The 117441-nt window shown below is 46.5% G+C and overlaps 2 protein-coding genes across 4 annotated transcripts in view; both read right to left on the reverse strand.

Moving 5' to 3' along the window:
- LOC139543181 (constitutive coactivator of PPAR-gamma-like protein 2) overlaps window positions 1-36621 on the reverse strand; it is a 128436-nt gene extending 91815 nt beyond the window's left edge. The window contains exons 1-7 of one of the 2 annotated variants that reach the window (XM_071349445.1): window positions 34926-36620; window positions 29121-29367; window positions 18902-18984; window positions 18706-18834; window positions 15267-15369; window positions 14876-14943; window positions 3733-3974 (exon numbers count right to left, since the gene is read on the reverse strand). In XM_071349445.1, the coding sequence (XP_071205546.1) occupies window positions 3733-3974; window positions 14876-14943; window positions 15267-15369; window positions 18706-18834; window positions 18902-18984; window positions 29121-29367; window positions 34926-35414 (1361 nt within the window). In that variant the 5' untranslated portion in view covers window positions 35415-36620. Of the gene's footprint in view, window positions 1-3732; window positions 3975-14875; window positions 14944-15266; window positions 15370-18705; window positions 18835-18901; window positions 18985-29120; window positions 29368-34925 lie in introns of both variants that reach the window. The other variant, XM_071349446.1, reaches the window with a different exon arrangement.
- An 11933-nt stretch (window positions 36622-48554) lies between these two features.
- LOC139543183 (monocarboxylate transporter 1-like) lies at window positions 48555-104860 on the reverse strand. Of its 2 annotated transcripts, none has more exons than XM_071349450.1 (5): window positions 104728-104860; window positions 61896-62264; window positions 51580-51723; window positions 50595-51392; window positions 48555-50109 (listed from the first exon to the last, which is right to left on the reverse strand). In XM_071349450.1, the coding sequence occupies exons 2-5, from the start codon at window positions 62110-62112 to the stop codon at window positions 49841-49843; spliced, it is 1428 nt and encodes a 475-aa protein (XP_071205551.1). In that variant the 5' UTR covers window positions 62113-62264; window positions 104728-104860; the 3' UTR covers window positions 48555-49840. The 2 variants fall into 2 exon arrangements, with proteins under 2 accessions (XP_071205551.1, XP_071205552.1); XM_071349451.1 differs by lacking the exon at window positions 104728-104860 and adding an exon at window positions 103917-104041.
- Window positions 104861-117441: the final 12581 nt, after the last annotated feature.

Genomic DNA, 117441 nt, shown 5'->3' on the forward strand with positions numbered 1-117441 from the left:
ACCCAACACCAACTGGTAGAGTATAGAGGCCATGGTCACCCAACACCAACTGTACGAGTATAGAGGCCATGGTCACCCAGCACCAACTGTAAGAGTATAGAGGCCATGGTGACCCAGCACCAACTGGTAGAGTATAGAGGCCATGGTCCCCCAACACCAACTGTACGAGTATAGAGGCCATGGTCCCCCAGCACCAACTGTACGAGTATAGAGGCCATGGTCACCCAGCACCAACTGTAAGAGTATAGAGGCCATGGTCCCCCAGCACCAACTGTACGAGTATAGAGGCCATGGTCACCCAGCACCAACTGTAAGAGTATAGAGGCCATGGTCACCCAGCACCAACTGTACGAGTATAGAGGCCATGGTCACCCAGCACCAACTGTAAGAGTATAGAGGCCATGGTCTCCCAGCACCAATTGTAAGAGTATGGAGGCCATGGTCACCCAGCACCAACTGTAAGAGTATAGAGGCCATGGTCACCCAGCACCAACTGTAAGAGTATAGAGGCCATGGTCACCCAACACCAACTGTACGAGTATAGAGGCCATGGTCACCCAGCACCAACTGTTAGAGTATAGAGGCCATGGTCCCACAGCACCAACTGTAAGAGTATAGAGGCCATGGTCACCCAGCACCAACTGGTAGAGTATAGAGGCCATGGTCACCCAGCACCAACTGGTAGAGTATAGAGGCCATGGTCACCCAGCACCAACTGGTAGAGTATAGAGGCCATGGTCACCCAGCACCAACTGTTAGAGTATAGAGGCCATGGTCACCCAGCACCAACTGTACGAGTATAGAGGCCATGGTCACCCAGCACCAACTGTAAGAGTATAGAGGCCATGGTCACCCAACACCAACTGTAAGAGTATAGAGGCCATGGTCACCCAGCACCAACTGTAAGAGTATAGAGGCCATGGTCACCCAACACCAACTGTAAGAGTATAGAGGCCATGGTCACCCAACACCAACTGTAAGAGTATAGAGGCCATGGTCACCCAGCACCAACTGTACGAGTATAGAGGCCATGGTCACCCAACACCAACTGGTAGAGTATAGAGGCCATGGTCACCCAACACCAACTGTACGAGTATAGAGGCCATGGTCACCCAGCACCAACTGTAAGAGTATAGAGGCCATGGTGACCCAGCACCAACTGGTAGAGTATAGAGGCCATGGTCCCCCAACACCAACTGTTAGAGTATAGAGGCCATGGTCACCCAACACCAACTGGTAGAGTATAGAGGCCATGGTCCCCCAGCACCAACTGTACGAGTATAGAGGCCATGGTCACCCAGCACCAACTGTAAGAGTATGGAGGCCATGGTCACCCAGCACCAACTGTAAGAGTATAGAGGGCATGGTCCCCCAACACCAACTGTAAGAGTATAGAGGCCATGGTCACCCAGCACCAACTGTAAGAGTATAGAGGCCATGGTCACCCAGCACCAACTGTAAGAGTATGGAGGCCATGGTCACCCAGCACCAACTGTAAGAGTATAGAGGCCATGGTCACCCAGCACCAACTGTAAGAGTATGGAGGCCATGGTCACCCAGCACCAACTGTAAGAGTATAGAGGCCATGGTCACCCAGCACCAACTGTAAGAGTATGGAGGCCATGGTCACCCAGCACCAACTGGTAGAGTATAGAGGCCATGGTCACCCAGCACCAACTGGTAGAGTATAGAGGCCATGGTCCCCCAACACCAACTGTAAGAGTATGGAGACCATGGTCACCCAACACCAACTGTTAGAGTATAGAGGCCATGGTCACCCAACACCAACTGTAAGAGTACGGAGGCCATGGTCACCCAGCACCAACTGTAAGAGTACGGAGGCCATGGTCACCCAGCACCAACTGGTAGAGTATAGAGGCCATGGTCACCCAGCACCAACTGTAAGAGTACGGAGGCCATGGTCACCCAGCACCAACTGGTAGAGTATAGAGGCCATGGTCACCCAGCACCAACTGGTAGAGTATAGAGACCATGGTCACCCAGCACCAACTGTAAGAGTATAGAGGCCATGGTCCCCCAACACCAACTGTAAGAGTATGGAGACCATGGTCACCCAACACCAACTGGTAGAGTATAGAGGCCATGGTCACCCAGCACCAACTCGTAGAGTATAGAGGCCATGGTCCCCCAGCACCAACTGTAAGAGTATAGAGGCCATGGTCCCCCAACACCAACTGGTAGAGTATAGAGGCCATGGTCACCCAACACCAACTGGTAGAGTATAGAGGCCATGGTCACCCAGCACCAACTGTAAGAGTATAGAGGCCATGGTCACCCAGCACCAACTGGTAGAGTATAGAGGCCATGGTCACCCAGCACCAACTGTAAGAGTATAGAGGCCATGGTCACCCAGCACCAACTGGTAGAGTATAGAGGCCATGGTCACCCTGCACCAACTGGTAGAGTATAGAGGCCATGGTCACCCAGCACCAACTGTAAGAGTATAGAGACCATGGTCACCCAACACCAACTGTAAGAGTATAGAGGCCATGGTCACCCTGCACCAACTGGTAGAGTATAGAGGCCATGGTCCCCCAACACCAACTGTAAGAGTATGGAGACCATGGTCACCCAACACCAACTGGTAGAGTATAGAGGCCATGGTCACCCAGCACCAACTGGTAGAGTATAGAGGCCATGGTCCCCCAGCACCAACTGTAAGAGTATAGAGGCCATGGTCCCCCAACACCAACTGGTAGAGTATAGAGGCCATGGTCACCCAACACCAACTGGTAGAGTATAGAGGCCATGGTCACCCAGCACCAACTGTAAGAGTATAGAGGCCATGGTCACCCAGCACCAACTGGTAGAGTATAGAGGCCATGGTCACCCAGCACCAACTGTAAGAGTATAGAGGCCATGGTCACCCAGCACCAACTGGTAGAGTATAGAGGCCATGGTCACCCTGCACCAACTGGTAGAGTATAGAGGCCATGGTCACCCAGCACCAACTGTAAGAGTATAGAGACCATGGTCACCCAACACCAACTGTAAGAGTATAGAGGCCATGGTCACCCTGCACCAACTGGTTGAGTATAGAGGCCATGGTCACCCAACACCAACTGTAAGAGTATAGAGGCCATGGTCACCCAGCACCAACTGGTAGAGTATAGAGGCCATGGTCACCCAGCACCAACTGGTAGAGTATAGAGGCCATGGTCACCCAGCACCAACTGGTATAGTATAGAGGCCATGGTCACCCAGCACCAACTGTAAGAGTACGGAGGCCATGGTCACCCAACATGTCATTAGCATGTCTCAGGAGCGCTTGCCGCGGAAGATCCTGTTTGGCCAGCTACATCTTGGCCGACGGTCTGCAGGGGGGAGATGAAGCTCTACAAGGACCAGCTAAAAACGTTGCTGCAGAAGTGCAACATCAAACCCACAGACCTGGAGGATGCTGCTGCCTACCGTTCCACCTGACGGCAGCTCTTCCAGAGCGGTGTACAGAGGTGGGAGGAGCACAGAGACAGCTAAAACAGCTCAGGAGACATACGACCATGCCTGCCCCCACCAACACAGACTGCACATACCCCACCTGAAATAAAGTTTGTGGATCTTGGATTGGACTATACAGTCACCAAAGAATTCACTGTTAACTCAGAAATAGAAGTCATCATCGGATACGATGGACTTCCATAAGCAACAGGTGTGTGTGTAACAGGTGTATGTGAGTACGTGTAACAGGTGTGTGTGTAACAGGTGTCTTACTGGCTGTTGTCGTTTGGTTCGTCTCCATCGGAGGAAGATGATGGCGAGTGGGAGGGGCCAGAGGGAGCGGACGTGTGGTGATTCGTTAATCTACTTCCTCCATGATCATATGGAGCCGACCAATCCGTGTAGCCCATTGTCCCAGACAGCGAATCGTTGCAGTCCGGCAGGGGGGGAAGGTTCTGGAACAGAGAGGCGTGGCCTGGTCCACACGGAGCATTCCGATAGGGTGGTTTTACCCCCTGGGGAGGAAACACACGGTGTTTCTTAATATGCATACTATCGTGCTCCATGCTCCAAGTGCATTCTCCCACCACGTTCTCTTCAGTACGTTCTTGTGATGACGAGAGTGTGGAGAACATGTAAAACATGACATTAGAGCAGCACTCCCTCTACTGTATTACCTCACGCTGAGCAGCACTCCCTCTACTGTTTTACCTCACGCTGAGCAGCACTCTCCCTACTGTATTACCTCACGCTGAGCAGCACTCCCCCTACTGTATTACCTCACTCTGAGCAGCACTCCCCCTACTGTATTACCTCACTCTGAGCAGCACTCCCTCTACTGTATTACCTCACGCTGAGCAGCACTCCCCCTACTGTATTACCTCACGCTGAGCAGCACTCCCTCTACTGTATTACCTCACGCTGAGCAGCACTCCCCCTACTGTATTACCTCACGCTGCACCTCCCCATTCACTGACCCTTCTCGCAGCCAGGACAATGGCAACAATAGACAAAACAAGATAAACAAAAATCAAACATTTTAATCGTAAGCCAGCTAGCTAGTTACACAGGAAAAAATGATCTAAAACTAATGTAACGCAAGGTACAGTAGATTCTTCATGGCCATCGGGCTCGCTAACAGTAGTAGCTAGCCAGTTAGCTATAATGATTTACCTTGGGCTTGAGACCTACGCACACTACAGTGGGTATTGTAGGCAGGTAAACCATGCCAAAATTAACACAGAATGTATTTATTAACGTATCAAGATCAAATAGTGTAGTGAGGCGACATATGAGATGTGAACAGGCAACATTTCATTCCCAGGTTGGAGTGTATTTTCTCTCACTTCAGCTCAAATAAGGGCCACCATTGATTTCAAGAAAATTATCATAACTTTTTATGTGGTTACGTCATATTTCTTTGCGTTCTTTCTGTTGAAGTTTGCATCGATGCTTAAAAATATGTACACACAGAGCAGGCATTCGAAAAGTGCCCTCCGTGCTCCGTCTCGCATACTTTGATGTGGACTTATACACCGACCCTACCGTGTTCCGATTTGCCAAGTATGCATTTTGAAAAACACCCACAGAGAGAGCGCACGACCGCGAGCCAGAGAGAGAGACTAAATGTGACCCGTTTCAGGAAACTAGTCGTATTTTGCACATCACTACTTCACAGGACAGGCAAAACATTTTTTGATCAAAAAGCTTTTTTGGCAGAAATGCCTTCTGGAACATGTGAACTTTCATGTTCCTTAATAGCAAAGTTGTATTCCAACTGTAAATAAGAAATACAATTGTTAAATTACGAGCCTAGTTGGTTTAGCCACGGAAAAAGACAGGAACTTTGGCTGAGCTAATGCATGGGCAGGACATGCTGGGAGAAGAGTTCTGATTGGTCGGCCATGTCACATGCTTCGGTCTATAACGTGAGCTGCTCAGTATGTGTTGATAGTCCTTTCTACCACAGAACGATATAACGTTAGCCATTGAGAACTGAAAAAGTTGCTACTTTTTTCAACAACATTGATGCCCTGAAATTAGCAGGTGCTGTTGACAAATCAGTCCTAGCTTCAAGCTCCTTGGTGTCCACATCAACAAACGATCATGGTCCAAATACACCAAGACGGTCGTGAAGCGGGCATGACCACACCTAGTCTCCCTCAGGAGACTGAAAATATTTGGCATGGGTCCCCAGATCCTAAAAAAAAAATGTTTTTGTTTGTTTTCAGTTTATTTTTTGTAAACACTTTTTACAATGCCTGTTGTATTTGCCGCATGTGACAAATAAAATTTGATTTGGAAAAAGTTGTGATGGGCTACTTTCTGCACACGCCATGGTCAGCGTGAAACAGAGTGACTTGACAACGCCGGCCTAACAAGATGCAGCTACAAACAGAACGGAGTTAAATGGTTCCAGTCTGTTGTGAAGATCCAATTCAGTCAGAAAGTCATTTTCACTGCAAGTTAAAGCTGTTAGCCAGCTGGAGAACATTAGCTTGCTGACACGCTAGCTAATGTTACATGTATGATCTGTGTAGAAACATTATTCTAATCAGATATCCATTTTCATTGATATTTATAGCCTAAATATTTGCCAGCTAACATTGAACCTAGTTGGTTAGCTTTAGCTACCTTTAGCTATACCTGGTTCATTGTTTAGCTAGCTAGCTACCTAGCTAGCTACATGTTTAAACAAAAGACTTCACCAGATGATTACATGACCCATCAAGTTAGCCAGGTGTGTCTGAGTGTGATTACAGCCATCTATTGTATTACATGAACATGTCTAGACAATAGAGACCCATCCACTTAGCTCAGGGATTCTGAAACTTTTTCAGCCTGGGACCCAAATACAAATGTGTGTTTTTATAGGACCCAAGCTTATGAAAACATGCAACTGTACATAAATATGGTACATTACACTGTTATTTGTTTTAGGCTGACAAAAGGGCAATGTAATACCCATATACTGTATATAGCCATTCATGTTTATTTTCCCCCATTAAAAACACTGACATATCTGTCTAGGTTCGAATTGTTGCTGTTAAAATACCACAAATGATTTACATTCTGAACTAGAAAAAAACGGATTGATCACATCACACAGATGTATAACAGAACACACACAGTCCTAATGAGGTGTGTGGCTGGTTGAACTTTTCAACAAGCAGGTCTATTCTGGGCTCAGTTTGAGACAGTGCAACCCTCAGGTCATGTACAGTATTGAGTCTGTTTCTGTACTTGTTGTTTAAGTATGCCAGAATTGAAAACCCTGACTCACATAGGTTATGTGGTGCCAAACTGGATCAGAACATCTACTGCTTTCTCAGTCAGGCAGGAGGCCGCTTCCTGCTGTAGATGAGCTTCCCAGAACTGTGTGAGAGTGTTTGCCTCAAAAAGCATCTTACTTCAATTAGTTTATTCCAGTTCAGAAAAAAAACTACTTGTATTTTAACAGTTCCAACAGACTTGTTTTCAACAAACATTTATACAGTAAAATGTACAGTAGGGCTGTTTGTACATCTTCATATGTACTGTTACTTAGCTAGCTAGCTATGGCTAACATTCGCCAGCTAGCTACTAGCTGTGTACAAGGGGATTGTTTGAAAGAGAAACACTACTAGGAGAGAGAGTACTCCCTTATTTCTGCTGATCATCACCTGTTATTAAGTGACAACAATGTCTTGCTAGCTGACTTACTTGTCCACTGTCAAAGCACTGCTTCCTGAAGCGTTCTGCCCTGTTCTGAAAGAACTCCCTGGGTTTACCAGGAATGGGAGAAGGTCATGTGGTCTGATGAGACATAAATAGAGCTTTTTGGTCTAAACTCCACTCGCCGTGTTTGGAGGAAGAAGAAGGATGAGTACAACCCCAAGAACACCATCCCAACCGTGAAGCATGGAGGTGGAAACATCATTCTTTGGGGATGCTTTTCTGCAAAGGGGACAATACGACTGCACCGTATTGAGGGGAGGATGGATGGGGCCATGTATCGCGAGATCTTGGCCTTCCCTCAGTAAGAGCATTGAAGATGGGTCGTGGCTGGGTCTTCCAGCATGACAACGACCCGAAACACACAGCCAGGGCAACTAAAGAGTGGCTCCGTAAGAAGCATCTCAAGGTCCTGGAGTGGCCTAGCCAGTCTCCAGACCTGAACCCAATAGAAAATCTTTGGAGGGAGCTGAAAGTCCGTATTGCCCAGCGACAGCCCCGAAACCTGAAGGATCTGGAGAAGGTCTGTATGGAGGAGTGGGCCAAAATCCCTGCTGCAGTGTGTGCAAACCTGGTCAAGAACTACAGGAAACGTATGATCTCTGTAATTGCAAACAAAGGTATCTGTACCAAATAATAAGTTCTGCTTTTCTGATGTATCAAATACTTATGTCATGCAATAAAATGCTAATTAATTACTTAAAAATCATACAATGTGATTTTCTGGATTTTTGTTTTAGATTCCGTCTCTCACAGTTGAAGTGTACCTATAATAAAAATTACAGACCTCTACATGCTTTGTAAGTAGGAAAACCTGCAAAATCGGCAGTGTATCAAATACTTCTCCCCACTGTAGGTCTGTAGCAGTTTGGTTCTAGAGTGTCTCCCCTTTGAAGAGGGGGATGACCGCAGCAGGTTGCCAGTCTTTGGGGATCTCAGACGATACGAAAGAGAGGTTGAACAGGCCAGTAATATGGGTTGCAACAATTTCGGCGGATAATTTTAGGAAGAGAGGGTCCAGATTGTCTAGCCCGGTTGATTTGTAGGGGTCCAGATTTTTGCAGAACTTTCAGAACATCAGCTATCTGGATTTGGGTGAAGGAAAAATGGGGAGGCTTGGGCAAGTTGCAGTGAGGGGTGCAGTGCTGTTGACCGGGGTAGGGGTAGCCAGGTGGAAAGCATGGCCAGCCGTAGAAAAATGCTTCTTGAAATTCTCAATTATAGTGGATTTATCAGTGATAAGTGTTTCCTAGCCTCAATGCAGTAGGCAGCTGGGAGGAGGTGCTCTTATTCAACATGGACTTTACAGTGCCCCATGTAATATAGCCTACACCTTCACAATAAGTCCATGATTTATTTTAGACAGGTCTAAAGAAACATATGAAGAAAATGTAGTCTATTTCAGAAGAACAGAAAAGCATACTCTGAGTTGTCCGTATTGTTAGGCCCTGGGGTGTGGCTATGCCAAATGGCTGTGGGCTACACTAGTTAATTTAGCAGTGTTAAGTTCTACAGGGTAAAAACTGACAGACGACCCAGAGCTCAAACCAAGTTTATTCACCCAGGTCAGACACCTGAACAAAGACATGTTCCCACAAGCACAAGTATACAGTTGAAGTCGGAAGTTTACATACACTTAGGTTGGAGTCATTAAAACTCATTTTTCAACCACTCCACAAATTTCTTGTTAACAAACTATAGTTTTGGTAAGTCGGTTAGGGTTAATCTGTGTGCATGACAAGTAATTTTTCCAACAATTGTTTACAGTTTTACACTAATTCACTGTATCACAATTCCAGTGGGTCAGAAGTTTACATACACTAAATTGACCGTGCCTTTAAACAGCTTGGAACATTCCAGAAAATGCTATGGCTTCAGAAGCTTCTGATAGGCTAACTGACATCATTTGAGTCAATTGGAGGTGTACCTGTGAATGTATTTCAAGGCCTACCTTCAAACTCAGTGCCTCTTTGCTTAACATCATGGGAAAATCAAAATAAAATCAGCCAAGACCTCAGAGAAAATTGTAGACCTCCACAAGTCTGGTACATCCTTGGGAGCAATTTCCAAACGCAGGAAGGTACCACGTTAATCTGTACAAACAATAGTACACAAGTATAAACACCATGGGACCACGCAGCCGTCATACCGCTCAGGAAGGAGACGCGTTCTGTCCCCTAGAGATGAACGTACTTTGGTGCGAAAAGTGCAAATCAATCCCAGAACAGCAGCAAAGGACCTTGTGAAGATGCTGGAGGAAACAGGTACAAAAGTATCTATATCCACAGTAAAACGAGTCCTATGTCGACATAACCTGAAAGGCCGCTCAGCAAGGAAGAAGCAACTGCTCCAAATCCGGCATAAAAAAAAAACAGACTACGGTTTGCAACTGCACATGGGGACAAAGATCGTACTTTTTTGAGAAATGTCCTCTGGTCGGATGAAACAAAAATAGAACTGTTTGGTCATAATGTCCATCGTTATGTTTGGAGGGAAAAGGGGGAGGCTTGCAAGCCGAAGAACACCATCCCAACCGTGAAGCACAGGGGTGGCAACATCATGTTGTGGGGGTGCTTTCCTGCAGGAGGGACTGGTGCACTTCACAAAATAGATGGCATCATGAGGGAGGAAAATTATGTGGATATTTTGAAGCAGCATCTCAAGACATCAGTCAGGAAGTTAAAGCTTGGTCGCAAATGGGTCTTCCAAATGAACAATGACCCCAAGCATACTTCCAAAGTTGTGGCAAAATGGCTTAGGACAACAAAGTCGAGGTATTGGAGTGGCCATAACAAAGCCCTGACCTCAATCCTATAGAAAATGTGGGCAGAACTGAAAAAGCGTGTGCGAGCAAGGAGGCCTACAAACCTGACTCAGTTACACCAGCTCTGTCAGGAGGAATGGGCCAAAAATCACCCAACTTATTGTGGGAAGTTTGTGGAAGGCTACCCGAAACATTTGACCCAAGTTAAACAATTTAAAGGCAATGCTACCAAACACTAATTGAATGTATGTAAACTTCTGACCCACTGGGAATGTGATGAAAGAAATAAAAGCTGAAATAAATCATTCTCTCTACTATTATTGTGACATTTCACATTCTTAAAATAAAGTGGTGATCCTAACTAACCTAAGACAGGGAATGTTTACTAGGATTAAATGTCAGGAATTGTGAAAAACTGAGTTTAAATGTATTTGGCTTTTATCAAGTTTATCAAGACATTTTGCAGGAGAATGTAAGGCTTTCTGTCCTCCAATTGAAGCTCAACAGAAGTTGGGTGATGCAACAGGACAACGACCCAAAACACAGAAGTAAATCAACAGAATGGCTTCAACAGAAGAAAATACCCCCTCTGGAGTGGCCCAGTCAGAGTCGTGACCTCAACCCGATTGAGATGCTGTAGCATGACCTCAAGAGAGCAGTTCAGACATCCCAAGAATATTGTTGAACTGAAACAGTTTTGTAAAGAGGAATGGTCCAATATTCCTCCTGACCGTTGTGCAGGTCTGATCCACAACTACAGAAAACGTTTGGTTGAGGTATTGCTGCCAAAGGAGGGTCAACCAGTTAAATCCAAGGTTTCACATACTTTTTCCACCCTGCACTGTGAATGTTTACACAGTGTTCAATAAAGACATGAAAACGTATAATTGTTTGTTATTAGTTTAAGCAGACTGTGTCCATTGTTGTGACCTAGATGAAGATCAGATCAAATTTTATGACCAATTTATGCAGAAATCGAGGTATTTCCAAAGGGTTCACATACTTTTTCTTGTCTGTCTGTCTCTCTGTGAAAATGACTAAATCAGATTATGATTTTTTACCTGAAATCTTTCCTTATTGTAGGCTACTACTTTAAGTCTTGAAATCTTTGGTTGTTTACTACACTACTCATTCTGTTTAGCACATGGCCTCACATGTTAATCCTTAAAGAGATGAGTGGGGCTAATGCTTAAGAGGGTGTGAACGATGCTGAATGGGTGTAGACAAAGAAGAGCTCTCCAGTACATGTACCCAAATGTTCAAGTGACATCCTCCAAAGTGGGGTTACAAGTTTAACAACTTTCAAAGCTGAATTACTTTCCCATTTTCTTCAACTGCAGTGTATGATACTATTTTAGAGCTCTGTAAAATTGTAAATTTACAAAGTATTTTTCAAATTAGAACCCATGAACAGAAGTCTAATTTACATAAGTATTCACACCCCTTTGATATGACACCGCAAATTGAGCTCAGGTGCATCCAATTTATTTTGATCATCCTTGAGATGTCACTACAACTTGGAGTCCACCTGTGGCCAATTCCAATGTTTGGACATTATTTAGAAACAAAAACACAGGTTTATTTAACTTCACTAGGGTAGGGGGCAGCATTCGGGATTTTGGATAAAAAGCGTGCCCAAATTAAACTGCCTGCTACACTCAGGCATATAATTAGTAGATTTGGATAGAACACTCTAAAGTTTCCAAAACTGTTAAAATAATGTCTGAGTATAACAGAACTGATATGGCAGGCAAAAAACTGAGGAAAATCCAACCAGGAAGCACTATTATTTTGAAAGGCTGTTTTTCCAGTTCACGAGCTCTATGGCTTCCTCTACATGTGGCCAGTCTTTAGGCATTGTTTCAGGCTTTTACTCTGAAAAATGAGGGATACACAGCACTTTCAATGAGAGGCCAGTGGAAATTTCCAGACATCAGCTATGTGCCTGATCGGGAACGCGCCTTTCTTGTTTGTCCTTTCCTATTGACAAAGCTTTTGTCCGGTTGAAATATTATTGATTATTTATGACAAAAACAACCAGAGAATTGATTTTAAACATCGTTTGGCATGTTTCTACTAACGTTTATTGTACTTTAAAAAAACTTTTCGTCTGGACTTAGGAAAGGATGTTTTTGGTCATAAAGAGGGACATTATTGAACAAAACAAACATGTATTGTCTAACATGGAGACCTGGGAGTGCCACCAGATGAAGATCTAAGGTAAGTGATTCATTTTAATGCTATTTCTGACTTTTGTGAGCCCTCTTCTTGGCTGGAAAATGGCTGTATGGGTTTCTGTAGCTAGGCGTTGACCTAACATAATCGCAAAGTGTGCTTTGAAATCTGACACAGCGGTTCCATTAAGGAGAAGTTTATCTTCATTCGTATGTTTAACACTTGTATCTTTTATCAATGTTTATGATGAGTATTTCTGTTATTTGATGTGGCTCTCTGCACTTTCACCAGATGTTTGTTTGAGACAATGCATTTCTGAACATAACGCCAATGCAAACTGAGATTTTTGTATATAAACTTTATCGAACAAAACATACATGCATTCTGTCCTATGAGTGCCATCTGATGAAGATCAAAGTTTAGTGATTCATTTAAATCGCTATTTCTGACTTTTGTGAGCCCTCTCCTTGGCTGGAAAATGGCTGTATGGTTTTCTGTGACTAGGTGCTGACCTAACATAATCGCAAGGTGTGCTTTCGCCGTAAAGCCTTTTTGAAATCAGACACTGTGGCTGGATTAACAAGAAGTTTTAAAATGGTGTATAATACTTGTATGTTTGAGGAATTTTAATTCTGAGATTTGTTGTTTTGAATTTGGTGCCCTGCAATTTCACTGGCTAGCGTCCCACTTGTACCAGAGAGGTTAAGGTCCCACAGTTGACAGTGCATGTCAGAGCAGAAACCATACCATGAAGTACAAGGAAATGGCCAGAGAGCTCCTAGAAAGAATTGTGATGAGGCGTATACACTACATGACCAAAAGTGTGGGGACACCTGCTCGTCGAACATCTCATTCCAAAATCACAGGCATTAACATGGAGTTGGTTCCCCTTTGCTGTTATAAACAGCCTCCACTCTTCTGGGAAGGTTTTTCACTAGATGTTGGAACTTGCTTCCCTTCAGCCACGAGCATTAGTGAGATCGGCACGGATGTTGGGAAATTAGGCCTGGCTCGCAGGTCGCGTTCCAATTCATCCCAAAGGTGTTCGATTGGGGTTAAGTTCAGGGCTCTGCGCAGGCCAGTCAAGTTCTTCCACAACGATCGACAAACTATTTCTGTATGGACCTCGCTTTGTGCACGGGGGCATTGTCATGCTGAAACAGGAAAAGGCCTTCCCCAAACTGTTGCCACAAAGTTGGAAGCACAGAATTGTCTAGAATGTTTTTGTATGCTGTAGTGTTAAGATTTCAAATCAAAATCAAATCAAATTCCCTTCATTGGAACTATGGGGCCTAGCCCAAACCATGGAAAACAGCCCCAGACCATTATTCCTCCTCCAAACTTTAGTTGGCATTATGCATTGGGGCAGGTAGCGTTCTCCTGGCATCCGCCAAACCCAGACTGGTCCGTCCGACTGCCAGATAGTGATGCGTGATTCATCACGCCAGAGAACGCCTTTTCACTGCTCGGGAGTCCAATGGTGATTCATCACTCCAGAGAGTCCAATGGCGGTGCGCTTTACACCACTCCAGCCAACACTTGGAATTGCGCATGGTGATCTTAGGCTTGTGTGCAGCTGCTCTGCCATGGAAAACCATTTCATGAAGCTCCCGACAAACAGTTAATGTGCTGACGTTGCTTCCAGAACTGACAAGCTGACGTTGCTTTGCAGTTTGGAACTCGGCAGTGAGTGTTGTAACCGAGGACAGACAATTTTTACGTGCTACACGGTCCCGTTCTGTGAGCTAGTGTGGCCTACCATTTCACAGCTGAGTCGTTGTTGCTCCTACCCAGACTGCCTAGAACTGGCTATCGGACCAAACGGGCAAGGACCTTGGTCAGGGAGATGACCAAGAACCCAATTACCACTCTGACAGAGTTCATTGGCTGAGATAGGTTTTTTTTTTCTGTCAGAAGGATTTAAGTGGAGAGTGGCCAGACAGAAGCCACTCCTGAGAAAAAGGCACATGACAGCCTGCCTGTCATGTGAAGGCATGTGAAGGACTTAAAGCATAAGGCGAAAGATTGTGGTCTGATAAGACAAACATTTTATAAAAAAATTACTTTTCGGCCTCAATGCAAAGCGCTATTTCTGTCACCCGTCTAACACCATCCCTACCGTGTACGGTGGTGGCAGCATCATGCTATGGGGATGCTTTTCAGCGTCAGGGACTTATAGACTGGTAAAGATAGAGGGGGAAATGAATGGAGCCAAATACAGGCAAATCCTTGATGACAACTTGCTTCAGAGTGCAAACGACCTTAGACTGGGGCGAAGATGTATGTTCCAACATGACAATGACCCCAAGCATACAGCCAAAGCAATGCTGGACCAGCTTCAGAACAATAATGATAATGCCCTTGAATGGCCCAGCCAAAGCCCAGACTTGAATCCAATTGAAAATCTGCGGAAAGACTTGAAGATTGCTGTTCACCGCCACTCCCAATCTAACTTAACATAGCTTGAGAAAATCCACAAATCCAGATGTACAAAGCTGATATACCCAAGATGACTGAAAGCTGTTTCTACAAAGTATTGCCTAGGGGGTGTGAATATGTATGTAAATTCATTATCTGTATTTTGTTTTCAATAAATGAACAAACATTTCTATAAACTTATTTTGACTTTGTCATTATGGGGTATTGTGTGTAGATCGGTGAGACATTTTTTAAATACATTTTTAACTTCGGTTGTAACAACTAAATGAGGAATAAATAAAAGTGTATGAATACTTTCTGAAGGATCAGAGATGTGACTCCTACCTGGTTCGTTCCAGGCTGCATTGCCCCCATGTGGCCAGGAAGACTGCCAAAAGGAGCCGGACCAAACCCTGGCACCACACACAGAAAGACAAAATGACACATCCAGTTAAGCAAGCCTAACGATTTCAGAGGAAAAGCACTTGTTTTCACACTACAGTAGATATGACTGGCAGGTGCCTTAGCCCAGTGCTTCTCAGTACTCTACTCAAGAACCCACAGACACCTCAATGTTGTTGGGACCAGCTGATTCAACTAGTCAGGGGCTGGAACATTAGTTGACAAGTTCAATCAGGTGTGCCATCTCTGGAATAGACCAAATACATGGAACTGCTGGAGGTCCCCGAGGAGAGGTTTGAGTAAGATGGCTTTAGCCAATGGCAGAGTTACTCACAAAGGTAGGGGGAGGGTCCCATGGAGAGTGGGCGGGGTTTAGAGGCAGATGAGAAATACTCCACAGCCTTCTTAAAGCGCTCCACCTTATCCTCCATACGAGACTAGAGAGAATGTGAAAGAAAGAAAGGAGGGGTGACAGAAAGATAGTGGTACTGATATTTGGCAGTCTCTACTTAAGGTACATGGCCTACAGATTGCAAGCATGCATAGGACAAAGGCTAAGCAGCTAGCAGGGTACTGCTCTGTTTCAGCTGGTATGGTCAGTCTAGCTGTATGGAGGAGAAGGTACTGCTCTGTTTCAGCTGGTATGGTCAGTCTAGCTGTATGGAGAAGGTACTGCTCTGTTTCAGCTGTTATGGTCAGTCTAGCTGTATGGAGAAGGTACTGCTCTGTTTCAGCTGGTATGGTCAGTCTAGCTGTAGGGAGAAGGTACTGCTCTGTTTCAGCTGGTATGGTCAGTCTAGCTGTATGGAGGAGAAGGTACTGCTCTGTTTCAGCTGTTATGGTCAGTCTAGCTGTATGGAGAAGGTACTGCTCTGTTTCAGCTGTTATGGTCAGTCTAGCTGTATGTAGGAGAAGGTACTGCTCTGTTTCAGCTGTTATGGTCAGTCTAGCTGTATGGAGAAGGTACTGCTCTGTTTCAGCTGGTATGGTCAGTCTAGCTGTAGGGAGAAGGTACTGCTCTGTTTCAGCTGGTATGGTCAGTCTAGCTGTATGGAGAAGGTACTGCTGTTTCAGCTGTTATGGTCAGTCTAGCTGTATGGAGGAGAAGGTACTGCTCTGTTTCAGCTGGTATGGTCAGTCTAGCTGTATGGAGAAGGTACTGCTCTGTTTCAGCTGTTATGGTCAGTCTAGCTGTATGGAGAAGGTACTGCTCTGTTTCAGCTGGTATGGTCAGTCTAGCTGTATGGAGAAGGTACTGCTCTGTTTCAGCTGTTATGGTCAGTCTAGCTGTATGGAGGAGAAGGTACTGCTCTGTTTCAGCTGGTATGGTCAGTCTAGCTGTATGGAGAAGGTACTGCTCTGTTTCAGCTGGTATGGTCAGTCTAGCTGTATGGAGAAGGTACTGCTCTGTTTCAGCTGGTATGGTCAGTCTAGCTGTATGGAGGAGAAGGTACTGCTCTGTTTCAGCTGGTATGGTCAGTCTAGCTGTATGGAGAAGGTACTGCTCTGTTTCAGCTGTTATGGTCAGTATAGCTGTATTGAGGAGAAGGTACTGCTCTGTTTCAGCTGGTATGGTCAGTCTAGCTGTATTGAGGAGAAGGTACTGCTCTGTTTCAGCTGGTATGGTCAGTCTAGCTGTATTGAGGAGAAGGTACTGCTCTGTTTCAGCTGGTATGGTCAGTCTAGCTGTATGGAGGAGAAGGTACTGCTCTGTTTCAGCTGGTATGGTCAGTCTAGCTGTATGGAGAAGGTACTGCTCTGTTTCAGCTGGTATGGTCAGTCTAGCTGTATGGAGGAGAAGGTACTGCTCTGTTTCAGCTGTTATGGTCAGTCTAGCTGTATGGAGAAGAAGGTACTGCTCTGTTTCAGCTGTTATGGTCAGTCTAGCTGTATGGAGGAGAAGGTACTGCTCTGTGTCAGCTGGTATGGTCAGTCTAGCTGTATGGAGAAGGTACTGCTCTGTTTCAGCTGGTATGGTCAGTCTAGCTGTATGGAGAAGGTACTGCTCTGTTTCAGCTGGTATGGTCAGTCTAGCTGTATGGAGAAGGTACTGCTCTGTTTCAGCTGTTATGGTCAGTATAGCTGTATGGAGGAGAAGGTACTGCTCTGTTTCAGCTGGTATGGTCAGTCTAGCTGTATGGAGAAGGTACTGCTCTGTTTCAGCTGTTATGGTCAGTATAGCTGTATGGAGGAGAAGGTACTGCTCTGTTTCAGCTGTTATGGTCAGTATAGCTGTATGGAGGAGAAGGTACTGCTCTGTTTCAGCTGTTATGGTCAGTCTAGCTGTATGGAGGAGAAGGTACTGCTGTTTCAGCTGGTATGGTCAGTCTAGCTGTTTGGAGAAGGTACTGCTCTGTTTCAGCTGGTATGGTCAGTCTAGCTGTATGGAGGAGGTACTGCTCTGTTTCAGCTGTTATGGTCAGTCTAGCTGTATGGAGGAGAAGGTACTGCTCTGTTTCAGCTGGTATGGTCAGTCTAGCTGTATGGAGAAGGTACTGCTCTGTTTCAGCTGGTATGGTCAGTCTAGCTGTATGGAGGAGAAGGTACTGCTCTGTTTCAGCTGTTATGGTCAGTCTAGCTGTAGGGAGAAGGTACTGCTCTGTTTCAGCTGGTATGGTCAGTCTAGCTGTATGGAGAAGAAGGTACTGCTCTGTTTCAGCTGGTATGGTCAGTCTAGCTGTATGGAGAAGGTACTGCTCTGTTTCAGCTGTTATGGTCAGTCTAGCTGTATGGAGAAGGTACTGCTGTTTCAGCTGGTATGGTCAGTCTAGCTGTATGGAGGAGAAGGTACTGCTCTGTTTCAGCTGGTATGGTCAGTCTAGCTGTATGGAGAAGGTACTGCTCTGTTTCAGCTGGTATGGTCAGTCTAGCTGTATGGAGGAGAAGGTACTGCTCTGTTTCAGCTGTTATGGTCAGTCTAGCTGTAGGGAGAAGGTACTGCTCTGTTTCAGCTGGTATGGTCAGTCTAGCTGTATGGAGAAGGTTCTGCTCTGTTTCAGCTGGTATGGTCAGTCTAGCTGTATGGAGAAGGTACTGCTCTGTTTCAGCTGGTATGGTCAGTCTAGCTGTATGGAGAAGGTACTGCTCTGTTTCAGCTGGTATGGTCAGTCTAGCTGTATGGAGGAGAAGGTACTGCTCTGTTTCAGCTGGTATGGTCAGTCTAGCTGTATGGAGAAGGTACTGCTCTGTTTCAGCTGGTATGGTCAGTCTAGCTGTATGGAGAAGGTACTGCTCTGTTTCAGCTGGTATGGTCAGTCTAGCTGTAGGGAGAAGGTACTGCTCTGTTTCAGCTGTTATGGTCAGTCTAGCTGTATGGAGAAGGTACTGCTCTGTTTCAGCTGGTATGGTCAGTCTAGCTGTATGGAGAAGGTACTGCTCTGTGTCAGCTGTTATGGTCAGTCTAGCTGTATGGAGAAGGTACTGCTCTGTTTCAGCTGGTATGGTCAGTCTAGTTGTATGGAGAAGGTACTGCTCTGTTTCAGCTGTTATGGTCAGTCTAGCTGTATGGAGAAGGTACTGCTCTGTTTCAGCTGGTATGGTCAGTCTAGCTGTATGGAGAAGGTGCTTTCTGTATCCATGCATCTTATTTAAACAGTTATGAAATCAGAGGGGTAGACAGGGTGGAGTGGGGATTGAACCCCGGTCTCCGGTGGGGAGAAGAGTACATGTGTCTAGAGCAAGGACATTAGCACTAGACCACAGGCTCTACACATTTTAATCCTTCTGGACAGTAATGTTATTTCTTGATCCAAACAAAGTATTTAAGTGTGTACCTGTGATTGTTTGAAGACGTCCCTGGCGACAGCGTCGAGGTTCCCCAGGTCTTTAATGGAGGAGACATACTCTGACACCGCCTTGATAACCACCTCACAGGGAGGCAGCACCAACTGGTGGGCACGCACCTAGAGGGTTAAAGGTCAGGGGTCAGTGGTCAGACTCCAGTGGAGGGGTTAGAGGTCAGGGTTATACCTTGAGTGAGGCCAGGGGGTGTTGTGGTCCTAAAAGGCTCCAGTGGAAGGCAGCCAGGTCCTCATCAGGGAGAATATGGTTCCCTATTGGGGGAGGGGGGAGAAAGAGACCGGTAGTAAACAACAAAATGTAAAAGGTGTGTTTGGTTGCGTCTCAGGGATGGCAGTTAATCGATTAAAGATGAACAGACATTTTAGGAAAGTTAAGGTGATCTGCATCAATGAAGGATGGAGCTTTTCTGCCTAGAATTTAAGTTACTCAAGAGCTTTTTACTATCATTCTTTAAATTGATACTTGTTCCATAGTATAGTAATTTTTGTTAAGTCATTTGTCAATGTATTGTATCTTTGCCAATCTGCTGTGTTGCCAGACATATTTGTCATTCCCTTAGCCTCATCCCTCTCAGCCATACAGTTTATCAATTCATCATCTATCCATGGGGATTTGACAGTTAGACATTCTCCAATAAAGAAACTGACTTATCGGTACCCAGAATATAAACAGCAATACCTCCATTGGCATTCCTGTATCTTCTGTAGATGTTACAACCATATATAGCTACATCTTTTTGAAAGGAATTGTCTAAGTGAGTGTCAAAGAACCAGTATATGACTGCTTTCTGTTGCTAGCAAGTTAACAATTTCATGAACCTTGCTTCTTTGGCTAAATATGTTAATATGGGCATTTTTTTAATTTTTTATTCTGGAATTCTTGATTGTTTTTATTGCTTTACTGGGCTTATCAGAGGTAGACATGACAGCAATATTTACATTTGATCTGGTAGTGCAGGGTGAGCTGTTAATCATACGTCTGTAGCTAACTCTTTCAGAACAGACAACTAGCTAGCTCTTGACTGAATACTTGTTTTTCTAGCTCAGCTAGATAGCCTCTCGTAGGCTTGACACATTGGAAGTCCCTCACTGCAAACCGTTGAATACTGTTTTATGCATATTGTACACCAGTGGTTCCCAAACTTTTTATAGTCCCGTACCACTTCAAACAGTCAACCTCCAGCTGCCTACCCCCTCAAGCACCAGGGTCAGCGAACTCTCAAATATAGTTTTTTGCCATCATTGTAAGCCTGCCACACACACACTATACCAGTGCTCGCCAACCGGTCGATCGTGATTTTCCGTACTTCTGCTCGGGCTGCAGCTGCAATGAATGAGCAGCCAAGCATCGATAGCCCTGTGTTTTATTATTAATAGCAGCTCGTCATATCAAGGAACATTTCAAACTTTCCTTGGTCATAGGAACAACATGAATGTGTGCATGAGGCAGATGCGGTGCGACTCGAGTTTCGCCATCAGGTGGAAGACGGTGTCCCTTCTCTCTGTGCAGTCTCACCGGAGGAAAGGAGAGAGCAGGGACCGTGAGAGGCGGCTGGGAAAAATCGTGTTGAACAGTCATCCAACCCGGAAATCCAAGTTGGGAACTCCAGCATCTTTCTAGAACTCAGACTTTGACCTGAAGATCGACATGATTTGACCATCAGATGCAGATCCCATCAGTCCAGTGAAATAAAAAAGCTAAATATTTAAATGTATGCTCCACAGTGCCTCAAGTGCTAAACCAACTGATCTATTTTGTTATCAAAGCTCGAGTTTAAAAATTATAATATGGTCTGATTAACAAAATTGGCAGGCCAATCATATGCTGTGATAATGTATTAGGCCTACTGCCCAAACCTCATTCCTACAAAACTGTTTGTGTGAGGTTAATGTAAAATATATATATATATACAGTGGGGAGAACAAGTATTTGATACACTGCCGATTTTGCAGGTTTTCCTACTTACAAAGCATGTAGAGGTCTGTAATTTCTATCATGGGTACACTTCAACTATGAGAGACGGAATCTAAAACAAAAATCCAGAAAATCACATTGTATGATTTTTAAGTAATTAATTTGCATTTTATTGCATGACATAAGTATTTGATACATCAGAAAAGCAGTACTTAATATTTGGTACAGAAACCTTTGTTTGCAATTACAGAGATCATACGTTTCCTGTAGTTCTTGACCAGGTTTGCACACACTGCAGCAGGGATTTTGGCCCACTCCTCCATACAGATCTTCTCCAGATCCTTCAGGTTTCGGGGCTGTCGCTGGGCAATACGGACTTTCAGCTCCCTCCAAAGATTTTCTATTGGGTTCAGGTCTGGAGACTGGCTAGGCCACTCCAGGACCTTGAGATGCTTCTTACGGCGCCACTCCTTAGTTGCCCTGGCTGTGTGTTTCGGGTCGTTGTCATGCTGGAAGACCCAGCCACGACCCATCTTCAATGCTCTTACTGAGGGAAGGAGGTTGTTGGCCAAGATCTCGCGATACATGGCCCCATCCATCCTCCCCTCAATACGGTGCAGTCATCCTGTACCCTTTGCAGAAAAGCATCCCCAAAGAATGATGTTTCCACCTCCATGCTTCACGGTTGGGATGGTGTTCTTGGGGTTGTACTCATCCTTCTTCTTCCTCCAAACACGGCGAGTGGAGTTTAGACCAAAAAGCTCTATTTTTGTCTCATCAGACCACATGACCTTCTCCCATTCCTCCTCTGGATCATCCAGATGGTCATTGGCAAACTTCAGACGGGCTTGGACATGCGCTGGCTTGAGCAGGTGGACCTTGCGTGCGCTGCAGGATTTTAATCCATGACGGTGTAGTGTGTTACTAATGGTTTTCTTTGAGACTGTGGTCCCAGCTCTCTTCAGGTCATTGACCAGGTCCTGCCGTGTAGTTCTGGGCTGATAACTCACCTTCCTCATGATCATTGATGCCCCACGAGGTGAGATCTTGCATGGAGCCCCAGACCGAGGGTGATTGACCGTCATCTTGAACTTCTTCCATTTTCTAATAATTGCGCCAACAGTTGTTGCCTTCTCACCAAGCTGCTTGCCTATTGTCCTGTAGCCCATCCCAGCCTGTTGCATGTCTACAATTTTATCCCTGATGTCCTTATACAGCTCTCTGGTCTTGGCCATTGTGGAGAGGTTGGAGTCTGTTTGATTGAGTGTGTGGACAGGTGTCTTTTATACAGGTAAGGAGTTCAAACAGGTGCAGTTAATACAGGTAATGAGTGGAGAACAGGAGGGCTTCTTAAAGAAAAACTAACAGGTCTGTGAGAGCCGGAATTCTTACTGGTTGGTAGGTGATCAAATACTTATGTCATGCAATAAAATGCAAATTAATTACTTAAAAATCATACAATGTGATTTTCTGGATTTTTGTTTTAGATTCCGTCTCTCACAGTTGAAGTGTACCTATGATAAAAATTACAGACCTCTACATGCTTTGTAAGTAGGAAAACCTGCAAAATCGGCAGTGTATCAAATACTTGTTCTCCCCACTGTAAATCTGAGCAGTAGATCTCAGCTTGGTTTTTGACTGCAGAGGTGATCTTGACTCAGAAACGGTTGGTGTTTTTATACAAGATGGCGCCGAAGAACACGGTTGATGTTTTACATTCTCCCAACCAATTGTGCTGTTTTGTTAGTTTTCGCGTAACTTATTTTCTCACTTATTTTGTACATAATGTTGCTGCTACCACCGTCTCTTATGACCGAAAATAACTTCTGGACATCAGAACAGCGATTACTCAACACGGACTGGAAGAAACCTTTAACGAGTCCGACGAGAAGGATATACTGCTTCACTGGAACAGGCCCAGATACACGCCTTTTGCGTTAAGAAAAGACGCAGGAAAAGGGGCCGCAGATCGGGCATCCTTCTGAGAATCCGTAGGCGAGCGAGTAAACTCCCACTTCCATCCGTTCTTCTTGCTAACGTGCAATCATTGGATAATAAAATTGATGACCTACGATTAAGATTATCCTACCAACGGGACATTAAAAACTAACATCTGTTTCACCAAGACGTGGCTGAACGAAGAAAAAGAGCGCTAGCGGGATTTACATGCACCAGCAGAACAAAGAAGCTACGTCTGGTAAGACGAGGGGTGGGGGTGTGAATTTATCAATAACAGCTGGTGCGCGATGTCTAATATGAAAGAAGTCTCAAGGTATTGCTCGCTTGAGATAAGGTACAGCTTATCATAAGGTACTCTATGATAAGCTGTTGACCACACTATCTACCAAGAGAGTTCTCATCTATATTATTCCTAGCTGTCTATTTACCACCACAAAACGAAGCTGGAACTAAGACCGCTCTCAACCAACTCTATAAGGCCATAAGCAAAGAAGAAAATGCTCACCCAGAAGCGGCGCTCTGAGTGGCTGGGGACTTTAATGCAGGCAAACTTAAATCAGTTTTACAACATTTTTACCAGCATGTCACGTGTGCAACCAGAGAAAACAGAATCCTAGACCACCTGTACTCCACACACAGAGATGCATGCAAAGCTCTCCCCCCCACCCCACATTTGGCAAATCTGACCATAATTCTATCCTCCTGATTCCTGCTTACAAGCTAAAATTAAATCAGGAAGTACCAGTGACTCACTCAATACGGAAGTGGTCAGATGACGTGGATGCTATGCTACAGGACTGTTTTACTAGCACAGACTGGAATATGTTCCGGGATTCATCCAATGGCATTGAGGAGTATACCACCTCAGTCATTGGTTTCATCAATAAGTGCATCGACGACGTCGTCCCCACAGTGACTGTACGTACATATCCCAACCAGAAGCCATGGATTACAGGCAACATCCGCATCAAACTAAAGCTGCTGCTTTCAAGGAGCGGGAGACTAATCCAGACGCTTATAAGACAACCTGCTATGCCCTCAGACGAACCACCAAACAAGCAAAGCGTCAATACAGGATTAAAGACTGAATCCTACTACACCGGCTCTGATGCTCGTCGTACGTGGCATGGCTTGAAAACTATTACGGACGACAAAGGGAAACCCAGACGCGAGCTGTCCAGTGATGTGAGCCTACCAGACTAACTAAATGCCTTTTATGCTCGCTTCGAGGCAAGCAACACTGAAGCACATGCATGAGAGCACCAGCTGTTCTGGATGACTGTGTGATAACGCTATCGGTACCGATGTGAACAAAACCTTTATATAGGTCTACGTTCAAAGCCGCTGGGCCGGACGGATTACCAGGACGTGTACTCAAAGCATGCGCGGACCAACTGGCAAGTGTCTTCAATGACATTTTTAACCTCTCCCTGACCAAAACTGTAAAACCTACATGTTTCAAGCAGACCACCATAGTCTCTGTACCCAAGGAAGTGAAGGAAACCTGCCTAAATTATTACCGCCCCATGGCACTCACGTCTGTAGCCATGAAGTGCTTTGAAAGGCTGGTCATGGCTCACATCAACAGCATCCTCCCGGACACCCTAGACCCACACCAATTTGCATACCACCCCAACAGATCCACAGATGCACTCCACCCTTTCCCACTTGGACAAAAGGAACCCCTATGTGAGAATGCTATTCATTGACTACAGCTCAGCGTTCAACACCATAGTGTTGAACCCCACAAAGCTCATAACTAAGGTAAGGACTCTGGAACAAAACACCTCCCTCTGCAACTGGATCCTGGATTTCCTGACGGGCCACACCCAGGTGGTAAGAAAAGGCAACAACACATCCTCCACGCTGACCGTTAACACTGGGGCCCCTCAGGGGTATGTACTTAGTCCCCTCCTGTATTCCCTGTTCACCCACGACTGCGTGACCAAGCACGACTCCAACATTAAGTTAGCTGACGACACAACTTTGGTAGACCTGATCACCGACAACGATGAGACAGCCTATACGAACGTGGTCAGAGAACTAGCAGTGTGGTGCCAGGACAACAACCTCTCCCTCAATGTGAGCAAGACTAAGGAGCTGAAAAGGTGGCCCAAACAGGCCCCCATTAACATTGACGGGGCTGTAGTGGAGAGGTTAAAGTTCCTTGGTTGCCATATCACCAACAAACTAACATGGTCCAAGCACACCAAGACAGTCGTGAAGAGGGCACAACAAAACCTTTTCCCCCTCAGGAGACTGAAAAGACTTGGCATGGGTCCCCAGATCCTCAAAAAGTTCTACAGCTGCACCATCGAGATCATCCTGACCGGTTGCATCACCGCCTGGTAGGCTAACTGCTCGGCATCTGACCGTAAGGCACTACAGAGGGTAGTGCGAGCAGCCCAGTACATCACTGGGGCCAAGCTTCCTGCCATTCAGGACCTATATAATAGGCGGTGTCAGAGAAAGGCCCATAAAATTGTCAGAGACTCCAGTCACCAAAGTCATAGACTGTTTTCCCTGCTACTGCACGGCAAGCGGTACCGGAGCACCAAGTCTAGGACCAAAAGGCTCCTCAACAGCTTCTACCCCCAAGCCATAAGACTGCTGAACAATTAATAAAATCGCTACCGGACAATTTACATTGACCGCCCCCCTCCCTTTTGTACACTGCTGCTACTCGCTGTTTATTATCTATGCATAGTCACTTCACCCCCACCTACATGTACAAATTACCTCAACTAACCTGTATATAGCCTCCACACTGACTCGGTACCCCCAGTATATAGCCTCCACATTGACTCTGTACCGGTACCCCCAGTATATAGCCTCCACATTGACTCTGTACCGGTACCCCCAGTATATAGCCTCCACATTAACTCGGTACCCCCTGTATATAACCTCATTAGGTGCCCCCTGTATATAACCTCATTAGGTGCCCCCTGTATATAACCTCATTAGGTGCCCCCTGTATATAACCTCATTATTGTTATTGTGTTACTTTTTTATTATTACTTTTTATTTTAGTGTACTCAAGAAAATATTTTCTTAACTCTTCTTGAACTGCATTGTTGGTTAAGTGCTTGTAAGTCAGCATTTCACGGTAAAGTCTACTCTTGTTGTATTCGGCGCATGTGACAAATAAAGTTCGATTTGACCACTGCACTATACATTTATTAAACATAAGAGTTGTCCCGGCTCGTGGGAAGTTACAAAGTGCTCTTATAGGACCAGGGCACAATTAATAATAAATAATTTTGCTCTTTATTTAACTATCTTACATATAAAGCTTTATTTCTTCATAAAAAATGGTGAATAACTCGCCACAGGTTAATGAGAAGGGTGTGCTTGAAAGGATGCACATAACTCTGCAATGTTGGGTTGTATTGGACAGAATCTCAGTCATATCATTTCCCACACAGTCTGTGCCTGTATTTAGTTCATGCTAGTGAGGGCCGAGAATGCACCCTCACATAGGTACGTTGCTGCAAAGGGCATCGGTGTCTTAAAAGCGCGATTTGCCAAGGAAGGATACTGAGCACAGCCCAATCCAGAAATCTGGCAATTGAATTTTCACAGAACCACTTGTTGCAATTTCGATGAGCCTCTTGTTCAGATATCAGTAAGTGGACTGGAGGCAGAGCATGAAAGGGATAATGAATCCAGTTGTTTGTGTCATCCGTTTCGGGAAAGTACCTGCGTAACTGCGCACCCAACTCAGGTGCTTCGCTATATCAGATTTGACATTGTCCGTAAGCTTGAGTTCATTTGCACACAAAAAAATATCATACAATGATGGAAAGACGTGTGTTGTCCTTAATGCAGACAGTGAAGAGCTCCAACTTCTGAACCATAGCCTCCGTTTCGAGGTCCCTGAAATCCTAGATTCAGATCATTCAGGCAAGAAAAAAACCATAAGAGTCATGTGAGAAACTCATCATCGTGCAAGCGGTCAAACAAGTGAAAATTATGGTTAGTAAAGAAAACTAAGCTTGTCTCTCAATTCAAAACAACGTGTCAATACTTTGCCCCTTGATAACCAGCATACTTCTGTATATTGTAAAAGCATTTCATGGTCACTGCCCATATCATTGCATAGTGCGGAAAATACACGAGAGTTCAGGGGCCTTGCTTTAACAAAGTAAACCATTTTCACTGTAGTGTCCAAAACGTCTTTCAAGCTGTCAGGCATTCCCTTGGCAGCAAGAGCCTCTCGGTGGATGCTGCAGTGTACCCAAGTGGTGTCGGGAGCAACTGCTTGCACACGTGTTACAACTCCACTATGTCTCCCTGTCGCGCTATCAGTACAGATACCAACACATCGTGACCACCAAAGTCCATTTGATGTCACAAAGCAGTCCAGTAATTTAAAAAAATATCCTCTCCTGGTTTCCAGAAGAGGATGTCTTCCTTAATTGACCCCCCATAAACCTAACGGACATATACCAGGAGCTGTGCCAGGCCCGCCACGTCTGTTGACTCATCCAGCTGTAACGCATATAAATCACTGGGTTGTATGCGAAGCAGTAATTGTTTCAAAACATCTCCTGCCATGTCACTGATGCGTCGTGAAACAGTGTTGTTTGATGAGGTTATTGTCTGTATAGTTTTTTGGGGCCTTTTCCCCCAGCATTGTTCCAGCCATATCCGTGACAACAGGAAGAATTAAGTCCTCCACAATAGTATGGGGCTTGCCTGTCCTAGCCACTCGGTAGCTCACCATATAAGACACTTCTAGCCCCTTCTTATTAATGATATCTGTTGCTTTTATACATGTCTTACTACTCGAAAGTCATCTTTATTCCCACTCCAAAAACTCCTGTGGCTTGTTTTTCAAATTGTCATGTTTCGTTTCTAAATGTCTGCGCAAGAATGAAGGTTTCCCGCAAGAGAGTAACGCTTAATGTGATTGGATGTTAATTATTTTACTAGGCTAGCCTGTATTTGACATTGTGTTATATCGCTGTCAATTAGATGGTTTAATTTTATATTTGGCAGTGAAACGAGGCTACTCAGGCAAGAAAAAAAAAACTGCCCAATATATAGTTGGAAAATATAAATGTAGTGTTTGAAACTGTGAAGGAATTTAAAAAAATCTTTTTTACATTTTTAAATGTGAATCACATTTTTATTTGGTGTACTGCCGACGGCGTTGCACGTACCCCAGTTTGGGAATACCTGTTGTACACAATCTGCTTGCGAAAGTGTATTGTGGGCATTACCATGCAGTTGACTTCCTAACCTTTTTTGCTGTTAGCTAGTTTAATTGCTAATGTCAGCTAACACTATGGATGTGACAAATTGACAATTTTGCTTAATGTTTAAACTGCCATTGTTTATCGGTTTTGTGTTAAAACTAAGAAAAAAAATAACATTTCACATCAATTTACAATGCAGAATGTTGTTTAATGGCTACAACCGGGTAATTAAGTTATTCTACCACAACCCTTTACAAAACGCAGCTACAGAAACATGTCGATAGCAACAATTGTTAACTTTTCAGACATTTTTTTTTTTTTTAAGTGCTGCATCAGATCTGTACCTTTTCAGACAGAATTCTGATCTGGCGTAAAATGTTCTGTATTGTTTCCCTGACAACAAACATCGCTGATTGATGTGCTGCTGTGCTGTTTTATGGTAGAGTAGCTAGATGTGTTTTATTTCTACTAAGTCACAGTATTTAACAAACTTCAAAGTTCTATTTTAGGAGAGATTATTTGATTGACAGTTCTGGTTGCCTAGTGCCAGACTTCAGTCCTGCTTCAGAAGCGGCATTCCTTTACAGACAAATCAAATGTCTGTTCATAGAGGTTTCATGTTGGCATTTAAAAGGAGTGTAGCCTACCCTAACAACCAGACAAACAAACCTTCTGTAGCCGAGGTGCTTTCAAGGGGCCACATTCCATTTTCTGAAAAGCGTTAACCATACAGGCTACCGGTAGCAACTGACTAGGTATCCCCTTTCCCTTTTGGTAGAGAAATTAACATTCAAATCTCTGGCAACAGCTCTGGTGGACATTCCTGCAGTCAGCATGCCAATTGCATGCTCCTTAAAACTTGATACATCTGTGGCATTGTGTTTTGTGTGACAAAACTGCACATTTTAGAGTGGCCTTTTATTGTACCCAGGACAAGGTGCACCTGTGTAATGATCATGCTATTTAATCAGCTTCTTGATATGCCACACATGTCAGCTGGATGGATGTGTTAAGAACATTTTAGAGAAATAAGCTTTTTGTGCGTAATGGAACATTTCTGGGATCTTTTATTTGCCAAAGGTGCTTCTACAAAGTGTTGACTCTGGGGTGTGGATATGTAAATACAATATTTCTGTATTTAATTTTGAATAAATTTGCTAACATTTCTAAAAACATGTTTCACTTTGTTATTGTGGGGTATTGTGTGTAGATCGGTGAGAGAGAGAAAAAATATTTTATCCACTTGGAATTCAGGCTTTAACACAAAATGTAGAATAAGTCAAGGGGTATGAATACTTTGTGAAGGTACGTACCCAGCAGTGCAGCGAAGCAGGGCAGGTGTTGTGTCTTCAGACCCAGCTGTCTGGCAGCTTCAGAGAGCAGGTACTGCTGGGTGGTCAGGTTCTTGCCGTTCCAGGACAGTTTGAGGGCATGAGAGGAGAAGTAGGCAGGCACGTTGCAGAGGGCAAACTCTGAGTCCTGGGCGATCAGGCCGCAGAAACCAAAGTCCCTGTAGAGGGACAGCACCTCCTGGTGGTGGTCCTCCAACGTCTGGACAACCTGGATAATACAATATTAGCCATGCACCGATATGACATTTTTGGACGATACCGATATCCAATATTTTCCTTGTAAAAAAAAAAACGATACCGATATTTACAATTTTAGCGGCCTTTTAAGCATTCTAGTAGAGTTAATTAGTTAACACACACACGGACGCAGCGGTCTAAGGCACTGCAAGAGGCGTCCCTGGTTCGAATCCAGGCTGTATCACATCAGGCCGTGATTGGGAGTCCCATAGTGCAGCGCACAATTGGCCCAGCGTCGTCCGGGCCGTCATTATAAATAAGAATTTGTTCTTAACCGACTTGCCCAGTTAAATACACACACAGATCAAAAAGTTATTTTGTTGGCATTTACATATGTCCCCATCACCAGTAAAACCCATTTATTTCACTTACTTGCTGTGCTGTTTCTTTGTTCAGTTCTCATTCTCAACCAAGGTTTCTATGGAACGCCGTTTGGATCTTTGCATGTCAAAAAAGATAACACTATTTGACCTGTCAAATAACACGGCGTCCGTTTCAGTAGCTATATAGTTAGGTAGTAGCTATAGCCAACTATATAGCTAGGTGTCATCTAAAATAACCCTAATTTATAAGACAGTTTTTATTTGATTAATGGTTGTCGGACCCATCTATGTGAAGCTAGCCACAATAAGGTTAAGCCACAATAGTTGACTTTGCAGTTAACCTTCAAAATAAAAGTATGGCATAATTCTACTATTTGTATTAATTTGCATTACTGTCAATGACACTTATTTTGAAGGCAAACTGCAAATTCCACTATTGTGCCTAATCCTTATTGTGGCTAGCTTCACAAAACATAACCAAGTCAGGTCGAGCCTCACTAGCCAGATGAAGCTAGCTGGCTGCTTATAACGTTAGCTTTGGGCAACAGGGTTAAGTAGCTGGCTAGCTATTTATTTTCATAAACTGAAGTTCAATTTCAATAGGCGAACAACAATACTTACAAGGATTCCTAAATCATTGCTAAGAATAATGAAAATGGCTGCAGTTTCTACTGGTCATTGTTTACAGGCTGGTTGTATTGGTGCTAGCTAGGTACCAAGCTAAAGCTAGCTAGCTACCCCAGAAGTTGTGGTTGAACAAATTATGCTTTATTACCAACGTGGTATTGTAAACACATAATTCGTGGCCGGTGTTTGCAGACTTTTTAGTACAGCTTTGACAGTGCTACTATCTTTTTTGACACGCAAAAACCCAAACGGCGTTCCATAGTATGTATGTGGTGAAACTAATAGCAGTGACGCCATTACTGTGTAACTCCGGTAGGGCAACATCTGAAAAATAGCGCATTTGGTAGTGTGTACCGATGCTCGACCACTCGGCGATAGCCAACATCACCCACGACAGAACGGTTGATTGTCAAGGACAATGAATTCCATTATCTTGGCTTTAATGGATTTCACCTTTGAGTTTCCTCGCTGAAATTTTGTTACTCTTTCAAATGACTGCTCGATCCACACAGCAGACATTTTAGGTTAGTTTAGGAATGCTGTGTTGCACGTATAGCGAAAAATTGTATGTGGCGTCATCACATCCTGTACTTATGTTATGTAGGTATGCACGTCAGCGTTGACATCGGTTTTGCACCTTGGGGCATAAAACTAGACATCGGCCGATACCGACGTTGGCATTCTTAGCTAATATGGGCCGATTCAGATATGTTCACCGATATATCGTACACCCGTATACAATATTACACATCTTAAACCCTCCTCTAACCCTGTAGAAAGGCCAGCAGGCTGAAACGTTGACCAAAGTGCCATGGTATAGAAGATAAAATAAGTACACCAGTAGTTTGCCCCCAGCCTATCACACACAGCACTCATTACCATAACAGGTCCCACCAGCACTCATTAACATAACAGGTCCCTAACAGGTCCCAGCCAAACCTCATCTGACCATATGGTGATGCTTAACAACCAGGTAGTTACCCTTAGCAACAGGTGGAATATGGGATATCATGCATGTATTGGGGCGACAGGTAGCCTAGTGGTTAGAGCGTTGGACTAGTAACCGAAAGGTTGTTAGATCGAATCCCTGAGCTGACAAGTAAAAATCTGTCGTTCTGCCCCAGAACAAGGCAGTTAACCCACTGTTCCTAGGCTGTCATTGAAAATAAGAATTTGTTCTTAACTGACTTGCCTAGATAAATAAAGGTACAAATAAATGTATATCTGGTCAAATAGGGCTGTTAAAATATAAAAGATTAGTTCCAGGTGTGTGACCAAAGATCAGCCTCTTGTCCCTGTGTTGAAGTGAGGGTAGCAGACCAAAGACCAGCCTCTTGTCCCTGTGTTGAAGTGAGGGTAGAAGACTGGCAGACCACTCCAGCAAGAACAGTATTATGCATGAACACGACCAGGCCTAAATACGCTGATTTACTGGGCTACTCTCCACTAACTATTAGTGTTGTCCCCATACCAGAACTGACTGGCACTTGATCCAGATAAACTCAGCTACTGTTCAATCGTTGGGCATCTTTTGAGTTCAATATCATTACATTTGAACATTATGAATATTTTCCAGAGACAGTCATTAATGAATCAATTATACAAATCAATTTGGCTTTGTTTTTACAAATCTAATACAAAGGAAATAATTTGAATGGTAAATGTCTATTGATAAACTGGCTAAATGAAGATGTAGCCTAGGTCTATTCCCAATGCAGGTGAATACATATTCAATAGGAGTGTGAACGCATTGAGGTGTTCAGCTTGTTTTGGCTGATATCGTCGGGCTAGAGACAAACAATCCCTTCCACATAGGACTTATTTTATTGGCAACTGCTAGTAGAACATTTTACTGATCAACAACATTTGCATAGAAGAAGCAATATTACATAAGGGTGTGGGCTGTTTCTTTAAGAAATGATGTCATTCACAAGGCAGAATGTGGTTGTTGAATCTGACTGGCTACGGAATCTAGTGGAAACCAGACAGAGGTGAGGAAGATAAACAAGTGAATGAGTTTTTGGTGGCGAGGGAGACCAAGTGAAGTAACGTTTTTGGTCACAATCAGCATATTGTGTGTTATGGTTTGCATATTTGAAAGAAAGTACTAGGGTAGTAAATTCAGCTGCAAGCTAGCAAGGAAATTTAGCCTACAATTGAAGCTGGACGCTACCGGTATCATCTTGCATTGTAAAGTGTTCTAGCCTGTATGGACATTGTTTTGCGAACAGTAATTAATAGTTTCTACATGCCGTGTAGCTTCTAGGAGAGCTCCATGGTTTTACACAGCACCCATGAGGAGAGCCATGGTCCCTTTTGATGAGCTAACAATGCAGCCCAGACAGCTATAGCAATGAATGAGTAGGTCTAAGCAGAGCAGGTAATTTGCTCTTCGCGCTATAAAAGGAGCTACGCTGATACAGTCTTAATCTCCTAAACTCATGCGAGACATTTGACAGAAGTACGGAACGTAACAAATTCTAGTTCCGAACAGGGGTTTTTGGTATCTAAAAAGGACTGAAGTTTCAGTATACCGTGCAACACTACAAGTATACAGTGCACAGCTGTGTAAATTTCATTCCAATCTGTAACCCCTGGTTGCATCCAAATGGCACCCTATTCCCTGTATAGGCTAGTGCACTACTTTGACCAGGGCAGATTCCATATATAGTGCACTACTTTTGACCAGGGCAGATTCCATATATAGTGCACTACTTTTGACCAGGGCAGATTCCATATATAGTGCACTACTTTTGACCAGGGCAGATTCCATATATAGTGCACTACTTTTGACCAGGGCAGATTCCATATATAGTGCACTACTTTTGACCAGGGCAGATTCCATATATAGTGCACTACTTTTGACCAGGGCAGATTCCATATATAGTGCACTACTTTTGACCAGGGCAGATTCCATATATAGTGCACTACTTTTGACCAGGGCAGATTCCATATATAGTGCACTACTTTTGACCAGGGCAGATTCCATATATAGTGCACTACTTTTGCCCAGGGCAGATTCCATATATAGTGCACTACTTTTGACCAGGGCAGATTCCATATATAGTGCACTACTTTTGACCAGGGCAGATTCCATATATAGTGCACTACTTTTGACCAGGGCAGATTCCATATATAGTGCACTACTTTTGACCAGGGCAGATTCCATATATAGTGCACTACTTTTGACCAGGGCAGATTCCATATATAGTGCACTACTTTTGACCAGGGCAGATTCCATATATAGTGCACTACTTTTGACCAGGGCAGATTCCATATATAGTGCACTACTTTTAACCAGGGCAGATTCCATATATAGTGCACTACTTTTGACCAGGGCAGATTCCATATATAGTGCACTACTTTTGACCAGGGCAGATTCCATATATAGTGCACTACTTTTGACCAGGGCAGATTCCATATATAGTGCACTACTTTTGACCAGGGCAGATTCCATATATAGTGCACTACTTTTGACCAGGGCAGATTCCATATATAGTGCACTACTTTTGACCAGGGCAGATTCCATATATAGTGCACTACTTTTGACCAGGGCAGATTCCATATATAGTGCACTACTTTTGACCAGGGCAGATTCCATATATAGTGCACTACTTTTGACCAGGGCAGATTCCATATATAGTGCACTACTTTTGACCAGGGCAGATTCCATATATAGTGCACTACTCATCCAGGTGTCAGTCAGTCCACTGTCAACATTCAACCAATATCACATTGAGTTTAGCATTAGCCTCTGCACTCACCCCGTCAGGGCTCTACAGTGTTACCATTTTGGGGGCATACACTCTTAAATATGTTGCTACCTGGAATTTGGGAGCACCAGTGCCCCTAGAAAAAAAGAATCACCCAGGTAATAATTGTAATAATTTCTTCGCTGTCCCGCAGCTTCAGTAGTATGCAAACGTGGTGGCACAGAAAGGACAATGGAGTAGCTCGGATTCACATAGGCGCAATGTTGGGTAAATCTCAATCATAAAAATATATTGTTTGTATTCTTAAAACCTGTATTTTGTTATTACTGGTAATTCTTTGAAAACATTTTTTTATTTAACCTTTAACTAGACAACTCAGTTAAGAACAAAATCTTATTTACAATGAGGGCCTATTTAAGAGGGAACAGTCAAGAGGCAGTGCTTGAACCAGGGACTGTAGTAGTTAGAGAGGCAGGCCTCTCCAGGTGAATTTTTTTTTATTACAAAACGTCAAAATGACATTAATACCTCAAATATTTTTCATTGTGGTCCTTGTAAAATTTCACCTGTAGAGACCTGCCTCTAACTACCAGTCACTGGTTCAAGCACTGCCTCTTGACCGTTCCCTCTTAAATCACTACAATTGATAGATAACGAATAAAGCCATAGAGATGCAGATACTAGCCCCCCCCCCAATCACCTCTGTGTCATAACTCTGTGGCACCAACTGACTTGACTGGGATGGTGGGGTTTAGCCCTATTCAAACACTGTCCTCCTCATCTATCAGACTAGAAACCAGAGTGTGGCTTAGTGTTTATCTGCTATATCATCATTCTTAACTAGCCAGCTACTGCTCGTTACTCACCCGCACTCTGAAGCGGAACATGGCGAGGCGGACACAGTGACTGAGGCAGGCTGGGGGCAGGAACCAGGCGCGGGGAGGCGGGGTGGCCTTACTGCCGACGTGGTTAACGATGAGCTGGGCCGTCTGGCGTTGCCCCTGGGCCCGGCGCGCCCACTCCGGCCACCGCTCCTTCCCCAGGGTTCCGTTGAACACCACGACCAGCTCCAGCCCACCCTGATACATACAAGCCTGGGACAGAGCGGCCAGGTATCCCAGCATGGCGTTCCACTCCCCGCCGCACACCCAGTCAGTCTGGTAGCCGCCGTACAGACGCTGCAGGCCGGAGTCAGCATCGATGAGTATCCGGGCCGGTGGTGGAGGGGGCAGAGGGCCGGGGTGATGGTGCGGGTGCTGGCGCCCCGCAGTACGGCCTAGTTTGAGGAGGTCCACGGGGATGGAAGCCCCGGGACACCGTTTCTCCAGATACTCCTGGAAGCCCTGCACGCCCATCCCGGTGTTGTTGAGCCGGTGGGTCTGGCCGGGGGAGTGCTCGGGGTACGTTCGGAACGCCGTGGTGATAGCAGATGTGAGTGTCGAGACCGTAGCTAGCTAGAACCAGGTGGCTATCTAACTTGTCTCTCTGACAGTGTAACTGACTGACTACACGACTGTTGTTGCCGCTAGCTAGTTGCCACCCCCCCCAACTCTGACACGACGAGTGACCAACCTTGCAAAGGCTAGGTAGCCTAGGAAGCCAGTTGGCCAGGTCAGGATGTTCACTTTCCAACAGCTAGTTCGCTAGCAAGGTAGCAAATTTTTCAGCAGCCAAGTTGGTTAGCAACTTGACTTACGTAGCTAGCTAGCTGTAACGTTAATGTGCCAAGCCAGTCTTCTACATTTGGTCGTGTGTGTACATCCCTAGCAGTATAGTGGTAACGTTAAACTACCAGCAAAGCAACTAAAGTTTAGCTCGTTAACTACTCCTAACTAGCTAACGAACACCTTAAATGTTATTGGGAGCTGACTGGCCATCTATAGTTATGTTATGATTTGGGCGATGCTTCCAACTCCAAAGTTATAATCCTGATTCCCACGAAGAAACCCTGCGAATTATCTAGGTAGCGAACATGACTACCGCGAAATTCTTAACCTGACAGCTCAACTATTTATGTTAGACTAGTTCAAATTGCAAGTGCTAGGTAATGTGATAGCTAATTCATATTTTGCTAACGTTAGCCATCTAACTTACAGTAGCTTTTAGCTAACGTTAACTGCTGTAGCTAATTTAGCTAGATGGGACCCCGGCGTGGCTGACGGCGGGTCAACTCGCAAAAACAACTCTGGGATAGACACGACGCGGAATGAAATGGCCTGTTTGGATAAATAAAATAACTTAAATAAAAACAAACGCCTGATAGTGCCTCCCTCGCTTACTTCCAAACTCACGACTTCATGTTGAGGAAGAGAGCATACTTCCAACCGATGTCAGCCATCTTGCGACTTCCTCGCGGACCAACAAAAGTGGGAGGGGAGCGGAGGGTTTTTGACTAGATGGACACAGCTTTTGTCAGATGAAGACTTTTCGTAGCAGGTTAGGAGAATTGGGTTTAGTTTTGGAAAAGAGTCTGTGTTAGCCAAAATGTCTACTTTTGACGTTAATTTGACAAAAGCTGTATCCCTTCTAGCCATGACCAGGGCTGTGATGAAGCCAGGGGAAGTGGCCAACCTATTACCAGTGCCTATAGGTTATATGTCGCCCCCTTGTGGATACATTTGTGACGGCAGGTACATCATGTATTTGGGGATTTTAACATGAGAAAATTAGTCTTTCTGTATTCCAAAATCAAACCCTACACCTCCCCATAGCCATTTTACCCCCGAGGCCTAGACACATTCCCTGACCCTAGCACCGCAAATACAACCCTGCTATAGTACACCCACTGCACAGGAGGTTGGTGGTACCTTAATTGGGGAGAACAGGCTCTTTGTAAGACTAGAGCAGAATAGGTGGAATGGTATCAAACACGTGGTTTCCAGGTGTTTGATGCCATTCCATTTACGCCGTTACGGCTATTATGAGCCGTTGTCCCCTCAGCAGCCTCATGTGACTCACTGATATGGAATACCATCATCACACACATTTTGTGGCCTTACATCTTTACAGTATAATTTGACCACAATCTAAGTGAGTTTGTGAAATATGTTGCTCTCTCCCCCAACTCCACTCTCTGCTCCCTCCTCCCCTCTCTCCCCTACTCCACTCTCTGCTCCCTCCTCCACTCTATCCTCCCTCTCCCCACTCCACTTGTCCTCTCTCTCCCCACTCCACTTGTCCTCTCTCTCCCTCCCCTCCACTCAATTCAAGGGGCTTTATTGGCATGGGAAACACATGTTAACATTGCTAAAGCAAGTGAAGTAGATAATATACAAAAGTGAAATAAACAATAAAAATGAACAGTAAACATTACACTCACAGAAGTTACAAAAGAATGAAGACATTACAAATGTCATATTATCTATTTATTTAACTTCTAACTAGACAAGTCAGTTAAGAACAAATTCTTATTTACAATGACAGCCTAGGAACAGTGGGTTAACTGTCTTGTTCAGGGCCCGGGGAACAGTGGGTTAACTGCCTTGTTCAGGGGCCGGGGAACAGTGGGTTAACTGCCTTGCTCAGGGCCCGGGGAACAGTGGGTTAACTGCCTTGTTCAGGGGCCGGGGAACAGTGGGTTAACTGCCTTGCTCAGGGCCCGGGGAACAGTGGGTTAACTGCCTTGCTCAGGGCCCGGGGAACAGTGGGTTAACTGCCTTGTTCAGGGGCTGATTTTTACCTTGTCAGCCCAGGGCTTCGATCTAGCAACCTTTTGGTTACTGGCCCAACGCTCTAACCCATATTATGTATATATACACAGTGTTGTAACGATGTGCAAATGGTTAAAGTACAAAAGTGAAAATAAATTAACATGGGTTGTATTTACAATGATGTTTGTTCTTCACTGGTTGCCCTTTTCTTGTGGCAACAGGTCACAAATCTTGCTGCTGTGACGGCACACTGTGGTATTTCACCCAGTAGATATTGGAGTTTATCAAAATCGGGTTTCTTTTCTAATTCTTTGTGGATCTGTGTAATCTGAGGGAAATATGTCTCTCTAATATGGTCATACATTTGGTAGGAGGTTAGGAAGTGCAGCTCAGTTTCCACCTCATTTCGTGGGCAGTGGGAACATAGCCTGTCTTCTCTTGAGAGCCAGGTCTGCCTATGGCGGCCTTTCTCAATAGCAAGGCTATGCTCACTGACTCTGTACATAGTCAAAGCTTTCCTTAAGTTAGGGTCAGTCACAGTGGTCAGGTATTCTGCCACTATATACTCTCTGTTTAGGGGGCAAATAACATTCTAGTTTATGTTTTTGATAATTCTTCCAATGTGTCAAGTAATTCTCTTTTTGTTTTCTCATGATTTGCTTGGGTCTAATTGTGTTGCTGTCCTGGGTCTCTGTGAGGTCTGTGTGTTTGTGAACAGAGCCCCAGGACCAGCTTGTTTAGGGGACTCTTCTCCAGGTTCATCTCTCTGTCGGTGATGGCTTTGTTATGGAAGGTTTGGGACTCACTCTCTCCCTCTGCTCTCCCCCCACTTATCCTCCCTCTCCTCCACTCTCTCCCTCCCTTTATGTACTCATATCCTTGCTTGTCCTCGTTGACTTGTCGTGAATCTCTAACTATATGTTACACCTTTATCCGGATGCAGCGGTTAGAATAAATGCATCACTGTTGGTAAAATGTCAGTAATACAAAAAGAGAGTTTAGCTTTGTAACGTGCTTCTTTATTGGTTAAGGACCACAATGGAAATAAACTGTGTGTTATCCTTGATGATTTTCTTACATTTTATGTGGATGCATCACCAGCTGGAGCATCCTTATGTACAGTAGAAGTGGGAAGTTTACATACACTTAGGTTGGAGTCATTAAAACTCGTTTTTCAACCACTCCACAAATTTCTTATTAAACTATAGTTTTGGCAAGTTGGTTAGGACATCTACTTTGTGCATGACAAGTAATTTTTCCAAAAATTGTTTACAGATTATTTCACTTATAATTCAATGTATGACAATTCCAGTGGGTCAGAAGTTTACATACACTAAGTTGACTGTGCCTTTAAACAGCTTGGAAAATTCCAGAAAATGATGTCATGGCTTTAGAAGCTTCTTATAGACGATTTGACATGATTTGAGTCAATTGGAGGTGAACCTGTGGATGTATTTCAAGGCCTACCTTCAAACTCAGTGCCTCTTTGCTTGACATCATGGGAAAATCAAAAGAAATCAGCCAAGACCTCCAATTTGTAGACCTCCACAAGTATGGTTCATCCTTGGGAGCAATTTCCAAACGCCTGAAGGTACCACGTTCATCTGTACAAACAATAGTACACAAGTATAAACACCATGGGACCACGCAGCCGTCATACCGCTCAGGAAGGAGACGCGTTCTGTCTCCTAGAGATGAACGTACTTTGGTGCGAAAAGTGCAAATCAAACCCATAACAGCAAAGGACCTTGTGAAGATGCTGGAGGAAACAGGTACAAAAGTATCTATATCCACAGTAAAATGAGACCTATATTGACATAACCTGAAAGGCCGCTCAGCAAGGAAGAAGCCACTGCTCCAAAACCACCATTAAAAAGCCAGATTACGGTTTGCAACTGCACATGGGGACAAAGATCGTACTTTTTGGAGAAATGTCCTCTGGTCTGATGAAACAAAAATAGAACTGTTTGGCCATAATGATCATTGATATGTTTGGAGGGAAAAGAGGGAGGCTTGCAACCCCAGGGTTGGCAGCATCATGTTGTGGGGGTGCTTTGCTGCAGGAGAGACTGGTGCACTTCACAAAAGATGGCATCATGAGGTAGGAAAATGATATGGATATATTGAAGCAACATCTCAAGACATCAGTCAGGAAGTTAAAGCTTGGTTGCAAATGGGTCCTCCAAATGGACAATGACCCCAAGCATACTTCCAAAGTTGTGGCAAAATGGCTTAAGAACAACAAAGTCAAGGTATTGGAGTGGCCATCACAAAGCCCTGACCTCAATCCTATAGAAAATTTGTGGGCAGAACTGAAAAAGCTTGTGCGAGCAAGGAGGCCTACAAACCTGACTCAGTTACACCAGCTCTGTCAGGAGGAATGGGCCAAAATTCACCCAACTTGTGGGAAGCTTGTGGAAGGCTACCTGAAACGTTTGACCTAAGTTAAACAATTTAAAAGCAATGCTTCCAAATAATAATTGAGTGTGTAAACTTCTGACACATTGGGAATGTGATGAAAGAAATAAAAGCTGAAATAAATCACTCTATTATTCTGACATTTCACATTCTTAAAATTCAACTGTATTTAAAAAATGGTCTAATACATTCAATCAATCTAGAGGAACATTTAGGGGCTTTAACCCAGAACTGTGGTTCTAACCCAGAACTGTGGTTCTAACCCTAACCCAGAACTGTGGTTCTAACCCTAACCCAGAACTGTGGTTCTAACCCTAACCCAGAACTGTGGTTCTAACCCTAACCCAGAACTGTGGTTCTAACCTTAACCCAAAACTGTGGTTCTAACCTTAACCCAGAACTGTGGTTCTAACCCTAACCCAGAACTGTGGTTCTAACCTTAACCCAGAACTGTGGTTCTAACTCAGAACTGTGGTTCTAACCCAGAACTGTGGTTCTAACCTTAACCCAGAACTGTGGTTCTAACTCAGAACTGTGGTTCTAACCCAGAACTGTGGTTCTAACCCTAACCCAGAACTGTGGTTCTAACCCTAACCCAGAACTGTGGTTCTAACCCTAACCCAGAACTGTGGTTCTAACCCTAACCCAGAACTGTGGTTCTAACCCTAACCCAGAACTGTAGTTAAAGCCGCTAAATGTTCCTCTAGAACCAATAAAAAAAGCACGTTACAAAGCTAAACTCTCTTTTTGTATTACTGACATTTTACCAACAGTGATGCATTTATTCTAACCGCTGCATCCGGATAAAGGTGTAACATCAGAAACCTGCATTCATCAGCATTTCAGCATTGTGCTCCCCTCACACAGGGAAGAGCAGGAAGCCATTGCAACTGTTGTAGTATTCAGTATTGTCATAGAGCCCCCAGGGTAGACCGCACCCCCCTCCGGCTCTAGCGACAACGAATTAGATAGATATACCCCATCTCTACCAGCATTCAATTCAGAATTACTCACAGCCAACTGTTCATTGTGGTACAGACATCTACCCACGTTTTGGAATTTGCTGTAATCATAGTCAGTGAATCTGAAGTAGACTCTAAAAAAGTTGGACCTGTTCCAAAATGGATCAATGGTTTTCCACCCGGTCAGATATGCATAAATTCTTACATTTAAAAAAAAAAAACTAAAAAACAGTAACCAGTTCTGAATGGACCCGAGGACGATCCGACCCTTTCCGAAAAGACCCGTGGAAAAACAGACCCGTGCAAGGTTGGGATCCGAGAGACCCATTCAGATCCGAAAGTAGAAAGAGCTAAGAAACCTCTGACCAGGCGGCCACCATCAACAAACAAGCGATATTGGTCAAATGACCCAAAGTTACATGTCCTTTTAAAAACTGCCTATAACAAAATGACCCAAAAATACATTTAGGTTACTAATGTCAGGTCATCTGATGTTGTAACATTAGCTGTCTGACTTCATTAGCAACTAATTTTCACACCATAAACTCAATTATTTGATCATTTGAAGTTGGCTAATTTTGCTCAACATTTCTCTGCCTAGCTAGGGGAGAATTCGATCCAGCTAACAAGATACTTAAAATACTTTTCCCACCACTTTCTCCCCCACCTCAAACTTTCCAAATGTCCGTTGTTTTTCGGTTACAGCTCATGAAGTCCGCTTCATCACCTTCTCACCCCCGTCTCCGTGGTCAGACTTCTCACCTACCTCTTCGTTATCGTTCAGGGGACCCGCTGCTGTAACCTTCTCACCCCCGTCTCCGTGGTCAGGCTTCTCACCTAACGTTACCTCCTCGTTATCGTTCAGGGGACCCGCTGCTTTAACCTTCTCACCCCCGTCTCCGTGGTCAGGCTTCTCACCTAACGTTACCTCCTCGTTATCGTTCAGGGGACCCGCTGCTTTAACCTTCTCACCCCCGTCTCCGTGGTCAGGCTTCTCACCTAACGTTACCTCCTCGTTATCGTTCAGGGGACCCGCTGCTTTAACCTTCTCACCCCCGTCTCCGTGGTCAGGCTTCTCAACTAACGTTACCTCCTCGTTATCGTTCAGGGGACCCGCTGCTTTAACCTTCTCACCCCCGTCTCCGTGGTCAGGCTTCTCACCTAACGTTACCTCCTCGTTATCGTTCAGGGGACCCGCTGCTTTAACCTTCTCACCCCCGTCTCCGTGGTCAGGCTTCTCACCTAACGTTACCTCCTCGTTATCGTTCAGGGGACCCGCTGCTTTAACCTTCTCACCCCCGTCTCCGTGGTCAGGCTTCTCAACTAACGTTACCTCCTCGTTATCGTTCAGGGGACCCGCTGCTTTAACCTTCTCACCCCCGTCTCCGTGGTCAGGCTTCTCACCTAACGTTACCTCCTCGTTATCGTTCAGGGGACCCGCTGCTTTAACCTTCTCACCCCCGTCTCCGTGGTCAGGCTTCTCACCTAACGTTACCTCCTCGTTATCGTTCAGGGGACCCGCTGCTTTAACCTTCTCACCCCCGTCTCCGTGGTCAGGCTTCTCACCTAACGTTACCTCCTCGTTATCGTTCAGGGGACCCGCTGCTTTAACCTTCTCACCCCCGTCTCCGTGGTCAGGCTTCTCAACTAACGTTACCTCCTCGTTATCGTTCAGGGGACCCGCTGCTTTAACCTTCTCACCCCCGTCTCCGTGGTCAGGCTTCTCACCTAACGTTACCTCCTCGTTATCGTTCAGGGGACCCGCTGCTTTAACCTTCTCACCCCCGTCTCCGTGGTCAGGCTTCTCACCTAACGTTACCTCCTCGTTATCGTTCAGGGGACCCGCTGCTTTAACCTTCTCACCCCCGTCTCCGTGGTCAGGCTTCTCACCTAACGTTACCTCCTCGTTATCGTTCAGGGGACCCGCTGCTTTAACCTTCTCACCCCCGTCTCCGTGGTCAGGCTTCTCACCTAACGTTACCTCCTCGTTATCGTTCAGGGGACCCGCTGCTTTAACCTTCTCACCCCCGTCTCCGTGGTCAGGCTTCTCACCTAACGTTACCTCCTCGTTATCGTTCAGGGGACGTGCTGCTCTGCCTTTCCAGAGCGCCCTGATGTTGTAACTAGTCAGTTGGTGTCTCTTCTCTCTTCAGTCGGGTGCTGCATTCTGGCTGAGCCTTGGATACAGCAGCCAGTATGTTGGCTGAGCCTTGGATACAGCAGACAGTATATTGGCTGAGCCTTGGATACAGCAGCCAGTATATTGGCTGAGCCTTGGATACAGCAGCCAGTATATTGGCTGAGCCTTGGATACAGCAGCCAGTATATTGGCTGAGCCTTGGATACAGCAGCCAGTATATTGGCTGAGCCTTGGATACAGCAGCCAGTATATTGGCTGAGCCTTGGATACAGCAGCCAGTATTACTCCAAACACGGATCACTCGTTCGCTTACAGCCAGTAGTGATCCAACCCTCCCAAACTTTACTCATCGGATCTATACAAATCACATAGGTCACACATTTTGTATTAACAGCGAATTTCGCCGAAAGGTGACTAGTTTGCATCCCTGTAAATGAATGTTACGGTGTGAATTAAATGGTCATGTTTGGATTGTTTCCAGAGTTCATAAATAACTATGAATGTTGATATGTTTCATTGTACTGTAAATGCTATGGATTTATTGTTACAGAGACACTGTTATTCTGTTCAGCAGACTGGATAGTTCAAAGAGGAGCGACAGGAAGTTGTTATTATTCTGTATCTTTTTGTTGGAAGTGGTCCAATTTTTACAACTGAGAAAGTTAGATGCACAAATATAACTCCCTAAAAATGCTATTATTGTAATGGTGAAAGGTTAGCATGTCTTGGGGGTATGATATAAAATGCTAACATCCCCTGTTATTGTAATGGTGAGAGGTTAGCATGTCTTGGGGGTATGATATAAAATGCTAACCTCCCCTGTTATTGTAATGGTGAGAGGTTAGCATGTCTTGGGGGTATGATATAAAATGCTAACCTCCCCTGTTATTGTAATGGTGAGAGGTTAGCATGTCTTGGGGGTATGATATAAAATGCTAACCTCCCCTGTTATTGTAATGGTGAGAGGTTAGCATGTCTTGGGGGTATGATATAAAATGCTAACCTCCCCTGTTATTGTAATGGTGAGAGGTTAGCATGTCTTGGGGGTATGATATAAAATGCTAACCTCCCCTGTTATTGTAATGGTGAGAGGTTAGCATGTCTTGGGGGTATGATATAAAATGCTACCCTCCCCTGTTATTGTAATGGTGAAAGGTTAGCATGTCTTGGGGGTATGATATAAAATGCTAACCTCCCCTGTTATTGTAATGGTGAGAGGTTAGCATGTCTTGGGGGTATGATCTTTGTGCGTCTAACTTTCTCACTCATTATTCACGATTTATCAGGATTATCCGTAATCATGGTAGCATGTAGAAGTGTTTTGAAACATTCTATTCTTATTTATTTACAATAAAAATTACAATACATTGTTTACCATTAATTTCTATTGAGAATAAAATGATCTGAAACACAGCCAAAACAAAAAGCAAATACATCAAACAAATGTGTATAGTCACAAGCTTGATGTACTCATTGCATGTTATGAATATGTGACAAGATACTTAACTTTTTACTACTTTAACACACATACAAGTACATTCATCCCAATACTTTCCCCTAAAATGGGGGGACTATGTGCTGTAATTTCTAAACGGTTCACCAGATATGGAGGAAAATACCCTCAAATTAAAGCTGACGATCTGTACATTAACCTCATAGTAATGGTTTGATTTCAAATCCAAATATTTGTAATATAGAACCAAAAGAAAAACGGTTCACTGTCCCAATTATTACGGAGGGCACTGTACAGTATACAGTTCAAAACCTTGACTTTATCACATTACAGTCTTATTCTAAAATGGATTCAATTTATTTATTTCCTCATCACTCTACACACAATACCCCATAATAACGAAGTGAAAACAGGTTTAGACATTTTTGCAAATTTATAAAAAAAAAAAAACAGATACCTTATTTACATAAGTATTCAGACCCTTTGCTATGAGACTCGAAATGGAGCTCAGGTGCATCCTGCTTCCATTGATCATCCTTGAGATGTTTCTACAACTTGAGTGGAGTCCACCTGTGGTAAATTCAATTCATTGGACATGATTTGGAAAAAAGGCACACACCTGTCTACACTACCGTTCAAAAGTTTGGTGTCACATAGAAATGTCCTTGTTTTTGAAAGAAAAGCAATTTTTTTGTCCATTAAGATAACATCAAATTGATCAGAAATACAGTGTAGACATTGTTAATGTTGTAAATGACTATTGTAGCTGGAAACGGCTGATTTTTTATGGAATATCTACATAGGCGTACAGAGGCCCATTATCAGCAACCATCAACTCCTGTGTTCCAATGGCACGTTGTGTCAGCTAATCCAAGTTCATCATTTTAAAAGGGCTAATTGATCATTAGAAAACCCTTTTGCAATTATGTTAGCACAGCTGTAAACTGTCGTCCTGACTAAAGAAGCAATAAAACTGTCCTTCTTTAGACTAGTTGAGTTTCTAGAGCATCAGCATTTGTGGGTTCGAATACAGGCTCAAAATGGCCAGAAACAAAGAACTTCCTTCTGAAACTCTTCAGTCTATTCTTGTTCTGAGAAATGAAGGCTATTCCATGCGCAAACTTTCCAATAAACTGAGGATCTTGTACAACGCCCTGTACTACTCCCTTCACAGAACAGCGCAAACTGGCTGAATTTAACACAGGTGGAGTCCAATCAAGTTGTAAAACATCAAGGATGATCAATGGAAGCAGGATGCACCTGAGCTCAATTTCAAATCTCATAGCAAAGGGTCTGAATAGTTTTGTAAATAAGGTATTTCCGTTCTTTATTATTAATACATTTGCAAAAATTTCTAAAGACCTATTTTCGCTTCATCATTAATGGGGTATTGGGTGTAGATTGCTGAGGATTTAAAAAAAATGTAATCCATTTTAGATTAAGGCTGTAACATAACAAAATGTGGAAAAAGTCAAGGGGTCTGAATACTTTCCGAAGGCACTCTGTGTGTGTGAGAGATCAGTTCTATGTTCTGAGTGGTAAGGTTTCACTATGTCCAGTAGTTTAAACAGAAGAACATGAAGCTAGTTTTACTATCGGTGATGAACATGAAGCTCGTTTTACTATCGGTGATGAACATGAAGCTAGTTTTACTATCGGTGATACCACTTAATATTGTAATAAAATCTGAGTTCTATATCATGTCTGCTGTATTTTTTATATCGATAAACTTTATTAAATCAGAAACACACATGGTTTTGTATTGACACACCATGAGACAGCGTTGTGTTTAAAATGGTTTATTAATTTCCTCGCCATAAAAAGTAGCACTGCATTGTTTGTTATTTTTACACAGTCATGTTTTCTACTGTTCTCCAAACTCTAGAGGTCAATCTGCTGGCTTGTGCTGCGGAGATGTTCAACTATAAATCACAAGCAATGTTCCGTCTAAGATGAAGCACGAGATTGAACTTCACTCAACTTTCTAATGTTTTCTCCCTGTAATTAACACACTCAACGTTTCCCTTTACTGTGGGAATTGTGATAGAATCAATGAAATATTAACCGCTTTCTATGTAACATACCGAAACAAAACTAACTACGCAAGAGATTTTGTTGTAGGCAGAACCCGCCGGAATAGGAACTATTACACTGACACACCACTCAGCCCGTACTCTACACAAACCACATGTTGGGCTGTGGGCTGAATGATACAACAGCTATTTTCAAATGTTATGGGATGCATTCATTTTCTCCATGGTTTTGATGGTAGGCCACTCTGGTAGACCTACATTATGATCAAATAGCCACAGTAGCCTACTTGACCACTGTCTGAAACTGTAACTTAAAGCCGGTACAGCCTCAGTTTACACAGTAAACGCGCCGGAAGTTGCACAGAATTTTCACAACATTCAACAAGTTTGTGCTAAGCAGACCTTAAATTTGCCCAGCGCCTAAATTATTTTAAGGGAACATTGATCACAAGAACCAAAACGCCTCTACACTGCTGGCAAGAGTATGACTTGTTAAATCCTGTCAACCATCCAGGTGTCTTTATACAACCAGGGCTCACCTCAAGACATCACAAGCCACAGTAGCTTTATATTCCTTCAGTTCAAATATGTACCTCATCCTTCCTCACATAATGACAGAAAGGAAGGGAGGGGAGGCGGCAAAGCAGTGTTTGAGTGGATCTGAACAGGGCCCAAATCCCTCATTAAGCACCAGATAATAGCTAGTTATTACATACTACAACTGAAGCAGCAACACTGTTCCTTCATTACCACCAATCAAATAGGAAAAACATGAAACACTTCCTTTAAACATGACATCACACACACAGTAAAGAAAGGCTGCATCACAATATCATGGAAGACCGAGAACAAGAAATGCTAAAGTAATCATTTGTCACATGGCACAAGTGTTAAACATGATTTAATTCTGTTTTTAAAAACATTTCAATGTGGAGTGCTGATCGATGGAGTGAAATGACAAAAATCTGAAAGGTTGAAACATTATTGAGGATAAATCTTTGTCCCCTGGGCAACCTAACCCAGAGAGAAGGTTCTAATGTCCTAAAGGCTCTACTGCTCTCTCCTGGTGACAGCCGGTACTACCCCAGCCTTCTGAATGTTCTAAATATTATACTGCCCTCTCCTGGTGACAGCCGGTACTACCCCAGCCTTCTGAATGTTCTAAATATTATACTGCCCTCCCCTGGTGACAGCCGGTACTACCCCAGCCTTCTGAATGTTCTAAATATTATACTGCCCTCCCCTGGTGACAGCCGGTACTACCCCAGCCTTCTGAATGTTCTAAATATTATACTGCCCTCTCCTGGTGACAGCCGGTACTACCCCAGACTTCTGAATGTTCTAAATAGTATACTGCCCTCTCCTGGTGACAGCCGGTACTACCCCAGACTTCTGAATGCTCTAAATATTATACTGCCCTCTCCTGGTGACAGCCGGTACTACCCAGACTTCTGAATGTTCTAAAGCACCGGTCACTGACTGATCGATCTTCAAGGTATTCCTAGTCAAATCATCAAGCATGTCTGTAGAAAAGACAAAGGCTCGCTCTCCTTTTTTATTTGTGTTACACGGTTGTTGGTAGGTGCATTGATTCAGAAGCCCTGCGCACCGGCTAGGCAAAGTGTTCCCATTTTATTTGTCTGAAAAGATCAACTCCGCCTACCCTGCAGACTGGGAGATCTGTAGCTAAATTGAGTGTGCCTACTGCGCTGGCCAATCGGATAACTCAAATAACCGTTCCTACAGATCTTCCAGGACCCTGGCCCCAGCAGTTTGATAGGCTACTAGCCTACATAAAATGTAAAACATTTTAAAATCATGACCACAGAGAGACCGTCATAGAATATAGCAAAGAGCTGCTGAGTTTGTTTATTCAGCACTGTCAAAACTGTTTTTATTCAACACTATTACAAAACATAAAAAACACGCTTCTCCATACTTCCGCTCGCGCTGTAGCTGCAATGAATGAATAACAATGAATAACAAAGTGTATCGATAGCCCTGCGTTTTATTATTATTATTAGCAGCTCGTGGTCTCTATTTTAATATCAATGAATACTTCACTTTCTCTGGTCATAAATGTGGATCAGTCCCATAGGACTGAGAGTCACAGAGTCACACACACACAGAGCTAACTTTGTGGGGACACACAATTCAGTCCCATTCAAAATCCTATTTTCCCTAACCTGTACTCTTACCCTAACCCTAGAACTAACCCTTAACATCATTCTAACATTAAGTCTAACCTTAACCCTAAACCACCTAGAAATAGCATTTGCCCTTGTGAAGACAAACAAAACGTCCCAGTTGGTCACATTTCTGTTCCTTTACTACTCTTGTGGGGACAAAAATAGTTAAAAACACACCCACGCCCACGAGAAAGGTTGTGTCTGTCTTCAAGATGTTCAAAGTGCTTAAAAAAAGCTTCTCAGCTAAACTGAAAAGCTTAGAGCTTCAAATCACATCGTTGTGCTCCTCAACTAGGAATATACATCATGACAGAATTACAGTCTCTACATTCTACTAATCATTACAAAAACAACACCTGGTATTACTTAACACTGTCAATCAATCTGATCACCTATAATACTGTGAATTGATCGTACCGCACACTGGATCTGGGAAGCACAAAGACTGATGACATGACCGTCCAGGTCTGAGGACAGTGTGTAGAGCTGGGATAGATACTGGATGTTGTATATGTGAGCTCAGAGAGAGTAGTCCTCTGTGTTATAGCTTGTCTACTGTAGAGGACTCGGCTCAGTTTACCAAAGGTACCTAAACCAGAGGGTGTGTGTCCAGATCAGGTCAGTCTCTATACAGCAGGGTTGGTAACAAGCGGCCCAGAGGCCAAAACCAGCCGAAAGTGACTTTTTGGGCCCACCGAAATAGTAATAATAATAATAATAATAAGGGATAAAAAAAAATATTTAAATTTAGGAAATGTGCTCCCAACTATTCCCATGAATAAAAATAAAGATTTGTGATTGTGTCTCAATGTAATCAAGGTATGAAATGATCATGTTATCTATTTTTGGGCTTAGTTGTGGTGAATTTACAGTGTTCAAATGATTCTAATTATGTTTCAGCCCCCCGACCGCGGCTAAATTTAGTTGCCTACCCTGCTAAACAGTATCTTCATCCATCTTAGAAACATCCGTCATGGGTGTGGCTTCACTACTCTCCTCCCCCCTTTCCTTCTCTCCCTCCAGCATGGCTTTGCACTCCTCCTTGGGCCGCTCCGTCTCTCTCCTCTCCTCCTCCTCCTTCTCTCTCTCCAACAGCTTGTAGTTGATGCCCATCCCTACGAAGAGGAAGACTGAGGAGATGATGAGGATGATACCACAACACAGGTAGGTCCACTGGTAGTCACCATAGAAGTCATAGAAACGACCTGGAGGGGGGAAAGTCAGAGGAGAGATAATTCAGTTTTGTATATTATCTACCTCACTTGCTTTGGCAATGTTAATATATGTTTCCCATGCCAATAAAGCCCCTTGAATTGAATATATGAGAGAGAGAGAGAGAGAGAGAGAGAGAGAGACCGAGAGAGAGAGAGAGAGACCGAGAGAGAGAGAGAGAGGAGAGAGAGAAAGAGGGAGGAGAGAGAGAAAGAGGGAGGAGAGAGAGAAAGAGGGAGGAGAGAGAGAAAGAGGGAGGAGAGAGAGAAAGAGGGAGGAGAGAGAGAAAGAGGGAGGAGAGAGAGAAAGAGGGAGGAGAGAGAGAAAGAGGGAGGAGAGAGAGAAAGAGGGAGGAGAGAGAAAGAGGGGAGAGAGAGGGTGGAGAGAGAGAGACTTGTTGATGATGACAATAAGGGAAATTTGTCCATTGTGATATAGGTAGAGTATGGCTCTCTCTCACACACACACACACACTTACTGAGTAGTGGCGGTCCCAGCAGTACCGGTCCACACTCCACGATGGTGACCAGTCCGACAGCAGAGGAGAACCTCTGGGCCCCGACCAGGTCCATCAGAGTCTCAAACAGAACTGCTGACAGCCAGCCGAACGCAAACCCAAAGAACACAGCATACACCACGAAGCCTACATAGTCCACGGACAGCGGCGCCAAGACGTGACACACCCCGTTATAGAGCACAGAGGCAGCGAAGAAGTACTGTATCCTGGGTCGGACCCAGCGGGTGTTGGCTAACAGCCCCATAGAAGGACGGGCGAACATGTCAACAAAGGCGAGGATGGAGAGGAGCAGAGCAGCCTTCTCTTTACTGATGTCCTTACTCTTAGCGTAGTTGGAGAGGAAGACTAGGGGAGTGAACAGGCCAAAGAACATGATGACGTTGCCAAGGAGATACAGCAGGAAGCCGCGGTGTTTAAACAGCGTCAGGTCGATCACGGCATTGACACGCTGCATCACCGTCAGATTAGACTCTACCTTCTTCACCGCCCCGTTCTCCGACAGTTGGGGTCCGGCAGGTTTGGGTCCGATGGGTCTCATCAAGGCCCCGGCTACACAGCAGTTGAGCAGTAGACCACCTAGGATGAGGAAGGAGCCCCTCCAGCCAAACTGGTCAAAGAACCAGGAGTTAAGAGGAGCCAGCGTGGACAGGAAGACTGGGCTGCCCGCCATGGCAATGCCATTAGCTATAGGACGACGCTTATAGAAGTATTTACCAATCATAGTCAACGCCGGGTTCAGGTTGAACGCTAGACCCAGACCTAGAGAGGGGAGGGAGAGAGAGGGAGGGGAGGAAAGGGAGGGAGGGGAGGAAAGGGAGAGAGGGAGGGAGAGAGGGAGGGAGAGAGAGAGGGAGGGAGAGAGGGGAGAGAGAGAGAGGGGAGGCAATGATGAGTAAACTACTGTATTAGAAAAATGTCCACAGACACAAAACAGGGTTGGTGGTACCTCCAATGACTCCGACACACAAGTAGAGTTGTTGCACAGTGTTGCAGAAGGAAGCTGCTATCAAACCAGTTCCTGACAGACAGCCCCCTAGCATCATGATTGGTCGACTGCCATAGCGGTTCACCAGGATACTGCTAATTGGTCCTGGAGAGACAGGGGGGGTGAAAAAAATGAGAGGACAGGGAAGGGGGAGAGACGGGGAGGGAGACGGAGAAGGGGGAGGAGAGGGACAGAAGAGAGAATAATATTAGGAACAAGTTAGTCCAGGAGTGAATGAAAGTACACTGCTCAAAAAAATAAAGGGAACACTTAAACTCAATGTAACTCCAAGTCAATCACACTTCTGTGAAATCAAACTGTCCACTTAGGAAGCAGCACTGATTGACAATAAATTTCACATGCTGTTGTGCAAATGGAATAGACAAAAGGTGGAAATTATAGGCAATTAGCAAGACACCCCCAATAAAGGAGTGGTTCTGCAGGTGGTGACCACAGACCACTTCTCAGTTCCTATGCTTCCTGGCTGATGTTTTGGTCACTATCACTCTAGTGGTAGCATGAAACGGAGTCTACAACCCACACAAGTGGCTCAAGTAGTGCAGCTCATCCAGGATGGCACATCAATGCGAGCTGTGGCAAGAAGGTTTGCTGTGTCTGTCAGCGTAGTGTCCAGAGCATGGAGGCGCTACCAGGAGACAGGCCAGTACATCAGGAGACGTGGAGGTGGCCGTAGGAGGGCAACAACCCAGCAGCAGGACCGCTACCTCCGCCTTTGTGCAAGGAGGAGCAGGTGGAGCACGTGGAGCACTGCCAGAGCCCTGCAAAATGACCTCCAGCAGGCCACAAATGTGCATGTGTCTGCTCAAACAGACTCCATGAGGGTGGTATGAGGGCCCGACGTCCACAGGTGGGGGTTGTGCTTACAGCCCAACACCGTGCAGGACGTTTGGCATTTGCCAGAGAACACCAAGATTGGCAAATTCGCCACTGGCGCCCTGTGCTCTTCACAGATGAAAGCAGGTTCACACTGAGCACGTGACAGACGTGACAGAGTCTGGAGACGCCGTGGAGAACGTTCTGCTGCCTGCAACATCCTCCAGCATGACCGATTTGGCGGTGGGTGGCATTTCTTTGGGGGACCGCACAGCCCTCCATGTGCTCGCCAGAGGTAGCCTGACTGCCATTAGGTACCGAGATGAGATCCTCAGACCCCTTGTGAGACCATATGCTGGTGCGGTTGGCCCTGGGTTCCTCCTAATGCAAGACAATGCTAGACCTCATGTGGCTGGAGTGTGTCAGCAGTTCCTGCAAGAGGAAGGCATTGATGCTATGGACTGGCCCGCCCGTTCCCCAGACCTGAATCCAATTGAGCACATCTGGGACATCATGTCTCGCTCCATCCACCAACGCCACGTTGCACCACAGACTGTCCAGGAGTTGGCGGATGCTTTAGTCCAGGTCTGGGAGGAGATCCCTCAGGAGACCATCCGCCACCTCATCAGGAGCATGCCCAGGCGTTGTAGGGAGGTCATACAGGCACGTGGAGGCCACACACACTACTGAGCCTCATTTTGACTTGTTTTAAGGACATTACATCAAAGTTGGATCAGCCTGTAGTGTGGTTTTCCACTTTAATTTTGAGTGTGACTCCAAATCCAGACCTCCATGGGTTGATAAATTTGATTTCCATTGATAATTTGTGTGATTTTGTTGTCAGCACATTCAACTATGTAAAGAAAAAAGTATTTAATAAGAATATTTCATTCATTCAGATCTAGGATGTGTTATTTTAGTGTTCCCTTTATTTTTTTGAGCAGTGTATATTACTCTTACACAATTTCCACGTGAGCGAGGATATTGGAAATTTAATCAAAGCCTATTGGATGATAACTTGTTTTTAACTAGAACAGAAGAATGTATTACTGACTTTTCCGACATAACATAGGTACAGCAGATCCCCTTATTGTATGGGACAGTTTTAAATGCGCATTTAGAGGCCATGCAAGTACTCATCTATAAAACAAAAGCAATTTAGGTCAAATAAGTCCATATTAAAAGGAAATGGAAGGACTAACAGTACAGTTAGATAGCAATAAAAACTACTATAGAGGCTCAGAATAAGTGAGAGGAAAAACAAGACATGGAGAAGATCCAGTATATTACAATAATAAAGCCAACTGAGTGGAATATGGGGAAATGTACCTAATTATTTTTCAATCTTCAACATAGAAATGCTACCAATTTTTTTTATTGAAACTTGTTACAAATGATGGAGTCGCTCATGATTCACCGAACGATATTTTGATATTGGCATACCAGTGGAGGTATACCAAACCTTTCTGATATACTCAGAGGACCGTTATCGGCATGTTTTAACCACTCCTATATAAATAGTAGATTATCAGACACTCAACAAGAAGGTCTGATTTACTGAAACAGGATCCAAGAGGTAAATATAAAGACCCAGTCCATGAAAACGTTGTGAGCCCTCTTACGCTTCAGTGTTGTGATGCAAAATGCATAGAATTAAAAAGTTATTTTTGGATATTATTTATCCTAATCAGACAGTTTTTTTTACATGGACGATACACTGGAAATAATATAAGACAAGTACTGGAAACAATAGAACACTGAATTATCAGGGAAACCAGGCCTGGTTTTCATAGCTGATTTTGAAAAGGCCTTTGATAAAGTACAACTGGAGTTTATATATAAATGCCTGGAATAATTCAATTTTGGAAAATCTCTTATAATAGTAACCCCTAGCTGTAAAATAGTAAATAATGGCTACTTCTCAGAACGTTTTAAACTGTCAAGAGGAGTAAAACAAGGTTGTCCACTATCGGCATATCTATTTATTATTGCCATCAAAATGTTAGCTGTTAAAATCAGATCCAACAATAATATTAAGGGATTAGAAATCCAGGGCTTAAAAACTAAGGTGTCATTGTACGCTGATGATTCATGTTTTCTTTTCACAATTATAATCCCTCCACGGCCTCATAGAGGATCTAGATACTTTTAACCTTTCTGGATTAAAACCAAATTATGATAAGTGTACTTACTATATTACATCACAAAAAAAATGCAATTTGTACATCACCGTGTAGTTTACCAATAAAATGGTCTGACGGGGATGTGGACATACTCGGGAATACATATTCCGAAAGAAATGATCTCACTCCAATACATTTTAATAGAAAGTCAGCAAAAATAGATAAGATCTCCATGGAAAGGAAAATACCTGTCTATTAGTGGACAAATCACCCTGATTTAGTCAGATTACAGTTTAGCTATTTGCTTATGGTTTTGCCTACACCTAGTGACCTGTTTTTTTAAATGACCAAAAAATATTCCATTTTATTTGGAATGGCAAGCCAGACAAAATTAAAAGGGCATATTTATATAACGAATATGAATTCGTTATATGCTGGAGGTCATTTTGCAGGGCTCTGGCAGTGCTCCTCCTTGCCCAAAGGCGGAGGTAGCGGTCCTGCTGCTGGGTTGTTGCCCTCCTACGGCCTCCTCCACGTCTCCTGATGTACTGGCCTGTCTCCTGGTAGCACCTCCATGCTCTGGACACTACGCTGACAGACACAGCAAACCTTCTTGCCACAGCTCGCATTGATGTGCCATCCTGGATGAGCTGCACTACTTGAGCCACTTGTGTGGGTTGTAGACTCCGTCTCATGCTACCACTAGAGTGAAAGCACCGCCAGCATTCAAAAGTGACCAAAACATCAGCCAGGAAGCATAGGAACTGAGAAGTGGTCTGTGGTCACCACCTGCAGAACCACTCCTTTATTGGGGGTGTCTTGCTAATTGCCTATAATTTCCACCTGTTGTCGATTCCATTTGCACAACAGCATGTGAAATTTATTGTCAATCAGTGTTGCTTCCTAAGTGGACAGTTTGATTTCACAGAAGTGTGATTGACTTGGAGTTACATTGTGTTGTTTAAGTGTTCCCTTTATTTTTTTGAGCAGTGTATTTCACTTCCTCTGTTCACAACACAAATGACATGATAATGCCTGTCCATCCACCAGTAACACATGATCACTAGCTGTTGAGTGAGTCTACAATGTGATATGTACACATCTTTTTGTAAAGAGAACAGAAAGGGGTCAGAACAGAATGTGTATAGGGTAAAGCACATTGAGGAGCCCCCTGAACCAATCACACACTTTAGCATGAAGAGGACTTTCACTCCATCCTTACTCGCCCTCTCTCTCCCACCCATCTCGCCCTCTCTCTCCCACCCATCTCGCCCTCTCTCTCCCCCACCCATCTCTCCCTCTCTCTCCCCCACCCATCTCCCCCTCTCTCTCCCCCACCCATCTCGCCCTCTCTCCCCCCCACCCATCTCGCCCTCTCTCCCCCCCACCCATCTCGCCCTCTCTCTCCCCCACCCATCTCGCCCTCTCTCTCCCCCACCCATCTCGCCCTCTCTCTCCCCCACCCATCTCGCCCTCTCTCTCCCCCACCCATCTCCCCCTCTCTCTCCCCCACCCATCTCGCCCTCTCTCTCCCCCACCCATCTCCCCCTCTCTCTCCCCCACCCATCTCGCCCTCTCTCTCCCCCACCCATCTCGCCCTCTCTCTCCCCCACCCATCTCCCCCTCTCTCCCCCACCCATCTCGCCCTCTCTCTCCCCCACCCATCTCGCCCTCTCTCTCCCCCACCCATCTCGCCCTCTCTCTCCCCCACCCATCTCGCCCTCTCTCTCCCACCCATCTCGCCCTCTCTCTCCCCCACCCATCTCCCCCTCTCTCTCCCCCACCCATCTCGCCCTCTCTCTCCCCCACCCATCTCGCCCTCTCTCTCCCCCACCCATCTCTCCCTCTCTCTCCCCCACCCATCTCGCCCTCTCTCTCCCCCACCCATCTCTCCCTCTCTCTCCCCCACCCATCTCGCCCTCTCTCCCCCCCACCCATCTCGCCCTCTCTCTCCCCCACCCATCTCGCCCTCTCTCTCCCCCACCCATCTCGCCCTCTCTCTCCCCCACCCATCTCGCCCTCTCTCTCCCCCACCCATCTCGCCCTCTCTCTCCCCCACCCATCTCTCCCTCTCTCTCCCCCACCCATCTCCCCCTCTCTCCCCCACCCATCTCGCCCTCTCTCTCCCCCACCCATCTCCCCCTCTCTCTCCCCCACCCATCTCGCCCTCTCTCCCCCACCCATCTCGCCCTCTCTCTCCCCCACCCATCTCGCCCTCTCTCTCCCCCACCCATCTCGCCCTCTCTCTCCCCCACCCATCTCCCCCTCTCTCCCCCACCCATCTCGCCCTCTCTCTCCCCCACCCATCTCGCCCTCTCTCTCCCCCACCCATCTCGCCCTCTCTCTCCCCCACCCATCTCGCCCTCTCTCTCCCCCACCCATCTCGCCCTCTCTCTCCCCCACCCATCTCCCCCTCTCTCCCCCACCCATCTCGCCCTCTCTCTCCCCCACCCATCTCGCCCTCTCTCTCCCCCACCCATCTCGCCCTCTCTCCCCCACCCATCTCGCCCTCTCTCTCCCCCACCCATCTCGCCCTCTCTCTCCCCCACCCATCTCGCCCTCTCTCTCCCCCACCCATCTCTCCCTCTCTCTCCCCCACCCATCTCGCCCTCTCTCCCCCACCCATCTCGCCCTCTCTCCCCCCCACCCATCTCGCCCTCTCTCCCCCCCACCCATCTCGCCCTCTCTCTCCCCCACCCATCTCGCCCCCTCTCTCCCCCACCCATCTCGCCCCCTCTCTCCCCCACCCATCTCTCCCTCTCTCTCCCCCACCCATCTCGCCCTCTCTCTCCCCCACCCATCTCTCCCTCTCTCTCCCCCACCCATCTCGCCCTCTCTCCCCCCCACCCATCTCGCCCTCTCTCTCCCCCACCCATCTCTCCCTCTCTCTCCCCCACCCATCTCGCCCTCTCTCTCCCCCACCCATCTCCCTCTCTCTCCCCCCCACCCATCTCGCCCTCTCTCTCCCCCACCCATCTCGCCCCCTCTCTCCCCCACCCATCTCGCCCCCTCTCTCCCCCACCCATCTCTCCCTCTCTCTCCCCCACCCATCTCTCCCTCTCTCCCCCACCCATCTCTCCCTCTCTCTCCCCCACCCATCTCGCCCTCTCTCTCCCCCACCCATCTCTCCCTCTCTCTCCCCCACCCATCTCGCCCTCTCTCCCCCCCACCCATCTCGCCCTCTCTCTCCCCCACCCATCTCTCCCTCTCTCTCCCCCACCCATCTCGCCCTCTCTCTCCCCCACCCATCTCCCTCTCTCTCCCCCACCCATCTCTCCCTCTCTCTCCCCCACCCATCTCTCCCTCTCTCTCCCCCACCCATCTCGCCCTCTCTCCCCCCCACCCATCTCGCCCTCTCTCTCCCCCACCCATCTCGCCCTCTCTCTCCCCCACCCATCTCGCCCTCTCTCCCCCCCACCCATCTCGCCCTCTCTCCCCCCCACCCATCTCGCCCTCTCTCTCCCCCACCCATCTCGCCCTCTCTCTCCCCCACCCATCTCGCCCTCTCTCTCCCCCACCCATCTCGCCCTCTCTCTCCCCCACCCATCTCCCCCTCTCTCTCCCCCACCCATCTCACCCCCTCTCTCCCCCACCCATCTCACCCCCTCTCTCCCCCACCCATCTCACCCCCTCTCTCCCCCACCCATCTCACCCCCTCTCTCTCTCCCACCCATTTTCCCCCCTCTCTCTCCCCCACCCATCTCACTCCCTCTCTCTCCCCCACCCATCTCACCCCCTCTCTCTCCCCCACCCATCTCGCCCTCTCTCCCCCACCCATCTCCCCCTCTCTCTCCCCCACCCATCTCACCCCCTCTCTCTCCCCCACCCATCTCACCCCCTCTCTCCCCCACCCATCTCACCCCCTCTCTCTCCCCCACCCATCTCGCCCTCTCTCCCCCACCCATCTCGCCCTCTCTCTCCCCCACCCATCTCGCCCTCTCTCTCCCCCACCCATCTCGCCCTCTCTCTCCCCCACCCATCTCGCCCTCTCTCTCCCCCACCCATCTCGCCCTCTCTCTCCCCCACCCATCTCGCCCTCTCTCTCCCCCACCCATCTCGCCCCCTCTCTCCCCCACCCATCTCACCCCCTCTCTCCCCCACCCATCTCACCCCCTCTCTCTCTCCCACCCATTTTCCCCCCTCTCTCTCCCCCACCCATCTCACTCCCTCTCTCTCCCCCACCCATCTCACCCCCTCTCTCTCCCCCACCCATCTCGCCCTCTCTCCCCCACCCATCTCCCCCTCTCTCTCCCCCACCCATCTCACCCCCTCTCTCTCCCCCACCCATCTCACCCCCTCTCTCCCCCACCCATCTCACCCCCTCTCTCTCCCCCACCCATCTCGCCCTCTCTCCCCCACCCATCTCGCCCTCTCTCCCCCACCCATCTCGCCCTCTCTCTCCCCCACCCATCTCGCCCTCTCTCCCCCACCCATCTCGCCCTCTCTCCCCCACCCATCTCGCCCTCTCTCTCCCCCACCCATCTCCCCCTCTCTCTCCCCCACCCATCTCTCCCTCTCTCTCCCCCACCCATCTCCCTCTCTCTCCCCCACCCATCTCCCTCTCTCTCCCCCACCCATCTCGCCCTCTCTCCCCCCCACCCATCTCGCCCTCTCTCTCCCCCACCCATCTCGCCCTCTCTCTCCCCCACCCATCTCGCCCTCTCTCTCCCCCACCCATCTCGCCCTCTCTCTCCCCCACCCATCTCGCCCTCTCTCTCCCCCACCCATCTCTCCCTCTCTCTCCCCCACCCATCTCCCCCTCTCTCCCCCACCCATCTCGCCCTCTCTCTCCCCCACCCATCTCGCCCTCTCTCTCCCCCACCCATCTCCCCCTCTCTCTCCCCCACCCATCTCCCCCTCTCTCTCCCCCACCCATCTCGCCCTCTCTCCCCCACCCATCTCCCCCTCTCTCTCCCCCACCCATCTCGCCCTCTCTCTCCCCCACCCATCTCGCCCTCTCTCCCCCACCCATCTCCCCCTCTCTCTCCCCCACCCATCTCCCCCTCTCTCTCCCCCACCCATCTCGCCCTCTCTCTCCCCCACCCATCTCGCCCTCTCTCTCCCCCACCCATCTCGCCCTCTCTCTCCCCCACCCATCTCGCCCTCTCTCCCCCACCCATCTCCCCCTCTCTCTCCCCCACCCATCTCCCCCTCTCTCTCCCCCACCCATCTCTCCCTCTCTCTCCCCCACCCATCTCGCCCTCTCTCTCCCCCACCCATCTCGCCCTCTCTCCCCCCCACCCATCTCGCCCTCTCTCCCCCCCACCCATCTCGCCCTCTCTCTCCCCCACCCATCTCGCCCTCTCTCTCCCCCACCCATCTCGCCCCCTCTCTCCCCCACCCATCTCGCCCCCTCTCTCCCCCACCCATCTCGCCCTCTCTCTCCCCCACCCATCTCTCCCTCTCTCTCCCCCACCCATCTCGCCCTCTCTCTCCCCCACCCATCTCTCCCTCTCTCTCCCCCACCCATCTCGCCCTCTCTCTCCCCCACCCATCTCGCCCCCTCTCTCCCCCACCCATCTCGCCCTCTCTCTCCCCCACCCATCTCGCCCCCTCTCTCCCCCACCCATCTCGCCCCCTCTCTCCCCCACCCATCTCGCCCTCTCTCTCCCCCACCCATCTCTCCCTCTCTCTCCCCCACCCATCTCGCCCTCTCTCTCCCCCACCCATCTCGCCCTCTCTCTCCCCCACCCATCTCTCCCTCTCTCTCCCCCACCCATCTCGCCCTCTCTCCCCCCCACCCATCTCGCCCTCTCTCCCCCCCACCCATCTCTCCCTCTCTCTCCCCCACCCATCTCGCCCTCTCTCTCCCCCACCCATCTCGCCCTCTCTCTCCCCCACCCATCTCCCTCTCTCTCCCCCACCCATCTCTCCCTCTCTCTCCCCCACCCATCTCGCCCTCTCTCTCCCCCACCCATCTCGCCCTCTCTCTCCCCCACCCATCTCGCCCTCTCTCTCCCCCACCCATCTCGCCCTCTCTCTCCCCCACCCATCTCGCCCTCTCTCTCCCCCACCCATCTCGCCCTCTCTCTCCCCCACCCATCTCACCCCCTCTCTCCCCCACCCATCTCACCCCCTCTCTCCCCCACCCATCTCACCCCCTCTCTCCCCCACCCATCTCACCCCCTCTCTCTCTCCCACCCATTTTCCCCCCTCTCTCTCCCCCACCCATCTCACTCCCTCTCTCTCCCCCACCCATCTCACCCCCTCTCTCTCCCCCACCCATCTCGCCCTCTCTCCCCCACCCATCTCGCCCTCTCTCCCCCACCCATCTCACCCCCTCTCTCTCCCCCACCCATCTCACCCCCTCTCTCCCCCACCCATCTCACCCCCTCTCTCTCCCCCACCCATCTCGCCCTCTCTCCCCCCCACCCATCTCTCCCTCTCTCTCCCCCACCCATCTCACCCCCTCTCTCTCCCCCACCCATCTCACCCCCTCTCTCCCCCACCCATCTCACCCCCTCTCTCTCCCCCACCCATCTCACCCCCTCTCTCCCCCACCCATCTCACCCCCTCTCTCTCCCCCACCCATCTCGCCCTCTCTCCCCCCCACCCATCTCGCCCTCTCTCCCCCCCACCCATCTCTCCCTCTCTCTCCCCCACCCATCTCGCCCTCTCTCTCCCCCACCCATCTCCCTCTCTCTCCCCCACCCATCTCACCCCCTCTCTCTCCCCCACCCATCTCGCCCCCTCTCTCTCCCCCACCCATCTCGCCCTCTCTCCCCCCCACCCATCTCGCCCTCTCTCCCCCCCACCCATCTCTCCCTCTCTCTCCCCCACCCATCTCGCCCCTCTCTCCCCCACCCATCTCACCCCCTCTCTCTCCCCCACCCATCTCACCCTCTCTCCCCCCCACCCATCTCGCCCTCTCTCCCCCCCACCCATCTCTCCCTCTCTCTCCCCCACCCATCTCGCCCTCTCTCTCCCCCACCCATCTCCCTCTCTCTCCCCCACCCATCTCACCCCCTCTCTCTCCCCCACCCATCTCACCCCCTCTCTCTCCCCCACCCATCTCGCCCTCTCTCCCCCCCACCCATCTCGCCCTCTCTCCCCCCCACCCATCTCTCCCTCTCTCTCCCCCACCCATCTCCCCCTCTCTCTCCCCCACCCATCTCACCCCCTCTCTCCCCCACCCATCTCCCCCACCCATCTCCCCCTCTCTCTCCCCCACCCATCTCCCCCTCTCTCATCTCTCTCCCTATTTTGATGTATTTTTGATGTTTTTAATAAAGACAGTGTCTGTCTCTGTGTTTCAGTGAAGAATAACAGAAACCCCTTCGGGGATATCAGATTCCTCCCCTACCAGCCCCCTCTACTCACCTCCGCCGTACATGCAGGCCAGCATGATAGAGGAGATCCATGAGACCTGTGAGGGCGTAGCGTCAAAGGTGGCCTCCAGCTCCTTGAAGAAGACAGTGATGGACTTGGGGAAGGCATAGGAGAAGCCGATAGAGATGAAGGCTCCCACCACCACCGCCCAGCCCCAGCCCCCCTCTGGAGGAGTATAGCCCACCGGACCGCCCACCGCTGGGGCCATGCTGTCAGGGCAGTAGGGATAGTCCTAACACCCCCACACTGAAGGGTAGGTCACACACACCCGTTTGAGGTGGCTGGTTAAGACACTGGTAGAGGTTGTAGGTATAGTCAGGCCTTCTCAGTCTGTAGCTACCATCAGGAATCACTCTGGACCTGCAGACAGAGAGACATTTGAATGTTAGTAATTTAGCAGATGGAAGATTATTTAAGATACTGTTTGAAGGGGTTTCAGATGTTTTCGGAAGAAGGGCAGGGACTCTGCTGTCTTAGCTTCAGAGGGAAGCAGTTTCCACCATTTGGGTGCCAGGACAGAGGAGAGCTTGGGGTCGGAGGGCCAAGAGACCCGAGGTGGCAGAACGGCGTACTCAGATTGGAGTGTAGGATTTAAGCATAGCCTGAAGGTAGGGAGGGACAGTTCCTCTTTCTGCTCTGTAGGTAAGCACCATGGTCTTGTAGTGGATGTGAGCTTCGACTGGAAGCCAGTGGAGTGTGGAGAGGAGTGAGATGACAAACTTGGGAAAGTTGAGAACCAGGCGGGCTGCTGCGTTCTGGATAAGTTGCAGGGGTTGTGGGTTGTGGTGGAAAAATTACATTTAGACATACTATGCTGTTTTACTTAGACAATTGTCCATTGTTATATGCTAGTGTTTTTTTTTGCTGATGCAGGCTTGTCTTGTGTGACTCAGTCATAAGTCTGGGTGTACAGTTAAGAGCCGGGTGCGACCACAGTATGTGACATCCCGTTTGTACTATCTGCAGGAACTCATCTGTGTGGAAACTTGCAGGAAGGGACAGACAATTGTGGCAACGTCAGCTATCTTAATCTGCACAGACAAACTAAACGCCTTTTATACATTATGTTCCCCCACCCGTTTGCACGCATCTGCTAACTGCAACATATACAAAGAGGTCGGACTTTCCTATAAAAGCTGAGCCAACTCTGTTCGTTTGGCTTTTAACTCTGCACCATTGAGTGGATTGTTAACCGCTCGATTTTTGCAAATCTTATAATAAAGTTGTTGTTTGAAGAATCTACAGTCTCTCTTCTGGTTAGAATTTCCACAAAAGGGTTTAATGGCACAAGCCGGGAGGCCAGCCAACAGTGAGTTGCAGAGGATGGAGAACAAGTATCTGGATTAGGACCAGCGCCCCTTCCTGTGTGAGGTAGGGTGGTACTCTACAGATGTTATAGAGCATGAACCTGCAGGAGTGGGTCACTACTTCCTGTGTGAGGTAGGGTCGTACTCTACGGATGTTATAGAGCATGAACCTGCAGGAGCGGGTCACTACTTCCTGTGTGAGGTAGGGTGGTACTCTACAGATGTTATAGAGCATGAACCTGCAGGAGCGGGTCACTACTTCCTGTGTGAGGTAGGGTGGTACTCTACAGATGTTATAGAGCATGAACCTGCAGGAGCGGGTCACTACTTCCTGTGTGAGGTAGGGTGGTACTCTACAGATGTTATAGAGCATGAACCTGCAGGAGCGGGTCACTACTTCCTGTGTGAGGTAGGGTCGTACTCTACGGATGTTATAGAGCATGAACCTGCAGGAGCGGGTCACTACTTCCTGTGTGAGGTAGGGTGGTACTCTACAGATGTTATAGAGCATGAACCTGCAGGAGCGGGTCACTACTTCCTGTGTGAGGTAGGGTCGTACTCTACGGATGTTATAGAGCATGAACCTGCAGGAGCGGGTCACTACTTCCTGTGTGAGGTAGGGTGGTACTCTACAGATGTTATAGAGCATGAACCTGCAGGAGCGGGTCACTACTTCCTGTGTGAGGTAGGGTCGTACTCTACGGATGTTATAGAGCATGAACCTGCAGGAGCGGGTCACTACTTCCTGTGTGTGGTAGGGTCGTACTCTACAGATGTTATAGAGCATGAACCTGCAGGAGCGGGTCACTACTTCCTGTGTGAGGTAGGGTTGTACTCTACGGATGTTATAGAGCATGAACCTGCAGGAGTGGGTCACTACTTCCTGTGTGAGGTAGGGTCGTACTCTACGGATGTTATAGAGCATGAACCTGCAGGAGCGGGTCACTACTTCCTGTGTGAGGTAGGGTGGTACTCTACAGATGTTATAGAGCATGAACCTGCAGGAGCGGGTCACTACTTCCTGTGTGAGGTAGGGTCGTACTCTACGGATGTTATAGAGCATGAACCTGCAGGAGTGGGTCACTACTTCCTGTGTGAGGTAGGGTGGTACTCTACAGATGTTATAGAGCATGAACCTGCAGGAGTGGGTCACTACTTCCTGTGTGAGGTAGGGTCGTACTCTACGGATGTTATAGAGCATGAACCTGCAGGAGCGGGTCACTACTTCCTGTGTGAGGTAGGGTGGTACTCTACAGATGTTATAGAGCATGAACCTGCAGGAGTGGGTCACTACTTCCTGTGTGAGGTAGGGTCGTACTCTACGGATGTTATAGAGCATGAACCTGCAGGAGCGGGTCACTACTTTGATGTTTGCACAGAACGACAGGGTGTTGTCCAGGGTCACACCAAGGTTCTTTGCACTCTGGGAGGGCGACACTGTGGAGTTGTCAACCGTGATGGAGAGGTCATATCTGTTTATTATTGCCATCGAAATGTTAGCTGTTAAAATTAGATCCAACAATAATATTAAGGGATTAGAAATCCAGGGCTTAAAAACTAAGGTGTCATTGTACGCTGATGATTCATGTTTTCTTTTATAACCAAAATTAGAATCCCTCCACAGCCTCAGAGGATCTAGATACGTTTTCTATTTTGGATTAAAACCAAATTATGACCAAATTATTATGACCAAATTACATATTGGATCACTAAAGAAAAATGCACCTTGTACAGTCGTGGCCAAAAGTTTTGAGAATGACACAATTATTAATTTCCACAAAGTTTACTGCTTCAGTGTCTTTAGATATTTTTGTCAGATGTTACTATGGAATACTGAAGTATAATTACAAGCATTTAATTTGTGTCAAAGGCTTTTATTGACAATTACATGAAGTGTATGTAAAGAGTCAATATTTGCAGTGTTTTTTCAAGACCTCTGCAATCCATCCTGGCATGCTGTCAATTAACTTCTGGGCCACATCCTGACTGATGGCAGCCCATTCTTGTATAATAAATGCTTGGAGTTTGTGGGTTTTTGTTTGTCCACCCGCCTCTTGAGGATTGACCACAAGTTCTCAATGGGATTAAGGTCTGGGGAGTTTCCTGGCCATGGACCCAAAATATTGATGTTTTGTTCCCCGAGCCACTTAGTTATCACTTTTGCCTTATGGCAAGGTGCTCCATCATGCTGGAAAAGGCATTGTTCATCACCAAAGAGTTCCTGGATGGTGGGGAGAAGTTGCTCTCGGAGGATGTGTTGGCACCATTCTTTATTCATGGCTGTGTTCTTAGGCAAAATTGTGAGTGAGCCCACTCCCTTGGCTTAGAAGCAACCCCACACATGAATGGTCTCAGGATGCTTTACTGTTGGCATGACACAGGACTGATGGTAGCGCTCACCTTGTCTTCTCCGGACAAGCTTTTTCCGGATGCCCCAAACAATCGGAAAGGGGATTCATCAGAGAAAATGACTTTACCCCAGTCCTCAGCAGTCCAATCCCTGTACCTTTTGCAGAATATCAGTCTGTCCCTGATGTTTTTCCTGGAGAGAAGTGGCTTCTTTGCTGCCCTTCTTGACACCAGGCCATCCTCCAAAAAGTATTCGCCTCACTGTGCGTGCACTCACACCTCCTGCCTGCTGCCATTCCTGAGCAAGTTCTGTACTGGTGGTGCCCCGATCCCGCAGCTGAATCAACTTTTGGAGACGGTCCTGGCGCTTGCTGGACTTTCTTGGGCACCCTGAAGCCTTCTTCACAACAATTGAACCGCTCTCCTTGAAGTTCTTGATGATTCGATAAATGGTTGATTTAGGTGCAATCTTACTGGCAGCAATATCCTTGCCTGTGAAGCCCTTTTTGTGCAAAGCAATGATAACGGCACGTGTTTCCTTGCAGGTAACCATGGTTGACAGAGGAAGAACAATGATTCCAAGCACCACCCTCCTTTTGAAGCTTCCAGTCTGTTATTCGAAATCAATCATCTCCAGCCTTGTCCTCGTCAACACTCACACCCGTGTTAACGAGAGAATCACTGACATGTCAGCTGGTCCTTTTGTGGCAGGGCTGAAATGCAGTGGAAATGTTTTTGAGATTCAGTCCATTTGCATGGCAAAGAGGGACTTTGCAATTAATTGCAATTCATCTGATCACTCTTCATAACATTCTGGAGTATTTGCAAATTGCCATCCTACAAACTGAGGCAGCAGACTTTGTAAAAATTAATATTTGTGTAATTCTCAACTTTTGGCCACGACTGTACGTCACCGTGTAGTTTACCAATGGAATGGCAAGCCGGGCATATTTATATAACGAATATGAATTCGGAGGGCAGAAATGATTAAATATTAAAGCATTAGACCCTCACTAAAGGAATTAGTCATACAAAAGTTGTACTTAAATCCAAAATGGTTCTCCAGTAAACTAGTAAGAATGTCTCACCCCATGTTCAAGAATGGCCTTTTTCCCTTTATTCAGATTACAACTGCTCACTTTCAGTTATTTGAAAACAAAATCTCCAAAATGTTATTTTTTAAACATGCCTTAGAAAGTTGGTTGCAATTTCAGTTTAATCCACCTGAAAAGACAGAACAAATAATACAACAAATATTGTGGTTAACTCAAATACACCAATTGATAAAAAAAAAAAAACTTATTTAGCGATAAAATGTTTGTTTTTTTAAGTATAATTTTTGTAAATTATATCATAAATAGGACTGGTGGAGTTGTCACACATGCAACTAACACAGACATATGGAAATGTCTGCTCTACCCAAAATTACAACCAACTAATTGCAGCATTAACAAAAAAATGGAAGACGCAAGTGGAAGGGGAAAAAGTAAGGAACTTGTCTGTCAGCCCTGCATTAAAGACCAAAAATGGTTGAGGAAAATTGTGACAAATAAAAATACATACCAATTTCATTTAAGGACCAAAAAATTGACAGCTGTGCCATATAAAATTGCAAAATAGATGGTTAGAGATTTTCAATGTAATGATTCCATGGGACATGGTTTATGAATTGACACGGAAAACAACTCTGGATTCAAAACTTTTAATTTTTCAATTTAAATTATACAAAATTCTTGCAACCAATAGAATGTTATATATATGGGGGATACAATCTTCCCAGCTCTGCAGATTCTGCTGTGAGGAGGCAGAGTCGTTAGATCATTTATTTTGATATTGTCCATATGTAACTCATTCTTGGTCCAGGAATGGCTGAAGAATTACAACATTTACCTAGAACTAATCAGCAGACAGCAATACTGGGTGATTTGAAAAGTCAATCAATAATATAATAATTATTTAGCAAAAATAATATTTAATTTACAATCTGTAGAAGCTATGACATTAGAAAGGTTCAGTATTTTTGTGAAGGATGGAACGGAAAATATGGCGCTGTGCAACGTGACGCTCATAAATTCAGAGCGCTGTCAGATTGACAGTTTGTAAATTCAGACCGTTTTGCTCTCACGTTGTAGGGTTGATTTGAGCGTTCTGGCCTTACAACGGCAGTCAAGCACCCAAGTTAACGTTGGCTAGCTACTTCGACACAAATGAGACCACTGACCATTTTACTCGCCCTAGCAGAGCTGGTTAGGCAGTTTTCATGTTATCCAGAGCGTTGGTGACTAACTGTGCTGCTGGAAACAATTCCATTATGCTTTTTTGCCGACGTTTACTGACACCGGCCATATTCAACGGGTGTTGAGCGCTCGTAAATTCATTATTCTGCTCTTTGGTGCTCAGAAGAGTGTGCTCTGAAATCGGTGTAGATAGCCAGAGCGAGTTTACAAAAGCACCCGAATGTTCATTGAGAACCGCACTACGACTATACCATTTAGCTAAACTAAGAATGACGGGAATAATCAAGTCAATAAACGTTGTGTAGGTAGGTAGATAGCCTGTAGTTAATATACTGTCAAGTTTGATGTATAACTACTAACGTTAGGTAGATAGCTAACATACCGGTACATACCGCTGTAATGATATGCTGTGTGGTTCGTAAGGACAGCGTAGCTAACATACCGGTACATACTGCTGTAATGATATGCTGTGTGGTTCGTAAGGACAGCGTAGCTAACAAATTGTCAGCCAACATAACGCGTAAGGTAACTTTTTTGAAAAGTCATTACTTTATGACATTGAGTAGCAAGCTACCACGAGGACACGCTCTATCGTCTCTGTGGCTTGAGTATGCTTTTGGTGCAGTGTCAATTTCGGGCAAGAAGGTTGAGGGTTCGAAACCTGCTCCCTGCTTGTTTCATTTGAAGTCGTATACAATTATCAGTTTATTATTTGGTTTATATTGCACAGTCATTGTCAGTTAGAGACAGTAGTGCATTGGGACCCAAAAACATAAATCAGTGCTCTAACTCCCCCTTGGTTGTTAAGGCAAATCTGGTCTGTGATGTGAAAAAAAAAACGTCCTATCTAGCTCGGCTATTAGACTATTCTTTAGTAAAGGTTGAATAGTCTATTGTTCAGCTATTAGCCCCCCTGTAAAGGTTGAATAGTCTATTGTTCAGCTATTAGCCCCCCTCCCCAACTTGCAACAAACAAATGGATTTCCTTTTTGTCGAGAGCAAAACTATATTTTCAATCAAAAAAAATTGTTCTGAAAGCAAAAACAAGGCTTCAAGGTAAAAAAAATTTTTTAAAATATTTTGTAATAGAGTGCAAAACTTTATGCATTTTATTCCCCCAAAATATTTTGAGAACAAAAAATGTATTTAAAAAAAACCTATTTTTGGCAATTTTTTTGTGTCCGTTTGGCTACAACCAATACTGTTCAGCCTTTCTTTACAACACAAAGGAAGTCATAGCGAACACCTACGAAGAAGGACTGTGTGATGATGGCATCTCAGGTAAGCAGTACTGGCTGTTCTTCCATCCAACACCCAGGAAGAAGGACTGTGTGATGATGGCATCTCAGGTAAGCAGCACTGGCTGTTCTTCCATCCAACACCTACGAAGAAGGACTGTGTGATGATGGCATCTCAGGTAAGCAGTACTGGCTGTTCTTCCATCCAACACCTACGGAGAAGGACTGTGTGATGATGGCATCTCAGGTAAGCAGCACTGGCTGTTCTTCCATCCAACACCTACGGAGAAGGACTGTGTGATGATGGCATCTCAGGTAAGCAGCACTGGCTGTTCTTCCATCCAACACCTACGAAGGACTGTGTGATGAGGGCATCTCAGGTAAGCAGTACTGGCTGTTCTTCCATCCAACACCTACGAAGAAGGACTGTGTGATGAGGGCATCTCAGGTAAGCAGTACTGGCTGTTCTTCCATCACAACACCTACGAAGAAGGACTGTGTGATGGCATCTCAGGTAAGCAGTACTGGCTGTTCTTCCATCCAATACCTACGAAGAAGGACTGTGTGATGATGGCATCTCAGGTAAGCAGTACTGGCTGTTCTTCCATCCAATACCTACGAAGAAGGACTGTGTGATGATGGCATCTCAGGTAAGCAGTACTGGGCGTTCATCCGTCCAAGTTTTAGCTAGTAGTTCGCTCCTACGATTCAGTGTCGGTTCATAACATTGTACTATATTACATACATACATACCGTAGAATGATAAATAATGCATTTATTATTCTCAAGCTAACCAAAAGCATTTTACTACAAACACCTGCACTCGCCATAGTCAGTTGATTTAATCTAACTTTCTTTTATGGGAACTGATACGCAGGCCATGTCCTACTTATTTCATAGTCAATATATAATCAAATTTCATGACAGTGTAAGGCAGGGGTGTCAAACTCAAATACCCAGTGGGCCAAAATGTAAAACCTGAACAAAGTCGCGGGCCAACATTGAACAAATGAACCTTTTAATATGGACCCAAACAAGTTTTGCTTTAACATTGAATATGGAACAAGCATCGCTTATTACCATACAATATATAATTTAATAGTGGAGACATGCAAAATCGAATTTCAAATGAAAAAACACATCAATGGCATTCATTTATTAAATAAATAAAATTTTAATAAAAATCGTATGCCTCTTTTCTATTTGCAGCCTTCTGATTTAAATACCAAAATAAACTTTTTCCAGATGCGTCGCAGCTCTCATCCACAGCGAGGGAGAACGCAACGAAATCTTTTCCCTTTTCCATCAGCTGGTCATACAGATTGGTGGCAAGATCACATGTGCGATCAGCTACTGTGTTCCTGCTCAGGCTCACGTTTGAAAATGCTTGCTTTTTCTCTGGGCATACGAGGTCACAAACTTTCATCATGCACTTTTTCACGAACTCTCCCTCATTAAAGGGCCGGGCTGATTTTGCGATCTCTGCTGCCACTATATAACTAGCCTTTACAGCAGCCTCACTTTGTGATGTGGCTTTTTTGAACATATTCTGTTGTGAAACCAAACTTCTTTTCATCTCCTCTACTTTCTGGCTCCTTTGAGTCATGTCCATGTCCTTGTATTTGTCATGGTGTTTCGTTTCATAGTGTCGTCTAATGTTGTACTCCTTACTTACAGCCACGTTGACTCCACAAACAAGACAAACAGGTTTGTCTTTTACATATGTAAACAGATATTCTGCCTCCCACTTGTCCAGAAAGCTCCTGTTTTCTGCCTTTCTTTTCGCCATTTTTGGGAAGGGATAGCGCGCTGACAGTTGTAGCGTCTATGTTGCTATGACTACTGTCACAGAGGAGAGGGCGTTTCTGGGTCCTGTCCTGATTGGCGCGCGAAAACAACAGCAGAGCATTATGGGATTCGTAGTATTAGCGGTGAATGCGCTGTATAATACCGGCGGGCCAGCTCTAGTAGTAATTTGGTATTGTCTCGCGGGCCAAATATAATTACCCCACGGGCCAAATTTGGCCCGCGGGCCAAATTTGGCCCGCGGGCCAGAGTTTGACACCCATGGTGTAAGGGTTAACTTTTTTTACAGAAGGATGAAAGAACACAATATGTCTGTCAGGGAATGCTATTCTGATATGTCAGATGAAGAGTTAGACCAGAATGTTAGCGCCATTAAGGCAAGGATGCCAATGCGGGCTTTAGAATGGTCAAAGGAACAATGGGCCATCGTACAATGGCGAAGAGTTAGGGAGTCTTTGCAGCGTGTAGATGGTGCAGGTATCATTGCCAGAATGATCCAGCTTCGTTGCATTGCTCGGCAAAAATACTCTGTTCCATGTCTCTCGTCCACATTGATATAAATCAGAAATTGATTAAGGTACTAAGATGTATAAAGTCTCCATCAAATCTAAGTTATTTTAACTGTTTTATTCCGAGACACATTTTCAACGATGTATGAAACGGGAGTTGTTCTTCGTCAACTGGTAATACATAAATAATGAAGCAGGATAATAGGTTAAACATTTCACTTTTAATTCCAATACTTTTTTCAAGATACATTGTCATCTTTGGCAGTATAGATGGATTTTCAAGGAAGGTCAGTATATTATTTAGTATACGTATTGCATATTTCCCTTCACCTAATGAACAACCACAATACCAGTCTGATGTTAAGCTTTCTGGGCTGTATTGACGTATCCTGAAAATGACATATGCTGCTTTAGATTGAACGGTCATATCTCAGTTATTGTTTTCATATCTACAAAAAATAAGCTGTTTTTTGTACTTCCAGAGTGTGAGCTGATCAAGGGATCGAAAATGTAGATATTGCCAGATGTTCACTGTCCAAGAAACAGGCGTGGAAGCTTTATTGCTGCTAAAGTGTCCATAACCAGAGGTAATTAAACTGCTCTGTGTTCTTTTCTCCTCTCTGCCTGTCTTGTTGTACATGGAACCTGTCTCACATGCACAGTTTGGAGGAAGGATACCTTGACCTGTCGAATTCTATCCACCTCTTCTGTGTGGGATATGTGTTCCTACCTCGTCTGCGTGCAGATCTGCAGCAATTCACAGAGAGTTGGAATAATCACCCTTCAAGTACAGAGGCGAACCTGACACCTCACCAGCTGAGGCATATCGGAATGGTCCAAACACCTGTGCACATTTTTATTTTTGCCTTAGCACTAAAAACCCTAGCCAAATACATTTAAACTCAGTTTCACAATTCCTGACATTTAATCCTAGTAAAAATTCCCTATCTTAGGTCAGTTAGGATCACCACTTTATTTTAAGAATGTGAAATGTCAGAATAATAGAGAGAATGATTTATTTCAGCTTTTATTTCTTTCATCACATTCCCAGTGGGTCAGAAGTTTACATACATTCAATTAGTATTTGGTAGCATTGCCTTTAAATTGTTTAATTAACTTCGGTCAAACGTTTCAGGTAGCCTTCCACAAGCTTCCCACAATAAGTTGGGTGGATTTTGGCCCATACCTCCTGACAGAGCTGGTGTAACTGAGTCAGGTTTGTAGGCCTCCTTGCTCGCACATGCTTTTTCAGTTCTGCCCACAAATTTTCTATAGGATTAAAGTCAGGGCTTTGTGATGGCCACTCCAATACCTTGACTTTGTTGTCCTTAAGCCATTTTGCCACAACTTTGGAAGTATGCTTGGGGTCATTGTCCATTTGGAAGACCCATTTGCAACCAAGCTTTAACTTCCTGACTGATGTCTTGAGATGTTGCTTCAATATATCCACATAATTTCCCCACCTCATGATGCCATCTATTTTGTGAAGTGCACCAGTCCCTCCTGCAGCAAAGCACCCCCACAACATGAAGCTGCCACCCCCATGCTTCACGGTTGGGATGGTGTTCTTCGGCTTGCAAGCGTCCCCCTTTTTCCCGCCAAACTTAACGATGGTCATTAGGCCAAACAGTTCTATTTTTGTTTCATCCGACCAGAAAACATTTCTCCAAAAAGTACGATCTTTGTCCCCATGTGCAGTTGCAAACCGTAGTCTGGCTTTTTTATGGCGGTTTTGGAGCAGTGGCTTCTTCCTTGCTGAGCGGCCTTTCAGGTTATGTTGATATAGGACTCGTTTTACTGTGGATATAGATACTTTTGTACCTGTTTCCTCCAGCATCTTCACAAGGTACTTTGCTGTTGTTCTTGGATTGATTTGCACTTTTCGCACCAAAGTATGTTCATCTCTAAGAGACAGAACGCATCTCCTTCCTGAGCGGTATGACGGCTGTGTGGTCCCATGGTGTTTATACTTACGTACTATTGTTTGTACAGATGGACATGGTACCTTCAGGTCTTGGCTGATTTCTTTTGATGTTCCCATGATGTCAAGCAAAGAGGCACAGAGTTTGAAGGTAGGCCTTGAAATACATCCACAGGTACACCTACAATTGACTCAAATTATGCCAATTAGCCTATAAGAAGCTTCTACAGCCATGACATAATTTTCTGGAATTTTACAAGCTGTTTAAAGGCACAGTCAACTTAGTGTATGTAAACTTCTGACACACTGGAATTGTGATACAGTGAATTATAAGTGAAATAATCGGTCTGTAAACAAATTTTGGAAAGATTACTTGTGTCATGCACAAAGTAGATGTCCTAACCGACTTGCCAAAACTATAGTTTGTTAACAAGAAATTTGTGGAGTGGTTGAAAAACGAGTTCTAAGTGTATGTAAACTTCCGACTTCAACTGTATGTCTAATAATGACATTATCTTCTATTATTTGTCCTTATGTGTCTGTTTTTCAGCATAAAGTACTCTGTAGCCACTTAGTGTGGACACCAGGTGAGACCACACACACACAATAACAGTCTCTCTCCTTCACTTCATCCCTCTCCCCCTAAATCCTCTAGGTTATATCAACTGTGTTGGTGAACCCCTCCCGCATGTGAACTGGCTGACAGAGGGCACAGCATGATCATAGGTGAGAGGTCAGGTCAACAGGAAGTATTATTAAAGAGATGCTTTACATTGAAATACAGACAGAGATGTATTAGTCCCAGAGTTAATGATCCAAGGTCAGTTTTGCATTTCACCTCCTGATGATTATGATGACTAACCATGTTAGAATGAAAAAAACAAGGCTCTCGCTCTATCCATCTGTCTCTCGTATGCAGGTATGTTTTGATGTGAGAGGGGAAGCCAGTCCCGTCATCGCCACCTCACCCGCTCTTAAGATGGCCAACTGGGGGCCCAAGGCTGGTTAGGAGACACCACTAGAGACTAGAAGTCGACAGATTAAAATTCGTTATTCCCGATTTCAAGTTTTCATAACAATCGGTAATCGGCATTTTTGGATGCCGATTACATTGCAGTCCACGAGGAGACTGCGTGGCAGGCTGACCACCTGTTACGCGAGTGCAGCAAGGAGCCAAGGTAAGTTACTAGCTAGCATTAAACGTATCTTATAAAAAACAATCAATCTTAATATAATCACTAGTTAAATACACATGGTTGATGATTTTACTAGTTTAATTAGCTTGTCCTGCGTTGCAAATAATCAATGGGGTGCCTGTTCATTTATCATCAAATCACAGCCTACTTCGCCAAACGGGTGATGATTTAACAAGTGCATTCGCAAAAAAAGCACTGTCGTTGCACTAATGTACCTAACCATAAACATCAATGCCCTGCTTAAAATCAATACACAGAAGTATATTTTTTTTAAACCTGCATATTTAGTTCAAATAAATTAATGTTAGCAGGCAATATTAACTCTTCTCTTGCATTCATTGCAAGCAGTCAGGGTATATGGAGCAGTTTAGGCCGCCTGGCTCGTTGCGAAGACCATTTCTTCCTAACAAAAGACCGTAATTAATTTGCAATAATTTTACATAAATAAAATTCTAAATAAATTGTTCTTTAGAACAAATTCTTATTTTCAATGACGGCCTACCGTGGCCAAACCCAGACGATGCTGGGCCAATTGTGCGCTGCCCAAGGAAGGCTAATAGTTTATTACCATCTGTTCTAAATCAGGAAACAGTCATTCAACAAGATGGAAATGCATAAGCTATTCCAATTAAACTGAGACCAAACGATTAGCATGCAGATGCAGATTCACCAGTAACACTTCAAGAATTAGCATTCATCATTGACAGTGATTATGGACTATTTTGAAATTAGGTATGCCTAACTTGGTGTTTGAGGGTATTAAAAATATAACATTTTCTTGAGACAAAATGTGTGGGCATAGGCAGACATTGCAGTAGGAGGATGGATTTTATGCATATTTTATAACGGGGCTCTCCAACCCTGTTCCTGGAGAGCTACCATCCTGTAGGGTTTTACATTCCAACCCTAATCTAGCGCACCTGATTCTAATAATTAGCTGGATTATAAAATGGATGGGGTTGGTTACAAATGGGGTTTGGAGTGAAACCCTACAGGACGGTAGTACTACAGGAAGAGGGTTGGAGTGAAACCCTACAGGACAGTAGTACTACAGGAACAGGGTTGGAGTGAAACCCTACAGGACAGTAGTACTACAGGAACAGGGTTGGAGTGAAACCCTACAGGACGGTAGTACACCAGGAACAGGGTTGGAGTGAAACCCTACAGGACGGTAGTACACCAGGAACAGGGTTGGAGTGAAACCCTACAGGACGGTAGTACTCCAGGAACAGGGTTGGAGTGAAACCCTACAGGACGGTAGTACTCCAGGAACAGGGTTGGAGTGAAACCCTACAGGACGGTAGTACTCCAGGAACAGGGTTGGAGTTAAACCCTACAGGACGGTAGTACTCCAGGAACAGGGTTGGAGTGAAACCCTACAGGACGGTAGTACTCCAGGAACAGGGTTGGAGTGAAACCCTACAGGACGGTAGTACTCCAGGAACAGGGTTGGAGTGAAACCCTACAGGACGCTAGTACTACAGGAACAGGGTTGGAGTGAAGCCCTACAGGACGCTAGTACACCAGGAACAGGGTTGGAGTGAAGCCCTACAGGACGCTAGTACACCAGGAACAGGGTTGGAGTGAAGCCCTACAGGACGCTAGTACACCAGGAACAGGGTTGGAGTGAAACCCTACAGGACGGTAGTACACCAGGAACAGGGTTGGAGTGAAACCCTACAGGACGGTAGTACACCAGGAACAGGGTTGGAGTGAAACCCTACAGGACGGTAGTACACCAGGAACAGGGTTGGAGTGAAACCCTACAGGACGGTAGTACACCAGGAACAGGGTTGGAGTGAAACCCTACAGGACGGTAGTACACCAGGAACAGGGTTGGAGTGAAACCCTACAGGACGGTAGTACACCAGGAACAGGGTTGGAGTGAAACCCTACAGGACGGTAGTACACCAGGAACAGGGTTGGAGTGAAACCCTACAGGACGGTAGTACACCAGGAACAGGGTTGGAGTGAAACCCTACAGGACGGTAGTACTCCAGGAACAGGGTTGGAGTGAAACCCTACAGGACGGTAGTACTCCAGGAACAGGGTTGGAGTGAAACCCTACAGGACGGTAGTACTCCAGGAACAGGGTTGGAGTTAAACCCTACAGGACGGTAGTACTCCAGGAACAGGGTTGGAGTGAAACCCTACAGGACGGTAGTACTCCAGGAACAGGGTTGGAGTGAAACCCTACAGGACGGTAGTACTCCAGGAACAGGGTTGGAGTGAAACCCTACAGGACGCTAGTACTACAGGAACAGGGTTGGAGTGAAGCCCTACAGGACGCTAGTACACCAGGAACAGGGTTGGAGTGAAGCCCTACAGGACGCTAGTACACCAGGAACAGGGTTGGAGTGAAACCCTACAGGACGGTAGTACACCAGGAACAGGGTTGGAGTGAAACCCTACAGGACGGTAGTACACCAGGAACAGGGTTGGAGTGAAACCCTACAGGACGGTAGTACACCAGGAACAGGGTTGGAGTGAAACCCTACAGGACGGTAGTACACCAGGAACAGGGTTGGAGTGAAACCCTACAGGACGGTAGTACACCAGGAACAGGGTTGGAGTGAAACCCTACAGGACGGTAGTACACCAGGAACAGGGTTGGAGTGAAACCCTACAGGACGGTAGTACACCAGGAACAGGGTTGGAGTGAAACCCTACAGGACGGTAGTACACCAGGAACAGGGTTGGAGTGAAACCCTACAGGACGGTAGTACACCAGGAACAGGGTTGGAGTGAAACCCTACAGGACGGTAGTACACCAGGAACAGGGTTGGAGTGAAACCCTACAGGACGGTAGTACACCAGGAACAGGGTTGGAGTGAAACCCTACAGGACGGTAGTACACCAGGAACAGGGTTGGAGTGAAACCCTACAGGACGGTAGTACACCAGGAACAGGGTTGGAGTGAAACCCTACAGGACGGTAGTACACCAGGAACAGGGTTGGAGTGAAACCCTACAGGACGGTAGTACACCAGGAACAGGGTTGGAGTGAAACCCTACAGGACGGTAGTACACCAGGAACAGGGTTGGAGTGAAACCCTACAGGACGGTAGTACACCAGGAACAGGGTTGGAGTGAAACCCTACAGGACGGTAGTACACCAGGAACAGGGTTGGAGTGAAACCCTACAGGACGGTAGTACACCAGGAACAGGGTTGGAGTGAAACCCTACAGGACGGTAGTACACCAGGAACAGGGTTGGAGTGAAACCCTACAGGACGGTAGTACACCAGGAACAGGGTTGGAGTGAAACCCTACAGGACGGTAGTACACCAGGAACAGGGTTGGAGTGAAACCCTACAGGACGGTAGTACACCAGGAACAGGGTTGGAGTGAAACCCTACAGGACGGTAGTACACCAGGAACAGGGTTGGAGTGAAACCCTACAGGACGGTAGTACACCAGGAACAGGGTTGGAGTGAAACCCTACAGGACGGTAGTACACCAGGAACAGGGTTGGAGTGAAACCCTACAGGACGGTAGTACTACAGGAACAGGGTTGGAGTGAAACCCTACAGGACGGTAGTACTACAGGAACAGGGTTGGAGTGAAACCCTACAGGACGGTAGTACTACAGGAACAGGGTTGGAGTGAAACCCTACAGGACGGTAGTACTACAGGAACAGGGTTGGAGTGAAACCCTACAGGACGGTAGTACTACAGGAACAGAGTTGGAGTGAAACCCTACAGGACGGTAGTACTACAGGAACAGGGTTGGAGTGAAACCCTACAGGACGGTAGTACTACAGGAACAGGGTTGGAGTGAAACCCTACAGGACGGTAGTACTACAGGAACAGGGTTGGAGTGAAACCCTACAGGACGGTAGTACTACAGGAACAGGGTTGGAGTGAAACCCTACAGGACGGTAGTACTACAGGAACAGGGTTGGAGTGAAACCCTACAGGACGGTAGTACTACAGGAACAGGGTTGGAGTGAAACCCTACAGGACGGTAGTACTACAGGAACAGGGTTGGAGTGAAACCCTACAGGACGGTAGTACTACAGGAACAGGGTTGGAGTGAAACCCTACAGGACGGTAGTACTACAGGAACAGGGTTGGAGTGAAACCCTACAGGACAGTAGTACTACAGGAACAGGGTTGGAGTGAAACCCTACAGGACGGTAGTACTACAGGAACAGGGTTGGAGTGAAACCCTACAGGACGGTAGTACTACAGGAACAGGGTTGGAGTGAAACCCTACAGGACGGTAGTACTACAGGAACAGGGTTGGAGTGAAACCCTACAGGACAGTAGTACTACAGGAACAGGGTTGGAGTGAAACCCTACAGGACGGTAGTACTACAGGAACAGGTTTGGAGTGAAACCCTACAGGACGGTAGTACTACAGGAACAGGGTTGGAGTGAAACCCTACAGGACGGTAGTACTACAGGAACAGGATTGGAGTGAAACCCTACAGGACGGTAGTACTACAGGAACAGGGTTGGAGTGAAACCCTACAGGACGGTAGTACTACAGGAACAGGGTTGGAGTGAAACCCTACAGGACGGTAGTACTACAGGAACAGGGTTGGAGTGAAACCCTACAGGACGGTAGTACTACAGGAACAGGATTGGAGAGCCCTGTAATTCAATAGGCTACATCTGTCGGTACAAACTTTGATTGAGGAAATGACGACATCACTGACATAATTTGTTGCGCTCCATGACCTAAACAAATAGCAGTACACCACTACCAGTCCGATCTGTGGTAGGTCTACTAAACCACTACCAGTCCGATCTGTGGTAGGTCTACTAAACCACTACCAGTCATATCTGTGGTAGGTCTACTAAACCACTACCAGTCAGACACTATTTTGATCTGCCGCTGACCATGTTTTAGCCTTCATCTCCATTTACATTTACCTACACTGTAATTCAAATCAACTGGATTCTTTTACCGCAACAGCTTTGCATTCCAATGCATGTACGATTTATGCAATAAAACAGATATATTGTTGCGCATATATTATTATTTTTTATTCTGATTTTTCACCTCCACGGTTATGCGTACACTTGGATTACTTCACGGAGCAAAAAACTATTTATTTTAATAACAGCGTTTTCTAAATTCAAACTGACCCACTGCAACTGGACGCAGATATTTTATGAGACTCCTGTATTCACAAATCGAGGACAAAGACAGCGAAGACAACATCGGTTGGTCAAAAATTCTGTGCTACACCCAACAGTACCTATCTTGGAACTCCCAGTAGAATACCAAAAATCTTTGGTTAAATCACATTACCAGATAATGTGACTTAACCAAAGATTTTTGTAACAGTCTGTAGCTAAGAGAACTGGTGATCAGCAGATGATGAGAGGTGGTCATGATGAAATTCCAAAGAAACATAGTGAGTTCAGAGAACTCTGGGCGGAGTGTTGTCATGATCAAACTGCCATCCAGGTCCTCGAGTCATCTTCTGCTTGAAATCCAGCATAATGTCTAATCCATCGAAAGGGATACAGTCCACGGGTTACAGTTCCCAACCCTGGTCCTCCAGTACCCCCATCAGTGTTTCCCAACCCTGGTCCTCCAGTACCCCCCCAACAGCCCAACCCTGGTCCTCCAGTACCCACCCAACAGGAATATTTCTCTCCAATAATTCACTCCAGGAAGAAGCCCAGGCACCACACGGTATTGTCTGTAACACATTGTACAGCTTGAACAGGCACATAGGCAGAGATTACGTGTAGAACAATATCTACCCTAATTGACAGAAATATGAAATAAATCTCAACCTTTGCACAGCGACCAAACAAATGTATCTAGGTAGGTAGGCTGACAGTATCTAGCTACAGCCATATTTCACAGGCATGCGTAGGCAAATATATTTATAGTAAAACCAGCTTATCAGTTTTAGAGATTTTCAAACATTTAAATTGTTGTATTATAGCTTCTCCTCAATGTTAGCTAGTAAACTTATTTAGCTAGCTTGTTGGATAGCCAATAATTGTTATTTGCATCCGTTTGGAATTCCATTTTGCGTCATGCCTATAATTTAGTGATTTTGAAATAAATCTATCATAATCATAACCAATGTCAACCCTTGTCAATTATGTTATAGTTAGCTAGTAAAACTATTTCCAGTTTCTAATGTTACATGTTCCCTAAAAAGTTACAAACAGGAGGCCTGGCGCATAGTAACCAGTTAGCAGGCGCCAGGCTAACTAGCTAGCCAACGCCAGTCATGTGCTAACGTTTGCTGGTACACCTAGATTTAGGCGGCTGGTTGTAATGTTATAACTTGTGTGTGCCTGCCTTGGGGGAAGGACGGGGCCAGAGCACGAAGCACCGCCCCACATGAGAGACTGGGGAAAAAATGTGTCAGCTTATATAATTAGCAACGAATCTGCTGATAGGATTGTGGCTGAAAGACGTCCAATGAATCTGCTGATAGGAGCGTTGCTGAATGACGTCCAATGGCTCTATCGAACAAGGACAACCATATCTACACCCACAAAAACGTAGTGTGGTCAGTATCACAAAATCAAAATCACATTTTATTGGTCACATACAAATATTCAGCAGATGTTACTGCGGGTGTAGCGAAATGCTTGTGAATGATTATCTGGTGTAACATAGAGCCATCGTGCCACAAAGCAGGACTACATGTATTGTCAGACCTCCCCCATCAATACACCGGAAGTCGGCATAGGGTGTATCATTCAGCGCGCGATGCCCAGACCTGCCTTCCTCCTGGGCTGTCATAGGGTGTATCATTCAGCGTGCGACGCCCAGACCTGCCTTCCTCCTGGGCTGTCATAGGGTGTATCATTCAGCGCGCGACGCCCAGACCTGCCTTCCTCCTGGGCTGTCATAGGGTGTATCATTCAGCGCGCGATGCCCAGACCTGCCTTCCTCCTGGGCTGTCATAGGGTGTATCATTCAGCGTGCGACGCCCAGACCTGCCTTCCTCCTGGGCTGTCATAGGGTGTATCATTCAGCGCGCGATGCCCAGACCTGCCTTCCTCCTGGGCTGTCATAGGGTGTATCATTCAGCGCGCGATGCCCAGACCTGCCTTCCTCCTGGGCTGTCATAGGGTGTATCATTCAGCGCGCGATGCCCAGACCTGCCTTCCTCCTGGGCTGTCATAGGGTGTATCATTCAGCGCGCGATGCCCAGACCTGCCTTCCTCCTGGGCTGTCATAGGGTGTATCATTCAGCGCCCGATGCCCAGACCTGCCTTCCTCCTGGGCTGTCATAGGGTGTATCATTCAGCGCGCGATGCCCAGACCTGCCTTCCTCCTGGGCTGTCATAGGGTGTATCATTCAGCGCGCGATGCCCAGACCTGCCTTCCTCCTGGGCTGTCATAGGGTGTATCATTCAGCGCGCGATGCCCAGACCTGCCTTCCTCCTGGGCTGTCATAGGGTGTATCATTCAGCGCGCGATGCCCAGACCTGCCTTCCTCCTGGGCTGTCATAGGGTGTATCATTCAGCGCGCGATGCCCAGACCTGCCTTCCTCCTGGGCTGTCATAGGGTGTATCATTCAGCGCGCGATGCCCAGACCTGCCTTCCTCCTGGGCTGTCATAGGGTGTATCATTCAGCGCGCGATGCCCAGACCTGCCTTCCTCCTGGGCATTGTGTGAAGCACATCTCACTGTCCTAGAAATGCCTCGGACATGATGAAAACAAGCCCAGATTCGCCCAGGATGAAATTCCCCTTTAACAATAGGTAGTCCAGGTATGTAATGACATAGCACAAGTAGGGGGGTGGGCCTTTCCTCTTTTGTTTTATATTGCGCCTCTATCGTTCCTCAAGCAAGGGGGGAGGCCGATGACATCATTCCCATCAGACCAAGTCCTTATATGCCCTACTCCTTGATGTTTGCAGTTGTGTCTAAAAAGCACTATTTGTTTTGACCCATTAGTGTGTACGTTACTGTATTTATATTTGGGATATGGCTTTGCAACAGGAAACGTTAGAAAATCACTGGAGGATGTGGTGGAAGCACCTTTGGCAGTCATTACAGCTGTGAATCATTTAGAATACAATTCTACCAACTTTATGAAACTCTTAGGGCAACATACACAGTGTACAAAATATTAAGAACAGGGACTAAAAGGACAAGGACCAGAAGGACAGGGACGTACACGGACCAGAAGGACGTACACGGACCAGAAGGACAGGGACCAGAAGGACAGGGACCAGAAAGAAAGAGACCAAAATGACCAGGACCACAAGGCCAGGGAAAGACAGGGGCCAGAAGGACAGGGACGTACACGGACCAGAAGGACACAGACCAGTAGGACAGGGACCAGAAAGAAAGAGACCAAAATGACCAGGACCACAAGGCCAGGGAAAGACAGGGGCCAGAAGGACAGGGACGTACACGGACCAGAAGGACAGGGATGAATGAATGCGGTCCGATTCTCTACCCTTCTTCCGAAGTGTGCACTCATACACTCCCCCTCATGGATTACCTCCCTCAGTTACATGATCTGACTGAGCTGATGTCTCTTCAGTCACTTGTCAATGTTTTGAACTGACGTAAAGACAGGACACTTGACTTGTAACTAACCCTAACTATAAACAATAATGTTCACTCTCTCCTACCTCATGTAGGATATTTTTGCTTTGATCTCATGAGAAGCTCCATTTAGCGCTGCTATTCTGTGTTACGGTCTCTTGCGGTCAATACATGTGAGTTGCAGTGCTTTTCTCCAATGGGAAAAGGAATGCTAATTGTTGAATATTAGGGATACAGTAATACTTCTGGCATTTCTTGAAAGTCAAATTCTCCCCTTTTCGAGGTAACCACTTATTTACCCTCTTGACGGTTATGATGGGGAGAATAATCAGATCAGTAAATTGTTTAACCTCTAGCCAAGGCTTTATAGTATATGGTTAATTATGGCTGGCACTGGTTACAATCTGCCACAATATAAATGCTGCCAGCTAAGGTATGCAAGGGGATAGTCGGCCTGGTTGGACAAGGCTGGACCAAATGGAAGTTAGAGAGAAATTGACAGACTATGTGACTCAAATGGCTGACTAAAACTAGACAAACATTGTCCTAAACTAAAGGACGAAATTACTCAAAATGTAAAAATTTATTTTAAGACTAAAACTAGTAAAACTAAATCTAAAATGGCTGCCAAAATGAACACAGCCCTGTAACCTGTACCACTAGTACCAGGTGTAAACAGCATGTCTCTATGTAATCATTACCCTGTCCGTCTGGTAACTGGTTAACTACACCAGAGTCTGACACGACATTACAATACACTAATACCTCATGATCTAAAACACACAAAGGCCCAGACGAATTACCAGGACAAGTACTCAGAGCATGCTCTGACCAGCTGGCAAGTGTCTTCACTGACATTTTCAACCTCCCTCACCCAGTCTGTAATACCAACATGTTTCAAGCAGACCACCATAGTCCCTGTGCCCAAGAACACAAAGGTAACCTGTCTAAATGGCCATCGTCCCGTTGCATTCACATCTGTAGCTATGAAGTGCTATGAAAGGCTGTTCATGGCTCACATCAACAACATCATCCCAGACATCCTGGACCCACTCCAATGCTCATACCGCCCCAACAGATGATGCAATCTCTATTGCACTCCACACTTCCCTTTTCTAACTATGCAAAAGAAACCGTTGTGAGAGTGCTCAGCCCCCTCCTGTACACCCTCTTCACCCAAGACTGTGTGGCCTCGCATGACTCCAACACCAGCATTAAGGGTTGGGCTGTCGGGGGGTACTGGAGGAACAGGGTTGAGCTGTCGGGGGGGTACTGGAGGACCAGGGTTGGGCTGTCGGGGGGGGTACTGGAGGACCAGGGTTGGGCTGTCGGGGGGGGTACTGGAGGACCAGGGTTGGGCTGTCGGGGGGGGTACTGGAGGACCAGGGTTGGGCTGTCGGGGGGGGTACTGGAGGACCAGGGTTGGGCTGTCGGGGGGGGTACTGGAGGACCAGGGTTGGGCTGTCGGGGGTACTGGAGGACCAGGGTTGGGCTGTCGGGGGGGTACTGGAGGACCAGGGTTGGGCTGTCGGGGGGGGTACTGGAGGACCAGGGTTGGGCTGTCGGGGGGGGTACTGGAGGACCAGGGTTGGGCTGTCGGGGGGGGTACTGGAGGACCAGGGTTGGGCTGTCGGGGGGGTACTGGAGGACCAGGGTTGGGCTGTCGGGGGGGGTACTGGAGGACCAGGGTTGGGCTGTCGGGGGGGGTACTGGAGGACCAGGGTTGGGCTGTCGGGGGGGGTACTGGAGGACCAGGGTTGGGCTGTCGGGGGGGGGGTACTGGAGGACCAGGGTTGGGCTGTCGGGGGGGGGGGTACTGGAGGACCAGGGCTGGGCTGTCGGGGGGGGGGGGGGGGGGGGGGTACTGGAGGACCAGGGTTGGGCTGTCGGGGGGGGTACTGGAGGACCAGGGTTGGGCTGTCGGGGGGGGGGTACTGGAGGACCAGGGTTGGGCTGTCGGGGGGGGGGGGGTACTGGAGGACCAGGGTTGGGCTGTCGGGGGGGAACTGGAGGACCAGGGTTGGGCTGTCGGGGGGGTACTGGAGGACCAGGGTTGGGCTGTCGGGGGGGGTACTGGAGGACCAGGGTTGGGCTGTCGGGGGGGGTACTGGAGGACCAGGGTTGGGCTGTCGGGGGGGGTACTGGAGGACCAGGGTTGGGCTGTCGGGGGGGGGGTACTGGAGGACCAGGGTTGGGCTGATGGGGGATACTGGAGGACCAGGGTTGGGCTGATGGGGGATACTGGAGGACCAGGGTTGGGCTGATGGGGGATACTGGAGGACCAGGGTTGGCCTGTTGGGGGTACTGGAGGACCAGGGTTGGCCTGTTGGGGGTACTGGAGGACCAGGGTTGGCCTGTTGGGGGGACTGGAGGACCAGGGTTGGGCTGTTGGGGGTACTGGAGGACCAGGGTTGGGCTGTTGGGGGTACTGGAGGACCAGGGTTGGGAAACACTGATGGGGGTACTGGAGGACCAGGGTTGGGGGGAACTGGAGGACCAGGGTTGGGAAACACTGTTGGGGGTACTGGAGGACCAGGGTTGGGAAACACTGTTGGGGGTACTGGAGGACCAGGGTTGGGAAGCACTGATGTAGATTATACTGGAGGACCAGGGTTGGGCTGTTGAGGGGGTACTGGAGGAACAGGGTTGGGCTGTTGGGGGGTACTGGAGGACCAGGGTTGGCCTGTTGGGGGTACTGGAGGACCAGGGTTGGCCTGTTGGGGGTACTGGAGGACCAGGGTTGGCCTGTTGGGGGTACTGGAGGACCAGGGTTGGGCTGTTGGGGGTACTGGAGGACCAGGGTTGGGCTGTTGGGGGTACTGGAGGACCAGGGTTGGGCTGTTGGGGGTACTGGAGGACCAGGGTTGGGAAACACTGATGGGGGTACTGGAGGACCAGGGTTGGGGGGAACTGGAGGACCAGGGTTGGGAAACACTGTTGGGGGTACTGGAGGACCAGGGTTGGGAAACACTGTTGGGGGTACTGGAGGACCAGGGTTGGGAAGCACTGATGTAGATTATACTGGAGGACCAGGGTTGGGCTGTCGGGGGGGTACTGGAGGACCAGGGTTGGGCTGTCGGGGGGGAACTGGAGGACCAGGGTTGGGCTGTCGGGGGGGTACTGGAGGACCAGGGTTGGGCTGTCGGGGGGGGTACTGGAGGACCAGGGTTGGGCTGTCGGGGGGGGTACTGGAGGACCAGGGTTGGGCTGTCGGGGGGGGTACTGGAGGACCAGGGTTGGGCTGTCGGGGGGGGGGTACTGGAGGACCAGGGTTGGGCTGTCGGGGGGGGGGGTACTGGAGGACCAGGGCTGGGCTGTCGGGGGGGGGGGGGGGGGGGGTACTGGAGGACCAGGGTTGGTCTGTCGGGGGGGGGGGGGGGGGGGGTACTGGAGGACCAGGGTTGGGCTGTCGGGGGGGGTACTGGAGGACCAGGGTTGGGAAACACTGTTGGGGGTACTGGAGGACCAGGGTTGGGCTGTTGGGGGATACTGGAGGACCAGGGTTGGGAAACACTGATGGGGGTACTGGAGGACCAGGGTTGGGCTGTTGGGGGGTACTGGAGGACCAGGGTTGGGCTGATGGGGGATACTGGAGGACCAGGGTTGGGCTGATGGGGGATACTGGAGGACCAGGGTTGGGCTGATGGGGGATACTGGAAGACCAGGGTTGGGCTGATGGGGGATACTGGAGGACCAGGGTTGGGCTGATGGGGGATACTGGAGGACCAGGGTTAGGCTGATGGGGGATACTGGAGGACCAGGGTTGGGCTGATGGGGGATACTGGAGGACCAGGGTTGGGCTGATGGGGGATACTGGAGGACCAGGGTTGGCCTGTTGGGGGTACTGGAGGACCAGGGTTGGCCTGTTGGGGGTACTGGAGGACCAGGGTTGGCCTGTTGGGGGGACTGGAGGACCAGGGTTGGGCTGTTGGGGGTACTGGAGGACCAGGGTTGGGCTGTTGGGGGTACTGGAGGACCAGGGTTGGGAAACACTGATGGGGGTACTGGAGGACCAGGGTTGGGGGGAACTGGAGGACCAGGGTTGGGAAACACTGTTGGGGGTACTGGAGGACCAGGGTTGGGAAACACTGTTGGGGGTACTGGAGGACCAGGGTTGGGAAGCACTGATGTAGATTATACTGGAGGACCAGGGTTGGGCTGTTGAGGGGGTACTGGAGGAACAGGGTTGGGCTGTTGGGGGGTACTGGAGGAACAGGGTTGGGCTGATGGGGGATACTGGAGGACCAGGGTTGGCCTGTTGGGGGTACTGGAGGACCAGGGTTGGCCTGTTGGGGGTACTGGAGGACCAGGGTTGGGCTGTTGGGGGTACTGGAGGACCAGGGTTGGGCTGTTGGGGGTACTGGAGGACCAGGGTTGGGCTGTTGGGGGTACTGGAGGACCAGGGTTGGGAAACACTGATGGGGGTACTGGAGGACCAGGGTTGGGGGGAACTGGAGGACCAGGGTTGGGAAACACTGTTGGGGGTACTGGAGGACCAGGGTTGGGAAACACTGTTGGGGGTACTGGAGGACCAGGGTTGGGAAGCACTGATGTAGATTATACTGGAGGACCAGGGTTGGGCTGTTGAGGGGGTACTGGAAGACCAGGGTTGGGAAACACTGATGGGGGGTACTGGAGGAACAGGGTTGGGCTGTTGGGGGGTACTGGAGGAACAGGGTTGGGCTGTTGGGGGGGTACTGGAAGACCAGGGTCGGGCTGTTGGGGGGGTACTGGAAGACCAGGGTTGGGAAACACTGATGGGGGGTACTGGAGGAACAGGGTTGGGCTGTTGGGGGGTACTGGAGGAACAGGGTTGGGCTGTTGGAGGGTACTGGAGGGCCAGGGTTGGGAAACACTGATGGGGGTACTGGAGGACCAGGGTTGGGAAACACTGATGGGGGTACTGGAGGACCAGGGTTGGGCTGTTGAGGGGTACTGGAAGACCAGGGTCGGGCTGTTGGGGGGTACTGGAGGACCAGGGTTGGGAAACACTGATGGGGGAACTGGAGGACCAGGGTTGGGAAACACTGATGGGGGAACTGGAGGACCAGGGTTGGGAAACACTGATGGGGGAACTGGAGGACCAGGGTTGGGAAACACTGATGGGGGAACTGGAGGACCAGGGTTGGGAAACACTGATGGGGGAACTGGAGGACCAGGGTTGGGAAACACTGATGGGGGAACTGGAGGACCAGGGTTGGGAAACACTGATGGGGGAACTGGAGGACCAGGGTTGGGAAACACTGATGGGGGTGTTGGGCTGTTGGGGGTACTGGAGGACCAGGGTTGGGCTGTTGGGGGTACTGGAGGACCAGGGTTGGGCTGTTGGGGGTACTGGAGGACCAGGATTGGGAAACACTGATGGGGGTACTGGAGGACCAGGATTGGGAAACACTGATGGGGGTACTGGAGGACCAGGGTTGGGCTGTTGGGGGGTACTGGAGGACCAGGGTTGGGAAACACTGATGGGGGGGTACTGGAGGACCAGGGTTGGGAAACACTGATGGGGGGGTACTGGAGGACCAGGGTTGGGAAACACTGATGGGGGTGTTGGGCTGTTGGGGGTACTGGAGGACCAGGGTTGGGCTGTTGGGGGTACTGGAGGACCAGTGTTGGGCTGTTGGGGGGTACTGGAGGACCAGGATTGGGAAACACTGATGGGGGTACTGGAGGACCAGGGCTGGGCTGTCGGGGGGGGTACTGGAGGACCAGGGTTGGGCTGTCGGGGGGGGGGTACTGGAGGACCAGGGTTGGGCTGTCGGGGGGGGGGGTACTGGAGGACCAGGGCTGGGCTGTCGGGGGGGGGGGGGGGTACTGGAGGACCAGGGTTGGGCTGTCGGGGGGGTACTGGAGGACCAGGGTTGGGCTGTCGGGGGGGAACTGGAGGACCAGGGTTGGGCTGTCGGGGGGGGTACTGGAGGACCAGGGTTGGGCTGTCGGGGGGGTACTGGAGGACCAGGGTTGGGCTGTCGGGGGGGGTACTGGAGGACCAGGGTTGGGCTGTCGGGGGGGGTACTGGAGGACCAGGGTTGGGCTGTCGGGGGGGGTACTGGAGGACCAGGGTTGGGCTGTCGGGGGGGGTACTGGAGGACCAGGGTTGGGCTGTCGGGGGGGGGGTACTGGAGGACCAGGGTTGGGCTGTCGGGGGGGGGGGTACTGGAGGACCAGGGCTGGGCTGTCGGGGGGGGGGGTACTGGAGGACCAGGGTTGGGCTGTCGGGGGGGGGGGGGGGGGTACTGGAGGACCAGGGTTGGGCTGTCGGGGGGGGGGGGGGGGGGTACTGGAGGACCAGGGTTGGGCTGTCGGGGGGGTACTGGAGGACCAGGGTTGGGAAACACTGTTGGGGGTACTGGAGGACCAGGGTTGGGCTGTTGGGGGATACTGGAGGACCAGGGTTGGGAAACACTGATGGGGGTACTGGAGGACCAGGGTTGGGCTGTTGGGGGGTACTGGAGGACCAGGGTTGGGCTGATGGGGGATACTGGAGGACCAGGGGTGGGCTGATGGGGGATACTGGAGGACCAGGGTTGGTCTGATGGGGGATACTGGAAGACCAGGGTTGGGCTGATGGGGGATACTGGAGGACCAGGGTTGGGCTGATGGGGGATACTGGAGGACCAGGGTTGGGCTGATGGGGGATACTGGAGGACCAGGGTTAGGCTGATGGGGGATACTGGAGGACCAGGGTTGGGCTGATGGGGGATACTGGAGGACCAGGGTTGGGCTGATGGGGGGTACTGGAGGACCAGGGTTGGCCTGTTGGGGGTACTGGAGGACCAGGGTTGGCCTGTTGGGGGTACTGGAGGACCAGGGTTGGCCTGTTGGGGGTACTGGAGGACCAGGGTTGGCCTGTTGGGGGTACTGGAGGACCAGGGTTGGGCTGTTGGGGGTACTGGAGGACCAGGGTTGGGCTGTTGGGGGTACTGGAGGACCAGGGTTGGGAAACACTGATGGGGGTACTGGAGGACCAGGGTTGGGGGGAACTGGAGGACCAGGGTTGGGAAACACTGTTGGGGGTACTGGAGGACCAGGGTTGGGAAACACTGTTGGGGGTACTGGAGGACCAGGGTTGGGAAACACTGTTGGGGGTACTGGAGGACCAGGGTTGGGAAGCACTGATGTAGATTATACTGGAGGACCAGGGTTGGGCTGTTGAGGGGGTACTGGAGGAACAGGGTTGGGCTGTTGGGGGGTACTGGAGGAACAGGGTTGGGCTGATGGGGGATACTGGAGGACCAGGGTTGGCCTGTTGGGGGTACTGGAGGACCAGGGTTGGCCTGTTGGGGGTACTGGAGGACCAGGGTTGGCCTGTTGGGGGTACTGGAGGACCAGGGTTGGGCTGTTGGGGGTACTGGAGGACCAGGGTTGGGCTGTTGGGGGTACTGGAGGACCAGGGTTGGGAAACACTGATGGGGGTACTGGAGGACCAGGGTTGGGGGGAACTGGAGGACCAGGGTTGGGAAACACTGTTGGGGGTACTGGAGGACCAGGGTTGGGAAACACTGTTGGGGGTACTGGAGGACCAGGGTTGGGAAGCACTGATGTAGATTATACTGGAGGACCAGGGTTGGGCTGTTGAGGGGGTACTGGAAGACCAGGGTTGGGAAACACTGATGGGGGGTACTGGAGGAACAGGGTTGGGCTGTTGGGGGGTACTGGAGGAACAGGGTTGGGCTGTTGGGGGGGTACTGGAAGACCAGGGTCGGGCTGTTGGGGGGGTACTGGAAGACCAGGGTTGGGAAACACTGATGGGGGGTACTGGAGGAACAGGGTTGGGCTGTTGGGGGGTACTGGAGGAACAGGGTTGGGCTGTTGGAGGGTACTGGAGGGCCAGGGTTGGGAAACACTGATGGGGGTACTGGAGGACCAGGGTTGGGCTGTTGAGGGGTACTGGAAGACCAGGGTCGGGCTGTTGGGGGGGTACTGGAGGACCAGGGTTGGGAAACACTGATGGGGGAACTGGAGGACCAGGGTTGGGAAACACTGATGGGGGAACTGGAGGACCAGGGTTGGGAAACACTGATGGGGGAACTGGAGGACCAGGGTTGGGAAACACTGATGGGGGAACTGGAGGACCAGGGTTGGGAAACACTGATGGGGGAACTGGAGGACCAGGGTTGGGAAACACTGATGGGGGAACTGGAGGACCAGGGTTGGGAAACACTGATGGGGGAACTGGAGGACCAGGGTTGGGAAACACTGATGGGGGTGTTGGGCTGTTGGGGGTACTGGAGGACCAGGGTTGGGCTGTTGGGGGTACTGGAGGACCAGGGTTGGGCTGTTGGGGGTACTGGAGGACCAGGATTGGGAAACACTGATGGGGGTACTGGAGGACCAGGATTGGGAAACACTGATGGGGGTACTGGAGGACCAGGGTTGGGCTGTTGGGGGGTACTGGAGGACCAGGGTTGGGAAACACTGATGGGGGGGTACTGGAGGACCAGGGTTGGGAAACACTGATGGGGGGGTACTGGAGGACCAGGGTTGGGAAACACTGATGGGGGAACTGGAGGACCAGGGTTGGGAAACACTGATGGGGGTGTTGGGCTGTTGGGGGTACTGGAGGACCAGGGTTGGGCTGTTGGGGGTACTGGAGGACCAGTGTTGGGCTGTTGGGGGGTACTGGAGGACCAGGATTGGGAAACACTGATGGGGGTACTGGAGGACCAGGGTTGGGCTGTTGGGGGGTACTGGAGGACCAGGGTTGGGAAACACTGATGGGGGGGTACTGGAGGACCAGGGTTGGGAAACACTGATGGGGGGGTACTGGAGGACCAGGGTTGGGAAACACTGATGGGGGGGGGTACTGGAGGACCAGGGTTGGGAAACACTGATGGGGGGGGGGGGTACTGGAGGACCAGGGTTGGGAAACACTGATGGGGGGGGTACTGGAGGACCAGGGTTGGGAAACACTGATGGGGGGGGGGGGGGGTACTGGAGGACCAGGGTTGGGAAACACTGATGGGGGGGGGGGTACTGGAGGACCAGGGTTGGGAAACACTGATGGGGGGGGGGGGGGGTTACTGGAGGACCAGGGTTGGGAAACACTGATGGGGGGGTACTGGAGGACCAGGGTTGGGAAACACTGATGGGGGGTACTGGAGGACCAGGGTTGGGAAACACTGATGGGGGTATTGGAGGACCAGGGTTGGGAAACACTGATGGGGGTATTGGAGGACCAGGGTTGGGAAACACTGATGGGGGTACTGGAGGACCAGGGTTGGGGGGTACTGGAGGACCAGGGTTGGGCTGTTGGGGGGTACTGGAAGACCAGGGTTGGGCTGTTGGGGGTACTGGAGGACCAGTGTTGGGAAACACTGATGGGGGTACTGGAGGACCAGGGTTGTGAAACACTGAGCAAGATGTTGACTGGGAGAGAATGTATCACTTCCTCATGACTAATGTAATAACTGTTGATGAGTCTCTGATTTAGAAGAGGAACAAAACTGCTGTTAGCAACCCTACAGACACTACACTGTTACTATAGAGCAATTTAGAAGAGGAACAGACCCGCTGAAGAGAAACTGAATGCCTTCAGAGAGACCGAGAGACAGAGAAAGAGACAGAAGAGCGACCGAGAGAGAGGGAAGAGACCGAGAGAGAGGGGAGAGAAATACAAATGTGTGCTAACTATATCCCCCCAAATGAATCCCAAAACTTTAACAAATGACAGCTTCTTCATCCTAGAGGGTGAGATCAACCATTTCCAGGCCCAGGGACATGTATTAGTCTGTGGTGACCTAAATGTCAGAACTGGACAAGAACCTGACACCCTCAGCACACAGGGGGACAAACACCTACCTGGAGGTGACAGCATTCCCTCCCCCATCTGCCCCCCTAGACACAACTATGACAAAAAGAAATTAAAAAACAGGTCACAACTGCTGCAGGTCTGTCGCACGCTGGGTCTGTACATAGTCAATGGTAGGCTTTGAGGGGACTCGTATGGTAGGTACACCTATAGCTCATCTCTTGGCAGCAGTACTGTAGACTACTTTATCACTGACCTCAACCCAGAGTCCTATGGTAGGTACACCTATAGCTCATCTCTTGGCAGTAGTACTGTAGACTACTTTATCACTGACCTCAACCCAGAGTCTCTCAGAGCGTTCACAGTCAGCCCACTGACACCCCTATCAGATCACAGCAAATCCACAGTCTACTTGAACAGAGCAATAATCAATCATGGGGCATCAAAACCAAATGAACAACATAATATTAAGAAATGCTTTAGACTGAAGGAAACTAGTATAGAAACCAACCAAAAAACCAAGTAGGCAACAACAAATTCAATCCCTTTTAGACAACTTCCTGGACAAAACGTTTCACTGTAATAGTGAAGGTGTGAACTTGGCAGTAGAAAACCTAAACAGTATATTTGACCTCTCAGCTTCCCTATCTAATCTAAACATTTCAAGCAGACAACTTAAGAAAATAACCAACTGTGACAAATGGTTTGATGAAGAATGCAAAAACCTAAGAAAGAAATTGAGAAACCTATCCAACCAAGAACATAGAGACCCAGAAAACCTGAGCCTACGCCTTCTCTATGGTGAATCACTAAAACAATACAGAAATACACTACGGAAGAAGAAGGAACAGCACGTCAGAAATGTAATTGACGAATCTAACCACTTCTGGGAAAATTGGAACCCACTAAACAGAGTTATTTTTTATTTTACCTTTATTTAACTGGGCCTCCTGCGGAGACAAAAAATTCAATATTGAACAAAACACACATCACGACGAGACACCACAACACCAAATAAAAAGAGTCCTAAGACAACATAGCATGGCAACAACACATGAAAACACAGCATGGTAGCAACACAATGGCAGCAGCACAAAACATGGTACAAACATTATTGGGCACAGACAACAGCATAAACGGCAGATGTATGGAAAAATGAAGATGTATGGATAAACCACTTTTTGGCTCTATAACAAAGAACAAACAGCAAAAACATGATCAAATACAAATCTTAGAATCAACTATTAAAGACTACCAGAACCCACTGGATTCTCCAATTACCTTGAATGAACTACAGGACAAAATACAAACCCTCCAACCCAAAAAGGCCTGTGGTGTTGATGGTATCCTACATGAAATTATAAAATATCCAGACCACAAATTCCAATTGGCTATACATAAACATCATCCTCAGCTCTGGCATCTTACCCAATATTTGGAACCAAGGACTGATCACCCCAATCCACAAAAGTGAAGACAAATTTGACCCCAATAACTACCGTGGGATATGTGTCAACAGCAACCTTGGGAAAATCCTCTGCATTATCATTAACAGACTCGTACATTTCCTCAGTGAAACAATGTACTGAGCAAATGTCAAAAATTGGCTTTTTACCAAATTACCTTATGACAGACCACGTATTCGCCCAGCACACCCTAATTGACAAACCAAAACAAAGGCAAAGTCTTCTCATGCCTTGTTGATTTCAAAAAAAGCTTTTGACCCAATTTGGCATGAGGGTCTGCTAGACACATTGATGGAAAGCGGTGTTGGGGGGAAAAACATCCAACATTATAAAATCCATTTACACAAACAACATCCTAGTTGTTGCATCTTTAGATTCTCCCTCTTTCTACATTTCTAGCAGATTTTAATCTCTGTCACATATGGAGCAGCGCTCATCAGCTGTTTAGAATGCTGAATTCCCAGGTGCGCTGTTTAGAATGCTGAATTCCCAGGTGCGCTGTTTAGAATGCTGAATTCCCAGGTGCGCTGTTTAGAATGCTGAATTCCCAGGTGCGCTGTTTAGAATGCTGAATTCCCAGGTGCGCTGTTTAGAATGCTGAATTCCCAGGTGCGCTGTTTAGAATGCTGAATTCCCAGGTGCGCTGTTTAGAATGCTGAATTCCCAGGTGCGCTGTTTAGAATGCTGAATTCCCAGGTGCGCTGTTTAGAATGCTGAATTCCCAGGTGCGCTGTTTGCATTTTGGCAAATGTTTGAAAATGACGTTTTATTGGCTGCTTCATTAAAGGAGTTTTATGTTCTGTTGCCATAAAAACTAAGTGTGATTTCTGTCATTCTGAGCACCGCGGGTGGACACCCCAATGGGTTAAACATCCAATGCATATGGGTCTGGTAAATTAAAATCCGTTGTCCTGCACCTAACAGAAACCCTGACTCACCGAGAACATTGGAAAAACAAAGAGACTCCAGAAAGCAGTCTTAAATGAGATAGGGAGCGAGACAGAGGACAGGGGAGAGAGACAACAAAAAAAACTCTCATGTGTGCTACCTATAACCCCCCACTAGAATCCCTGTACCTTAACGATGACAGCTTCGCCATCCTAGAGGGGAAGATCAACAATTTCCAGGCCCAGGGACATGTACTAGTCTGTGGTGACCTAAATGCCAGAACTGGACAAGAACCTGACACCCTCAGAACACAGGGGGACAAACACCTACCTGGAGGTGTATGCCCCACTAGACAACAACCAACAAAAACAGGTCACAACTAGAGGTCGACTGATTAATCGGAATGGCAGATTTCATAACAATCGGAAATCTGTATTTTTTTACACCAATTTGGGCGTTTTTTTTTAACACCTTTATTTAATCTTTATTTAACTAGGCAAGTCAGTTAAGAACACATTCTTATTTTCAATGACGGCCTAGGAACCGTGGGTTAACTGCCTCGTTCAGGGGCAGAACGACAGATTTTTACCTTGTCAGCTCGGGGGATTCAATCTTGCAACCTTACAGTTAACGAGTCCAACGCTCTAACCACCTGATTACATTGCACTCCACGAGGAGCCCGCCTGTTACGCGAATGCAGTAGAAGCCAAGGTAAGTTGCTAGCTACCATTAAACTTATCTTATAAAAAACAATCAATCAATCATAATCACTAGTTGACTACACATGGTTGATGATATTACTAGTTTATCTAGCGTGTCCCGCGTATCTTTGCTCCAATGTGTACCTAACCATAAACATCAATGCCTTTCTTAAAATCAATACACAGAAGTATATATTTTTAAACCTGCATATTTAGCTAAAAGAAATCCAGGTTAGCAGGCAATATTAACCAGGTGAAATTGTATCACTTCTCTTGCGTTCATTGCACGCAGAGTCAGTGTATATGCAACAGTTTGGGCCGCCTAATTTGCCAGAATTTTACGTAATTATGACATAACATTGAAGTTTGTGCAATGTAACAGGAATATTTAGACTGATGGATGCCACCCGTTAGATAAAATACGGAACGGTTCCGTATTTCACTGAAAGAATAAACATCTTGTTTTCGAGATGATAGTTTCCGGATTCGACCATATTAATGACCTAAGGCTCATATTTCTGTGTGTTATTATGTTATAATTAAGTCTATGATTTGATAGAGCAGTCTGACTGAGCGGTGGTAGGCAGCAGCAGGCTCGTAAGCATTCATTCAAACAGCACTTTCCTGCGTTTTGCCAGAAGCTCTTCACTGTGCTTCAAGCTTATCAACTCCCGAGATTAGGCCGGTGTAACCGATGTGAAATGGCTAGCTAGTTAGCGGGGTGCGCGCTAATAGCGTTTCAAACATCACTCGCTCTGAGACGTGGAGTAGTTATTCCCCTTGCTCTGCATGGGTAACGCTGCTTCGAGGGTGGCTGTTGTCGTTGTGTTCCTGGTTCGAGGCCAGGTAGGAGCGAGGAGAGGGACGGAAGCTATACTGTTACACTGGCAATCCTAAAGTGCCTATAAGAACATCCAATAGTCAAAGGTATATGAAATACAAATCGTATAGAGAGAAATAGTCCTATAATAACTACAACCTAAAACTTCTTACTTGGGAATATTGAAGACTCATGTTAAAAGGAACCACCAGCTTTCATATGTTCTCATGTTTGATTGATTGATTGATTCTGAGCAAGGAACTTAAACGTTAGCTTTCTTACATGGCACATATTGCACTTTTACTTTTTTCTCCAACACTTTGTTTTTGCATTATTTAAACCAAATTGAACATGCATTCAGTATTGTTGTAATTGTCATTATTACACATTTTTTTTAAATTCAGATCGGCCAATTAATCGGTTTAGGCTTTTTTTGGCCCTCCAATAATCGGTACCGGCGTTAAAATCATAATCGGTCGACCTCTATATTTGACCTCTCAGCTTCCCTATCAAATCTAAACATTTCAAGCAGACAACATAAGAAAATAACCAACAGTGACAAATGGTTTGATGAAGAACGCAAAAACTTTTTTTTTTAAATTGAGAAACCTGTTCAACCAAAAAACAGACCCAAAAAATCTGAGCCTACTCCTTCACTATGGTGAATCTATAAAACATTACAGAAATACACAACTGAAAATTGGCTATACTTAAACTCTTTAACATCCTCAGATCTGGCATCTTCCCCAATATTTGGAACCAAGGACTGATCACCCCAATTCACAAAAGAGGAGACAAACTTGACCCTAATTACTACCGTGGGATATGCATCAACAGCAACCGTGGGAAAATCCTCTGCATTATCATTAACAGACTCGTACATTTCCTCAGCGAAAACAATGTACTGAGCAAAAGTCAAATTGGCTTTATACCAAATTACCTTACGACAGACCACATATTCACCCTGCACACCCTAATTGACAAACAAACAAACCAAAACAAAGGCAAAGTCTTCTCATGCTTTGTTGACTCCAAAAAAGCTTTTGACTCAATTTGTCATGAGGGTCTGTTAGACAAATTAATGGAAAGCAGTGTTGGGGAAAAACATACGACATTCTAAAATCCATGTACACAAACAAGAAAAGTGTGGTTACAATTGGCAAAAAAACCACACATTTCTTTCCACAGGGCCGTGGGGTGAGGCAGAGATGCAGCTTGAGCCCCACCCTCTTCAACATATATATATCAAGAATTGGCGAGGGCACTAGAACAGTGTGCAGCACCCGGCCTCACCCTACTAGAATCTGAAGTCAAATGTCTATTGTTTGCTGATGATCTGGTGCTTCTGTCCCCAACCAAGGTTTTTTTTCCCCAACCAAGGAGCGCCTACAGCAGCACCTAGATCTTCTGCACAGATTCTGTCAGACCTGGGCACTGACAGTAAATCTCAGTAAGACCAAAATAATGGTGTTAAAAAAAAGGTCCAGTTGCCAGGACCACAAACACAAATTCCATCTAGACACTGTTGCCCTAGAGCACACAAAAAAAACTATACATACCTCTGCCTAAACATCAGCACCACAGGTCATTTCCACAAAGCTGTGAACAATCTGAGAGACAAGGCAAGAAGGGCCTTCTACGCCATCAAAAGGAACATAAAATCCGACATACCAATTAGGATCTGGATAAAAATACTTGAAATCAAATTTTAGTTGTCACATGCGCCGAATAAACCTTATCGTGAAACGTTTACAAGCCCTTAACCAACAATGCAGTTAAGAAAAATAAATAGACTCAAGTAAAAAAACATAAAATGTAACAATAACGAGGCTATATACAGGGGGTACTACCAAGTCAATGTGCGGGGGTATAGGTTAGTCGAGGTAATATGTACATGTAGGTATGGGTAAGTAAAGTGACTGTGCATAGATAATAAACAGCAAGTAGCAGCAGTTATAGAACCCATTACCATTTGTGGTTGTGAGGTCTGGGGTCCGCTCACAAACCAAGAATTCACAAAATGGGACAAACACCAAAAACATCCTCTGTGTACAACGGAAAACACCGAATTATGCAAGCAGAGCAGAATTAGTCCGATACCCACTAATTATCCAAATCCAGAATAGAGCCGTTAAATTGTACAACCCCCTAAAAGGAAGCGATCCCCCAACCTTCCATAACAAAGCCATCACCTGCAGAGAGATGAACCTGGAGAAGAGTCCCCTAAGCAAGCTGGTCCTGGGGCTCTGTCCACAAACACACCCCACAGAGACATCACCTACAGAGAGATGAACCTGGAGAAGAGTCCCCTAAGCAAGCTGGTCCTGGGGCTCTGTTCAAACAGACCTCACAGATCCATCACCTGCAGAGAGATGAACCTGGAGAAGAGTCCCCTAAGCAAGCTGGTCCTGGGGCTCTGTTCAAACAGACCTCACAGATCCCCAGGACAGCAACACAATTAGACCCAAACAAATCATGAGAAAACAAAAAGATAAATGCTTGACACATTGGAAAGAATCAACAACAAAAAACAGAGCAAACTGGAATGCTATTTGGCCCTAAACAGAGAGTACACAGTTGCAGAATACCACTGTGACTGACCCAAAATGAAGGAAAGCTTTGACTATGTACAGACTCAGGGAGCATGGCCTTGCTATTGAGAGAGACTGTCATAGCACACTTCTCCTGAGAGCCAAGTCTGCCTATGTGCACACTGTCCACAAAATGAGTAGTGACATGATCATCAGTGCTTGGCTGCCGTTTGACAAATAAAAAGAATCTCTCCATTTTGTCAATAATAATCTCATCAACATTCCAATACCATGGGCATAATCGCTATATAATACCATTATTTTGTTTTGAAAATGCGATGGAAACGCATTTAACTTCATCACGCACAGCCTTTTATCCGCAACAAATACATTTGATGGAAACATCTCTGGTGGGAAAATGCACGTATTGTTCCTATGAAGATTTTAGAATATTCACATGAACATCTGTCGCCAATTGGATGCAAACCGAGCTTCAGTGAGAAGTCCATCATCTGAAATGGCATCCTATTCCCTAAATAGTGCACTGCTTTTGACCAGAGTCCAAAGGGCATTTCAGACCCAACCCATCTCCTGTTTCCTTCGAGTTACTGTTAAAGTTCTCTGGAGATATCACAGCTAGTTGGGGTCAATTCCATTTCAATTCAGGAAGTACACAGACATTCCAATTCCAGTAGGGCTGAATCTCTTTCTGAGATTATGGTTCCAGGAACTGACACAGCAACGCTTTTTTTCAATTCAAATTTCAACAACATACTGGTTATCGTGGTTCCAAACGTTGAATAGCTACAAAAAGGTGAACCATTCATTCAAAAGATTAGAAATCGCTTTAAAAAACTGATATATGAAAAAAGTCAAGGGTATAAGACTGTATACATACCAGAGTTAGGAGGCAAACTCCTCATCCCAGACTGTATACATACCAGAGTTAGGAGACAACAAACTCCTCATCCCAGACTGTATACATACCAGAGTTAGGAGGCAAACTCCTCATCCCAGACTGTATACATACCAGAGTTAGGAGACAAACTCCTCATCCCAGACTGTATACATACCAGAGTTAGGAGGCAAACTCCTCATCCCAGACTGTATACATACCAGAGTTAGGAGGAAAACTACTCATCTGTAAATTGATGTGGCTCTCTGCAAAATCACCGGATGTTTTGGAACTACTGAACATAACGTGCCAATGTAAACTGAGATTTTGGGATATAAATATGAACTTTACCGAACAAAACATACATGTATTGTGTAACATGAAGTCCTATGAGTGTCATCTGATGAAGATCATCAAAGGCTAGTGATTATTTTCTCTTTATTTGTGCTTTTTGTGACTCCTCTCTTTGGCTGGAAAAATGGCTGTGTTTTTCTGTGACTTGGCTCTGACCTAACAATCGTTTGGTGTGCTTTCGTCGTAAAGCCTTTTTGAAATCGGACACTGTGGCTGGATTTACAACAAGTGTATCTTTAAAATGGTGTAAAATACTTGTATGTTTGAGGAAATTTAATTATGGGGTTTCTGTTGTTTTGAATTTGGCACCCTGCAGTTTCACTGGCTGTTGACGAGGTGGGACGCATACCCTAGTGAGGTTAATATGGTCAAATCTGGAAACTATCATTTCGAAAACAAAACGTTTATTTTTTCAGTGAAATACGGAACCGTTACGTATTTTATCTAATGGGTAGCAACCCTAAGTCTAAATATTGCTTTTACATTGCACAACCTTGAATTTTATGTCATAATTACTTAAAATTCTGGCAAATTACGGTCTTTGTTATTAACCTCTGTGCGCTACGGATCCCTTTAGCGGGATCATTTTCCTAAACAACCGCTGAATTGCAGGGCGCCAAATATTACTAAAAATATTTATAATCATGCAATCACAAGTGAAATATACCAAAACACAGCTTAGCTTGTTGTTAATCCACCTATCGTGTCAGATTTTGAAAATATGCTTTACAGCGAAAGCAATCCAAGCTTTCGTGAGTGTATCAATCAATGCTAGAACAGCTAGCCCCAAATTAGCATGGTCACGAACGTCAGAAAAGCAATAAAATGAATCGCTTACCTTTGATAATCTTCAGATGTTTGCACTCACGAGACTCCCAGTTACACAATAAATGTTATTTTTGTTCGATAAATATTACTTTTATAACAAAAAAAAACGGCGTTTGGGTTGCGCGTTATGTTCAGAAAACTACAGCCTCGTTCCGTTCGACGAAAATTCCAAAAAGTATCCGTAATGTTCGTAGAAACATGTCAAATGTTTTTTATAATCAATCCTCAGGTTGTTTTTAACATACATAATCGATAATATTTCAACCTGACCGTAACCTATTCAATAAAAGAGAGAAAGAAAATGGAGAGCTACCCCTCTCGCGCGCAGGAACTAATCAAAGGACACCTGACTCGTTTTGAAAAATCTCGCTCATTTTTCAAAATAAAAGCCTGAAACTATGTCTAAAGCCCGGTCAGCCTGAGGAAGCCATTGGAAAAGGAATCTGGTTGATACCCCCTTAAATGGAAGAAAGACGGGAAATGAAACACAGATCAAAAATATTTTTAAAAATCACTCACAATTAGATTTCCTCAGGTTTTCGCATGCAAAATCAGTTTTGTTATAATCACAGACAATATTTTGACAATTTTGGAAACTTTGGAGTGTTTTCTATCCTAATCTGTAAATTATATGCATATTCTACGATCTGGACCTGAGAAATAGTCCGTTTACCTTGGGAACGTTTTTTTTTTTTTATTAAAAAATCTGACCCCTAGCGTCAAAAAGTTAAAGGCACAGTCAACTTAGTGTATGTAAACTTCTGACCCACTGGAATTGTGATACAGTGAATTATACGTGAAATAGTCTGTAAACAATTGTTGGAAAAATTACTTGTATCATGCACAAAGTAGATATCCTAACCAACTTGCCAAAACTATAGTTTGTTAATTGTGGAGTGGTTGAAAAACGAGTTTCAATGACTCCAAACTAAGTGTATGTAAACTTCCGACTTCAACTGTAGTCTAGTTACACTGACCCAGTACTGGTACCCTGTGTATAATAGTGTATTTACTATTACTTTTCTATAATTTTTTCTCTCTCTACATTGTCGGGAAGGGCCTGTCAGTAAGCATTTCACTGTTGATCTACACCTGGTCTTTCTCTCTGCATTGTCGGGAAGGGCCTGTCAGTAAGCATTTCACATTTCATCAGTCTACACACAATACTCCAAAATGACAAAGCGAAAACAGGTTTTTAGACATTTTTGTACATTTATATACAGTACCAGTCAAAAGTTTGGATACACCTACTCATTCCAGGGTTTTTCTTTTATTTTTACTATTTTCTACATTGTAGAACAATAGTGAAGACATCAACACTATGAAATAACACATATGGAGTCATGTAGTAACCAAAACAGTGTTATATATTTGAGATTCTTTAAAGCAGCCAGCCTTCGCCTTGATGACAGCTTTGCACAATCTTGGCAATGAAATCCACTTAGCCTATTGTTCTGGCACATTAATTTATTTTACGAGCAGGGTCCAACATTAACAAAAGCCCACTAGCCCGGGGCCTGTAAAAACATGTGATGGGCGAGTAGATCTTGTCCCCGACTGGGCCAGTACAGCACATTTTTTGCATTCCAGTTCAACATTTACCTCTCTGCTCTGTGGCAGTATACCATTGAAGACTACATGCCTAAATGTCATGCTATTCGTATTTGACCACCACGCTCCGCCAGTCACAGCTTCTCCAGCAGTACATCAGTTAATGCCTACACACAGCACACACAAGCTGTCCAGAGCAAAAAGAAGCGTCCATCAACATACTCACTGAGCTCATTTATTTTAGGGAAAGTGATTTACAATAGTAAACCTTCAAAAGTGAACATACTAGCAATATACTGGCTACTGTTGATAGTGTGCCACGTCCAGCTCTCTTTGGGAATGTTTGTCTTAGAAGGTATACTCAGTGTATGGTCCCTGAATGACCACAATGCATTTAAGAACTATACCATGTCCGGGCCAGAGTAAATTCTGTCGATTTTTGACCAAATGCTCCGACCGGGCCAATAAGGAAAAGAAGTTAACGTTGGTTACTGGTGTGTTTCAGATGCAGCCACATAGTGGTGGCACATGGACTATTTACTGTGCTTTGATGAACAACCAAAGAACACGTGTAACCACGCCTGCCCAGGACCTCCACATCCGGCTTCTTCACCTACGGGATCGTCTGAGGAGTATTTCTGTCTGTAATAAAGACCTTTTGTGGGGGAAAACTCATTTTGATTGCCTGGGGCTGGCTCCCCAGTTCGCTGCACCCCTGCCCAGTCATGTGAAATACATAGATTTGGGCCTAATTAACATATTTCAATTGACTGGTTTCCTTCTATGAACTATATTTTTGTTCAGTAAGAGACATACAGAGAGAGAGAGAGAGAGAGAGAGAGGACACAGATAAAATAAGGAAAATGTATTAATCTAAATGTATTAGACATACTCTCCCTGTTAGAAGCGACAGCCAGCCACCTCTCCTTTTTAGTTGTTGTTGCGACAGAGACTGCGGTGGCCCAGCGCACAAAGCGCTCGTCTTCCTCACCATGTGATTCAGCTCGGCTGGCACTGCCTCAACACTGACGACGTGCTGCACGTGAGACTCATTGTTGTACAGAAAAACTGGACAAATGGACCCTAGACAGTCAAAACGATACAACAGTCTCTAATTCAAAGAGTTACTAATGGAACCACAAACAAAGAAATCAGGACAGTGTCTTCCCTCACCATCTTGGTATTTTCCCCAGAAGCTGAGCTGTTCCATCTGAACCTAACAGAAGTCATCCACTATAAATGGATAGCCACTCTAGCTTCGCCCTCGTGTCGGTGCTAGCAGGCTACAAAGTGCTAGGTATGCAAAAACAATCCAGTAGAGGCTGGAAACGAGTGACCTTTGATTTGTCAATCGCAACGCGATGTGGCGGAGTATGCAAAAGTTCAGCTTTCCACAACGTTGGTCTCGCTCCCTAGCCAATTCTTGAATGCCCAATGGTCACCGCCAACTTCGCTTCCCTCCATTGAAAGTGAATGGGTCTCCGTTGTTTAATCGCCCCCAACGTGCTAAAATGGATTTCTACCATAAACCCTGTCAACCAGATAACTCACTGGCCGGTAAAAGCAACTCATCAAGATGGATCCCTATATATCCATCCATCAGTGTAGCTAGCTGGTAAATTAAGTGGTAACGGATTTACTGCTGGCGCTCTGCTCTGGTTGTTCAGCGAGCTGGTGCTGAAACGTACAGGAATTTGAATAGTTAGCTGTTCCGTTATGTGGAGAGAGAGCATGAGAGCCCCTCTTCTGCATGTCTTTCGCTGCTAACTACCCTATAACTAAATATCTAGCTAGCTAATTAGCTAAAGCATCTGGACTTGATTAGCCAGCCGCAGTGACCGTGTAGCCTCCACAGCGCGCTAACAGTAGCTAACGTTTAATGGCCTGGATAGTGACGAAACTTGGCTAAAGTACCTAACTTTGCCCAAACAGCTAAAGCCACTTCGGTTTAAAACACACAACGGTTACATGAATATACATTTACCTTTTGATATAAAAACTCTCCAAAAACTCAGTCAAGTCTCTCTTGTCCAGGTATTGGTCTGTGTGTCCTGGCTGCACTTGCCAACAGTACTACAGCAGAGTAGAGCTAGCCATAGAGATAAATAGAGGACTCATCTCTCTATCTGTGCCACTATAGCGTCAGTGATTTAAAAAAATAGACTATCTCTATTTTGAAGTAGTACATTTTCTTCTTCTTGATGACCCTGTTGGACATTACTTCAACAGGGTCACCAGGGGCGATCAGCCAATGAAGTTGGAAGTCCCACCCAGTTGACTACATAAAAAATGTTGGAAGCCCTCAATGGTGCTGCCCAGGCTAAAATGGCCGTTTGGCCACGTGAGGCCTCTACCACTTTCTATGACTAGAGCGTGTTCAGAACTGAAACAGCATTGAACACCTATGTGAAAACAGGCACATTAAGGATTAGCCACGAGTGGAATTTGCGTTTCGCCTTCTAAATAAAAGTCCCTATATGAAAGTGATGCAAATTGATATAAATAATGGAATCATGCAATATTTTGACTAGATAATGCTTAACATGGTTGGAATGTTATATAAATTCAAGAAAATACAATTATTAATTTGACCAAAAAAAGTATAAATCAGTTGAACTCACACTGTGGATGTGTTAGACTTTAAAATTGCATTGGGGGCACACTAATATTTCACTGTACAGCCTTACTTGTGGATTGTGGACCAATGAAATCAGTCTACTCAGTGTCACCCACAGAACAACTTTGAAGAGTTTACACAAATATTAATGTCGTAGCTCATATTGCCAGATGTGATATCAACATAGAGGTATATTTTCATTTTCTGGGTGATTTAAATATTGACTGGCTTTCATCAAGCTGCCCACTCAAGACAAAGATTCAAACTGTAACCAGTGCCTGCAACCTGGTTCAGGTTATCAGTCAACCTACCAGGGTAGTTACAAACAGCACAGGAATGAAATCATCAACATGTATTGATCACATCTTTACTAATGATGCAGACATTTGCTTGAAAGCAGTATCCAAATCCATAGGATGTAGTGATCACAATATAGTAGCCATATCTAGGAAAACCACAGTTCCAAAGGCTGGGTCTAATATAGTGTATAAGAGGTCATACAATAAGTTTTGTAGTGATTCATATGTTGATGATGTAAAGAATATTTGTTGGTCCATGGTGTGTAATGAGGAACAACCAGACGCTGCACTTGACACATTTATGAAACTACTTATTCAAGTTACTAATAAGCATGCAGCCATTAAGAAAATGATCGTACAAACTGTTGAATCCCTGTGGATTGATGAGGAATTGAAACATTGTGTGGTTGAGAGGGATGAGGCTAAAGGAATGGCAAGTAAGTCTGGCTGCACAACCGATTGGCAAACGTATTGCAAATTGAGAAATCATGTGACTAAACTGAATAAATTGAAAAAAACGACACCATGAAACAAAGATAAATGACATAAAGAACGATAGTAAAAAGCTTTGGAGCACCTTAAATACATTTTTGGGAAAAGGGAAAACTCAGCCCCTTCATTCATTGAATCAGATGGCTCATTCATCACAAAACCAACTGATATTTCCAAATACTTTAATATTTTTTTTCATGCCAGGTTGAGAGCGTCTAGGTCTGTGTGAGGGACATGAAAGAGCACAGTCATGTGCACTTTTGATATGAATAGTGTTCGCTAAGATGATGGATAACGCAATTGTATATGCTTCGCGGAAACAGCCCAGTAAAAAAAATATTACATCTGGAAGGGGAACGGGATGGGCTCAAACGGTACCTTCCCGCTAGCCATGATTGGCTGAGATAATGAGTGGGCTGGACATGCCGAGAGATGAGTTTCCGATTGGTCTTCGGTGTAGCATCTTGTGTCTATAAAATGAGCTGCTCGTTATGCGTATGTAACCGATGTGAAATGGCTAGCTAGTTAGCGGTGGTGCGCGCTAATAGTGTTTCAATCGGTGACGTCACTCGCTCTGAGACCTGAAGTAGTTGTTCCCCTTGCTCTGCAAGGGCCGCGGCTTTTGTGGCGCGATGGGTAACGATGCTTCGTGGGTGTCAGTTGTTGATGTGTGCAGAGGGTCCCTGGTTTGAGCCCGGGGCGGGGGGACAAAAGTTATACTGTTACACGTAGATAAACGTTTCTACTGCAGTTTTTTCAAAAGATATAACGTTTGCCATGGAGAACGCAAATATGTTGCTACTGCTCTAAATAACATTGTTGCCTTGAATTTATCAGGCGCTATCGACAAAGGTCAGTGGGAAGAAGTTGTGATGGACTACATTCTGGAGAACGATCGTGCCATGCTGACTCTGAAAATGAATCAGACGATGAGGAAATCCCTGATTTAGATTTTAAAAAACATTTTCATTGTATAGTCAGTCTTCTGATGACAGTGATGGGGAAGAAACGGTGATCAACAGTGTTGTTGTCACAGAAGAAGTTGACCGAGTTTTGAAATCAGTGGAATGTCTGGTAGAAGCAAAGTATGATTGTTACATTTTGACAGAAAAATTGTCCAATTCACACACTTATCAAGAGAACATCCCTACTGCATCTGATCTGGCAGACTCACTAAACACAAATTAAGCATTTGTAAATTATGTGTTGGAGTGTGCCCCTGGCTATCTGTCAGTAAAAATAAAATAATAATTGTGCCGTCTGGTTTACTATAAGGAATTTGAAATGATTTATACTTTTACTTTTGATACTTATGTACATTTTAGCAACACTTAAGTATTTTTAAAACCAAATACTTTTAGACTTTTACTCAAGTAGTATTTTACTGGGTGGCTTTTACTCAAGTAGTATTTTACTGGGTGGCTTTTACTCAAGTATGACAATTTAGTACTTTTTCCACCACTGGATGTGGCTGGGGGTGATTACAGTCATCTATTGTATTACATGAACGTGTCTAGACAATAGTGACCCATCCACTTAGCTAGATGTGGCTGGGGGTTACAGCGTTTCTTTCACATGACCCATCAATTTAGACAAGTGTGTCTGGTTAAGCGTCATCTAATATTTATAAAATATTTTTATCTTGACACTTTCTGTTTACCTGGAATTTTCCTTGTTGTAGGCTACTACTTTTACCACTTTTAGTCTTAATCTTTACTACACCACTCACTGTTTAGCACCTGACCTCACATGTAAATCCTTAAAGAGATGGGTGGGGCTAAGGCTTAAGAGGGTGTGAACGATGCTGAATGAGGGTAGACAAAGGACAGCTCTCCAGTAAGTACCAAAACATTCAAAGGCCATTTTCTCAAAAGGGAGTTTACAAGTTTATCAACTTTCAAAGCAGAATTACTTTCCCATTGTTCCTCAAATGCAGTGTATGATATACCATTTTGTAGTTCCGGTCGGTCACATATTATGTCTGTTTGGGCTTCTGGCGGTCAATTTGCAGTCTACAAATTATTTGTAATTATGTTCCGGCCCCTGACCAATCCACTCAAGAAAAAAATGGGCCTGTGGCTGAATGGAGTTGATGAGACCTGCTGTAAAGGATATTAAGCAGCAGCAAAGAATGAAGAGTAACCAAAGGATACAGTAGGCCTAGCTTACTTGAAAGCAAGGAAAGGTAGCCTAGCAGTTAGAAGCATTGGGAAATTACCCGAATGGTCACTGGTGCGAATCCCTGAGCTGATTAGGTGAAAAATCTGTCGATGTGCTCTTGAACAAGGCACTTAGTCCTAATTGCTCTTGTAAGTTGCTCTGGATAAGAGTGTCTGCTAAATGACAAATTAAATGTACCTCATGACAAAGTTAACACGGTAACCATGTACATTTTGAATGAATAACAAAGAAACAAACTATTGATAACTCTGTCTAATTGAACACAAGAGTAAAACTGTAAATACATGTGAATTGGATAGCCTATGGCATGGCTTCTCAAAGTGGGTCCACTGTGTGAAGGAATCCGCTCTGATGACAGAATGGAGAGAATAGAGGAAAGGAGAAGAGAGAAGAGAAAGGAAGATGGAATACATTCAGATGAGATAGAGATAGGAGAAAAGGAGCGATAGACTAAAGAGAAGAGAGAGGAATGGGGAGATGAAAAGGAGAGATAGACTAAGGAGAAGAGAGGAATGGGGAGATGAAAAGGAGAGACAGACTAAGGAGAAGAGAGGAATGGGGAGATGAAAAGGAGAGACAGACTAAGGAGAAGAGAGAGGAATGGGGAGATGAAAAGGAGAGATAGACTAAGGAGAAGAGAGGAATGGGGAGATGAAAAGGAGAGACAGACTAAGGAGAAGAGAGTAGAAAAGGAGAGACAGACTAAGGAGAAGAGAGAGGAATGGGAGATGGAGAGGAGAAAAGGAGAGACAGACTAAAGAGAAGAGAGAGGAATGGGGAGATGAGAGGAGAAAAGATAATGAAGAGAGATACAGTGCAGATATGATCCAAAGAAAACATGTTACAGCCTACAGTTTATGTGTCCTTTAGAGTTTAGGCTGTTAATTATTCCATGAAGTTACATTCAGATAAATCATCTATTTTCCAGGGCGACCATGAAGGCTTCTTCAGAATAAAACCCAATCATCTAACAAGGACAGGACACAGCTAAAACATATACAATAACATACATTACATCTACAAAGGCCTAACATGAAATGAGAAACAGTAATCTAACATAATATCTTTGTTTTTCTATATATAGTCACACTATGGAGCTATTGGGTGCTGCTGGTTAAGGTGTTCAACAGAGAGGTGTTTGTGAGACAAGGACACAAGATCAAACACCAGTCATGGTTTGTGAGCGAGGAAAATATACTGTTAACCAAGAAGCGTGACGTCCAATACATATGGAGCATACATACTTAGTCCTGTCGAGGAAGGGTAGATCCTCTTATTGGCTGAGGAGGAGGAGGAGTAGACCTAGTGATCTGATTGGTTGAGCTGCAGTGTGAGGTGTTCTTGCGTAACCGTGGGTTACGGTGGTGTTCTGTTCTGTGTTTCCAGGTGACAGCATCTAATGAGGGTTCTGGCCCAACAACCTGACAGATCCTCTGATTGGAATGTTAATTTAGCTTCTGTTAACGAGGACAGAGAGAGAGGAGCGAGAAAGAGAGAGAAAGAAAGAGAGAGTAGAGAGAAAGAGAGAGAGAGAGAGAGAGAGAGAGAGAGAGAGAGAGAGAGAGAGAGAGAGAGAGAGAGAGAGAGAGAGAGAGAGAGAGAAAGAGAGAGAGAGAGAGAGAAAGAGAGAAAGAGAGAAAAAGAGAAAAAGAGAAAAAGAGAGAGACAAAGAAAGAAAGAAAGAAAAAGAGAGAGAGAGGGAGAGAGAAAGAGAGAGAGAGAGAAAGAGAGAGATAGATAGAGAGAGAGAAAGAGTGAGGGGGGGGACAGGGGGTATAGAGAGAGTGTGATTCACCATTCTTCAATATTTACCCAGTCTCAGAAGCTCAGCCTTACAGCTGCAGAAGGCCCAACAGAGGGCTTGCTTGTCTGGGGAGGGGGAAGCACGGAGAACGGGAATGTCTACTCATGGGGTTGTGAGGTTTCTGACACAACAAACAGCTAAGAAGAGGAAGGGAATCACACCTCTGTTTTCCTGACTCACTCCTCTCACCCCTGAAACCCCCACAAATGGGGGAGGATGGGGGGTGACTACTTACCGCTGAAACAGCGAGGAAGGAGAGAGAGAGAAGAGGGTAACATCATGTTGTATTTAACAACACCATGCTAGCAGACACCAGTGACATCACGTTGTATTTAACAATACCATGCTAGCAGACACCATCAGACACCAGTAACATCATGTTGAAGTTAACAACACCATGCTATCAGACACCATCAGACACCAGTAACATCATGTTGTATTTAACAATACCATACGAGCAGACACCATCAGACACCAGTAATGTCATGTTGTATTTAACAACACCATACGAGCAGACACCATCAGACACCAGTAACATCCTGTGATAGTTAACAACACGATGCTAGCAGACACCATCAGACACCAGTAACATCCTGTGATAGTTAACAACACGATGCTAGCAGACACCATCAGACACCAGTAACATCCTGTGATAGTTAACAACACCATGCTAGCAGACACCATCAGACACCAGTAACATCCTGTGATAGTTAACAACACCATGCTAGCAGACACCATCAGACACCAGTAACATCATGTTGTATTTAACAACACCACGCTAGCAGACACTATCAGACACCAGTAATGTCATTTTGTTGTTAACGTTCTCCTAACTTTAATACCAAACATGCTAAAAAGGTTCTCTCAATGGTTTTGCTAACATAGATAGAATGTTCCCCTAAGTCATGGAAAATTGGCCACTCAAACAACAAACGAAAGAAACAACCGTGAATCTTACAGGGCAAATTGCCACTAACAAAGATAACTACCCACAACGAAAGGAGGGAAAAAGGGCTACCTAAGTATGGTTCCCAATCAGGGACAGCTGTCTATCGTTGTCTCTGATTGGGAACCATACTTAGGTAGCCCTTTTTCCCTCCTTTCGTTGTGGGTAGTTATCTTTGTTAGTGGCAATTTTCCCTGTAAGCTTCACGGTTGTTTCTTTCGTTTGTTGTTTGAGTGGCCAATTTTCACTGCAACGGAGCAGGCGCAAGAGGCAGCCCCCAAAATTATTTTTTGGGCGGGAACACGGGGAGATTGGCTGAGTCAGGTTGGAGACCTGAGCCAACTCCCCGTGCTTACTGTGGCGAGCGTTGTACTGGTCAGGCACCGTGTTATGCGGTGGAGCGCACGGTGTCTCCAGTGCGCGTTCATAGCCCGGTGCGCTACATTCCAGCTCCCCGCATTGGACGGGCTAGAGTGAGCATCCAGCCAGGACGGAAGGTGCCGCACGAAGCCTCCAGTGATGATCCATCGCACGAAGCCTCCAGTGATGATCCATCGCACGAAGCCTCCAGTGATGATCCATCGCACGAAGCCTCCAGTGATGATCCATGGCACGAAGCTTCCAGTGATGATCCATGGCACGAAGCCTCCAGTGATGATCCATGGCACGAAGCCTCCAGTGATGATCCATGGCACGAAGCTTCCAGTGATGATCCATGGCAAGAAGCCTCCAGTGATGATCCATGGCACGAAGCCTCCAGTGATGATCCATGGCAAGAAGCCTCCAGTGATGATCCTTGGCACGAAGCCTCCAGTGAGGAGTCACGGCACGAAGCCTCCAGTCCGGAGCCTCCAGCGACGGTCCCCAGTCCGGAGCCTCCAGCGACGTTCTCCAGTCCGGAGCCTCCAGCGACGGTCTCCAGTCCGGAGCCTCCAGCGACAGTCCGGGGCCCGCAGCGAGGGTGCCCAGTTCGGGGCCCGCAACGAGGGTCCCCAGTCCGGGGTCGGCGACGAGGGTCCCCGCACCAGATGTGCCACCAAAGTGGGGTGAGCCAGAGGTGGAGCGGGGTCTGCGTCCAGCAACCTGAGCCGCCACCGCGGATAGATGCCCACCCAGACCCTCTCCTATAGGTTCAGGTTTTGCGGCCGGAGTCCGCACCTTTGGGGGGGGTACTGTCACGCCCTTAGAGAGCCTTTTTATGTCTCTATTTGGTTTGGTCAGGGTGTGATTTGGATGGGCATTCTATGTTTTGTTTTCTATGTTTCTTTATTTCTATGTTTTGGCCGGGTATGGTTCTCAATCAGGGACAGCTGTCTATCGTTGTCTCTGATTGGAAACCATACTTCGGTAGCCATTTTTCCCTCCTTTCATTGTGGGTAGTTGTCTTTGTTTGTGGCACTATAGCCCTTAAGCTTCACGGTCGTTTTGTATTGTTTATTGTTTTTGTTGGCGTCATTCCAAAATAAAAAGGAATATGTATGCTTACCACGCTGCACCTTGGTTTTCTTCCAGCATCGGCCGTGACACATGTATCTGTTTTGAACCCTTACGGAGCTAACACGATTATTCAGGTCAGGAAGACTGTATCGAAGCATGAGGTCTGATACCAAGACTCAAAGACAGTTTCTATCTACAAGCCATCAGACTGTATCAGAGCATGAGGTCTGATACCAACAGGCTCAGGAACAGTTTCTATCTACAAGCCATCAGACTGTATCAGAGCATGAGGTCTGATACCAACAGGCTCAGAGACAGTTTCTATCTACAAGCCATCAGACTGTATCAGAGCATGAGGTCTAATACCAACAGGTTCAGAGACAGTTTCTATCTACAAGCCATCAGACTGTATCAGAGCATGAGGTCTGATACCAACAGGTTCAGAGACAGTTTCTATCTACAAGCCATCAGACTGTATCAGAGCATGAGGTCTGATACCAACAGGCTCAGAGACAGTTTCTATCTACAAGCCATCAGACTGTATCAGAGCATGAGGTCTGATACCAACAGGCTCAGAGACAGTTTCTATCTACAAGCCATCAGACTGTATCAGAGCATGAGGTCTGATACCAACAGGCTCAGGAACAGTTTCTATCTACAAGCCATCAGACTGTATCAGAGCATGAGGTCTGATACCAACAGGCTCAGGAACAGTTTCTATCTACAAGCCATCAGACTGTATCAGAGCATGAGGTCTGATACCAACAGGCTCAGGAACAGTTTTTATCTACAAGCCATCAGACTGTATCAGAGCATGAGGTCTGATACCAACAGGCTCAGGAACAGTTTTTATCTACAAGCCATCAGACTGTATCAGAGCATGAGGTCTGATACCAACAGGCTCAGGAACAGTTTCTATCTACAAGCCATCAGACTGTATCAGAGCATGAGGTCTGATACCAACAGGCTCAGGAACAGTTTCTATCTACAAGCCATCAGACTGTATCAGAGCATGAGGTCTGATACCAACAGGCTCAGAGACAGTTTCTATCTACAAGCCATCAGACTGTATCAGAGCATGAGGTCTGATACCAACAGGCTCAGAGACAGTTTCTATCTACAAGCCATCAGACTGTATCAGAGCATGAGGTCTGATACCAACAGGCTCAGAGACAGTTTCTATCTACAAGCCATCAGACTGTATCAGAGCATGAGGTCTGATACCAACAGGCTCAGAGACAGTTTCTATCTACAAGCCATCAGACTGTATCAGAGCATGAGGTCTGATACCAACAGGCTCAGGAACAGTTTCTATCTACAAGCCATCAGACTGTATCAGAGCATGAGGTCTGATACCAACAGGCTCAGAGACAGTTTCTATCTACAAGCCATCAGACTGTATCAGAGCATGAGGTCTGATACCAACAGGCTCAGAGACAGTTTCTATCTACAAGCCATCAGACTGTATCAGAGCATGAGGTCTGATACCAACAGGCTCAGAGACAGTTTCTATCTACAAGCCATCAGACTGTATCAGAGCATGAGGTCTGATACCAACAGGCTCAGAGACAGTTTCTATCTACAAGCCATCAGACTGTATCAGAGCATGAGGTCTGATACCAACAGGCTCAGGAACAGTTTCTATCTACAAGCCATCAGACTGTATCAGAGCATGAGGTCTGATACCAACAGGCTCAGGAACAGTTTCTATCTACAAGCCATCAGACTGTATCAGAGCATGAGGTCTGATACCAACAGGCTCAGGAACAGTTTCTATCTACAAGCCATCAGACTGTATCAGAGCATGAGGTCTGATACCAACAGGCTCAGGAACAGTTTCTATCTACAAGCCATCAGACTGTATCAGAGCATGAGGTCTGATACCAACAGGCTCAGGAACAGTTTCTATCTACAAGCCATCAGACTGTATCAGAGCATGAGGTCTGATACCAACAGGCTCAGGAACAGTTTCTATCTACAAGCCATCAGACTGTATCAGAGCATGAGGTCTGATACCAACAGGCTCAGGAACAGTTTCTATCTACAAGCCATCAGACTGTATCAGAGCATGAGGTCTAATACCAACAGGTTCAGGGACAGTTTCTATCTACAAGCCATCAGACTGTATCAGAGCATGAGGTCTGATACCAACAGGCTCAGAGACAGTTTCTATCTACAAGCCATCAGACTGTATCAGAGCATGAGGTCTGATACCAACAGGCTCAGGAACAGTTTCTATCTACAAGCCATCAGACTGTATCAGAGCATGAGGTCTGATACCAACAGGCTCAGGAACAGTTTCTATCTACAAGCCATCAGACTGTATCAGAGCATGAGGTCTGATACCAACAGGCTCAGGAACAGTTTCTATCTACAAGCCATCAGACTGTATCAGAGCATGAGGTCTGATACCAACAGGCTCAGGAACAGTTTCTATCTACAAGCCATCAGACTGTATCAGAGCATGAGGTCTGATACCAACAGGCTCAGGAACAGTTTCTATCTACAAGCCATCAGACTGTATCAGAGCATGAGGTCTGATACCAACAGGCTCAGAGACAGTTTCTATCTACAAGCCATCAGACTGTATCAGAGCATGAGGTCTAATACCAACAGGTTCAGAGACAGTTTCTATCTACAAGCCATCAGACTGTATCAGAGCATGAGGTCTGATACCAACAGGTTCAGAGACAGTTTCTATCTACAAGCCATCAGACTGTATCAGAGCATGAGGTCTGATACCAACAGGCTCAGAGACAGTTTCTATCTACAAGCCATCAGACTGTATCAGAGCATGAGGTCTGATACCAACAGGTTCAGAGACAGTTTCTATCTACAAGCCATCAGACTGTATCAGAGCATGAGGTCTGATACCAACAGGCTCAGGAACAGTTTTTATCTACAAGCCATCAGACTGTATCAGAGCATGAGGTCTGATACCAACAGGCTCAGGAACAGTTTCTATCTACAAGCCATCAGACTGTATCAGAGCATGAGGTCTGATACCAACAGGCTCAGGAACAGTTTCTATCTACAAGCCATCAGACTGTATCAGAGCATGAGGTCTGATACCAACAGGCTCAGAGACAGTTTCTATCTACAAGCCATCAGACTGTATCAGAGCATGAGGTCTGATACCAACAGGCTCAGAGACAGTTTCTATCTACAAGCCATCAGACTGTATCAGAGCATGAGGTCTGATACCAACAGGCTCAGAGACAGTTTCTATCTACAAGCCATCAGACTGTATCAGAGCATGAGGTCTGATACCAACAGGCTCAGGAACAGTTTCTATCTACAAGCCATCAGACTGTATCAGAGCATGAGGTCTGATACCAACAGGCTCAGGAACAGTTTCTATCTACAAGCCATCAGACTGTATCAGAGCATGAGGTCTGATACCAACAGGCTCAGAGACAGTTTCTATCTACAAGCCATCAGACTGTATCAGAGCATGAGGTCTGATACCAACAGGCTCAGAGACAGTTTCTATCTACAAGCCATCAGACTGTATCAGAGCATGAGGTCTGATACCAACAGGCTCAGAGACAGTTTCTATCTACAAGCCATCAGACTGTATCAGAGCATGAGGTCTGATACCAACAGGCTCAGAGACAGTTTCTATCTACAAGCCATCAGACTGTATCAGAGCATGAGGTCTGATACCAACAGGCTCAGGAACAGTTTCTATCTACAAGCCATCAGACTGTATCAGAGCATGAGGTCTGATACCAACAGGCTCAGAGACAGTTTCTATCTACAAGCCATCAGACTGTATCAGAGCATGAGGTCTGATACCAACAGGCTCAGGAACAGTTTCTATCTACAAGCCATCAGACTGTATCAGAGCATGAGGTCTGATACCAACAGGCTCAGGAACAGTTTCTATCTACAAGCCATCAGACTGTATCAGAGCATGAGGTCTGATACCAACAGGCTCAGGAACAGTTTCTATCTACAAGCCATCAGACTGTATCAGAGCATGAGGTCTGATACCAACAGGCTCAGGAACAGTTTCTATCTACAAGCCATCAGACTGTATCAGAGCATGAGGTCTGATACCAACAGGCTCAGGAACAGTTTCTATCTACAAGCCATCAGACTGTATCAGAGCATGAGGTCTGATACCAACAGGCTCAGAGACAGTTTCTATCTACAAGCCATCAGACTGTATCAGAGCATGAGGTCTAATACCAACAGGTTCAGAGACAGTTTCTATCTACAAGCCATCAGACTGTATCAGAGCATGAGGTCTGATACCAACAGGCTCAGAGACAGTTTCTATCTACAAGCCATCAGACTGTATCAGAGCATGAGGTCTGATACCAACAGGCTCAGGAACAGTTTCTATCTACAAGCCATCAGACTGTATCAGAGCATGAGGTCTGATACCAACAGGCTCAGAAACAGTTTCTATCTACAAGCCATCAGACTGTATCAGAGCATGAGGTCTGATACCAACAGGCTCAGGAACAGTTTCTATCTACAAGCCATCAGACTGTATCAGAGCATGAGGTCTGATACCAACAGGCTCAGGAACAGTTTCTATCTACAAGCCATCAGACTGTATCAGAGCATGAGGTCTGATACCAACAGGCTCAGGAACAGTTTCTATCTACAAGCCATCAGACTGTATCAGAGCATGAGGTCTGATACCAACAGGCTCAGGAACAGTTTCTATCTACAAGCCATCAGACTGTATCAGAGCATGAGGTCTGATACCAACAGGCTCAGGAACAGTTTCTATCTACAAGCCATCAGACTGTATCAGAGCATGAGGTCTGATACCAACAGGCTCAGAGACAGTTTCTATCTACAAGCCATCAGACTGTATCAGAGCATGAGGTCTAATACCAACAGGTTCAGAGACAGTTTCTATCTACAAGCCATCAGACTGTATCAGAGCATGAGGTCTGATACCA

This window comes from Salvelinus alpinus, chromosome 17, assembly GCF_045679555.1.
Source record: "Salvelinus alpinus chromosome 17, SLU_Salpinus.1, whole genome shotgun sequence".
Classification (NCBI taxonomy): Eukaryota; Metazoa; Chordata; class Actinopteri; order Salmoniformes; family Salmonidae; genus Salvelinus; species Salvelinus alpinus.

What these genes read in the sequence shown, in the direction of transcription:
- LOC139543183 (XM_071349450.1), bottom strand. Translation starts at nt 62,112, where the DNA reads ATGGCCCCAGCGGTGGGCGGTCCGGTGGGCTATACTCCTCCAGAGGGG. An exon ending in GGCCTGCATGTACGGCGGAG is followed by an intron (nt 51,724 to 61,895) that starts GTGAGTAGAGGG and finishes CTGTCTCTCCAG; the next exon opens with GACCAATTAGCAGTATCCTG. An exon ending in GTGTGTCGGAGTCATTGGAG is followed by an intron (nt 51,393 to 51,579) that starts GTACCACCAACC and finishes TCCCCTCTCTAG; the next exon opens with GTCTGGGTCTAGCGTTCAAC.